A 116,696-nucleotide genomic window follows, 5' to 3' on the forward strand; every position below is an offset into this window, starting at 1 on the left:
TATTGCATCAACAAGAAACCCGTTTATTTGTTTGAATCCACATATCCTGGGGGGGTTGAATTCAGAACTCGACTTCAATTGTTTTATTTAAAATCTGTTTTATGTAAATTCCCTTGTATTTAAATACTATTTCAAAACCATCCAAATTTGTTCTATTTTAAGTCTGTCACTTTATGGGCTGTCTTTGCATTGTGATGCCAGAATTGACGGACTGTTCCTCTAAGTTACTTTATATTGTCTGCAATTAATTGTTATTTGAGACACTTGTGGTCAACTTTATATGTCCTACTCATTTGTGTTGCAAGCATCAGCAGCGACACTATCCAGTGAGCACTGATCCACTAGCATGATCCTTACTAGTACGAATATTTAATTGATAATTATTCGGTATGTACCTCTTTACATATTTTGTTCTGCTGTATAACTTACATGCAGGTTGCTCAGTTTTGTTGTCATTCATTGCTTGCAATGCCTTGTATTCTATTTCCAGCTGATGAAGACTTTATTCCGAAACAGTTGAACTATTCCGGATATACTATCCTTTTGAGACTTCTGAGAGACATCTTCCTTTGAGACTTTTGTGAGATACCGTATTTTTTGCTCTATAACTCACTTTTTCCCTCCTAAAAAGTAAGGGGAAATGTGTGTGCGTCTTATGGGGTGAATGCAGGCTACGCAGCTATCCCAGAAGCCAGAACAACAAGAGGGATGACTGCTTTCACTGCGCAGTGATCCCTCTTGCTGTTCTGGCTTCTGAGATTCAGAATTTTTTTTTTCTTGTTTTCCTCCTCCAAAAACTACGTGCGTCTTATGGTCTGGTGCATCTTATAGAGCGAAAAATACAGTTCTTCCTTTGAGAGACGGCTTGGGATTCCTTGCTATTCATTGATTTCGTTGATTCTTTGTTTGACTCTGATATATATAACAACTTGTAGTTACATGTATATTTTGTGAGATGTGTTGTATGATATATAAGTGGCTTATTCGTATATTTTGAATGACATCATAACCAATTATATATTCACTAATAGTTATTAGCCAGTGTGTTGCATTTGCATTTTTGTAGATCGTGGTAGACTCAGCAGGTTCAAATTTTGCCCGACCTGCTTCTGAAAAACCCAGCCACACCCCCACATCTCTCACCAGCCCCATTATGAACGCTCCTTAAGTGTTTTGTCTGGCTGGAATGATTCCCTGAACTCCGATAATGCCACTTCCTTGCCTGGAGGGACAGCACAGGTGTGTGCTTGTTCAGAAACTAGCCTACCGGAGGACAGCAAACATTAAATTCCTGCTCTGCTCGCTTTTGCCTAAGGCTGTATCCACCCCTGGCGTGTGGGCTGAAAATGGTCTCCGCCAACCTTAATATCATCAAAAGTCTCTGTTTGATCTTTTATGGTGTAAAGCAGCCTCCAATCTGCAGGCCATATTTGGCTGGCTGCTGGTCCCAATTTGGCCTACGAATCCTTTCCTCCCCCAAACCACGTCCACCGGCCCGACACTTGACATGGCTCCTGTCAGGGAACTGCCATCGGTTCAGGAGGGAGAAAGGAAAAGCCGAATGGATTATAGAGAACCTCCAAGGATCGTGGGAAGCAGCTCCTCTTCAACGGAGGAGAGTAACCATGCCTACAGTGGAGAGGAGCTGCAGGGCTCGGAGGAGGCGAGGTGGTGCCAGGACACCTTGTCTGGGCAAAGCGGGGAGGAGAGGAGTCCTCCGTTACCCACGCCCTCCTTGCGCAGTAAGCTTCCGCACAGAGAGGGGAGGCGCAGACTGGGCGTCAAGAAATTGCTTTGCTGGGGAAAATTTAAGAACCGCCCACTCACGGATACTGCCAGTGAATGAGCCAGCCACGATAGAGTGGCGCTCTGGACAGATAAAGTTTATTTTTGCAGCTAAAGCAAGGCTTTACTACTGAGTAGGCAGGTAATTGCCTGCTTGCTCTCGAGCAACCGCTTGAAACCCTTACAGCTGCCAATGCACAAGTGGCAGTCTTAAAGTGTGCTCCTGGTTGTGCCTGGGCATAAGGAGGATTGCCCCTAATGTAACGTGCATTTTAGAGAAATCACATAAAAGTAATGCAATAATTCCTAAAGGATCGCACCTTTCGCTTTTCTGTTATTTACATAGCACTTTTATTTATATATTTCAAATTTCCAAACTTGTTTGTTTCAGTTCTATACCACCTTTGCGGGTGGTTAACAAATTAAACATGACAATTAAACATGACAAATTAAAGCAGAAGAATATTAAAATGGAATTACCAGTCAGCACAAAAAAGCAACCTAAAAGCCACCATTAACACAAGCAGCATAAAGTACATGCAGGTCCTGCTGTCCACCTGCTCACTATCTGCCAGTTCACTTATCCAAAAATAAATAATCATGCCCAAACCTTGCTATACACTCCACAGATTCAGATATCCAAAGAGCCAGAGTTTGCCCACTTCCTCACTTGTTGTGCTTGGCTGGTCAGTGGCAGCCATTTTCGGACAGAAACGGTGGGGAAAGGGAGTGGGGAGAGAGATTGGACAAATCTGTTTTTTGCTTTGCTTCCCTTTAGCTGGTTGGCTGCAGCCATTTTAGGAACAAACCATGGCAGGAGGGGACAGAGATAACCGATTCCCAAAGACATCAATGGAAATTGTGGATTTGTTTGCAGACATTTGCCTAACAAAGGATTTCCAGGAAATGTATTGAGGAGGGCTAGCAGGATCTGCTGGTAACAAAGCTTTGGTGGTGACTGTTGAAGGGCCTTGAGTTTACAATGTTTATTCCCCAAGCTTTGCCGTTTTGCAATCTCCCATTGCCCTCACAACAGCCAACAATAACAAAGTACAGTATCTAGAAAACATGCAAATATTTTGCTAACTACTGGTTTTTATGACACTACTTAATTTTGCTTCATTCCACACATAACAGCTGAATTCTATTCTCAGTGAGGTCAGGAAAAGAGCACCCATCCCTTTACCCAACCAGCCAGGACTTCCGTTTTCCAAAGGATCACGCAGGCTCATCTTGGGTCTTCACTATTTGGTTGACTTTGCTTCTGGGGCACACTTCTCTTCCTGCTGAGTGGCAGAGACAAAAGAAAAGAAAAGCACAGAATGAAGTCAATGCCAGGTTATCACCAACCTAGGTGAGCGTATGGAAGACTGCCATAAAGGAAACAGGGTCAAAGCTTGCCCAACCATAAGGAGGCTGAGGTGACTGCTTATTGCTGTTGCAGTGCTCAATACATATAGCATTAAAACTTGAGTAAAAGCAAAGTTTTTTGAAGGATAATTGCTCTGAACAAACCCAAAAATCCTAAACTTTTGTTAGTCAGCAGAGGCAGTGACCTTTTAGTAGAAAATATGCCTTTGGCAATGACAAACCTAGACAGCATCTTAAAAAACAGAGACATCACCTTGCCAACAAAGTTCCATATACTTAAAGCTATGGTTTTCCCAGTAGTGATGTATGGAAGTGAGAGCTGGACCATAAAGAAGGCTGATCGCCGAAGAATTGATGCTTTTGAATTATGGTGCTGGAGGAGACTCTTGAGAGTCCCATGGACTGCAAGAAGATCAAACCTATCCATTCTGAAGGAAATCAGCCCTGAGTGCTCACTAAGGACAGATCCTGAAACTGAGGCTCCAATACTTTGGCCACCTCATGAGAAGAGAAGACTTCCTGGAAAAGACCCTGATGTTGGGAAAGATGGAGGGCACAAGGAGAAGGGGACGACAGAGGACGAGATGGTTGGACAGTGTTCTCGAAGCTACCAGCATGAGTTTGACCAAACTGCGGGAGGCAGTGGAAGACAGGAGTGCCTGGCGTGCTCTGGTCCAGGGGGTCACAAAGAGTCGGACACAACTAAACGACTAAACAACAACAACATGCCTTTGGACATCATGGTAAAGCCCAAAGATCTACAGGCTGTGTTAAGACGGAAGGCAGAGGTGCAATCTCAGTTAGGATACACTTATTGGCTGGCATGGGGGAGAAATCTGATTCAGTTTGAAGTGAACCTCCCTAATTCACAGTTTCCTAAACAGTACGCAAACCAAAACACAGACATCCTTTGAACATCACTTTTCCAAATATTGCAGTGCATTTTCAAAGCCAAATAATGTGTACAAAGATGCATATAGTATATTTTTAAAAACAAGAACACAAGAATGTGCATTCTATTAGGGGAAGTACAGAATTGTACACACATATGCATATCACAATAAATTCAATTAAACTGCTAATGAATCTTCATGAGGACTTTTTTAAAAAATTACAAACTCATGTGCAGAATTGAGCTTACTGAAAAATCTTTACCAGTTCCATCCATTATTGGGAGAGAAGTACAATTAAACACAGGGGACTGACTTACTTTGTTATATGTGGTGTCACCAGAATTAGGAGGGCTGTAAGGGGGTGGAGCCTGGAACACAAAAATATAGATACCAGGGGATGAGAGCAGATGTTGAAAAGTGCATGGCTTCAGATAGTGGGGACTAAGCTTTAGAAATCCAGCCACTTGCATCATAACTGTTTTCTTGTTTCAACTTTTCATCCTCAGAGACCTGAAACTGCTATGCAGTCTCATCCATCTTTTCTAACTCTGTGTTGAATCACTTAAAAGCAGAAATCAGGCATTCACCCAGAAATCATTAATATCCCATCCGGAATTTTGCAGGTAAAAAGGTGAGGGCCTCCTCAAATTATTTTTGGGGAGCCTCATCTCTTTGACAAATGGCCATTTCCCAGGTTAGATGCCCCATAAACCACACTGGCAAGTTTAAGCTAAGGACAAAAGACGAGAAAAACCAACTCACTTTAATCTCAGAAAATTCAAAGCGGTTCACTGAGACATCACCTTTGACCTCCACGGTCTGGATTTCTTTGAGGGGAAGACGGTGCTTGTACTCCAAAAAGTGATTTCCATTGATATACACCTACAGGAAAAATGAAACAAGCATTCAATTAACAGCTGGCAGGTACAACAAGAAGGCTTCAGGTGTTTAAAAGACTACCAGGCACAATACAATGTAAGTTCTCATGGGATATATCTGACTGTCAGCTATTTCACCGAAGCTTATTCCAGAGTAATGTAAATGTTTTCTACTTAATTTAACATGTTTTTGCCCTTCCTTTCTGCCGTTTAGATAATCAGCGCAGCTTACAGTACACGTAGGGGTCAGCAAACTTTTTCATCAGGGGGGCCGGTCCACTGTTCCTCAGACCTTGTTGGGGGCCAGACCATATTTTTTTTGGGGGGGGATGAACAAATTCCTATGCCCCACAAATAACCCAGAGATGCATTTTAAATAAAAGCATACATTCTACTCATGTAAAAACACACTGATTCCCTGGCCATCCGCGGGCCAGATTGAGGTGATTGGGCCGGATCCAGCCCCTGGGTCTTAGTTTGCCTACCCATGCTACAGAGGTTTACAGCCTCGGGGGGGGGGGCTAAGCTTCTACCAACTTTTCATGTTGGTGACACACTTTTTAGACATGAATCATTCCGTGACACAGTAATTCAGCTTTACTAACAAACCGGAGGTTAAACTAACCCCTTTTCAGCCCCGGGAGGAGCGCAGGGAGCATTCGCACGATACACCTACACACTGCGGCAGACGCACTGATGTGCTGTGACACACAGTTTGGAAAGCTCTGTTGTTCTATGTGTAAATCTTCCACCCTAAAACAAAGGAGCAGATCCTTGCTCTGTTTTAGCTTTATTTCTACCAAGTTTTGTTTTCTCTATGCTCTTTGCTTCCACCACTAGATGGAGCGTTTTCTTTCTTTTCTACAGCTTTACACTTACTTTTTTAAAAAAGCAACGCAACTGTCACTTCCCCAACGTTCTACCCCCTCAGCCCCTGCCTTTGTTTGCATAATACCTCACACAGATTTGAATACCGTATCAAGAAAACAATTCTGAATATTTCGCTGCTTATAGCTCAGAAGTTAGACTGGTTGTAAGATGCTTTGGGTTGCCCTGAGCAAGATAAAGCAACTGAGAAATTTAATTAAGAATAACTGATGTCATTTGTTTTAGCCCAAGCCTGAGAAAAGTGTGTGGGTGAGTCAGAAACAAGATTTTGGCTAGGTAGGGAAGCCGAGTTGTGGTGAGGCAAGCTCACTAACCCTATTATCATAGCTGTCAACGTTTCCCCCCTTTTTAAGGGAAATTCCCATATTCCGAATAGGATTCCTCGCAAGAAAAGGGAAAAGTTGACAGCTATGCCTAATATTTCCTTTTAAGCCAGTAGCTTCACTCCCACAGTGCTGAATAAGACAGTATTTTACCCACAGGGACACACTCTCACTTCACTGCCAGCCTACACATTCACACTAAGGGCTTATCCCACATTTCTCCTCCTCCTGCTGCTTTCCTCTGGCGTAAACCACTCTTTACCGCTGAATCAGAGCAAACAGCAATAGGGTTTTCTGTGGGTTGCATTTTGCTCCGATTAATGGTAAAACACTGGTTTCTCCTGGGTGGTGGTGGTGGTGGATAAACAACAACAGCCACCTGGACCTTTGCCTAGAAAGTGTGGAGCCAAGTCACGTGTGGACAAGCCCTGACACAATCCATGCTGAGGTAACTTGAATTCTGATTGGCTGGTTAGTTCTAGATCCTTAAATAAACTGCTTTGAGGCTTCACCCCCGCCCCCAAATCAAGCAGCATATAAATTTTATGGCTTAAACAAATAATAGTTTAAAAAAGCAAACCCCTGTATTTCTCCCCGGTTATTGACCCAGCATTGTTGCATGCCACCCCAATCTCCACACCAGTGTGAGACTCCAGGGGTCCCGGCAGGGTTTGTGTTTCCTTTGGGAACGAGACACAGCGAAGACTGTGGTGTCTTTATAATAGATGGTTTATTTACACATATATTCAACCTGAGCCTACGATGAGTCCTACTTCTCTCATGGCCACAATTCTGCGTTCAAGCTGCCAGCCCACATGGTGCCCTTTCTCCAGCCTGCCGCCTCTTACAAACTGACACCTTTTTCCCCTAGCTCACCTCAGGCAAGCTGAGATCCTAAGTGCAACTCTGCTAACTGACACAGAGATGGAGAAGGGACCCCATCCCTCTGCTGCCTGGTACAGAGTCTCTGCTAATGGCGCATATCCCTGCTTTGTTTGCTTAGCGACTCAGCCAGTCTCAGCAACTGCTGCATCTGGGGATTGGTTAAATCCTAAAACATTTCTGGTTCCAGGAATATAGGAGAGTCTTCCTCTCCTCCTCAGCCTCTCCTTTTCCAGCTGACACTCCAGGTTAAAAAGGTAAAGGGACCCCTGACCGTTAGGTCCAGTCGTGGCCGACTCTGGGGTTGCGGCGCTCATCTCGCTTTATTGGCCAAGGCACCCAGCCTACAGCTTCTGGCAAACGCCGTTTACCTTCCCGCTGGAGCGGTACCTATTTATCTACTTGCACTTTGACGTGCTTTCAAACTGCTAGGTGGGCAGGAGCAGGGACCGAGCAACGGGAGCTCACCCTGTTGCAGGGATTTGAACCGCCAACCTTCTGATTGGCAAGTCCTAGGCTCTGTGGTTTAACCCACAGTCCCTCAGGTATTAGCTAAATATGAAAAACAGGGGGAGTTGCGATCTGAGCCATGATTGGTTCTTTTGTATTCAGGAGCCAGTCTATTAATACTATGGCAATATGATGGTAACGTTTGACTGGATTTAAAGGATCTGTTACTTGTATAGCTAGCACATGTAAAAACCCATATTGATACTGTGATGTGTGATATTTCAGTGAATCAGGCATAATTGGTGCAGACTGGGGGCTCCTCCAGAATTCCCTTTGTGACATACTTTCCAAGCAGTTCTCTTTTTTGGTCCATGTGCTTTCGCTGGGCGAACCCATGTTTTAGTGTTGAATCGGAGAAAACGCCCCCCCCCCCCAATCTGCTATTTGCTCTGATTCAGCAGCAAAACTCAGATTTTCCCAGGGAAAGAACTGGACACACCCAAGAGAGAGAGAGAGAAATAGAATGTTCTGACAAAGAGATTTAAATCCTGGACCTGCACTTGGAAAGTGTGGTGCAAAAGTCCTTACTGATGCGAAACACTTCTGCAATATGTAGCAAGTCCTAGGCTCTGTGGTTTAGACCACAGCACCACCCACGCCACTCCAGGTTGCTTGCTATCAAATGGAGTAACCTGCCTCACCACCCCAGTCCCACCGCACCTGATAGCAGCCACTCTCAACATTGATGGTCATCTCAAAAGAATTGTTCTGCTTGAAAGGTGTGTTGGGGGCAATTTCCTCTTGCCCCCAGAAGACTTCGTCGCTCTTCCAGGACTCCCAGAGCCGTTTTTTACTTTTCATCTGCGTGTTGCACACAACCATCGGGTTTTGCTTATCGAATCGTGGATTGAAGTGGAAGGCGATGTCGCCATTGGCACACAGGAAATTCACTGCAAATCTGAAATGTGAGAAGGGTAGAAGCACTGTGAGGAAGGAGAGAGTGGCCGATCGCAGAGGGAAATTAACTGAAAGGGCCAAGTGGACAAAGAAACAGGAACAACAATACACATGTGGTGGGGTTGTAAGGAGATTAAGAAATTTTGGGGAGTAATACATGAGGAATTAAAGAAAATGTTGAAAATCCCAATTGTTAGAAAGCCAGAGGTATATCTCCTAGGCTGGATAGGGAAAGCTATACCACAAGTAAAAAAAAGAGAGATTTTTTCTATATGCAACTATGGCAACCAGGGTAGTGATTGCTTCTAAATGGAAATCTCAAATCTTGCCCTCAAAAGAGGAGTGGATTTGCAAATTAAATGAATATTTAGAACTGGCAAGGCTAACCTCAATCGTAAGATATCAGTCAAATCAAAAATTTAAAAAGGAATGGCAATGTTTGGAAGATTATATGTTAAAATCTTGTTCTGAGAAAGATATGCTAATATGCCTAGAATAAAAATGTAAAGTGTATCTATGAATTGGAGAAGATAAGAGATAAAAGAAATACAAAGAATGATACATTTGGAGAATGCAAAGATAAAGGCAGAAATAGAGATTCAAAGAAGTCAAATTGTGGCGGAAGAAAGCTGCAGGTGTGTGGGGGGGTATTATATGATAAGTATGTAATGTATGTTTTCAATCTTTTTTTTCTTTTTTGATGTTGTTTTGCCAGTTCTCTGAATTAACCCTCCAACGAATAACAGGCTGAAGTTCGTTCCCAGATCCTTATCCCCAATTCCCGGTTCTTTGCTTGACAAAACAGAGAGCTGAGGGAACAGCTTGAATCAGGACTTCCAGTGCATGTGCCCCTGCAGTCAATACACCTCTGTGATAAGATGCTCACTGGCTCTCAGCTCTAACAACGCAAAACCAGCAATATATATATATATATATTTCCAGGGGAAGACATATTCATTAACATCCAAGTCTCAAGATTTGCTCTGGCCACTGAGAAAATGCAAGCCAGGTTCCAAGAAACTTGGTTTGTGTGCTTCTGTTCTGTTGTAATAATTAACACTTTATAGCTTATTGAAGAGTTACAGTGTGTGATATGCATGTCATAGAATTCTATTTGATATTGATCCAGAGCAGAACCCCAATGTACAGTGAAATATACTCCAGGCTTAGTACATAACATATAGTTAGCAGAGTAAAAATTTAAACATGTTGCAGGATTCCCTAAAAATAGACCAGAGGCTATTAGTATTTCATCCAGCAGAGTCAAAACAAAAAAAATTCCTTCCAGTAGCACCTTAAAGACCAACTAAGTTAGTTCTTGGTATGAGCTTTCGTGTGCATGCACAAGAAGTGTGCATGCACACGAAAGCTCATACCAAGAACTAACTTAGTTGGTCTTTAAGGTGCTACTGGAAGGAATTTTTTTTGTTTTGACTATGGCAGACCAACACGGCTACCTATCTGTAACTGGAACCATCCAGCAGAGCTTTACTGCTACTGAAGGCAGATGAGCATAATGGTCACAAATCCAATTGCACCAGTTGCACCAGACTTAACTTAAACGTATGATACCTTATGATAAGTCTAAACCTTAACACTATACAGTATACAGAGATAGAAAGAGAAAGTGAAGCCCAGGCTCCTTCTGGCCCTACTTTTATAGTCAGCATGACCTTCACAGAAAGAGATAAGAGAACCAGTTTAAACTAGCTGTACTAGCTTCTCTGAAGTTAATAATCAAACATCATGAACCTTCTTGCTTGTTTCTTTCACAGAGAGAAGCTTTCAAAATCCTCTTGAATTAATTAAAATAGGAAATATCTCTACACATCAGATTAATAAAGTGGTACCTCGGGTTACATACGCTTCAGGTTACAGATGCCGCTAACCCAGAAATAGTGCTTCAGGTTAAGAACTTTGCTTCAGGGCGAGAACAGAAATCGTGCTCCGGTGGCACGGCAGCAGCGGGAGGCCCCTTTAGCTAAAGTGGTGCTTCAGGTTAAGAACAGTTTCAGGTTAAGAACGGACCTCCAGAACGAATTAAATACTTAACCCGAGGTACCACTGTACTTTCTGCACCAAGAAAGGCAAAATGACAGTGCAAGGGGGTGTTATTAGTTTTCAGGGTGTGTGTGTGTGCTGAATACCTCAAAATGATTATTTAGCTCAGCCAGTAGACCATGAGACTCTTAATCTCAGGGTTGTGGATTCGATCCTCACACTGAACAAATATTGCAGGGGGTAGACTAGATGACTCTCGTGGTCCCTTCCAACTCTACAGTTCTATGATACTTTTATTTGTTTGTTGTGTCTTTTTTGTGGTGGTCTATTGCAACAACGAATGGCAACGAAATCAAGCGGCAAAATAAGCCCCACAGTAACACATTCAAATCAGCAACAACGCTTTTCAAACTTTTTTAAATTTTATTTTAAATCAGCATTTCTTTATGGAGTACTATTTTTGTAAATTATTCCTAAATGAACTCAAGAAGATTCAACAGCAGAACACAGCAGCTTCACTACCCTGACAGACTGCATGCATCACCCCACATCCATGATTTTGTCACAGAGGAAGAAGGGCCGGTTCTGAGTGGAAGAGATGGATGGGGCAGAACAGCTCCCAAAAAACAAAGGGAATCGAACGTGACCAGCAGACTTTACAAACCTTTTCGTGTACGGTTGGACAAAGCCTTGGATTAAAAACCTCTTTCCCTCACTGAGGCCTTCAATATTGGTCCAAGCAGCAGCAACGGGAAAACTCTGTGGAGTGGGGAGGAAAGTGCAAAAAATAAGCTCATCACATTCTCGATCCAATAGCCTCAAACTCAGCCTCAAAATCATCCCAACCGTCATGAAGAAAACTCACATTTTAATGGAAACTGTTTATATCGGCTGCATACATGCTATAGTTTTAAAGCACATTTGAAGCACATTCTCTCCTCACCTCATTGTACTTTGTTAGGGGTTGCTGAGAATCATAACTCTTTGGGGGATAATGCCAGAATGCCCAGAATTATTTGAGGGGGGGAAGGCGTGTCGAATGTATTTTAAAGGTAGAGTTTTATGTATCCGTTGTTTAAAACGATAATTTGTTTTAAGAGATGAGAACACTGCACAGAACTGCAGCTCAGGTTTTGAGAGTCTACCCCCATCTTCTGTGCTAGTATAAACTGCATTTATATACTAATATTCATCCATCCATCCATCCATCCTTTATTGGCTTAATTTAGACAATAGAAACCATAAAAGAGAGGGGGTATCTATAAAACACAGGTAATCCAGACATATTAAACACATAAAACATAGAAGACTCAGTACTAAAAATTAAGGAACGGGAAACCTCAGAGCACATTCTCGGCTAAGGAATTTATGATCAGTACCAGGACCAAGATCAAAAGTATTTTTGCCCAAACCCCACTCCTAGTTCTCCACCCCCAAACCCCTGTGTCCTTTTTCAGCAACCTAACTTGGGGTCAGGGGATGCGGGTGGCGCTGTGGGTTAAACCACAGAGCTTAGGACTTGTCAATCAGAAGGTTGGGGGTTCGAATCCCCGTGACGGGGTGAGCTCCCGTTGCTCAGTCCCTGCTCCTGCCAACCTAGCAGTTTGAAAGCACGTCAAAGTAGATAAATAGGTACTGCTCTGGACCTAATGGTCAGGGGTCCCATTACCTTTAACTTGGGGTCAGGTAAGTTTTTCAGTTAGAAAAGATTCTGTTAGAAAACTGGAGTCATAAAAACTTGCTGATTTGACACAATAACTCCTGGGAGATCTCAATCTGCCTTCTGCTCACCTTACTTCCTGAGAGCAAAGGCTCTTCTACTTTCCCCAAACATCTTTAGGCTGCTTTCCCATGCCCTGCAAGCCCCATTTAACAATGGGACTTACTTCAGAGTAGCCAAACTTTCAACCGTGTAGGTGATGTCACGGAACATGGGATGGAGAGGAAGAAACTCTTATGCAGATTCACAAAACTTTTGAGAAGCCAACGACATGATTTTCCCACAAAGCAAAACAGGGGCAGTGCTCTGCTAAGGAAAGGGGCATTAAATAGGGGCTGTGCCAGTTAAAACGAGGCCGTTAAGAGCCGATCCTTTCCTTAGGAGTGAACTGCATCACACTTCAAGAAAGATGCTGTCGCTTTTCCTGATGATGATAAAGCAACAGCTCAGTGCTGGGGATCAACAGCACATGTTAAGGCTGAACCAGAAGCACCACCCCACTCCCCCATGAAGAAGGGGTGGGCCCCCCTCTGACATGCCCTTTCTCTGCACCCCACTCACCATCTTGGAGCTGGTTCGTCAGCTTTTCTTCTCACGTTCTCCTGGAGTGAAAGTGAAAGCAAAGCCTCATCTAGCAAACATCAGCCTTCCTCAGGAAAGGGGTGGGACACAATTCCGGCAGCTCCTTTTGAGCAAAGTTCCGGCCACAGGGAGAACATCCTTGTGGAAGGGAGGGATGGGCCAGTCTGTCCATTTTGGTTTCTCTCAATTTCTCATTTTTCCCAATCTTAAGTATAAGTAAAGGTAAAGGGAACCCCTGACCATTAGGTCCAGTCGTGTCCGACTCTGGGGATGCAGCACTCATCTTGCTTTACTGGCCGAGGGAGCCGGCGTACAGCATGACTAAGCCGCTTCTGGCGAACCAGAGCAGCACACAGAAACGCCGTTTACCTTCCCGCCAGAGCGGTACCTATTTATCTACTTGCACTTTGACGTGCTTTCGAACTGCTAGGTTGGCAGGAGCAGACAGGAGCTCACCCTGCTGCGGGGATTCAAACCGCTGACCTTCTGACTGGCAAGTCCTAGGCTCAGTGGTTTAACCCACAGCGCCACCTGCGTCCCTCTAATCTTAAGTATAGCTCTCCACATTTCCACATCAGTTGCTGTTTCTTTCCTGTGAAGCCCTATGAAAACTAATCAGCATTTTGGTGCAAATTTCTTGTAATATACCTTATAACACATTCGTATGCAGTCGTGCCTAATACAGTTGTACCTTGGTTATTGAACGGAATCCGCTTGACTTCCGAAAACGTTCAACAACCAAGATGCGGCTTCCAATTGGCTGCAGGAGCTTCCTGCACTAAATCGGAAGCCGAGTTGGACATTTGGGTTCCAAAGAACTTTTCCAAACCGGAACACTCACTTCCGGGTTTGCAGCGTTCGTGAGCCAAAACGTTTGATTTGCAAGGCATTCAGAATCCAAGGAGGACTCTACACATATTTTTGCAAATTGATTTCTCTGATACAGCGCCTTTCTGTATATTATTTTCATATGTGTGTTTTTATTTCCGCTTTACACCAGTATTCTTGTGCATATTATTTTGCTACATTGCAAAATTCAGAGAAGTAGGTTCCAAAGGAGGGCTGCGTTTCGGTTCTCATATTGTTTTGGGAAGTGTGAATGAGGTGTGATCGTCTTTAAATGCAAACTGAATCAAATTTCTCCACAATCCCTAATGAAGGGGCCAAAAGCCAGCGCAGGAGGACAAGGAGGACTATGGACCGCTGCACCTCCTCTCCTCTAGTCTTGAACCCTTGAGGGGAGGAGGCAAGGGAAGGAGAAAGTGACGGACCATCTGCAACCTGCATCTTAAACATTGGGATTGTGAATACAAATTGTCAAGCAATGATCAATTGACCACCAAAAGGAGGAATTAGCCCAGGTGCAGGGAAACATTTTCAGTCCGGGGGTGAGAGTCCCTTCTGGGCAATTTTCTGGGGGGTGAGCGCATGGTGCACAGAGCAGCAAATGTGAATTTTACCTTCACACAGCATACAAGGACATAAGGTAAGCCTGCTGAATCAGGCTATCTAGTCCAGCATTGGACTAGATAGTCCAGCATTCCCATTGGCCAACCAGGTTCTTGGGAGAAACCTGAGGGATGTGAAGCACATAGCAATCAAGTACAACATTCCTAGAATGGACATGCTAGTGGATGCTCTGTGCCAGCCAGGAGTTTTGTTATATATTAACACACCACGGTCTTTTATTCCAGGTTTTTGCCCAGAACTTTGTGGGGGACATTCCTTGGGTGTCGGCCACAGTAGTGGGGGGTCACAGGGACCCGTTAGTACCAGGTGACACTCGAGAACGGACGCTTGTTGAACAATTAATGAGTTGCTGTGCCATCAAAGATAACAGATTTGGACAACATCTCGGAATTGGAACGGAATCAGACGAAGCTGAGCTGATAAAAAGGCAGTTGGAAAAATTTTATATTAACAAAGCTGTATTCGGCGGATGAAATTATATGGTGTTTGACATGAATGAGAATCCTGGACCCAGGGACAAAAAATTACCAAGCATTAATATCGAGATGAGAAAATATGGAAACAACAAGGAGAAGCAGGACTAAGATGCGGAGATATGCTCTAGAGATCCAGACCGTGGAGAGCCCCAAGGAATTAATACAGTGGTGCCCCGCAAGACGAATGCCTCACAAGACGGAAAACTCGCTAGACGAAAAAGTTTTCCGTTTTTGAGTTGCTTCGCAAAACGAATTTCCTATGGGCTTGCTTCGCAAGACGAAAATGTCTTGCGAGTTCCTGCAGGGGTTTTTTTCCTCCCCCCCCCTTTTCTAAGCCACTAAGCCGCTTATCCGCTAAGCCGATAAGCCGCTAAAAGCCGCTAAAGCCGCTAATAGTGCTAATAGCGCTAATCTGCTAATCCGTCAATGGGCTTGCTTCGCAAGACGAAAAAACCGCTAGACGAAGAGACTCGCAGAACGGATTCTTTTCGTCTTGCGAGGCACCACTGTAAATACAATTTGGACTATAATTTGATCTTTTTTATTTTAGTTTTTTAGTTTTTAATTGAAGTATTATGATCAGATATTTAATTGGATGTTTTTTATTGGAAAATCAATAAAAATGATTTCTTTTTAAAAAAGAGAACAGATGCTTGTGGCGCCGGCACATAGACCAGCTAAGGCACAGGGTTGGGGATTTGGACACTACCCTACTGTGGCCCCAGCTCCGGAGCAGTTGTTAATGGAAGGTGAGGCTCCACCTACATCTTCCTCAAAACTGCGGACATGGAGCCGAGCCAAGTCGTTTCGGTGGTCTGCCTGGCTCTCCAGAGACTCGGACCACCGCCATGCCTGACCGTCCGCCGAGTCCGCTCGTGGCGGTTCCTTCGACAGCAGTGCAGCCAGGGAACTCGGGCTCAACGCCACATTTGATCACATTACAGTCGCAGCCAGAATCGGGCGGCCACCTGGACTCTGATACTGGCCCTTGGCGGTCCAGCAGGGTTTCCAAGCGTCCAGCTTATTTAAAAGACTATGTTCACTGGACAACTGCACATGTAAAGCAGTATGGTGAATAGGGTTAACTAATATGTGATGGTGAGTCTTACAGGCAATATAGTTGATAGCGAAACAGTTATGCCTGCGAACTTGTAAAACCGGAATCGATATGCTTATGTGCCTTACTGAAACCAAAAAGGGTATTGCTGTATGTAATGGAACTACTATGATTGTAACTAATGCCTTATCTCAGTGGGAAGGGGTGTTATGTATTGAAGTTCTCACCCCGGCCACCAGGGGTATCGTGTAGATCGTTTTCACTCAGGTCCACATCAGTTAATTTAGGCGGGAAACCCTGGGTTGTTGTTGTTACAATGTTGACAGCCAGCTGCCTATAAAAAGCAGGCTGGCTGAGTTGTTTGATGTTCAGTTCAGTTCCAGCTTACAAATAAAGAACTACTTGGAGAAATCTCTGTGTCATTTGCTATGTCCACCCACTATTTAATAAGTCTGACTTCCTGTTTCCTCCTGAGCTGGGACAAACTTTCTCTGCATATGACTAGAGGCCTGTGTGTGTGAGGCCTAATCTGGGGAAGAGGAGTACACCATCTTCTTTAGCTCCTCTCCTCCATTTTGTTAGCAGAAGTGCCTGCCTGTCATCAGTCACTTGGAACTATCTCCCTTATGGGATAGTTCCACATGTACATATACTTTTGTAACCTAAGTCTGCCTTCAGGGATCCAACTGTGAACTGAATGATTGTGAGTAAACTAGTTTTATATTGACTTTAATAAGATTGCTGTGTCTATTCTTTTTAAGAGGGCAAGAAGGGATCTTACCAGGAATCTTATATTGAGAGGCTCAGACGAGCCTGCAACAAGCTTTAAAGGGGAATGTTTAAACTCTGCTAAGCCATAGAACTTGCTAACGCAAGTTAGGAAGGATATCATTAAACAATATATCCTCTCCTGCCTCCCTGAACATTCCCACAAAACCGACACACAGGAGTCAGGACTCAAGCATAAGGGCATTTTCCCTTCCTGTGAAATGTCGTCGCAATGGGGGAGGCGGGGGCGGTGTGCCCCAGGTGCCATGTCTGGGGGGGTGACAAGAAGGCACCCCGTGGGGTCTTGCAGTGGCACGAGCAGCCATCATGCTGCCACCACCGCATGTGGAGGATCCTCCGTTTGCGGCTGCAGCCGTGAGCAGAGGATCCTGGCGCCGGCAGAAAACCACGATGCCGCACATGCGCTGTACATAACAACGGCGCACATGTGCTGTACATAACGGTTTGCTGCTAGCGGCACCGCTCAAGCTGCGAGCAGAAGATCCTGGCACCATTCGTACAGCGCTGGAGTGGTGCCGGCGGCAAACCGCTATGCACAGCACATGTGTGGCACCGCTAAGTACAGCGCATGCATGCGACACTGCACATGCACCGTACATAGCGGGTTGCCGCCCCGGGTGTCACGACGCCTTCATTCGCCCCTGTTCCTGTGACTTCCAGCAATTCAAAAGCACCACTGCCTCCAACTGTGGAGGTGGAACATAGCCATGTCATGGCTATAAGCCATTGATTGCATACCCTCCAACATTCCTCATATGAAAATAGGGACATTGCTCACTCCTCACCCCAACTGACCCTCCTCGAACCCTATTGCTGTGCCCCCTCCCCCACAGAGCATTTCCTATCAGATGAAGGGTGAGTGCCACCCCACATCACCAGCACACCCACACCCACCACCGCCCGGAGAAAACCCATCAATCCTGATTTGATTTTAGATAGATAGATAGATAGATAGATAGATAGATAGATAGATAGAGATAGATAATTATTACGGTCAGAGACCAACTTATAAAACACACTTGGGGGTACAACCCCAGAAGGAAAACAAACATTTAAAACAATGTACAACAATAAATTTAAAATTTATAAATGTGATAAGCATATAGACACTTAAAACTTTAAGATAAGCTACCACAAAGAGATGACCCAGAGTCACCCACTGAACCGAGTTTGGGGATTTTCTTAGCAAACTAGTTTGGGTCGGGGGATGGTCTCCATCTACAGATCTGTGCACAGAATCTGGTGGCCATCTGGGTCGTCTTATGATCTTTGCCTAACAGGAATAGATCAGATTTTTGCTTTTTCGGGAGGTCAGCGAGCCTCACCAGCAGGGGATCAATGGTCTCACTACGTGCCTCTTCATAAAAGGGACATCTAAAGAACAAGTGCTCTGGGTTTCCTATCTCCCTCAATGAACAGGCGCAAAGTCTCTGAGCATATGGGACTTTTTTAAAGGATCCTTCCAGGACCGGCGAGGGCAGAGCCGAGCTTCTGGCAAGTGTAAAAGTCCTTCTTGCATTTTTGGATACAAGAAAGGAGAGATATGCAGCCGGTGCGGCTATATCTCTCTTGCTGATTGGATTTTATTCTGTGGTAGATTGACAAGAAGAAAAACACACTCCAGTAAAAATTTTTCAGAAAGGGGCAAGGTTAGATGCTGATGTACAAAGCATTTTTAAATAAAAAAAATTCAAGACTTCTTTTTCTCCGCTCCCCCTTTCTTCACACCCAGGCCAGCCCTGCCCTCTGCCTGCCCCTCAGAGCCGGTGCCTCATGTGGGGCTGGGCCTTGGCAGCGGCAGAGAAAGGCTGGGAAGGGATGAGGAGGTGTGGAGCTCCCTCCCCACAGAGCTGCATCTGACACCTTGCCCCTGGCAAGTGCTGGACACACAACACTTTGCCCTGGCTTTTGAGACCTGAGGTGTTTATTTTTTGGACCACACCTTATTTCTGTGACTGCAAGTTTTTTTGAAACAGTTTTAAATGTTGTGTTTTAATGTTGTAACACTCCCCTGGTCCTTAGGGTGAAAGATGGGTAGCTAATAATAACAATGGGTTCAGATTTCTCTGTGGATTGCTGTTTCCATGTACACATTTGTGTTCCCTCATCCATACATGGGCACTTTTAATTTTATGCCTCCCAAATCTCAATGTTTCGCATTCCCACTAATGGGCGCTGTGCTTGGTGAAATATATTTGCATTGTCTGTTGCTGTCCCCTCCCCTAAATCGGCACTTCTCTGCCCACCATAACTTCTAGAAACCTCAGATCCATTATGGGCATGCCTGCAAGTATTTGTTGATTTTATTTTTTTAAGGAAAGGACTGATCTGTTGCAAAAGATATTTTCTTGGAGCAATAATGGTTTCTCTCTTCCTAATGTTCACAGACTCTTCAGAATCCATATGCAAGAGGCCATGAAAGCTCAGACTCATTTTTATATACTAGTCAACAATATTTCTTCCACAAATATTAAGTTGCATTCTCTTTTATTTTATTGTAAGTAGACAAGGTATAGCAATTTATAATCCTTTTAAAAAATAAATTTCTTTTCTGTTCTGTGTCATCTTTCTGAGCATTGTCTTCTCTTTCCCCCTCTTTTTGTTTTGTTCCTGTAAAGAAAAAAACCCACACACAATTTTAAAAACGCAAATGAGTTACTGGCACCACAGGTATTCCCCATTCATCACAGTCCAACAAAGTGGTCCAGAATGATACTGTGACTGATTGAATCAACCACCACCGAGAGATCCAGGAGATTCATCAAGGTCTCAGCCTCCCTTGTCTTCCAGGGAAGATCATCCACTGGAGCAAGGAGAACCAATGTTGTGTAGGTTGCCATACGTCCAGAATTTCCTGGACATACTCAGTATTCAGCCCTCATAAACAGCGTCTGGACGGAAATCGCTTAAATGTCCAGGAAAATCTGGCTATATGGCAGCCATGTTGGTAGTGTGTCCGGATTTCCACTTTTTGAAATATGGCAACCCTATTGTTGTACCCTCTACACATTTGAACTATAACTCCCAACAGCCCCAGCAAGCCTGGCCAATGTAGAGAATTATGGGAGTTGTAGTCCAAAACATCTGGAAGGCATTACATTGGCTACCCCTGCCCTACAGCAACCAAAGCAGTTTAAGATTTCAAAATTAGGATAGACATCACAATGGAACAGATCCTAACAACCTGCCTTCATCCAAGCGTACGTGGAAGTCGCATTGTCCTGATACATCAGATTTGGCCAGGGTCAAATGATTTGACACTGGTCAGTAGTATCAGTAGGACTAAGGTGTTCCTTTAAGAGAGGTCTGACTGACAACTGCAGACTTTCCTCTTCCAACAAACCTTTTAAAATGAGTTCGCTCCCAGTTTGCATCTGTGTTGGAATTATGTTCAACGTGTTTTTATTGCTTTATCACTTGTTGCTTTGCGAATCTGTCTCCTTTGGGAGGAAGGGTGGGAGATATCAATGTAATAAATAAATAAACTTGCCCAACAACAGCTCCTTTAAGATTAGATTGCCTCATTTCAAAGGACTTCTCTTTAACTGACAAACGGCTGTTTTCCTTACCGTAAGCAAGAAAACCACGTTGACAAGTTTTAAATGGGGAAGGATAAGAGGCTATGAAAACCTGCCACTCACCCTAAGAGACCCTCTGCAAGTTGACATCCCCTTTGATCTCCAGAGCCCGGGCGCTAAAAAAGGGAATGCGGTGGACGTATTTCAGGAAGTCTTTACTATTGACAGTTACCTAGGGAAAGAATAGAACAAGAAAGTGACAGCACAGGCAGATTTAGGGCAGCACGACCGGTACCTCCGCATAGGGTGCCAAGCAATTGTCATCTAAGACATGTGCCCTCTCTGAGGGACGTGTGAAGGGTGGTGGCATGAGAATGGGCCTTTTCAGTGATGGCTCTCTGCTTGTGGAATGCTCTCCCTAGGGAGGCCTGCCTGACAGCATCATTATACAGTGGTACCTCGGTTTAAGAACAACCCTGTTTACAAACTATTCGGTATACGAAGTCCACAAAACCGGAAGTAATGTCCCGGTTAGCGAACTTTACCTCGATCTAAGAACGGAAGCTGAACGGTGGAAGGGCACCAGTGGCGGGAGGTCTCATTAGGGAAAGAACTGCTTTGGTTGAAGAATGGACTTCCGGGACGGATTAAGTTTGTAACTGAGGTACCACTGTATACAGTAGTACCTCAGGTTATGTACTTAATTCGTTCTGGAGGTCTTTTCTTGACCTGAAACTGTTCTTAACCTGAAGCACCACTTTAGCTAATGGGGCCTCCTGCTGCCGCTGCTGCACGATTTCTGTTCTCATCCTGAACAAAGTTCTTAAGCTGAGGTAATATTTCTGGATTAGCGGAGTCTGTAACCTGAAGCATATGTAACCTGAAGCGTATGTAACCCGAGGTACCACTGTATCTTTATGCAACAACATTTTTTTTCACCCAGGCTTTTGCATGTAAATTTGGATGGTTTCAGAGATTTGTTGTCTCTTTTTAGTGGGTGAGATGTGTTAATCCTGCGAAAAAGCTACTAATCAGTAGAAATAATAATAACTATCTTAATAATGACTACCACTAGGAGTCAGTAAAGTTGTTTTGATACAGGAGAGAGAGGTCTCATCGCCTAGCTCCCATTAGCAGCCTTGCCATGATTTTTTTCAGCTAGCTGCTGCCTCTGAACTGTCTTCAAAGGCAGAAATCATAGTTAGGAAGCCAGTCTCAGAAATGCTTCATGCCACAGGGGCTATTTGCACCTCCAATGACAAAGATGAGTTCACTAGGAAGATGAATTCATACTTTGAAACATTCTTTAGATAGGAGAGGGCAACGTGCCTTATCTAATATATTAACATCAGGGGCTGTGTGTTTTCCGAAAACAAGGAGTAAAGCTCAGAGCATGTTTGCATTTGCTCATCCTTGAGAGTATTTGCGGATGCAAAAGAATAGAGGGAAAAGCAAACTCAGAAGCTTATGCTCATCTATGTTCTTGAGAGTCCCATGGACTGCAAGAAGATCAAGCCTATCCAATCTGAAGGAAATCAGCCCTGAGTGCTCACTGGAAGGACAGATCCTGAAGCTGAGGCTCCAATACTTTGGCCACCTCATTGGAAAAACTTTTAAGAATTCACATTAGGTAGTCAAAAAACAGTAATTTAAACAAAATGTTTATAAAAAAAGAAGATAATTACTTAACGTTTAGCTTCCATTGCACATTATATCCACTGAAGTGGGAAAAAAAGTATAATTTTCTAGATGTGCCCTTTGAGAAATTTGGTTTTGGCAACTGCAAAACAACATCTTTGAAATCAGCGCTTGCCTTATCTTCTACAATGGGAAAGACAAACATACAAGATCCTGTTTTCCCCCCTGAGATATGACAATTGATAATCGGTCATATAATATTTAGAAATGACTTTGACCATGTAGTAAACAACAGGTTTTTACTTTTCAAATTTCATGAGTAGGAAAACAGTTGAGATTTCATGCAAACTTGTATATTGGGGCACTATTGTACACTAGTGGGGCACTTTTATATGTATCAATGTGCCCCATGCCTTAGTGTATCTAAGTGCCCCAACGGACATTTTCAGAAAACTAACAATTATTAATAAAACCACTGAACTTATTTTAAAATCACATGTAATCCTGATTACTGAGTACGAGAACTTACCTTTGGTATTTTTCAATCTTAACTAAATCTTAACTAAATGACATAAAACAGCATTGGAACACTTTTACATTTCACATAATTTTTTAGTTTGCCTCACTAAAAACACACCTACTCTCATCAAACACCAACGGCGAACTGGCAGGCGGCGCAGTCGCAACTGTCGTACTCACACATGTATAGACCCGTTTTAGTGATGTCACGACACAAATAACATTTCTCGATATTGAAATATTATTGGTGTATCAGTGTGCCCTACACTATTCTAGCCACAGCGGTCACGTAAAGAAATAGATTAAGTGTTCTTTTTTTTGGTATATCATCATCTGTTATAGCCAATAGAAAGGCTTCGGGTTTTTTCAGAACAAAAGGCCAAATTGATAGTTAACAATGTGGTTACAGAAGAGTTTAAAATTGAAAAAGGAACACGACAAGGTTGCCCTATCTCCCCATTGTTATTTATCTCAGTTCTGGAGGTGCTCTTGAATATGATTAGAGGAGACCGCTTGGTGGAAGGAATCCAGGTCGGAGTGAAACAATATAAACTCAAAGCTTTTGCAGATGACCTAGTTTTGACCCTGCAGGAGCCAGAATCTAGTACGAAAAGAGTATTACAATTAATTCAAGATTTTGGTCGGGTGGCGGGATTTAAATTAAACAAGCAGAAAACTAAGGTATTGGGGAAAAACCTGACAGATGCAGAGTCAGAACGGTTTCAGAGAGAGACAGAGTTAAATGTGGTTAAAAAAGTAAAATACCTAGGGGTAAACATAACAGCAAAAAACTTGAGTCTATTTAAGGACAACTATGAGAAATGTTGGTCAGAAATTAAGAGAGATTTAGATAGTTGGACAAGACTGAAACTTTCCTTGTTAGGCCAAATTGCTGCTATCAAGATGAATGTATTGCCAAAAATGTTGTTTCTGTTTCAAACATTACAGATTGTGGACAAGACAGAGTGCTTTCGGAAGTGGCAGAGAGATATCTCTAAATTTGTCTGGCAGGGCAAAAAGCCCAGAATTAAGTTTAAGATATTAACAGACGCAAAAGAAAGAGGGGGCTTCGCCCTGCCAGACTTAAGGCTGTACTATGAATCAGCAGCTTTCTGCTGGTTAAAAGACTGGCTACTTCTTGAAGACACTGATGTATTGGATTTGGAAGGTTTTAACAATGCTTTTGGTTGGCATGCATATTTATGGTATAACAAGGTTAAGATCAACAAGGTTTTCAAGAATCATATTGTCAGAAAAGCAGTGTTTAATGTCTGGACAAAATATAAAGACTTACTGGAAAATAAAACTCCAAGGTGGCTTTCACCATTGGAAGCTAAGGCCCGAAAAGGACTCAATATGGAGGCCAATTGGCCAAAGTATTGGGAAATACTAGAAAAAATGGAGATAACTGGAAATTGCAGAGTATGGAGAAAATGAGAGATAAAGTGCGAGATTGGTTACATTACGCTCAGATTAAGGAAGTCTTTAAACTTGACAAAAAGTTAGGGTTCCAGGTGGAGAAATCGAAGTTGGAAACGGAATTGTTAGAGCCTAAGACTAAGGTACTTTCAAGAATGTATAACTTGCTGTTAAAATGGAACACACAAGATGAAACGGTAAAATCGGCCATGATAAAGTGGGCACAGGACATTGGGCACAATATCATGTTTGAGGACTGGGAAAGGTTATGGGCTAATGGGTTGAATTTCACTGCATGCAATGCTTTGAAAGAAAATGTAATGAAAATGATATATAGATGGTACATGACCCCAGTCAAACTTGCAAAAATATACCACTTGTCTGATAATAAATGTTGGAAATGTAAAGAAAGTGAAGGAACATTCTTTCACCTCTGGTGGACCTGCCCTAAAGTGAAGGCTTTCTGGGAATGATATATAATGAACTGAAAAAGGTATTTAAGTATACCTTCTCTAAGAAACCAGAGGCCTTCCTTTTGGGTATTGTCGGCCAAGGGGTGGTAAAGAAGGACCGAACATTTTTCATGTACGCAACAACAGCAGCAAGGATACTTCTCGCGAAGCATTGGAAAACTCAAGATCTACCCACACTGGAAGAATGGCAGATGCAACTGATGGACTATTTGGAACTGGCTGAGATGACCGGCAGAATCCGAGACCTGGGAGAGGAGACGGTAGAAGAAGATTGGAAAAAATTTAAGATCTATTTGCAAAAACATTGTAAGCTGTATGAATGTTAAGCAGGATGCTTGATTATAAACAATTTGGCACCATTAAAATAGATGAAGCGAAGTAGGAAGATAAGTTAAAATGTAAGAAAAAACAATTTTTCTTTTGGATAATTATTTGGCTAAATTTAATTTTTTATGGAGCATAACCAAGGTATCTAAAACTTGAGGGATAACATTGATAACCAGACAGTAAGGATGGAAGTAAGGTTAATTTTTTAACGTGGAAGGTAGGAGCGGGAGATGTGAGGAGGTCACAAGAAGATAAGAAAATAAGTCATGTTATGTTATAACTTTGTTTGTTTATTATATTGTAACTTAAAAATTTCAATAAATATTATTTAAAAAAAAAAGAAAGGCTTCGGGTTTTTTAGGGAACGTAAATTTAAAGATCCTTTTAAGTTCCACATACACCATGTCCCAATAACCTTTACCAAATGACCACCACATGGGTCATTCTCATCAAGGTGTTCACATCTCTAAAGGGGATGATGAAAAGACATACCCCTGCAATTTCTTCTGAATGTCTAAACGCAGGGCTTTTTTTTCAGCCAGAACTCATCCAGCATCTCTCAAGAGGGCGCCATTGCCATTCTAAGAGAACGAGGGAGGCGTTCATGGTGAGTTCTGGCACCTCTTTTTCTAGAAAAATAGCACTGCCTAAACATAAAGCCGGGACACGGGTGGCGCTGTGGGTTAAACCACAGAGCCTAGGACTTGCCGATCAGAAGGCCGGCGGTTCGAATCCCCGCGACAGGGTGAGCTCCCATTGCTCAGTCCCTGCTCCTGCCAACCTAGCAGTTTGAAAGCACATCAAGGTGCAAGTAGATAAATAGGTACCACTCCAGCGGGAAGGTAAACGGCGTTTCCGTGCGCAGCTCTGGTTCGCCAGAAGCGGCTTAGTCATGCTGGCCACGTGACCCGGAAGCTGTACGCCGGCTGCCTCGGCCAATAAAGCGAGATGAGCACCGCCACCCCAGAGTCAGTCACGACTGGACCTAATGGTCAGGGGTCCCTTTTCCACTTTACTTTACTAAACATAAAGCCATCTTGCCCGTTACAGAAAAAGTAAAGCCATCGTGAGCCACGAGAATTAAAAGCTCACAGGCCATGAGAAGACTGTTTGATGGAGAAGAGATATGCCCTGCTAGCAGCCTCACCCTGTAGCAGTCGCTCATGACATCGATGATCATCATAAAAGTAGCCCCTGCCTCGAAAGGAATGGGCCAGCGTTCCTCTTTTCCCCAACCTCCGTTTTGCTTCGTATTGCAGACCACCTCATTTTCATTCATCCGCGGGTTGAAGTGGAAGACGATGTCGCCATTCTCGCCCAACAGATTAACAGTGAACGCAAACCTGAAATGCGATATTGACACTGATGCTGCACAGGAGGAGATGGTACTGAAGGGAAAGGTGGGGTGAGGGGGGTTAATAGCGGAGGGGTAGTGGGAGAAAGGGGTAGTTTGAGGCTGAATTAAGAAAGGATGTCCTGAAACTCACCTTAGAACGATAGAATCGAAGTTGGAAGGGACCCTGAGGATCATCTAGTCCAACCCCTTGAAATGCAGGAATATGCAAATGTCCCATATGGAGATCAAATCAGCAACCTTGGCATTATCAGCGCCGTGCTCTAACCAACTGAGCTATCCAGACTTTGGGATAGGATGGGCCATTGTTGTTGTTGTTGTTGCTGTTTAGTCGTTTAGTCGTGTCCGACTCTTCGTGACCCCCTGGACCAGAGCACGCCAGGCACTCCTGTCTTTCACTGCCTCCCATAGTTTGGTCAAACTCATGCTGGTAGCTTCGAGAACACTGTCCAGCCATCTCATCCTCTGTTGTCCCCTTCTCCTTGTGCCCTCCATCTTTCCCAACATCAGGGTCTTTTCCAGGGAGTCTTCTCTTTTCATGAGGTGGCTAAAGTATTGGAGCCTCAGCTTCAGGATCTGTCCTGCCAGTGAGCACTCAGGGCTGATTTCCTTCAGAATGGAGAGATTTGATCTTTTTGCAGTCCATGGGACTCTCAAGAGTCTCCTCCAGCACCATAATTCAAAAGCACCGATTCTTCGGCGATCAGCCTTCTTTATGGTCCAGCTCTCACTTCCATACATCACTACTGGGAAAACCATAGCTTTAACTATACGGACCTTTGTTGGCAAGGTGATGTCTCTGCTTTTTAAGATGCTGTCTAGGTTTTTCATTGCTTTTCTCCCAAGAAGCAGGCGTCTTTTAAAGCTTATTAAATACATACTGGTGTATAGTGCTAGGGAAACTGCTTAACGCAAAGATGGCTGTAGTTTTCACCTCCTTAAATGTGTTGCATTTCAATGCATTTTCAAGTATCTGCCTAAAAGAAAATGGTGGGGAGGTTTGCTCACCCCGAGGGCCACATTCGCTTTCTGGGCAATCTTCTGAGTGCCACCCCCCAGTGGTGGGCAGGGCCAGAGGCAAAATGGAGGAAGGAGTGGTACTTACTTAGTAATATAGTTTTACCTGTTGCGCAGCAGATTAGTTTTTCCATCAGCCTTCACCAGCCTGGTGTCCTCCAAATACTGTGGGACAGCACTGGGTTGTTCAAGGCTGTCCTTCATCCACTCACCACTTCCCTTCACTCAGGGAAGCAGAAAATGCATGATCAGAGTTTGAGGGTCAATTCCAGTCAGGCAAAAACACTCTGGATCTGAAGCAGGGCCAGTGAACAGTGTGGCCTGTGGAGAGCTCCAAGGGCCAAATTCAGAGGCCTGGAGGGCCGCATTTGGACCCCAGGTCTGAGTCCCCCATTCTAAATTGTCACAGAGTGGTGGTGTGATGTGTAGCCAGTGCAAAAAAAAAAGGTGACTTTTTAACAGCTGCACAGAAGAAAGAATTCTGGCAAGTGTGATTTGTCCTGAAGGGGTGGGAAAAGTTCTGACAAGTATTGACACCCTGCAAGGGAACATTGGGCAGGGAGCAGCAATAGAATAAACTCTAGCTTTCTTTTAAAAATAACAACTTGTGATAGCAGTCATTATTGAAAGGAAGGTGTGACCAGTCCAGGCTTTTTAGTAACAGCACTTGCCTCAGGAAGACCCAAAATTTACCGCGGAATCGGAGCAACTGGCCAAAGGGTTTGGGGGGTTGCCATTTGCTCCAATTCATTTGGGTTTTCCCAGGTAAAACATGGGTTTTCCCCAGGAAAACCTGAGGGCACAACAAACACTCGAACACAGAGCTGGAAAGCCTGGGCAGTTGCCTCAAAAGCATGAAAGCAAAGGTGAGTGTGAATGAGCCCTCAGTGTAGCTCATAGTATCTTTTCTATGTGACAAAAAGTCAAAATATAGTCTGAAGAGTTAGTCTCGGTGTGGTAGAGGGTTTGGGCTCCCTAAGATAACTTTTGCCTCTTGTTTTTGTCCATGGAGTTTTCTTGGTAGGGATACTGGAGTGGCTAGCCGGTTCCTGCTCCAGGTGGATCACGTTTGGTCAAAACTCTCCACTATGACCTGTCCATCTTGGGTGGCCCTGCATGGCATAGCTCATAGATTCTCTGAGTTATTCAAGCCCCTTCGCCACGGCAAGGCAGTGATCCATGAAGGGGATCACTTCATTCCCAGTAGTGATGTATGGAAGTGAGAGCTGGACCATAAAGAAGGCTGATCGCCGAAGAATTGATGCTTTTGAATTATGGTGTTGGAGGCGACTCTTGAGAGACCCATGGACTGCAAGAAGATCAAATCTCTCCATTCTGAAGGAAATCAGCCCTGAGTGCTCACTGGAAGGACAGATCGTGAAGCTGAGGCTCCAATACTTTGGCCACCTCATGAGAAGAGAAGACTCCCTGGAAAAGACCCTGATGTTGGGAAAGATTGAGGGCACAAGGAGAAGGGGACGACAGAGGATGAGATGGTTGGACAGTGTTCTCGAAACTACCAGCATGAGTCTGACCAAACTGCTGGAGGCAGTGGAAGACAGGAGGGCCTGGCGTGCTCTGGTCCATGGGGTCACGAAGAGTCGGACACAACTAAACAACAACAACAACAACAAGATAACTTTTTGACTTCAGCATGGGAAATTATTTAGCAATAGGAGAAAGATTGTAGGAGGGGTAAGGGCATTTGTTGAGGGAAGGAGGGCATGGGAGGCAAAGAGGAGGCACACAGGGAGACATACCCTTTTGCGGAATAAAGGACCTGGCCTATGATGCAAATCGACATCCCCCCACGCAAGGGCGCGTGAAAGTATTGCAGAAAGGGAACACCCTGTGGAGTAGAAAAGCAAAAGTCATCACAACCTTGTTCCTATTCTCCAAAATGAACTATACATTTATCACCACCATCTATTATAAATCTCTACTTGAAGTAAAGGTAAAGGGACCCCTGACCGTTAGGTCCAGTCGCGAACGACTCTGGGGTTGCAGCACTCATCTCGCTTTATTGGCCAAGGGAGCCAGCGTACAGCTTCCAGGTCATGTGACCAGCATGACTAAGCCGCTTCTGGCAAACCAGAGCAGTGCACGGAAACGCGGTTTACCTTCCCGCCGGAACGGTACCTATTTATCTACTTGTGCTTGATGTGCTTTCGAACTGCTAGGTTGACAGGAGCAGGGACCGAGCAACGGGAACTCACCGCGTCGCAGGGATTCGAACCGCCAAGCTTCTGATCAGCAAGCCCTAGGCTCTGTGGTTTAACCCACAGCGCCACCCACATCCCCTACTGGAAGTAGTTAAGTTTTAAAAATCAGGGGGTTGCTTCTCAAATATGCAGACTTGGTCCTAGAGTTGGGGACACCCTAGGCAGCAGAGACCTTAACTTGGGGATAAACTTGAAGCCACTGGTGGACCTCAGCTGGGGGAGCAAGGGTTAATTCCTCCTCCATGCCCAACACAGTCCCAAAAATTATCAGGTCTTCCAGCTAATGCTATTCTATTGGCTTTGGGGTTGGAGGGAGCCCAGCATGTTAAATGCAAAGAGATAAAATAGCTGTCAACGTTTCCCTTTTTTTAAGGGAAATTCCTTTATTCCGAATAGGATTCCTCGCAAGAAAAAGGAAAAGTTGACAGCTATGATTTAACATCCTCCTCTGGTTTGGAGAGGAGGAAGGAATGTGAGCCACATCACTGCTGAGGTTAACTGGAAGTCAGCGGTTAGGATTTGCCATCTGGAATAACTTCCTGGTGGTAGGAGCTTTTTGATAGCGGAACGGACACACTCAGAAGGTGGTGAACTCTCATTCTTTGGAGGTTTTTAAGCAGAGGTTGCCTGGCCATCTGTCATGGGTGCTTCAGTTGAGATTTCTGCATTGCGGGGGTTGGAGTAGATAACCCTCAGGGTCCCTTCCAGCTGAACCATTCTGTTATTCTATTATCTTAGCTGTCCCTCCCCCCCCTACTGTGCCTTGAACAGCAGCCTGGCAGACAAAATATTTAAGGAGACAAGCTTTCCCCATCACCCAATTCCATGCCATAAACCCTGCTGGGATCCTTTGCAGATGACCGCAGTGCCAGGAGACAGACAGTCCACAGCAGTGATTAGAGCAGGAATGACCAATAAAACAAAAACTCTTCAAGCGTTTGACTGTTCCCCCGATGGCACTTTCCTCCATTGTCCCGCCACGCAGATGGATGACAACTTCAATTCCATGCCAAAGCTCTGCCTACTTAGTTTCTGCATTTCCTATATGTTTGAATCAATATCTGATCCTAGCTGCAGGTCGGCATTCCACCTGCAAGCTTGGTCAGGTTGCCTGCAAAAACTCTGCTGTGAAGGAGGCAGGAAAGGGACTGTAAATCTGCTTGGCCACTTATTTAGAGATCTGCTTTAGAGATCTGCCTCACCATATGAGATGCATGCTGTTATTTAGCTCCAGCTTTGTGCTCCATGTTGCACAAACATACCGTATTTTTCGCTCCTATAGGACGCACCGGAACATAGGAGGGGGAGAACAGGGGGGGGGAATTCTCCCCCTCTCTGCTCAGCGCCCCTTCAGCAAAGTGGCAGAAGAAACCGAGCCCCTTCCATTTCTCCTCCCGCTTCGCTGAAGGGGCGCTGCGCAGAGAGGGAAAACTGTGCAGCGCCTCTCCAGCAAAGTGAAGCCTGGAGAGCGAGAGGGATCGGTGTGCACCGACCCCTCTCGCTCTCCAGGCTTCAGTTGGCTATCCACAAGCCTTCGGAGCGCAGCGGGAACTCCTGCTGTGCTCTGAAGGCTTGCGGATAGCTGCCTGAAGCTCCCGGAGCGTAGCGGGAGTTCCCTGTGCTCCGGGGGCTTCAGGCGGCTTCGCGTTGCTATCGCTGAAGCCAAGGAGCCTGCATTCGCTCCATAAGACGCACACACATTTCCCCTTAATTATTGGAGGGGGAGAAGTGTATCTTATAGAGTGAAAAATACAGTAATCTATTGATAAGATGGCCACGCCACCCTTCTTCCCATTGCAATCCCAAAAGCTTTCATCTCTTAAACATCTTATTTCTATACTCACTGGATGCAAAATAGGTGCGGAGAAAGCCATCTTATAGAGCTTGCTGGAACTGACCGAATGATTCTCCACCTTTTTCTGCCCTCCAGAAACGTGACGAAAGGAGATGCTTATATAGAATTAAGTTTCACTTCCTCAGGAAGCAAAGCGTGTGAAAGCAAAACCACCAGGACTGTTTTACCTTTAAATGAGACGGTTCTTCAAAATCTGCTTTGCTGCACAAGCCTTTTTCCCCACCTGCACTACATTGCCCTGTGACTGATGTCAGCAATTTCAAAAAGCTGATAGAACTGTGGCTTTTACTTTTTTAAAAAATAGTATTGTTTGATGGCATACCTCTATGCTCTTTGGAAGCCCAGAGCACTTACTTGAATTGTTATAATTTTTCCTTTTATTCGTGATTATTTATTGGGGAAACAAAGTGCTTTCATTCATTATGAAGCCGTTTTTAAAATTTAAATTTGAATAAATGTTTATGGGTATTGATGCTTTGCTTTGTTGTTTATAATAATAAATGTGAGAGAAACGGGATTCTTTCTGGGTTAGAAAGTTTGCACAAGTATTAACCCCCGTGCAAGGGAACCTTGGGCAGGGAGGAGATATAGAATATACTTTAGTTTTCTTTTTCATAGAATCATAGAGGCACAAGGGCCATCGAGTCCAACCCCCTGCCAAGCAGGAAACACCATCAGAGCACTCCTGACATATGGTTGTCAAGCCTCTGCTTAAAGACCTCCAAAGAAGGAGACTCCACCACACTCCTGGGCAGCAAATTCCACTGTCAAACAGCTCTTACTGTCAGGAAGTTCTTCCTAATGTTTAGGTGGAATCTTCTTTCTTGTAGTTTGGATCCATTGCTCCGTGTCCACTTCTCTGGAGCAGCAGAAAACAACTTTTCTCCCTCCTCTATGTGACATCCTTTTATATATTTGAACATGGCTATCATATCACCCCTTAACCTCCTCTTCTCCAGGCTAAACATGCCCAGCTCCCTTAGCCGTTCCTCATAAGGCATTGTTTCCAGGCCTTTGACCATTTTGGTTGCCCTCCTCTGGACACGTTCCAGTTTGTCAGTGTCCTTCTTGAACTGTGGTGCCCAGAACTGGACACAGTACTCCAGGTGAGGTCTGACCAGAGCAGAATACAGTGGCACTATTACTTCCCTTGATCTAGATGCTATACTCCTATTGATGCAGCCCAGAATTGCATGGGCTTTTTTAGCTGCCGCGTCACACTGTTGGCTCATGTCAAGTTTGTGGTCAACCAAGACTCCTAGATCCTTTTCACATGTACTGCTCTCAAGCCAGGTGTCACCCATCTTGTATTTGTGCCTCTCATTTTTTTTGCCCAAGTGCAGTACTTTACATTTCTCCCTGTTAAAATTCATCTTGTTTGTTTTGGCCCAGTTCTCTAATCTGTCAAGGTCGTTTTGAAGTGTGATCCTGTCCTCTGGGGTGTTAGCCACCCCTCCCAGTTTGGTGTCACCTGCAGATTTGATCAGGATGCCCTTGAGTCCATCATCCAAGTCGTTGATAAAGATGTTGAATAAGACCGGACCCAAGACAGAACCCTGTGGCACCCCACTAGTCACTCTTCTCCAGGATGAAGAGGAACCATTGATGAGCACCCTTTGGGTTCGGTCAGTCAGCCAGTTACAAATCCACCGAGTGGTAGCATAGACAAGACCGCATTTTACCAGCTTTTTAAAATAACAATTTGCATGAGCAGTCACTATTGAAAGGAAGGGTGTCCCTTAGAAATACTGAAGATGTATGGTTCTGTTACTGTTTGTATGGTTATGTGTTAAGATAGTTTGTACATATGTTCATGATAAATCTATGTATATATTGAAGAAAGAAATGTAACGTACTGCATTCTGTGAATCAATATAACGTCCAGAAGATTCCACCTCCTGTATCATGTGTGTTACACCAGTGGAGTTTGCTGCCTTCTTAGTAGTTTGGTTTTTGTTTGATTTTATCCTCAGCTGAACACCAAAATGCGTAGCTAACCCAGGGACAGGGAACATTCCCCTCTGAGCAATCATCTGTGGGTTGAGCACAAGCCAGTGATGGTCAGGGCCAGAGGCAACAGCGAACATAGCAACAAATCTTAATTCTACCTTCACACAGTACACAGGACCATAAAAGAAGCCTACTGGAACAATCCAATGGCCTATCTAGTCCAGCATCCTGCGGTCACAGTGGCCACCCAGATACCTGTGAGAAACCAGCAAGCGGGACCCAAGCACAAGAACATTCTCCCCTCCTGTAGTTTCCAACAGCTGGTATTCAAAAGTAATATTGCCTCACTGTGGAGGTGGAGAATAGCCATTGTAGAATCATACAATTGTAGAGCTGGAAAGAACACCAAGGGACATCTAGTCCAACCATCATCTTTTTTTCTCTGGGGCACATCTCAAGGCCAAGTCTCTGTGATTTATTCTAGCCTAAGTATTTTTGTGGGGAACATTTGTTTAAAGCTGGATGAGGGCAGATATCCATCTAAACAACTTGTAATGTTGCTCTCTGCTGCACATGTTCCAGCTTGTCAATATCCTTCTGAAATTGTGGTGCCCACACAGTACTGTGGTACCTCAGGTTACATACGCTTCAGGTTACATACGCTTCAGGTTACAGACTCCGCTAACCCAGAAATAGTGCTTCAGGTTAAGAACTTTGCTTCAGGATGAGAACAGAAATCGTGCTCCAGCGGCAGCAGGAGGCCCCATTAGTTAAAGTGCTACTTCAGGTTAAGAACAGTTTCAGGTTAAGAACGGACCTCCGGAACGAATTAAGTACTTAACCTGAGGTACCACTGTACTCCAGGTGTGGTCTGACCAAGGCAGGAGTGGTACTATTGCCTCCCTTGAATAAAGCCTAGAATAGTGTTAGGGGCTTTTTTGCTGCTGCATCACACTGTTGACTCATGTTCAGCTTGTGGTCCGCTAAGACATCTCTGTCCTTTTCACATGTACTGCTAGTAAGCCAGGTGTCCCCCATCTTATACTGGTGCCACTGGTTCTTGCTGCCTAAGTGCAGAACCTTGCATTTGTCCCTGCTGAAATTCATTTTGTTTGCTTGTGTCCAGGTCTCCAATCTGTTAAGGTCATTTTAAATCCCGATTCTGTCTTCTGAGACATTAGCTACCTCATCTGCAAATTTGATGAGCATCCCCCTCAATTCCTTCATCCAAGACATTGAGCAACAACAGGCCTAGGACAGAACCCTGCGACACCCCACTGGTCACTTTTTTCCAGGATGATGAGGAACCATTACTGAGCACTCTTTGGGTTCAGTCACTCAATCAGCTATGAAAAAAACTGAAAACCAAATGAACACTAGGCCCAGATGGTGTTTCTTCAAATTTCTACAAGAAGTTTAAAGATTTGATTCTTCCTTTTTTAATTATTTTATTTTTAAAAAATGGAATGGTGAAGAAATACCAGGCACTTGGAAATCATCTCAAATAATTTTGCTTACAAAACTAGACTGTTTATAATCTTTTTTTTATTTTTGTCAGTTATAATTGTTCTTTCTTTTATATACATTATAAAATGAAATAATAAAAAACCTTACAAAAAGCGAGTAAAATTAAATAAACACTTTTAAATCTACAATATATTACAGCTGTGATTCCTGCACTGCAGGAGGGTGAACTAGATGATCCTCGTGGTCACTTCCAACTCTATGATTCTATGACTGGCAAGCATCAAAGCCTTATATAAAAAGCTATGATTTGACCTAAATGTCTAATGCAAACAAACAGGAACACAGGGAGGATGAGGAAGAGGAAGGGTGGTTTCTTTGGAAATCAGAGGACAGCAGTCACTGGATATTTCCAATGATAGCATGCATTGAATGAGTGGTTAAATTCATGCTTCTCCCATTTATTTTACCATCTATATCAGGGATGGTCATCTGGTCCACAGTGCCTTTGAATCTGGCCTACTGCCTCCCATTCTCAACCCTGTCCCATCATGCAGCAATAATTACGCTTAGATTAAAAAAATCAAAAAAACGAAGATCATGGCAACTGGTCCCATCACCGCCTGGCAAATAGAAGGGGAAGAAATGGAGGCAGTGAGAGATTTTACTTTCTTGGGCTCCATGATCACTGCAGATGGTGACAGCAGCCATGAAATTAAAAGATGCCTGCTTCTTGGGAGAAAAGCAATGACAAACCTAGACTTAAAACTTAGACTTAAAAAGTAGAGACATCACCTTGCCAACAAAGGTCCGTATAGTAAAAGCTATGGTTTTCCCAGGAGTGATGTATGGAAGTGAGAGCTGGACCATAAAGAAGGCTGATCGCCAAAGAATGGATGCTTTTGAATTATGGTGCTGGAGGAGACTCTTGAGTGTCCCATGGACTGCAAAAAGATCAAATCTCTCCATTCTGAAGGAAATCAGCCCTGAGTGCTCACTGGAAGGACAGATCCTGAAGCTGAGGCTCCAATACTTTGGCCACCTCATGAGAAGAGAAGAATCCCTGGAAAAGACCCTGATGCTGGGAAAGATGGAGAGCACAAGGAGAAGGAGACGACAGAGGACGAGATGGTTGGACAGTGTTCTTGAAGCTACCAGCATGAGTTTGGCCAAACTGTGGGAAGCAGTGGAAGACAGGAGTGCCTGGCGTGCTCTGGTCCAGGGGGTCACGAAGAGTCAGACGCGACTAAACAACTAAACAACAACAAAAAAGCTTTCCATTTTCTATTTTGCTAACTGTTTTCTGTGAAGTTCCTGTATTTTCTAAACAGTGAAAATGAAGATGAACTTTTCATAATAAAACAAAAACTAAGCATTTCCCCCTTTTTGTTTTTGCATGGCAAGCATTTTCTTTGAACATGGCTGTATACACATTGCCATTTACTCTGGCAATCCCACAGCTGGCATCTGAAGCCATGTACACATGATATCAGCAAAAACTGCAAGGTTTTTAGCGGGGGCAATTAGAATAAGATCTATGATTTGATTCTTGATGTAAACCCCCAAAATGTATTTTCCATAGTTAAGGTTTTACCTCTATCTTCAGTACATTTTATTTTACTGCTATGGCTAGCCTCTGATGCAAATAAAGTTTCTTCTGCTACAGATTATCAGCCACAATCCATATCTATCATGTAGTTTCTTGATAAATGCTGCTGTTTGATGTGTCTTCCCTCATCCCAGCTTCCATCCAGTTTCAGGATGTAAGCCATGGTTAAGCTGAGGTGTGTACATTTGAGACAGCCACTGTACATGCACAGATGACAGCTTTATGAATGGAATTTGGAGGGATCGCAGGCTCAGGAAAACCAAACAGATAATGCTCCTCAGGTGAAGACATCCCTGCCCCCTCTTCTAGGGTGTACTGTCATTTGCAAAAGCAACTTGAAATGCAGTAGGTAGAGGGAATGAGCTCGCTGTAGTTTAAGCTGCTAATGACCCCCCAGATTTAAGTCTGAACTTTACAATGACCTGGAGAATCAAAAGTTCTAAAGGTTTCTTTTCCTTTTGTTATTGCATGACAAAAAAAATTCAGGACAGTCCACTCTTGTTCGCGAGAAAGTTAAAATCTTGCTATATAAGGACATGTTGGAAGGAGAAAATGAAACAAGGAGCACTTGAACTTCCTCTCCAGGTCATGTGAAAGTGCAACTCTTGCAAGGAAAATGAAATATGAATTACAGTAACTATCCATGGCTCGTACAGTGCTACCTCTGGTTACATAGCTTCAGGTTACAGACTCCACTAACCCAGAAAAAGTGCTTCATGTTAAGAACTTTGCTTCAGGATGAGAAGAGAAATCGTGCTCTGGTGGCGCGGCGGCAGCAGGAGGCCCCATTAGCTAAAGTGGTGCTTCAGGTTAAGAACAGTTTCAGGTTAATAAGAGACCTCCTGAACGAATTAAGTACTTAACCTGAGGTACCACTGTATTGGGTTATTTTGGAAATAACTGCAGCCCTATCTCCCTAAATCCAGAAGCAGTTGGGCTAATTGCCTAGCCAAAGTGGAGTTTCACGTACACACATGCATACAAACACAGTGGACAGTCTGTGATGATCACTTGCAACAATCCTGCCAGATCCCTGGCAGTTTCATGTGGTCAGCAGACATCTGTCCTGAGTGACCTGGGTCCATAAAATCCTTAAATATGATGCACCATCCATGGGCAAAAAACAGGGGCATGTGGTGGAGTCCCTCAGTAAAGGTAAAGGGACCCCTGACCATTAGGTCCAGTCATGACCGACTCTGGGGTTGCGGCGCTCATCTCGCTTTACCGGCCGAGGGAGCCGGCGTACAGCTTCCGGGTCATGTGGCCAGCATGACTAAGCTGCTTCTGGCAAACTAGAGCAGCACACGGAAACGCTGTTTACCTTCCCACCGGAGCGGTACATATTTTTCTAATTGCACTTTGACGTGCTTTCGAACTGCTAGGTTGGCAGGATCAGGGACCGAGCAACAGGAGCTCACCCTGTCATGGGGATTCGAACCACCGACCATCTGATCAGCAAGTCCTAGGCTCTGTGGTTTAACCCACAGCGCCACCCGTGTCCCGGAGTCCCTCAGTAGAGGACCCTTAATGCAAGAAGGTCTTCTGCAAGGAAGTGACCTTTCCTCTCAACCAGCAGTTTCCAATGGTGCAGCTATAAAATACAGCCAGAGATTAGGGGGCACTCTTGCAAGTCTGCAAATCTATCAGCTTTTGACAACTATATCTGCTCAGGAGAATTCCCATAAATTTATTTATACTCCTAAATATTCCATTAGTTGTCTCATCTGAAATACAAAGTGGCAGAGACTGATACAGCATTTCATACAGAAGAAAAACCATAAAGGGCAGCTGCCGAAACTGTATTTAAAAAACCAAGCAGTGAATTATGGCAGCACCTAGCAGAAAAAGTTGTTGTTAGGCAACAAAATTGTTTAAAAATGGTTTAAAGAAGATCCAATACTGGAGGGCAGAATAATTAATCATAATGAAAAAGCTTAAATATGGTTTAAAGAAAACTACTGGGAACTTAAATTTGAAATTCTTCCCTTAGTATAAGAACCTAGTATGAAATTAAAGACAGAATATCTATGGGTCTGTCATCCATAACTTCCCCATTTTATAATGAATTTCTAAATCTGGAATAAATGGTAGTTAAATACTTCAACCAATGGGAAAATACTGGTTTAGAAAGCATAAAGATGTTGCGGGGTCATCATTCTGACAAGGTTGAGGAGGTTGTGAGTGCTATGAAATGAAGGAGACCTCCACTCTTCCAGTATTTCAAATTAGAGGTGTGATCTCCTTTCTGATACAAAAACATGTGGAAGTCAGGAAAGAGAACAATTGTGAAACTCTATTATCTCTTAGTTGGATAAAGATGTAGCTTCTAGACTGAATTTCAATTTTAAGACTGGTTAAACCTGGATCGGAATCAGATAGAGAAAACAGGTGCAAGATTTGGATCAAAGAATAACCAGGAAACAATGGAACTGGATTTGGAATAACTTCTAATATAATTTCAGCAGACCTAAAAGAAAACCAATGGCCCATCTAGCCAGTGCCGGATTTATGTCCAGTGGTACCTCAGGTTAAGAACTTAATTCGTTCTGGAGGTCCGTTCTTAACCTGAAACTGTTCTTAACCTGAGTTATCACTTTAGCTAATGGGGCCTCCTGCTGCCGCCATGCTGCTGCCACACGATTTCTGTTCTCATCCTGAAGCAAAGTTCTTAACCCGAGGTACTATTTCTGGCTTAGCAGAGTCTGTAACCTGAAGCGTCTGTAACTCGAAGTACCACTGTATTAGGTCCATAAACTACCATATAGCATACAGTCATACCTCTTGTTACGTTCGGTTCAGGTTACATCTTTTCAGGTTGCATCCCGCGGCGACCCGGAGGTACCAGAACGGGTCCCTTCTGGGTTCGCTGCTTGCGCAAGTGCAGACGCTCAAAATGATGTCACGCGCATGCGCAGAAGCAACAAATTGCAACCCACGCATGTGCAGGCACAGGTTGCGTTCTGCTCATCTTGCAAATGGGGCTCCGGAACAGATCCCGTTCGCAACCAGAGGTACCACTATATTCAACACAAAAAACAGCGACAATTTGTTGTTGACAAAGGACAGCTGGACATACAAAGGGCCCCATTACCAGTAGCTTAGAGCCTCATCAAACCTAAATCTGGCCCTGCATCTAGCCCAGCATCCTGTTTTCACTGCGGCTGAAGAGTTGCCTGCATGGGAAACTAGCGGCTTCCTGCAACTGTGGTGCTTTGTTGTTGTTTAGTCGTGTCTAACTCTTCATGACCCCAGAGCACGCCAGGCACTCCTGTCTTCCACTGCCTCCCGCAGTTTGGTCAAACTCATGTTCGTAGCTTCAAGAACACTGTCCAACCATCTCGTCCTCTGCCGTCCCCTTCTCCTTGTGCCCTCCATCTTTCACAACATCAGGGTCTTTTCCAGGGAGTCTTCTCTTCTCATGAGGTGGCCAAAGTATTGGAGCCTCCGTTCCACATTTGCAAGAACTCTGATCGCGTAGCGTGGCGGCCCCTGCCCTTTGGAACTACCTGCCTATTGAGATCCAGAAAGCACTGCTTTTGGTGCCTGCTAAAAGCATTCCTGATTAGGCAATGCTACCCAGATGCTTAGGGATGTGGGTGGCACTGTGGGTTAAACAACAGAACCTAGAACTTCCCAATTAGAAGGTCGGCGGCTTGAATCCCCGCGATGGGGTGAGCTCCCGTTGCTTGGTCCCAGCTCCTGCCAACCTAGCAGTCTGAAAGCACGTCAAAGTGCAAGTAGATAAATAGGTACCGCTCCAGCGGGAAGGTAAACGGGGTTTCTGTGTGCAGATCTGGTCTGCTGGAAGTGGCTTAGTCCTGCTGGTCAAATGACCCGGAAGCTGTACGCCAGCTCCCTCGGCCAATAAAGCGAGATGAGCACCGCAACCCCAGAGTCGGCCACGACTGGACCTAATGGTCAGGGGTCCCTTTACCTTTACCCAGATGCTTAGGAAGGCATTGAATCATAGACTTTTAAGAGCTGGAAGGCACCCCAAAGGTCATCTCGCCCAAACCCCTGCAATGCAGGCATCTCAACTAAAGCACCCATGCAAAAAAACCTCCAAGGGAGGAGAGTCCACAAGTTCTGGAGACCATGCCACTGTCAAACAGCTCTTAATGTCAGAAAGTAAGTCGATGGGGTCATTTTAATCCGTGTTAGCATGTTAACATTGGCGTGTTTTAAAGTACAGTTGTAGATTTTTGGTTTCTTTGTAATTCGCTTTGAGGGTGACTGTGTGTTTACGCTGAAGCGGTGTATAAATTCTATGAAATTAAGTATGTAATGAATGATGCTTTACAGGATTAAAGAAAAAGAAAAATGGCTTTAAAAAGTATAGATAGAAGTAATTTACATTAGACACAATTTAGAAAGTAAATTGTTTGAGGTCTTAGAACAAATGAAGTCAATATGTGTATATGTATGTAATGACTAGATTAGAATGAGGATATGGTTTTATTTGTAGATGTATGCTTTTTTGTTTTCTTTTTTGTGTGTTCTGTTTTACTTTCTTGTTTGTACAGTATTATTTTGGATTCAATGTTTGTAATTTTTGTAATTTTTGTTGTAACTCTGCATTGAAAATAAAAAATAATAATAATAAAGAAATTAAGTAAGTGCGTCTTTTGGCCCAACCGTTGAGCTCTTCCCCTCCTCCGCCCCGCCCTTTAGAGCTCAACAAGCTTCGCTAGCGCTGAGGGAAACGCGCTCTGCACCAGCCGAGCGGCCCCTTTTATAGCCTCTCCTCAGCTCAAAACTTTTCGACGGTTGGGCTCGCGAAGGGAGGGAAGGCGAAGACGGCGAAGCGGAGGCGAGAGGGGATTGGCTGAGAGAAGAGGACGGCTCGCGCCAGCCTCTAGCCGCCAGCGTGCATGCGCTACGTGTTGCTTTTTTCTTTTTTTTTAACCTCCAAACATAAAGCGAAGCGCTGCTGCGGCACGTGATCCGTCGGTGTCACGTGACCAGCTCAAAGGTGGAGACGCTTCTTCCTGATCGAAAGGTTGAGTTTGGAATTTTTTTGGAAGCGGGGTATGCCGTACGTAAGGCAGGAGGAACCGTATTAATAATAGCAGCAGCTGCATATATATATATATATATATATATATATATATATATATATATATATAGAGAGAGAGAGAGAGAGAGAGAGAGAGAGAGAGAGAGAGAGAGAGAGAGAGAGAGAGAGAGAAGCTGCAGTTTTGTGTGCATTTACTTCAGGATAAAGCTCCCTTGGAGCTAGTGGCGCTTACTTCCGAGTAGGCATCCGTTGGGTCAGGCTGTGAGAGAGAAAAGGGAGGGGAGGGCAGGGGAGAAGAGGATGGGGGGTATTGCGGCTGGTCCTGCAAGGGGGTCGCACCTTTGCTTGAGCTGGGTTGGCAACGCATCCAGTTTAAAGACTCCTCCAGTTTAAAGACTCCTGCATTTTATGGGGCTGGACTAGATGACCCTTGGATTCCTTTCCAACTGCACAGTTCTCTGATTCTATGAAGTGGGGTGTATGTATGTGTGTGTTGACGTTTCCTATCTGCATTTAGCACCTGAAGTACACACTGAGCAGCCACACAGGTAGCCTGGCTACAGTCTTTCTCACTATTATTATTATTATTACTAATATTATTTCATCAGTTGCTTTATCATGCCCAAGGCAACCCAGAGCAACTTAAAACTATTTAAGTGAGACATATGGTGGTATCTCACCACTGCGGTGAGATGCATTTCCATTTATGTTACAGTAGGCTTTTATAAGCAAACAGTTTAATAGATTTAAATTAGCAAATGCTACACAAATCTTGTTTGTGGTGGTGTGTTAAAAGTAACAACCCTGGGGTAACCCGTGTGAGAGGACTGGGTAATGGTATGCTATCGGGCTGCTGGCATTGTGAGTGTGGAGGAAGTTTCTGGGCGAACTTCCAGGAGCCATATTTCCTCGGTGGGCAGAGTGAAAGTGAGAGGCATAAACAGAGTTTGAGGACACCTTCCAGCCGGACAAAAGGAAGATGCGAAGCTGTGGTGTGAGAGGCTTGGAGGGGCACATTAGCCTCCCAAGTCTGAGGTTTCATCACCTCTGTCTCCAACAGTGATTAGACAGCTCTTCCTGAAAAGATGACAGAGGGGATGATGGAGAGAGCCACCCCTCTTATGTTCTCTCATCTGTCAGTACATAGATGGAACTGGTCTCTGGACATGGGAGGATTTGTGAAGCAGTTCCCTCATTTTTTGTATAGCCCACCCCCCCATCAACCTCCCACATCAACAGCACTGTCTGTACATCCTATTCTTAATTACTGCTCCATAATAGGATATATTCAATTGGGGTTATCCTGGTAGGTTTAGCTCCGTCACAAATTCTCAAAATTGAAGTTGCTTTTGTTTCTTTAGGTAATGCAGACATGGCCACCCGGAGGTACAGAACTGTTGTTCAGGGAGAAGCCTCAGAGACTGATTCAGAGGAAGAGGTTTATCTGTCCTCCGTACCCCAGGCTTCATGTCCCAACCTTTCCGGCGTAAAAATTGCTGGGGAGGCCTCTGAAACAGATGAGGAGGAAGATGCAAGCCCCTGTAGGCCGAAAGCAGAGCCTAAATTGATCGGCACAGACTTGCCTCCACTGATTGTTTTCAGAAATGAGGATCTGGGGTCCCCCACAGCGGTTGAAGAGAAGCCTGCCCTTCGTATCAGACATCGCGGCCGCTACAGCACTTTGCTACAGCAGAAGCTGATCGAGAGCAATGCCCGCTTGTACTACGATGTCAGCAGTACCGTTAAGCAAGTGTACCAGACTGCTATCAAGGAGATTGGGGCCATAACTGGACAGCTCAGTAACTCCCAAAACGGCATCATTAGCGCATCGCACAACATCCGGCTTGTCCTGGAGGACTTGCGTGCTGTTGCAGAAAAGATAGACATCATCACCAGCTGCAACCTGCTGCCTGATATCCAGATAGAGCTACCTCCAGTAAACACCTAGCTGGTTCTAGAACAATAGCTAGCCAATTAACTGCTTTTTGCAGGCAGTTAAAGGTGTTGAGAGAGAGAGACTGCTGCAACCCTGGCCATAAGGTGCAATAAGAAACTGGAATAGAAGCTTTTAACTCAAAACTTTTCATGCCTAGTGTTTCAGTCACACTTGTATATCCTGTAATACCTTGCCTAAATAGTCCAGCATGGTAGAGTCAAAGAAAATTAAACTGCTCTTGATAAATCTTTTGTTGCGCTTCAATGTATATTGAATTTTTAAAGCTAATGCTTACTATATTTATACTCGCACCAGCATCCTAAAAGCTTCCATTTCATGTAAAGAAAAAACCTAGTCTGTCTGTCCACACATCTCTGTTCATTTGTGACATGTGAATAGTCTGAGAAAGAGATGGAAAGCCTGCCCACCTACAGACATATTTAATGTAGGTGATTAAGCAAGTGACTAGTACAGGGTGAGTCCTTTAAAAGAGGCCCTGCGGATACAGAGTACACATGTTCCATGGGGCCTCTTTTCAAAGACAAGCTTGTGATCCATGATGATGGTGGTGGAACAGGACTGGTTTGAAATTAGTTGTGTCTTTATAAAACACAATCCTCTGAATACAGAAGGCTGAGTATTTGTGGAATTCAGTGAGAGAGTTGTGTTGCACCTTGTGTTAATTGTGTGAGCTTGTTTCGTTACTTCATACTTTTGCAGGTGGTTATGGAGTCTGCTCAGACAAAAATAGCACAACTATATGGAATAGCATTGAATGCTGCAGTTTCAAGTATCATTCCATCTTTATCTTCATTGGCATTTATTTTTCATCAAGGAGGCATCTGAGCATAATTTACATAACTGTGAAGTATGATTAAGGGTACAAGGGAAGAAGTAAATGATTATCTGAATTTGAGACAAAGAAATTCTATCTGCTGTACAGTTAGTAAAATCTCCATTCAACATCTTTATTCAACACCTGTATATTTGCATCAGTACCAGAAAAAGGGTTTTAACAGATTTCGCAAGCATGGCTTCCCTACCCACAGGTATCCCACAAGGTTACCACATTTTTTTTCTGCAAGTGATCCTTTCAGACTATAATTCCCAGGGTTCCTTGTAGGGAAGCCATAATAGTAAACATTAGCCTTGCAGGTCAGGTATGCCTGACATGGTTGGAAGCAACGCTGATCCACAGGGGGGAAAGGCACTACAGAAACGTATTTGCTTTTCTCTTTCAAGGTGGCTTATTTAAAATGTTGTGTAAGAAGAACAGAGACTCGTCAGTACTGCACACAGGAGAGGGTCACATCCCCAGCTATTTCCAGGTGGTCCACCTGTCCCGAAGGGATTCGATGGGTATAATTGAATATCACAATTCCATTCACAGTCACCTGATAGTTATTCTTTAGGTTGGTGATCTCCATCTAGTGGTAGAAAGTAAGAAAAGTTTTTATTCTGAGTTTTCAAACCATACTAATCCACACACAACAAGAGGCATGGAGCAGGTTTTATCAATTATATCAATTTTATTTGGGTTGCCATACTGTTGTTGAGGGGTTGTTGTTTTTTGCAGAGTCACTTCTGACATGGGTTGCTATACATCTGGATTTTCACAGACATCGCAGTGATTTCTGCCCAGACACTGTTTCTGACTGCCAAATCTCGGCAATGGGAAATTATGGACGTATGGCAACCCTAATTTTATACCAGTTTAATGATTTCCTAAAATGAAGCAGTTTGTTCAGAGTGCCAAGAATCCTGTCAGATGTATAGCACTACTTTATAAAAGTATAGCGCTCTGGTCCCAAGAAAAGTCCAGCCCCCTACTGGACTTATTAGGCTAATCTGGGGAAGGGGCAATCTCTCCCTACTTAGCTGCTTAAAAGGCATTGTTTGAGACAGAATGCTGGAATTGATGGTCTGATGTGGAAAGGCCAGTACAGTGGTGCCCCACAAGACGAACGCCTCACAAGACGGAATACCCGCTAGACGAAAGGGTTTTCCGTTTTGGAGGCGCTTCGCAAAACGAATTTCCCTATGGGCTTGCTTCGCAAGACGAAAAAGTCTTGCGAGTTCCTTCGGGGTTTTTTCCCTTCCCCCCCCTTTTCCTAAGCCGCTAAGCCGCTTATCAGCTGATCCGCTGATAAGCCGCTTAACAGCTGATCGCTAAAAGCCGCTAAACCGCTAATAGCGCTAATCCGCTCAGCTGTCAATGGGCTTGCTTCGCAAGACGAAAAAACCGCTATACGAAGAGCTTCACGGAACGAATTAATTTCGTCTTGCGAGGCACCACTGTATAAGCCAGTAAAATGGCTTCAGGAATATAAACACTGCTTTCCTTGATCAGGCCAAAGGTCCTTCTTCATGTGTTTTCACCTGCACATGAAGAGCAGGAGAAAGTGGCCAGTTCCTCTGCTAAAAGGGCAGGGGGCAAGGAGAGTGTTGGAAGGGTCTTTCCAAGATCAGCTGTTGAAACTAATAGCTGCCACAGAGTGTCAAAAGCTTCTGTGTAACTGTTTCAACCTAAGTTGGTATTGTTGATGAGGCGTGCCTTCTGACAAAGATCTGAAATGTAAAGCAGTGCAAATGCTCATTCCCCAAAGGTATTTCTTACATGGAAGGCCTGGCCAGGGGAGAAAGGCATGGCAGGCAAATGCCTCTCCTCAGAGCCCCAACTGCCGTGGATGAAGGTGTTCCGGACTATTGCTCCCTCCTTCAGTCGTGGGTTGATGTGCAGGGCGATGTTGCCGCTCATTGTGTTTTTCAGGTTCACATGGAATCTGGGAGGAAAAGGGCGACAATGCATATTCCTGGGGTCTCTAAAATGATACAACACGACTTTTAACCCAGCATAGATCTTAAGAGAACCAGGTCTTCCTGATCCTTTGCCAATTTAACTGCAAAAAACTGCAAAAATGACATGAAAGAGCAGGGAAATGGCTAGCGATCCAGAAGCCTTTGCACAGACCTTTGAAGGCTGTGGAGAGTTGGGAGTTTGAGAAAGGAGGTTTGGAGGGAGAAATTGTGATGGAGTTTGGCAGATTCTTGGCAGAGTTTGGTTCTTAGATGGTGTTCCCCACTATATACAATTTCACACATACCTGGAAATGTAACCCCTGCCTACAAGAACTTATAAAATGGGTCAAAACAAAAAAAATTCCTTCCAGTAGCACCTTAAAGACCAACTAAGTTAGTTCTTGGTATGAGCTTTCGTGTGCATGCACACTTCTTCAGATACACTCTGAAGAATCTGAAGTATCTGAAGAAGTGTGCATGCACATGAGAGCTCATACCAAGAACTAACTTAGTTGGTCTTTAAGGTGCTACTGGAAGGAATTTTTTTGTTTTGACTATGGCAGACCAACACGGCTACCTATCTGTACTTATAAAATGGGTGGGTGAGGTGGGTGGAATAAATAACTTCTTCACAGCTTTGCAAATAAATCTACTAAAGTTACATGACATGCCCACTGAAAATGTTTACTAGCCTGGCTGCTCCCAGTATAAATAATACTATCATCTTCTGTACACCTAACGTGGAGTGGGCTGCATTGAACTCACTGGGATTTAGTTCTGAGAAAATATGCCTAGGATCTGTTAGTTGCATGTGGCCAGAAAGAAAAAGTTATTTTGATCATTTTTGTTCTTGCCATAGCCTTGAGGACTCTCCATTATTTGCCACAAGTGACTGGGTAAGTGACTATTTACAACCTGCTGTTTCTTCGAGAAATACACAAAACAAATGGGTATTTGAGAGTACTTACCTGATAAACATTCTTCTTGAGCCTGCCTTTCTCCGCTTCTTGCTCTACAGCCATCTTAAATAATTCACTCTTGCATCTGTTTGGCCTAAACTTCTTGATCTGGCTTTTATTTCACTCATGGCTTATCCAGACTACCTTTTATGCCACATTTCTAGGCACAGGTCTGGGATTTAAAGCTTTGTGTCCAAGCAGGTTTTCTTTTTTGTCCCGGTGGTTTCCCTAGGGAAACCTGCGCTTTACTGCTGTTTACAGCAATCAGGTTTTCTGCAGATTTTTATTTGCTCTGATTTCAGCAGTAAAATGCAGATTTTCCCAGGGGAAGCACTGAGATGAAAAAAAAAACCCAACCAACATCACTCTGACACACAGCTTTAAATCCCAGATCTGTGCCTGAAAAGCGCAATGTAACAGAAAGTCTGGATAAGCCCATGATCTTTTTAGACCTGAGACTGCCCTGGATCAGATTTGTATTACCACACTGCTACCATCCCTTTCCTCCAATATACAGTGGAACCTCGGGTTACGTACCGTCCTCCTTATAAATGCTTCAGGTAATGAGCTCCACTTATCCTGGAAGTAGATGCCCTTAGTTGCAAACTTTGCCCTGGGATGCAAGTGGAAGTCGTGCGCCCACGATGTGGTGGCAGCGGGAGGCCCCATTAGCGAAAGCATGTCTCATGTTAAGAACGGTTTTGGCTTAAGAACAGACCTGCGGAACGAATAAAGTCCGTAACCGGAGGTACGGGTTAAGTACTTAATTCGTTCCGGAGGTCCGTTCTTAACCTGAAACTGTTCTGAAGCACCACTTTAGCTAATGGGGCCTCCTGCTGCCACCGCGCCGCCGGAGCACGATTTCTGTTCTCATCCTGAAGCAAAGTTCTTAACCCAAGGTACTATTTCTGGGTTAGCAGAGTCTGTAACCTGAAGCGTATGTAACCTGAAGCGTATGTAACCCGAGGTACCACTGTACTCAGGGTGGCATCTTTGAAGATTACTTTGCCTTACCCTCACAATAACCCTGTGAGTCTCTGGCTCAACCTCATGCAGTGAGCTTCATGGCTGAACGAGGATTTGAACTCTCCGGCCGAACCAAAGTGCTCACCACACTGGCTCTCGTTATTGTCCTCATTTGCAGGAAAGCAAACCTGCACCTAGGAGCCGCAGGTTGACCTAGAAGCTCAGCTTCTGCTGCATGTGTGAATGTTATGAAATCAGCCACCCTTCATGAAAGTCACTTGCATGTCGTTCCCAAACAACATCATTGCCAATCGAGAAAGAAAATTACTCTGAAAGAAAGAAATATTTTGGAAAAACCACACACAGCAAAGGTATACGTAGTAAGAAGGCAGCAAAATAAGATTCAAATGTGATAGGGAAGCGAATTAGATTGGTTGTATCTCTGGAACCTGCAGACATAATTTGACAGATACCGTATATACTCGAGTATAAGCCGACCCAAATATAAGCCGAGGCACCTCATTTTACCACAGAAAACTGGGAAAACTTATGGACTCAAGTATAAGCCGGTTCACCACACCACAAACCTCCTGGTGGGCCAGAGTGCGTGTGCACACGTGCACATGGCAGAGGGGGCTTCTCTCTCCCCCCCAGCCCCTCCCAACCCCCTGCCTACCTAGGTGCTGCCAAGATGCAGAGGCTGGTGGCGGCAGCAGCAGAGTAAGAACAAGCAGCCCAAAAGGGCTGCTTTCGGGCTGCTCATTCCTCTGCCGCTGCCGACAGCGGCAGAGGAGGAGGAAGGAGGAGCAGCCCGAAAGGACCCTCACTCAAGTATAATCTAAGGGGGGCTTTTCAGCATAAAAAATGTGCTGAAAAAGTCGGCTTATACACAAGTATATACGGTACTTTCTGATTGGCTTCAACTTCATATGATAATAATTGAATGTAGGAAGTTGGTGTATAATATTGCCCCCTCTGCTAACGCACCTGTTTGCGTGAAAAGGCACATTCCCCACAATTGTAATCTTGCGGAACTGAGTGAAATTCCCGGGGATGGCAATGTGGAATGGGACAGCCTGGAAAAAATAACAACAGGGATTCAGTCCTTCATCAAGAGAAGCAAGAAGACAAAGCAGAACTAAGACTCCCAGAAGCTGAAGCCACCCAGGAATCTGAAGAAAGTTCCTGCATTCAGAAGTCAGCACAGGTGGATCTTGATCCATTATCAGAGGCTGAAATTGGGTAGGCTGGTTGCAACCAAAGGACACAATTTACAAGTCAGCTGTAATCACTCTTCCTTAGCCCTAAAATGCAAGTACATCTTGAGCTACTAGAACCTTCCCACACTGTATCTCTATCCTCCAGGGAAAAGCAAGGTACGGTTTATTGCCTCTGATTATGAGGTGCCTCTAAACACCAAAAAAAGGACTAGTTTCTTAGTTTTTAGTTGCACCCTTGCCTTTGTGCCAATATATATGCAAATATCAAACGTCATTATTTCTATTTTCCTTGTCTTTTCTGAAAGAATATACACATCTTCTTGGTAGTGCTATGGGATCTCTTTAACTTGTCATAGCTTATGTCTTAAGGGGAGAAGCTGCTGGCACACAAAGTAAATCTGATTATATTTGCAGCTTGGTTGCCTCTTGATCCTTTTCTTTCATTGTGATCCTTTTCTTTCATTGTGCCCTGCCCAGACCCTCTTTGACTTCTGTCTGCTTTGCTGCCTCTTAACACTCAGCTTTCCCTAATCTAACTATGCAACCTATATCTAGACTTGGCCTGATGCCTGTACAAGATCAGACCAATCAGTCTTGACTAAGCGTCCTGTCTCCCAAGAGTGGACAGATTCAGGAGAAAAATGCCACAAGAACACTTCATATAGCCAAAAGGAGCTGCATCTGTTGTGTGGGTGTGTTGTAAATTATATTTGGGGCCTACAGACTGCCAGTTTACCATCTTTAATCTATGTCAAAAACGAGCAGAAATTTATCTACGATGGAGAACCAAGAGGCATAGAAAACAGAACACCAATATACTCACAGGATTGGACAAAGTTATTCCACTGTTACCCTGAGAAAAGATGAAGAAACAGAGAAAAAGTGAAAGGCCTTGCAATAATACTACTGTATTGCAGAACCGAAAAGCATAAAAATTCAGTCTAGACCAAACCCTTGCAGTCCTGCTTTATCTAAACTAAGTAGACTACAATATTGCCTCAGATTTTAACCCACACACCTGGGCCGTCTTCTTCTTCCTTGTCTGCAAAGAATGAAAAGAAAAGCATTTAATTTATATAGAACTATTGTTTGTATTAATTTTTTTGTTTCAGGGAACACTTGTTGAACACAGTGAATAGGTGGAGCAATCAAATGTCTCCAGAGTTGTCCACTAACTAGAGAGAATGTTTCACTGACTTGTCTTGCCAGTGCTTTTTTCCTTAAAAAATGTTTAGGGGTATTCTCATTTTCCTACTCATGCTGAAATACTGCCCCTTAGTGAGGCCAAACTTAGATTCACAAAATGTTTAGGGGTATGTGTACCGCTGTGTCCCCCCAGAAAAAAAGCCCCGAGTCTTGCTTTTTGATTAGTCAGTTTAAGTGTATCCCCCCTAAATATAATTTTAAATGTTTTCTTTGCAAGGGCCCTGCATGAAATATCAGAATCTACAGGTAAATGTACCCCTGCCCGTACGGGCCAGTCGTGTCCGACTCTAGGGTTGTGCGCCCATCTCACTTAAGAGGCCGGGGCCAGCACTGTCCGGAGACACTTCCGGGTCACGTGGCCAGCGTGACGAAGCTGCTCTGGCGAGCCAGCACCAGCGCAGCACACGGAAACGCCATTTACCTTCCCGCTATAAAGCGGTACCTATTTATCTACTTGCACTTAGGGGTGCTTTCGAACTGCTAGGTGGGCAGGAGCTGGGACCGAAAGATGGGAGCTCACCCCGCTGCGGGGATTCGAACCGCCGACCATGCGATCAGCAAGTCCTAGGCACTGAGATTTTACCCACAGCGCCACCCGCGTCCCCATCAGAATCTATACTAAGAAAGAGATGAAAAATCATCACTCTGGAATCTATGAATACTCCAGCTTCTTCTCATGTAACATATCACCCTAATTCTTAACCCAATTCTTCTCCTAATCCTCACTTCCTCTCTGCAATCCTGACTTGCCAGTGGGTGGATCTATACGTAGCTCAGTGGGAGGGAACAAAACTCTTCCACAGTCTCATTATTTTGCAGGTAGCATTAAACGCATACCAGAAAATTTAGGTTTGCACAATCAAAGTGGATTAAAGCACGTGGATTAAACGGCGTTTCCGTGCGCTGCTCTGGTTCGCCAGAAGCGGCTTAGTCATGCTGGCCACGTGACCCGGAAGCTGTACGTCGGCTCCCTCGGCCAGTAAAGCGAGATGAGCGCCGCAACCCCAGAGTCGTCCGCAACTGGACCTAACGGTCAGGGTTCCCTTTACCTTTACTATGTGCTTGGTTTGTTTTTCTGTTCTTTTTCTAATATTTCCCTACAACTGTTTTTCATATTGTATATACTGTACATTGATTTTAAAAAATGGAAGAAGAAGAAGAAAGTCCCACAGATTTCAACAGGACTTATTCCCAGCCAGGTAACTGAGTATAGGATCGCAACCTGTGGAACCTTCTGCCTGGAAAGCATGTATCTTTCTCATGGAGCTATGCCCTGCTTCCACTGAGCTCTGGGCTCAGTGCCAATCCATTTGCCAACAGGATTCTGTTGTTGTACGACAAACACAACAAGTCACCATTTGTGAGTGGATCAGGGTGCCTGGTTGTGCCTCCCATCCTTTAGCCCAGTAGTTTATAGGATCTGTGAAGTTTCCATGAAGCTACTCACAGAAAAAGATGGCTGCACAAAGTTCGGCTGAGCAAACATACCACCAACCTGGAAAAAAAGAGATATATCATTAAGAGAGCATTAACTTTGGCACTGATAGAAGGATATATAGCGTTTTGACTCTGTTAGCTCTGGGATGCAGTTTCAGCATTATTATTATTGTTATTGTTATTATTATTATTGTAGGCAGATGTCACTTTAGGGTTGCTAACGCAGAGGCGCACTCTGTTGGTATGTTTAACCTTGAGGACTGAGGGGGGGGGGGATATGGTAACACTGCTCAAATATCTGGAAACCGTCACAAAGAAGAGGGGAAAGACTCATTTGCTCCTGGGAATGAACTAGATCTTAAGTTACAGAAGGGTAGACTTCAGTTGAACGTTAGAATAAACGTTCACTGTGCATTTGGACACCTCTTAAGATATCGTAACAAAATTTTGCATGATGGTTCTTGAGATCAAGACACAGGGCTTTGTCTGTTTGGATATAGCTAGATGTCATTTTGAGCCTTTCAAGACTGAACTGATTTAAACCACTGCTTTCAAAACTGAACTGATATATATATATATATATAGTTTCTGAGAATTTCCGAGCCACACAGGGTATGAGACCACTGGTTACGTATATGGGGTCATAGGGCTCGCGCTTATTGGAGGTCTGCAAGTTGACGTTAGACAGCCTTGTTCTAGGAATGCCTTAGTGCTGAACAGTGGAGAAGGTTGGCCCAGATGATCTGCACAACAGGTGTGGGGAACCTTTGGTCCTCCAGATGTTGCTGAACTATAACTTCCATAATTTCTGGCCACAATTGCTTGGGAGTTTGTAGTTCAGCAATATCGGGGGGCAGAGGTTCCCCCCTCTGAGTCTACAAGGCTCCTCTAACAGTGATTCTGTGATTGGCTTCCAAGAATTAGGGAGGTAAAGGTTCAATGTGAACACAAACAGGATTCTCAGCTATTACCCCCCAGTGCACCATGTGCTCAACAGTCATGTGGCTAGGTCTTCAGTGGGTGACCTTGAATAAGTCACTTATTTCTCCGTTCCAACCCGGAAAATGACAAAACTAGTGGCCTACCTTGCAAGGAGTTATGAAGGTGAATGTAGTACAGTGGTACCTCTAGTTACAAATGCCTCAGGTTACAAACTCCGCTAAATAGGAAGATTTGCCTCAAGTTGAGAACTTTGCCCCAGGATGAGAACAGAAATCATGTGCCGGCGGTGCAGTGGCAGCAAGAGGCCCCATTAGCGAAAGCCCGCCTCTAGTTAAGAACAGTTTCAGGTTAAGAACGGTCCTCCAGAATGAATTAAGTTCGTAACTAGAGGTACCACTGTAAAGCACTTTGTACACTGAAACTGCTACATAAATAACCAGCACTAATCAATCCCCACCAGCACCCCCCCCCCCGCCCACTAGATTTGCAAAGCAAAGAGATGCAAACAAACTAAGGGCTTCTACTTACTGTGGTGGCTGTCACAACATTGTAAGCAGGAGGGGTGTATGGGGGTGGAGGCTGAAACACAATAAAAATACGTTTGGAAATAAGAACTATTTTTTAAAACAACAACAACAACTTGCCCTTTTGGCACTGTCTCTTTTCCCAATTTGATCCAAAAGCCATCAACTGCCACCTTAAAGTGATACATCCATTTGAAAATATATGAATGAGTAAATAACATTATTGGCTTCCAAAGCAAAAAAAAAATTCTTTTTTATTTGTTTGCTTCCGAAGCAAGTTTGCATTTCTCATGCCCTCTTAAGATTAAGTATGAGCACACAAAGCCACTTTGTACTAAGTCAGATCACTTATCCAGCTTGGCCCATTCTGCTTACTCCAACTGGCAGCATCTTGGGTAACAGGGCCATGAGACTTCTGGTAGAATCCTCAGACATGCCTCTCACAGTTCTCTTACCTGATATTTGAAAATTTGAAACTTAGCATTATTGGTGGCGGTAGCTTATTTATGGAATGCCTTCTCTGAGAGGTCTGCCTGCTGCCCACTTTCTTGTACACATATCAGGCAAAGGCTAATCAAGAAGAATCTTAACCCTGCTGATCACCTTGTGATATAAAGCAAAACCTTCTGCTTCACATATTTCTGTTTCAGTGTGGGTACTGTGAAATCAGTTTCAAGAACTGGCAAAGACGCACAGCAAGTACGTTTCAAAAAATAACTTACAGAACAATCCTAATGGGACACAGGGTGGGTGGGTGGAATTCTGTCAAATTCTGCCAAGGTCCCAAAAGCTTATGCCAGGCAATGCAACTGAAGGTTTATTTGGGGTCACAAGGAGGCTTGGGATCCTGTACACCCACAGCCTCCTCTGACAGAGGCTTGGCATGCCCCCAACACAGTTCATTGTTGGTCTTGCCACCGCTGGTGCAGCAATGGCAGAGCACAGCACCTAAGTTTTCTGCCACCACTAGGAAGAAGAGTCTGTCTGCAAACCACCTTCTCTGGCACAGAGGGAGATCTGCAGCATCCCTCCCCAGGATTGCTCCCCAAGAAGGGTAAGTTGTTCATACAAATTGACTGCATCTTGTTTCTAGTGTTCAAGCTCGCATGAGAACTGCAGCCACAAATGTTTTGTCTCTTCCGACTCCATATCTCACCAGTTGCCAGCACCTCATTTTAAAATTAGACTGACACATTTCTAAGTGTTCTCCTTTGATTTGCAAATGGCTGCTACCCACATTACAAGGTACCATATTTTTCGCTCTATAAGATGCACCAGACCACAAGATGCACCTAGTTTTATAGGGGGAAAACAAGAAAAAAAATATTCTGAATCTCAGAAGCCAGAACAGCAAGAGGGATCGCTGCGCAGTGAAAGCAGCAATCCCTCTTGCTGTTCTGGCTTCTGGGATAGCTGCACAGCCTGCATTCGCTCCATAAGATGCGCACACATTTCCCCTTACTTTTTAGGAGGGAAAAAGTGAGTTTTATAGAGCAAAAAAATACAGTACATGATCCACCATGGCAAGCTGAAATTGGAGGAGGTGTAAGAGGTGAAACTGTGCAACTCACATTAGTGCCAGCAAAGCTGATGCAGTTCAAAGACACATCTCCATTGATCTGCAGTGTCTGGACCTCATGGAAAGGAAGGCGGTGTCTGTACTCCAGGAAGTGGTTGCCATTGACGGATACCTAGAATAATGGAAGGAGGAGGTGAGATTAGTTCTTGGGAAACAAGAGGCAGAATTTGTGCTCCTAATCCGGGGGTGGAACTTGGAGGGACAACCTGGTTAAGGTGTTGGAGTCAGTGAGTTGAACTAGATCATAATCAGAGTAGACTCACTGAAATTGATGGAACTAAACTGACTATCATGACCATTAATTCCAGTTGTCTACTCTGTGTAGAACTACAATTGGATATAAGTAACTCTTAGCATTTAACTTTATTGTTATGAGTTTGGAGGAGGTTGAGGAACTGGTTAGGCGAGTCCCTTTGAGACAAGGCAAGATTTTGTGACCCACCGATGCTGCTGCCACTTCATGGGCAACCCAGGTAAAGGAGGAGGAAGAGGTGTAGCATGGCAGCGCAGCACATTCCCATTTCACCTCGGGTGACACAACGTGACACACTGTCCCTGTCCTCCCCACTATGACGAGATGGATGATATTTCTATTCAAATCATAGCAAAATGGCAGGCGCAAATATTATGCAAATCTGTGTCTCCTTTTTTGGTGGTGCACACATGCCTGCCCTCCTCTTATGGTTTCAGTATTTAATAATAGAACCATTCAGAAAATTCACTGTCAAGTTTATTTCTTAAAGGTTGTTTGAATAAAATTATTATAAGCATAAATACACCCCCGTACATGATTATACAGACTACAGCAATCTCCATAATGCCTTGGATTGATTGATGTCCTATGTTTGTTTGGGTTCTCTCTTGGTCTAGCTGCTTAAAGCTGAATGACAGCCCATAAGGAGACAGTTTGGTTCATTGTCCTGGACGTCTCATATGATCTGTGGCAGTCTACCTTCTTCTTGGATTAGAATTCCACCCTTGTTCTACTTCACAAACAAGATGAATTTTAACAGGGAGAAATGTAAAGTATTGCACTTGGGCAAAAAAAATGAGAGGCACAAATACAAGATGGCTGACACCTGGCTTGAGAGCAGTACATGTGAAAAGGATCTAGGAGTCTTGGTTGACCACAAACTTGACATGAGCCAACAGTGTGACACGGCAGCTAAAAAAGCCAATGCAATTCTGGGCTGCATCAATAGGAGTATAGCATCTAGATCAAGGGAAGTAATAGTGCCACTGTATTCTGCTCTGGCCAGACCTCACCTGGAGTACTGTGTCCAGTTCTGGGCACCACAGTTCAAGAAGAACACTGACAAATTGGAACGTGTCCAGAGGAGGGCAACCAAAATGGTCAAAGGCCTGGAAACGATGCCTTATGAGGAACGGCTAAGGGAGCTGGGCATGTTTAGCCTGGAGAAGAGGAGGTTAAGGGGTGATATGATAGCCATGTTCAAATATATAAAAGGATGTCACATAGAGGAGGGAGAAAGGTTGTTTTCTGCTGCTTCAGAGATGTGGACACGGAGCAATGGATCCAAACTACAAGAAAGAAGATTCCACCTAAACATTAGGAAGAACTTCCTGACAGTAGGAGCTGTTCGACAGTGGAATTTGCTGCCAAGGAGTGTGGTGGAGTCTCCTTCTTTGGAGGTCTTTAAGCAGAGGCTTGACAACCATATGTCAGGAGTGCTCTGATGGTGTTTCCTGCTTGGCAGGGGGTTGGACTCGATGGCCCTTGTGGTCTCTTCCAACTCTATGATTCTATGATTCACCCACTAGGTGGTAGCAGCTATCAAACAAACGGGACTTGTGAGGAAACCCATTGAGCAGAACTCACATATGAAGCATTTATTCTGTAGTTTCAGAAGCCTGGCCCTCCTGAAATGGAAGGCTGTGCCCACACTTGTACAAGCGCCACACCCCTCAGCATGAAAGTATGCACAGAACCCCCTAAACACTTCACTTCCCAGCTACACGCTTACTGCGGTTAGGGATGGGCAAATAAAGCCATTCAAGTTTCTGCAGGTTTCTAATTCTTCCAGTCCTAAGTTCATTTCTCCACAATTTGCATATCGGTCTGTTCATTTCTGTTTTAATTCCTCGTGAGAATTCATTGCAACATCGGGCCAGCTTGCACAGCTCTTATACAGCCTTTATATATTTCTTCTTCCCTATCATCATCCCCTGCCAAAACGTTCTTGTCAGCCGAGCTGCATCTCTGACGGGAATGTGGCGGGAGGGAAAGGAATGGGGAATCATATCTCTTATAGAATCATATACAGTGGTACCTCGCAAGACGAATGCCTCGCAAGACGGAAAACTCGCAAGAAGAAAGAGTTTTCCGTTTTTCGAGGTGCTTCGCCAGATGAATTTCCCTATGGGCTTGCTTCGCAAGAAGAAAGCCCATAGGGAAATCTCCGGGGACCTCTTTTAAAATGCTGGCGGTCGGGAGCAAAGACTTTCGCCCACCGCCGGCCTTCAGAAGAGGTCCTGGACTGTTCTGAAGGCCGGCGGGGGGCAAAAGTCTTTGCTCCCCCCCCGCCTGCCTTCCCGGGACAGCGGAGGCTTCGCTGCTGCCCTGAAGGCTGTTCTGAAGGCCGGCGGGGGGCAAAAGTCTTTGCTCCCCCCCCCGCCTGCCTTCCCGGGACAGCGGAGGCTTCGCTGCTGCCCGCCAGCATTTTAAAATCGCCCCGGGACAGCGGAGAAGTCTCCGCTGTCCCGGGGGCTTTTAAAATGCTGGCGGTCGGCAGCAAAGCCCTCCTGTCCCCGGAGCTTGCGGGGCGGGAGGTGGGGAGAAGGGCTTTTCTTCCCACCGCCAGCCTTCAGAACAGCCTTCTGAAGGCTGGCAGTGGGAAGAAAAGCCCTTGTGTGTCCCCCCCAGCCTTCAGAAGAGGTCGGGGGACAGACTGTCCCCGGACCTGGTCTGAAGGCGGTTTCCATAGGAACGCATTGATTGATTTTCAATGCATTCCTATGGGAAACCGTGCTTCGCAAGACAAAAAACTCGCAAGAAGAAAAAACTCGCAGAACGAATTAATTTCGTCTTGCGAGGTACCACTGTAACTGTAGAGTTGGAAGGGACCCCAAGGGTCATCTACTCCAACCCCCTGCAAAGCAAGAATTGCAACACGAGGCTCCCCATCCAATATGAAACCATACCCTGCTTAGCTTTGCAAATGTGCTAGCAGCTCTATTGCTGCACCGCTATGGGGCCAATCTTCTGCTGGCCTAAACATAAAGCCAAGTCGGAGTCCATGCTGGAGATAAATCTTGCACTAGCAAATTATCAAGCCCTTCTCCTGCAAGAGACAAAGGGGCTGCACGGTAGACAGCGAGCCGGAGCAGTTTCTCCAGCCTCCTCACCTGATAGCAGTGGCTCTTGACGTTGAGGATCATCTCAAAATAAATATTTGGCTGGAAAGGCATGTTGTAGGCCCGCTCCTCAGCTCCCCAGCGGCCTCCTTGCTGCGTGTTGCACACGACGACTCGGCCTTCGTCAAAACGGGGGTTGAAGTGGAAGGCGATGTTGCCGTTGCCGCACACTAGATTGACCGAGAATCTGAAATATGAGGGGATGGTTGGGCTGAAGCTCAGTGGGAAGAGATGGGCAGGTGGGCTGGTGGACCATGACCACACCTGCAGGGAATGAACTGGAGAGATGGAATGGAGGGGAGGGGAGGGGAAAGGGGCGATTCGGAGAGAGCAGGAGCCATGAAGGTGCATAAAAGATTGCGTTGTTTAATGAGCTGCGTACACACCTTCTCTTTAAAGCACAGTCCTCTCCCCCAAGAACATTGGGAGCTGTAGTTTACCCCTCAAGGACCTAGAATTCCCAGCACCCATAACAAACTACAGTTCCCCAGAGGTTCTTTGAGGGCACTTTAAACGTATGGTGGACCAAAAAAGAAATTTTTTTTGAAGAGACTGGCAAAAAAAATTGTATTCCTCAACTAGCATCATTGTCCATATTTGATAATCAAAATCCTGGTGTTCCTTACATTTTTAATGGTGGCGGCTCGACGGCTGATAAGTACTGGTAAAACTACTCTAGGACTAACATTATCCAGGTGGTATGCAAACATTTGGCAAACTGATTTAGTTGAAAAGTTAATGGGAAGATTGAAGGCTATATTTTTTTTTTTTAATGACTGACATAGTTTTGTTTCATTTCATATGTTAACAAAGCTTAGTCACACGATAATTCCTCCATCAACCCATGGAGAGACTCTTTAAGTTAATCTACTGGACTTCACACAGAAGCACCATGCTTTTTAGGATAATGTTTGTTAATTGTATGTTCAGAAAGCCAGTCAATAAAAATATTTGCCAAAAAAACCCCAAAGTATGCCACTTCAAGCCACCCCTACCATTCTGAGTGAATAACAATATATATAGCCACATGCAAAATAAATTACAGGGCTTTGTTTTAATAACTGTGCATATGTTGTGTGATTTGACATGCTTGGGTGAGAAAAGTTCCATATTCAATATACCTATTGAAGGTACAGGGACCCTGACCACTTTTGCTCCTCTCCACCCTATTTTGTTTGTTTGTTTGTTTGTTTGTGTGAAGTTCCTTTTGGCCTAGTGCAGACCCTCAACATGGCTCACAATATTAAAATAAAATAAGAATAAATTTAAAAATAGCCATTTAGGCTGGGATCCCCAAATAGCTACTTTTGACACACTTGAAGGGATGGCGAAGCTTAATGTGGTTTCTGCCTTTTTAATAGATCTTCTCCCCAAGCTGCCTCATGACATAAACCATTTCTGAGACTTCCTACAGTTTCAAAAGTGGCTCGTTGTGTGACAGGGTGCTATTCAAGAAACAAAGTCCTCTTTGGTACCAGGAACTAGTTTTCTGCTTCTTTAGATTAAAGTCATAAAACTTTGTTTAAAAAAACAAACAAAAACCCAACAACAATCTCATGATATCATGCTGCAAAACAAGCCTCTCAACAGCACCCTCAGATCAGTATCTCCCTCACACAAGAAAGGCTTTTTTGAATGATTCTTCTTTAAAAGAAAATAAAAACTTTACCATTTGCTTGAAAGCCAGTTGTGTGAGGTAAATTACCACAAAACACTTGAAGACCATTCTATGGTTGCTTATGGCAGATTCCTCACTCCCATTTACCACCAGTAATGGGCAAAGATGTAAGTGGGGGAGCTGCCATATTGGCAGCCATGGGATGTTCTTCAGGTGGTTTTGTGGTAATTTACCTCACGTGTCTGTATAAGAACAGCACCCCATTACTAGGGGCTGGTTTTCAAGCAACTGGTAAATTGTTGCTTCTTTTAAAAATGAAATCCCTTACTATCAAAGGGATATAATTTCTCCACAGAAATTAGCGTCAAGTATCATGAGCTATGCTATATACAGTGCCGCCACCAAACACGGTGGTCTATGGGTATTTTGAAGTGTTTGCTGGAATGAGCCCTAAATCCTTAATCCTGCTGTTTTTCCAGCAGGTAGTATGCCCTCCTTTACAGAAGACAGTCCTCTGTTTGAAGGGATTTCTGGTCTAAACCCTGTTTAAAGGCCTTTTCAGTGATGGCTCCCCATTTGTGGAATGCTCTCCTCAGGGAGGCTCACCTGGTGCCATCATTACTTACTTATAGGCACCAGGCAAAAAAACATTTCTTGTCACCAGACCTGTGGCTTTGAATTACCCGTGGCCTAAAACATTAGATTAGAAGAATGCTTTAGCCATGCCTTTTTAAAATACTAATGAGTTTTAGCTTTTTCTGTTTTGCTTTATGCTGGCTTTAATGTATGTGTTATCTATTTATCTTTGTAAGCTGTCTGGGTTGTGTGTGTGTGTGCGCGCTACTAATAAGTTTAATTAATTAATCAATGATAAAAAACAGCCAGTAAGGAGACCTTGGAAGGGCCCATCAGCAATGAGCACCTGGGAGTACGTAGGCACACAGCTCACCTGCTCACAGTCTTCCCCACTATAATGAGAGCAGATGTATTGGTCTTTTTTAAAATAAAATTATGGTACACAGATTTCTCTAACTTAGTTATACTCGGAGGAGACCCACTTAAAATAGGGAACCTACATTAGCCTTCTCCGTTAGCTTTAATGAGTCTAACTCTGAGGAGAACTAGCATTAGGTACAACCCAAGATTTCTGCACATTTTGGGCAAATCTGTCCCCTCTTATTTGTGGTGACATCTAAGTGACACCCTAGTTAAAGGAGATGGGTAGATTAAAAACTGCACCACACTTTCAGGGGAAGGAAAATGTGGGTCCCTTGTGGGGAAAACTACATGTTATTGCCTGGGCATTAGTAACTGGAACCAACCCCCTTTGTGGCTAAATACTGGTAAATTGTAATATTTCTACAGATATTCTTAAAATCAAGAATACTGGTAACAGGGTAGGGCTTGATGTTAAACCCTCCAAGTTCGGGGGTAGACCACATCAGTATGGGCGGTGAAGTCCACTGCAGAATCAGTTTATTCACTTGTGGTGAAGAGCTAAAAATAACGATAGTAAAGGCTGGATGGAGTTGTGGCTTTAATCGTTCTGGAAACTATTCCAAAAGGAAAACACTGCCCATGTTGTTGTTTCTCCTGGTTCCTTGTTCACACAAATATATTTTGTCCCCTGAGGCACAATGCAAACGACACCTCCTCTAATGTCAACATGAAAGTTACCTAGGGCTGGGCAAGTTATTATGGCGCCTGAGGCAGGAAATCTCACATCTCCCCGAGAGTAAAAATCTCAATAAATATAAAAGTAAATAAGAGGTGATTTAATGCCTTGTCTTGCCGACACCCAAAATTTCAGCCACCTGAGGCAACCAATTTACTCTGCCCAATGCTAGGGCTGTTCCTGACAGAGCAACGTCACATTAAATGCAAAATGTGAGGCACTCTCTGAAATTTGGGAAAGTGGGGGAAAGTCAGTGAAGAGGAAGGAGACGGAAAGACTGTAGAAACAGAGAATCTAATTTGAGGGAAAGGTATTGATGAGGCGGGAGAGGCACAAAGAGCTAAGTGGAAGCAGGACAAACCTTTTCACAGAAACCCGGACTTGCCCTTGGATTACAATCATCTTCCCCTCAGTCAGACCCCCAAAAATGGGGCCAGTAAAGGGAACGCTCTGTGGGGCAGAAAAAAGAAAAGAAAAAGGTGGTCATCTGCTGGGTCCCTATTCCCCAAACTCAAGTATAATTTCCCCAGGCGTTATATATCTCTGAATATCATTGGTGTGATAAACAATGGAAATGGTCTTAAAAGTCCTGTTTTCAAAATACACATTTTTAGCTTAAGGCCCCAAACTTGGTGGTGGCGACATTCCGGGCAAAGATTTGACTCAAATTTGGTAGTGCGCAAGGAGTGAAAGACCGTAGGGGCAACTTAGATTGCATTGACTGGAAGGCAGCAAAGAGTCACAACCACTTTAAATTTTGCCTTGTTTTTTACCATGCCTTTTGGTTGAGGTAACATAGCCAAGGTTATTCAGCATTTATCCCAATACACTTCCACAGAGCTAACACGAAGCTTAGGCGATGTCTGGTTTTTACTGAGCATTTGTTCCAATTTGTTTATACTACAATGAGCACCCATCCCAATTTGCTTGCGGGAGGCTTACATGTCTTCTCGCTGTTACTTCGTTCATTGCATACTTTCCAAAACACTTTCCAAACCACAAAAAGGGCTCTTCTTTGTTAAGCAGATTTATTGCACTAGGGTAACAGAACCCATCAGTCCACTTTAACTGTGCAAACCTAAAGTTCAGGTACGCACTTGAATCTCTCCCACAAAACAATGTCAGTCCAGAGGAATCCAGAGAAATTGAGGAGCTGAGCTTTCCCATTACTTATCTCCCTGCCAAGAAAAGCCTTATCCGCTTCTGGTCTGCATTTTCTCTGGGGTTTTTCTGTAACTCAATTATCCCTACAGCAGCTCAAGCCTAGCTGTAAGGATGCACATAGAAAGCTTGTTGCAAGGAGACAGGGAAGGGCTAGTCAGATGTCCCGGCTAGTTCATCCTTAGGAGAGACACAACCTCTTAGAAAATGTCTATGCAGTCTTCCTGACCACCACCTTATCAAGCTTTCCCCTCTTACACACTCTTCATACTCACCGGGTTTAAAATAGGCTGCAAAGCCATCTTGGAGCTTCCTGGATCTCAGTATCTGGTCCTTCTCTTTCTATGCCCTTCTGAAGGAAAAGGAAAAGCTTGCTAAAGCAGAATTAAGTTTCGTTTCCTCAGAAAAGTAGGCGGGGTACAAAACTGGCCACTGTTTGTTCTTTTATCAAATGGGAATAAAGCTATTATCAGGAACCCAAGAGATAGCAATGAACCTGCTCCAACAACACCAGTTGCCGCATATTTTTTCTGGCACGATACATTTTTTTACAACATGAAGGTGCAGCAAGGGGAGGAGAGAAGGGTTATCTGTTGAATTTTTGCCTCTTTTGCAGCCATTAAAGCACTCTGTACTGAAATACAGAAGCAGGCAAAGGTTTACTATCTGCTAGCTCATATGAGAAAGTTCTGTTTAGGGATTGGGTGTGTGTAGAATTCTGTTTAGTTTGTATTTGAAGGTGAACTTCGTACTTTTTGAGTCAATACATGATCTGAAACACAGCCATCCTTTGAAATTTGGACTTCTCTGAATTTTGCAATGCAGTTCTCCAACCAACCAATGTGCTAAAAAAATGCAGGTACTGATGTAAAGGTGCACATAAAATACTCATCATAGGGACAATAACATACAAAATGCATTCTATTACGGGAAACTGATTTGTAAAAATATGTATATTTTGCATAGAGAAAAGGTGTGTATTCGGACTAAGCACTAAGATGTGGACGGATATTCATGAGGACTTTTTTTTTTTTAAGTCACAAACTGATGTGGAAATGTCTGACTGGAAATGTGAGAAACTGAGAGAAATCAAAATTGACAGATTTGCCCATCCAAATGCCTGTGTGAGACAAAAGTTACCACATGCTCACAGCAGATTATAACAGCATGGTAAAATAATCCTTATCTTGCTCTACCTCCCTAAGGAGATCAGAATGGTATACACTCAATCCAGTATAACAATGTAAGCAAGTGATAGAAAACAACAGAACTCACAGCAGCCCAAATAAGTATGAGGGCCAAAAGACCTGATTAAAAGGAAAAAATTAAGCCAACCTCCTAAGGGCAAACAGTGAATGATCACCTTAAGGGTAGAACATAACCATCAGAGCTGGTAGCCACTGACAGCATTATCTCAATGAATTTGCCTAATTCTCTTTTAAAGTCATTCAAGTTGGTGGCCATCAAACGTCGGGGGGGGGCATAGAAAATAGCATATTAAACATTGCCATCTTTTGGATACCTAGAAGGAAGGCAAGAAAGGCCTCTGTCGAAGATTTTGATTCTCAGGAAAGATTATATGGAGGGACAGAGGACGTAGTTATACAGCTGCAAATAAAACTTTTAAAGCAGGCATTCCCAAACCTGGCCCTCCTATGTTTTGGGACCACAATTCCCATCACCCCTGACCTGTTAGCTAGGGGTGATGGGAGTTGTAGTCCCCAAACAGCTGGAGGGCCAAGTTTGGGGGTGCCTGTTTTAAAGTGTGTTGTTAATTGCAATATACAAATGTGACACTAGATGGTGACATTGAGCTATGGCAAACTCAATGTATTTTTCGGAACATTTTTTTAAAAAAAGCATTTTCACAGCTTTTTTTATATGTGTGTAGATTCCACCAGAGTCCTCCAGGTTACCTGGCCCCCCAACCAATTTCAGGCTTTATGGGTCAAGGCAGGTTCATTGACCTGTACTTGGAAGCAGATAAGCAGCCAATGCAGCTGGGAGGGGGGGGGAGGAATAACAACAGCTGTATATTTTATTTTGCCCTATATATTCATCAGTTTCTAGAATGCTTACTATAAAGCACCTCAAAGCCCGTTGGCTGGCATCCGTCTTTCTTGGGAGACCATGGAGGCGTGCGCCTTTGAGGGTGCAGTCAAAGTGTTGGAAGGTTACAGTGCCTGCTCTGGCATGCAGGAGAGTCATGTTTTGTTGCAGCCTGGGGCAGATGAAGCGCTTTGCAATAATAAGAATCAAAATGTTAAAACATACTGTTACACGCCACCCCAGCCTCCAAGCAGAGTGGGATTCTAGGGGTCCAGGCGCTTATCCGAGGTCTGTGTTTCCTTCGGAAATGAGGCACAGAGTCAACTGTTGTGGTGTCTTTATGACATATGGTTTATTTACACATATATACAACCTGAGCCTACGGTGGAGGAATTCAGAGCCTGACACCCCAAGCAGCTCCTGTTTCTCCCATGGGTGCAACATTGGATTCAAACTGATAGCCCGCATTGTGCTCTGACCCCGCTTTCTCCAGCTCGCAAAACATTTACAAAATGCAGCTACCAGTATTTTTCCTCCCACTTACAGCAGGCCAACTCCAATCCTGAAGCTCGCCCCCCCCCAAAAAAAAATCTGTCTTAAGTCTTTTGGTAACTACCCAGAGCACAGTGCAAGACTCAACCCATCTGCTGGCTGGCACACAGTTTTAGCTTTGCTGGTAGCTTCCCTTCCTGTCTTTGTTGGCTTAATGACTCTGCCTATTCCCTTCCTTTGTTCTCCTTGATGGTTCCTTCACCAGGCGATTTCCTGCGCACACAGAAAAACTGGTTTGGCCTGTATTTTAGCAGTTTGCTAAATCCAGCGCCTGGCAACCTATTTCAATACTCCAAGCATCGATTAAATTATAACATCTACCGAACCCAGAAATTATGGGTGCCTGTTACCCACAAACTCATAACATCACCCACCCAGGAACCAAACATCTGTCCCAAGATGTAGCACACACAGCTCACCTATGGAAAAGTAACAGAAAAGTTACAACAGGCATTTAGAACACACATCATCAGAAACATATCGCAACACAACATCACTTTTATCCCAACCTAACACAGCAACAGCTTATTCCTGTTTAACAATATCCAGTCCCTTGTGAACTCTTCAAGCCACCCTGTTCCCCATGGTGCACCACTCCCAGTCACTTCTGAATCCCAGTCCAGCTTACCCAGTCAACCCACCTTGGCATGCCCTAGAAGATAATGGGTTGCTGACATGTTTAAGTTGGGATGTAAGCATCAGTGGCAGAGCTGTATCACCCAAAGGCCTTTGTTCATTCTTTCCCGTTTTTGTGCCTGTTAGGGAAATTACCAGGGGGGGGGCACAAGTTAAATATTACAAATATTATGCCTGAATGTATCCTTTCAACTTGACAGCTCAGGAAAGTTACCTAGCTGAAAAAAATAATATAAAATCATCTCCTTTCCCATTTTCCCCTTGAAAAAGGACTCCAGGAAGTTCCCAGAGGTGACAATTGCTGGGCTCATTGTTAGCCAAAGGAAGCCAAATCTCATCACTTGACTCGCCTCAGGCTCCAGACATGCAAAGGAACTTCTATTGTACTTTTGGGTGGTGGGTACTTAAGACATATTTGTCTATGCTAATCTTACACCTGAGTCTTGCCCTGCCATGTCTGCTTATGCTAATCTTGTACCAAGGACTTGTCTGGACATGTTTGCCAAGGTCAACCCTTCCCCTTTTGTGACATGTCAGCGATGTAGCAATGATGCCGTACGAACTGTATTCTGGGATATGGTGGGAAAGTTTTAAAAGTCTTTGTCACCCCATCCTCGGGGTTCAAATTTGCTCTTTGAACCTATTGCGCAATAAACTTTGGTCAACAGCTATTTGCTCCAGTTGGTGGCTGGAATCCTTCCTTTATTCCGCAGGGACCCGCGGGCTCTGCCCGACGAGCTGGGTGACTGAGCAGCCTCACACCTAGATTTTTTTCGTAACAGTGCCCTTGTAGCACACACATGGCTTTCAAACAAACACACAGTTACCCAAACAATCATCACAATCATTTCTTTTTCCCTTGGGCGACTGCAGCACAAGGTGTCTTTCAAACACACACACACACCATGTTCTTAAAACCATTAAACAGTTCTCACCACTTAACAACCTGCAAAAAGCACAGATCAACAGCATTTTTAAACCATTGCTAAAACTTGCAGGAAAAATCCCTGTAGCAAAAGTAAACAGCCTCCCCACAAAAAAATACAAACACAACACACACACACATTAGGCAGCGGCCTATGTTGTTTTCATCTTGGGATTTTCACAGACTTCTCCATTCCTGCAGATTAAGCAGCTACTTCAGGAAAAATCACAGGTTTAATCATTTTGGAGCCACCCAAGTTGTGGATCGGTCTCTGCAGCTGCTTCAAGACAAAACTCCACAATCCAATTTGCTTTCTCACTGGCACACTGGGGATCCTGTAAAACTTTTTTTTTTTCCTCTTGGTCTGGTCCACTTCATCCCCCGATCCAAACTGCAAATCAAAGTCCTACCCCAAGCACCTGAACCTTCTTCAGAACCAGCTGGCCCAACCCCCCCAAGTTGGCAGCCAGAAATTCCTCCTCATGAGCAGGCAGGTCCTGTTTCCCCTTTACCAGAACTCAGTTCTGGCACCTTTCAGGTGGATGCCATTGCCATTGTAAGAGAACAAGGGAGGCATTCATGGTGAGTTCCGGCACATCTTTTTCTAGAAAAATAGCAATGCATGTGTTTATTAGAGTTTGGCCTCAATGAGCTCTGAGAGCAACTGTTTGCTGACCAAGATGGGAATGTTCTGAAATGCCATAGTTATCGACTTTGCAAGATGGAAGCCTGTGCTATAGAGCTTTTTTTGCTGACGTCCAATAGAAGAGAAGAAGAAGAGTTTGGATTTTATATCCCGCTTTATCACTACCCAAAGGAGTCTCAAAGCGGCTAACATTCTCCTTTCCCTTCCTCCCCCACAACAAACACTCTGTGAGGTGAGTGGTGCTGAGACACTTCAAAGAAGTGTGACTAGCCCAAGGTCACCCAGCAGCTGTATGTGGAGGAGCGGAGACGCGAACCCGGTTCCCCAGATTATGAGTCTACCGCTCTTAACCACTACACCACACTGGCTCAATAGGGCGATGGGCTTCGCTATGGCGGCCAAATGTCTACTTTATCAAGAGCATGACAAATAAGTTAGTTTTGCAAACATTCTGTTCTGCTGTAATTAGTTGCTTTTTCTACATAGTCCACACACAATCTAGATGTGTTGCATTTCTCCTTGCCTTGCTGAAAACTACTTGAGAAACTGGTTTCAATCCGAAAATAAAGAAGGTTGGTTCTGCATTACCCTGCAGTGTCATATAATCATACAATTGTAGAGTAGGAAATTGTGTCCGTTTGTAGATGGTTCCAGCAACTGAGGAGGGGGGTGTAACCACACCTGCCTAATTCCGTTGTGGGTGGACTAATAACCAAGATTGCAGTCACCGTTTCCTCCATCATTCACCTGGGCCATGTGCAGGGAGGAAGAGGAGTGGTTAATCCTATCACAAGGGGAGGAGTTTATAATGTGTTTCAACTAATCACACCCCACCCTTGTGCACAGCAGGATCTAGAATCAATTTTGATTGAAATCAGCATGTTGAAGATGAGCATGAACAGTTCCGGACTGAGATGAACTATATTTTTGTGCTCCAAACAGGTTAGTGTGTCCGCAGCCTGACTATGCTATAGTTAATGACAGCCTACCTGGCAATAATCATTTGGCAGTGGGTGACTGAGCAGATCTTACTCTGTGCACAGGAAATACTTATTAGGGACCAGGCTCCTCCTTTTCTGCTGGTTATCTGGGCAGTGCAAGATCTTTCCTCATCCAAACCATCTGCTGCCTGTATCCAGAAGCTGGCTTTGATCACATCCACACTATAAATGTAAAGCACTAATACCACTTTAACAGTCAGGGCACTGAAACAAATGTTTGCTGTAAATATTTATCATATTCTGGTTGCAGCATTAGAAGTGCTCACGATGACTTGGGCTGACTGCTAGAAGTGTAAGTGGCTTATGTTCATAGATGAGCGACTAAATCTCTGTCACAAACTACTTTTGGGATGGATTCCAGAGAGGCAGCTCCATTCGTCAGTTGCAACAAAAAAAATCAAGGATCTTTGTGGCACCTCAGTGACTAACAGTTTTATTCAATGAATTATTTACTTATGAGGAATATTTATAGCCCAGCGGATGCCAGGAGGGGGTGCAAAATACAGAATGCAGTCACATAAAACAAAAATACAGTGGTACCTCAGGTTAAGTATTTAATTCGTTCCAGAGGTCCGTTCTTAACCTGAAATTGTTCTTAACCTGAACCACCACTTTAGGTAATGGGGCCTCCTGCTGCCGCCGTGCCACCGGAGCCCGATTTCTGTTCTCATCCTGAAGCAAAGTTCTTAACCCGAGGTACTATTTCTGGGTTAGCGGAGTCTGTAACCTGAAGCGTATGTAACCTGAAGCATATGTAACCCGCGGTACCACTGTACATGCATTAAATAAATGAATAAATAAAACCTGGCACCAAAATGATGGAAAGTGTCAGCAAAGCACCACTACGGAGAGGGCTCTTTCTTGCTTCATCACATAATGAGACTACCCCACACAGCGGAATGCAAAGGAGAGCTTTCTCGGCACATCTTACAGCACGAGAGGATCTCCTTACTATGCCACAATCCATCCAGGTTAGTCTTTGCAACACCGTAAGGCTGTTTGTTGTTTACATCTTAGGGATGCAGTTCCTCTCCAGTTCTCCACCCCCTTAAGGATTCCACTGCTGCTTTGACTTCCTTTGAATTCCAAGCAGATAGGTTTGTTTTTATTCTGAACTGGCGGGCCTGTGAGAGCATCATCACAATGATATGCAGAGTGTCACCATGTGGGTTAAAGCAATCACTTTTCCTGGGCCAGCATCTCTTGGGAAGAAATACAAAGCAGTTGTGGTAGGCTGGAGCGGCTTAAATTTCAACTCATACCACCCACATTAATTAACAATGTACATATTCCAGTCTAGTGAGGTAGGCAACCAGTTAATAAGCCTTCGCCACATGAAAGAAGCATGCACAATAGTGCTGTGACTTTTAAAAAAATATAAAACTGTTGCTGTCTATCTATTCTGCACTGATGTGGTGATTTATCTTTTTTAAACACAGTGATTCCCAAACTTTCCCTCCTCATAAACCACTTGAAAGTTGCTAAGCATCTTAGCAGATCACTAAATGACTTCCCGGCCTGTTGTAGCAACTGCTGTACTAGATAGTGCATGAATATTAATTGCGTTTTTTTTACAGGTATGCTGTGGACCAGCTGAATGAAGCTTGTGACCGGGATCTTGACTCCGCTATTAACGGTAGATGAATCTCAAGGGGTGTCCATTCCTGTTGTGTTCCTTGAACAGGTAGTCGTGGACCAAGTCTAGGCACTCTTGGAGGAAACAGATTTTCTAGATCCATTTCAATTGGGGTTTGCGCCGGGTTTCGGCACAGAAACTGCTTTTGTCAGCCTGTATAATGAGCTCTTTTGGGAGAGAAACGGGGGGAATGTGCCACTGTTAATTTTTTTAAAAAAGAATATATTTATACTCTACCCTTCCCGGTTCAGAAAACTGGGCTCAGGGCAGCTAACAACAAATTTAAAACACTTAATTGATGCAACAAAAAACAGCATAAAATACAGTATAAAATGTGAATAACAATAAATTCAGAATTCAAAAATCAATTTTGGGGGGAAATCCATCTAATAAACATTGGATGATCACCAGGGCTAGCTGGCTAAATTAGTCCTATTTGGGCCAGCAAGGAGACCAGGGGAGAATTAGCTGTGGGATCCCAGAGCGGATAATCTTCATAAAAAGGGGAGTGGGAGGGAATAAAAGATCAGGCTAAGTTCAAATTGAAAGCCAGGCGGAATAGCTCTGTCTTACAGGCCCTGTGGAAGGAAGTTAAATCCTGCAGGGCCCTGGTCTCATGGGACAGAGCATTCCACCATTTCTTCCATTCCATTTCTTCAATTTCTCAGCAGCTTTTGATCCCATCAACCATGGTACCCTCTGGAGCAGCTGTCTGAGTTGGGGGTGAGCTTTGCGGTGGCTCTGGTCCTACTTGGATGGCCATTCCAAGAAGCTGATGCTTCAGAAGTGCTCTTGGGTCCTTCAGTGTGGGGTTCCTCAGCATTCAGTTTTATCTCCTATACTGTTTAACATCTACATGAAATTGCTGAGTGGGGTTATCCAGAGTATGTTGTCAGCAATACGGTGATGACACACAGCTCTACTTCTCCTTTAAATCCACAAGTGGGGCAGTACTGGATTGATGTCTTGCCTCAGACTGGATGAGAGCCAAGAAACTGAAGCTCAATCCAGATAAAACTGAGGCACTCTTAGCGGGTGGTTCCCTAGACCGGATGGATGAAAGGTTGCCCGCTCTTGAGGGGGTTACACTCTCTCTGAAGAAGTGAGCCAGGTGGTTTACCAGGACAAGATAGTTTGGGCATATGACACCGATCCTGGCCTGACAGCACTGGCTGCCAAATAGTTTCTGGGCACAATTCAAAGTGCTTGTTTTGACCTATAAAGCCTTAAACGGCTCAGGACTGCAATTCCTTAAGGACCACCTCTCTCCATATGATCCAACCTGGACCATGAGATCATCATCTGAGCCCCTTCTTGGTGTGCCCCGTTCAGAGAGGTGCAGAGGGTGGCAGCACAAGAATGGGCCTTGTCTGTGGTGGCTCCTTGTTTGTGGAATGCTTTACCAAGGGATGTTTGCCTGGCACCTTCATTACGCATCTTTAGGCGCCGGCAAAAACGTTTCTCTTCAACCAGGCATTTGCATTGTGAACTGCCCTGTGATCTTCAGGTGAAGGGCAGTACAGTGGTACCTTGGTTTAAGAACAGCTTAGTTTATGAACAACTTGGATTAAGAGCACTGCAAACCCGGAAGTAGGTGTTTTGGTTTGGGAACTTTGCCTTGGAATAAGAACATGTTTCGCTTCCTGTTGAGTGTGTTCCATTTGTAATTTGAGTCCCCCACTGCTATGGGAAACCACACCTTGGTTTAAGAACGCTTTGGTTTAAGAACGGACTTCCGGAACAGAATATGTTTGTAAACCAAGGTACCACTGTATACAAATTTAATAAATAATAACATAAAGTTCTTCCATTGCACTAGATTGACAGAGCACTTCAATCCTTTTTAATTTTGCAAACCTAAATTTCCAATATGTGCTTGATTCCCTCCTGCAAAATAGTGATAGTCTGGAGGCTTCCTTAGTTTATATATATTTGTTTGTTGTCTTAAGAGGATTTCTCTCTCTCTGAAAGGCAGGATATCATTTTTGCTAAATAAACAAAGCATTGTCAGGACTATGAATGATTAGCATTAATAAGATATTTGTCACACTCCTACTCGGAGCCAAGAACCAACAAAACATTTCCATGACTAGCATTGTCTGCAATCCTTGTAATGCCTTTTCTCCCTGGAAACACTTCCCCTTTCCCTTTGTCACGTGTTTTTATTAGTTTAGTCAAGGTATGCATTTCATCATTCTGTATCAGAGTTTGTTGCATCTGTTAGCCTTTTTCGAATTCCTTGCCTTAGGCAGGTACCTTTACTCTATAACTTTAGACGACTGCAGAAACCGTTTTGTTTTTTTCAGCAAGCCTGCCCACACATAAAATTCAGTTATCTATATTTGTTTTGTTTTATTTGAAGTTCTACTCATTTTTATCTGTGTTTTATTGATTAATAGTTTGTGTTTATTTGGGTTTGTTTCTTTTAACAGCCGTGGATTTTAGCCATGTTCTGTCAACAATTCCATCATGTATGCTGCTCAGAGAGCTTTGCGATTAAGAAATTGACAAATATTTCTAATTAAGTGAGTTTTATTTAAGTATTTTATTCCATTCATGAATCGTCAGCTACACTAGTCCTTTATCTGCCGTTTTCGTCAATTATCAGGACTGGAGCTCAAAGTGGGATTTGAACTGACAGGGTCATGAGAAGGTCAAGCAGTGATTTAGCCTGTGCACTAGCGCCACTACTGAGCACCAGCCAAGTCAGGGGTGTACTACAAGACAATTAAACACACAGCAAAAAACCATTTTTAATTTCACAGGCCAGAGCAGGTCACATGAGAATCCATTAGGAAATCTGCCATTGAACAAGCCCTATGCTCAGTGGTGGCCAAAGTCTGTGCCAAGTGTGCCACAACAAGTCAAGCACAAAGCATGAGATTGTGCCACGCAAGGGCACACTACAGTGTCCAGGCCTCTCTGCTGTCCTGTGAACACACTCCTGTTTACTCTTTGTGGAGAGATTAGATGACGCCAGCTATTTCACAAGCATTTATGCTGATTTGTTTGCGGGGAGGTTAGACAATGTCGCACCAAGCATTGTCTCACACATTCCAGTGCCATTTTCCAATCACTTTTCTTAGCAGAAAAAGTCCAATCTTTTGGAACAGCCCCAATTATCAGCTTTAATTGTCTAGCCTGAGTTCACCAGGATGTGATTGAATACCACCAAAAAATAGTGATGCTCTAGAAGCTCCTTGAGTGAATCAACTAGCCATTACACTTGGAGACACATGAATCTGTTCTGAAAATTCATTTTATGAATAGGAACCTCGGAGGCTGCATTCAGGAGCAGTGAAAATGAAAGGTGAGGGGCTGCTCAACCATTTCCACCATTTGTTCATGCACAATAATTCTTTCCTACACTACTTTTCTCTCAGCAGCTGGGGAGTGGTGGTGAAATAAGGTTTATTCTGTATCTTTAAAATGTGAGGCAGCAGGTTCTGAGTGAAAAAATGCCAGAAAGGAAAATTGCTAAGCAGTCGCTCCAACCTATGCTGCAAACGCCAAGGTTGTTATTCAGTTATTTTTTTAAAAAAAGCAAACGACTGGAGTTTGATGAATACATCTCCTATGTAATGTCTAGTCTAGTAGGGGGAAATAGTTCTGGGTGCTTGAATTCCTTTGGTCAGGGAAGCTTTCCTATAAATTACATCAAGCAAACACAAAGTGAACATCAGCACTTTCTGACCCTCTCAAGTGTCCCTATTTTCCAGGAATTTCCCTGATTTAGAGAAGCTTGTCCTGGTTTCTGGTTTGATGCTGGAATGTCCTGCTTTTCCTTAAAGGTAAAGGTAAAGGGACCCCTGACCAGTAGGTCCAGTCGTGGCCAACTCTGGGGTTGCGGTGCTCATCTCGCTTTATTGGCCGAGGGAGCCGGCGTACAGCTTCCGGGTCATGTGGCCAGCATGACTAAGCCGCTTCTGGCGAACCAGAGCAGCGCACGGAAACGCCGTTTATCTTCCCGCCAGAGCGGTACCTATTTATCTACTTGCACTTTGACGTGCTTTCGAACTGCTAAGTTGGCAGGAGCAGGGACCGAGCAACGGGAGCTCACCCCGTTGCGGGGATTCGAACTACCGACCTTCTGATTGGCAAGTCCTAGGCTCTGTGGTTTAACCCACAGCTTTTCCTTAGGACATTCCTATTTTCATCGGAAAAATCCTTGAGGGTATGCACTTCCTTATTGTGAAGTCCTATGAACAGCAGGTGGCCCTGGTTATATAATATATGCAGGTGTTACAGACTGAATCACCTGCATATAATACACTCCACACACATCCTCATCTCTGACTGGGCACACCTCAGTCACTGCACTTGCAACACCCTCTAATCTCCTGAGTGGAGCACACACAGCTTATTCGTAAAGCAGAGATAAGGAACTGGGTCCAGCGACATATCGCCCAACAGCTGTGGGTCAATTTGGCAGGAGGCGGGGCTCTTTACCTGTCAGTCACTGGATGTTGCACTGACGTCAGGTGAAGTGTTTTCCTTTGCAGACCAGCTTGAAAAAACCCTTCCTTTGCCCTTGGAGTTTGAAATCAACATGTGCCGCTGATAGGCGGCAGGTGCTGCAAACCTCATGTTTGTTATCAAACTTCAAGAGCAAAGGAAGTCTTTCCCTTTACATTTCTCTTGCCCATGCTTCAGAAGCAGATGATTCCAGCAGAGCCACCTCCTTTGCAGTTGTGTCTTCACCTGCCCCACACCTGGTGTCACACATACCTGGTAATGGCAGGTATGTGGGCAGGCTGGCACAGTTTGGAGAAAACTGCCTGGTGAGCCTAATTAGGATACCTGCCGGACTTAATTTGCCTTGGGGGGGCTGGATGTTCCCCACCACTGTCGTAAAACCTATGTCTCGTACAGTGGTACCTCGCAAGACGAAATTAATTCGTTCTGCGAGTTTTTTCGTCTGGCGAATTTTTCGTCTGGCGAAGCACGGATTCCCATAGGAATGCATTGAAAATCAATCGTCTTGCGAAGCAAGCCCATAGGGAAATTCGTCTTGCGAAGCAACTCAAAAAACGAAAAACTCTTTCGTCTTGCGAGTTTTTCGTCTTACGAGGCATTCGTCTTGCGAGGTACCACTGTACTCAGAAGTTTCAATTCCTGACAACTCCACCTGATAGATCTCTGTAACAAGGGTTGGAAAGTCTACCTGGGACAGTCATACCAATGAGAGCACACAATACTATGCTAGACAGAACAATGGCCTGATTGGTGTAATGACAGCCCTCCTCCCAAGTAAGCAGCCTTATTTTCCCAGAGTTGGTGTGCTAAGAGGGCCTTGCACCCACACGCACACCCCGCAAACAAGAAAAAGAGTTTTTTAAGGTTTCTGCTTTGTTTGTAAGGTTCTGGGATGCTCCCACGAGATCTTGCAGAGTCATGCAAGTTCCTGCAAGAGCATCCCAGAGTCTGGCAAGCAAGGCAGAGAGCTTAAAAGCTCCTTCCGCACTGGGAAAACCCAGTGCCAAAAGAGCTTTTAAGCTCTCCACCTTCCAGCATTTAAATTGTTTGATTTCAACCCACCAGCCTCCAACCAGGTAATTTGAAAATGCACAAGTTAAATGCGGTTGTACAGTGGTACCTAGGGTTACATACGCTTCAGGTTACAGATTCCGCTAACCCATAAATAGTACCTCAGGTTAAGAACTTTGCTTCAGGATGAGAACAGAAATCATGCTCTGGCAGCATGGCAGCTGCAGGAGGCCCCATTAGCTAAAGTGGTGCTTCAGGTTAAGAACAGTTTCAGGTTAAGAACGGACCTCCGGAATGAATTAAGTACTTAACCTGAGGTACCACTGTACTGGATTGTTAATTTGCAAATAAGCAAGCCATGCTAGTATCCATCAGGATCAGTTCTCCCAGTCACTTGTAAAGCATTCTCCTTCGCTGGCCAAACAGTCAAAGCTAGAGTGGACAGATGCCAAAAAATGAACAGGGCTCCTTCACCTTTAATAGTGATATGGATGGGGCTCCTGCACCTTTAATTGTCGCATAGAAGAGATAATTTCATCCAGTGCAGCTTGTCATGCACTATATACCTGCTGGAATTCTCTCTTCTACATGACTAGTGAACATGCCCTCTTTGTCACCTGGCCACCCTATTCAAAACCTTCATAAGCTCTCCCCTACTTCTCCAGCCAGACGAGGCTCTCTCATTCATTGTAGTAGTTGCTACTGTAGATTTCTAAATGAATCAAATATTACAAAAACAGCATCCATCTCCACTTGTCTCTCCTCCATAGGAAGCCAAACCCAAGTAGTGTTTTCTCAGAACGTATCACATCTCAGGAAAGTGGGGAGAGCACATAACAGTATTCAAATCCGACTGGGCCAAATTTGCAAGCAATTGCGATGCACCTCAGGAAAGGTAATTTGCTTAAAGACAATGGATGATTCTAAGATTATAAGAACTGTTTGGAATTTTATTAGCATGATTTATGTTTCCATTGAAGAATGCATCAAGTGGGTGTGTCTGATGTTTGAACTCCTAAGTCAATTTTAAAAGATGAATTGCAGACTTGCCCTAAAGGAAACAATCTAATGAGCTGTGTTTTACTTAATTGGATTTACAGTACAGTCTTCCATGTGTGTACTCAGAAGCAAGCACCATCGAGTTCAATGGAGCTTATATCCAGGTATATATCTTTAGGATTACACCCTATTTCATATTAACTGAGGCAGTGATGAGGGACCTGTGTATACCCACAAGTGTCCCAGAAGAAAGAGAAATCCTATTTTTTTAAAATCATGGGAGAATGGTGGCCGTTTTGCTTGCTGTGACCTCGCTCAATTTCCACTCGAAAAAAAGTGAAATGAGCATGAGATCACAGCACCCCAAACTCTTGCGATAATAAAGTTGAATCTGGCGTCCTGGATTTTGGCTTCTAAGTGTTGGAGGGTATGCCTGTGAACATCAGATACTTTTGGACCCAACTCCCATCAATCCCAGACAGCATGGCCAACAGCCAGGGGAGGTGGGAGTGGTTGTCCCACAATATCTGGAAGGCCACGGGTTTCCCCATCCCTGAGTTAAGAGACAGCCAAATCTCAAGAGTACAAAGGCCTGGAAGCTCTGTAATACTACATCCAGAATCAGAGGCAGCATGAGTCTGAATACTGGTAGCTGAAGCTCACAAATAGGGGAGTGCTATTGCTGTTGTGTCTCACTCCCCTCTAATTGTCTCTTGAGCCCACAGACTGCAGCAAACAGAGGCAGGGTGTTGTGTGGCTCGGCACAGGTTATTCCCCAACTAACCCAGCAAGGAAATCATTTTTCTGGGAACCTTAAGTCACACACCCTCCAAGCTAGCCACTAGCTTCCTTGCTTCAGCCTGAAAGCACACCCATTCCCGTGCAGGAACCCAAGGCTCTTTCTCAACCACCCAGTGACTCCCCAAGCCAACGTTATCCTGGTGTCTAAGAAATGGGCAGGTAGGAAGAGTATGCAAGAGGAAGGGAGAAGGTGACAAAGAGAGATTATGGGCACAGTAATTACACATAATAGCATTCCACGCATTAGCATCAGGAAAATAAAGTAATTTTAAGAGATTAATTCCTGAATGATGCCTGAGCATCCTTTTAGGAGCATCCTATCATCCTCGCTGCAGTGTTTACTTCATTGGCACATTTAATTTTAAAGAAAATTAAGCTAGTCAGAGGCAAGGTCTAAAAAGACAAAGTGGCCCCATGCTTATTTAGTACATGCCAAATGCTCACTTGTAATGTGGTTGTATGCAACATATCTTCTTCTTCTTCTCCTTCTTTCTTCTTCTTCTTCTTCTATTTATATACCACTCTTTATCCAACAATCCCAGGGCAATGTACAACATATTAAAATCTAGGCATTTCAGCCAGAGTAGTCCAGCAAACAGAAAGATGTATTTGGATGCAGTTTCTGTCTCAGCGCTGCCACTGGCTCAAAATCTATGTGGCCTTGGTCAAGACATTCTGTAATAGTTCCCTGTTTAAAATGGGGGGATCAGGCTTGCTCTACACACACAGTAGAACCAGTGAAGGTGGTGAATGTCCTGTGTAAGTGCTTGGAGGCGGTTGGAGGATGGATGGCAGCTAACAGATTGAGGTTGAATCCTGACAAGACAGAAGTACTGTTTTGGGGGGACAGGGGGCAGTGGGTGTGGGGGACTCCCTGGTCCTGAATGGGGTAACTGTGCCCCTTAAGGACCAGGTGCGCAGCCTGGGAGTCATTCTGGACTCGCAGCTGTTCATGGAGGCGCAGATTAATTCTGTGTCCAGGGCAGCTGTTTATCAGCTCCATCTAGTGCGCAGGCTGAGACCCTACCTGCCTGCAGACTGTCTCACCAGAGTGGTGCTTGCTTTAGTTATCTCCCACTTGGACTACTGCAATGTACTCTACGTGGGGCTACCTTTGAAGGTGACCCGGAAACTACAATTAATCCAGATTGTGGCAGCTAGACTGGTGACTGGGAGTGGCTGCCGGGACCATACAGTATAACACTGGTCCTGAAAGATCTGCATTGATTTCCAGTACGTTTCCGAGCAAAATTGAAAGTGTTGGTGCTGACCTTTAAAGCTCTAAACGGTCTCAGTCCTGTATACCTGAAGGAGTGCCTCCACCCCTATTGTTCAGCCTGGACACTGAGATCCAGCGCGGAGGCCCTTCTGGCGGTTCCTTCATTGCGAGAAGTGAAGTTACAGGGAACCAGACAGAGGGCCTTCTCGGTAGTGGCACCCACCCTGTGGAACGCCCTCCCATGAGATGTCAAGGAAATAAGCAGCTGTCCTATTTTTCAAAGACATCTGAAGGCAGCCCTGTTTAGGGAAGTTTTTAATATTTAATGCTGTATTGTTTTTAACAATCGATTGGGAGCCACCCAGAGTGGCTGGGGAAACTCAGCCAGATGGGCGGGGTATAAATAATAAATTGTTGTTGTTGTTGTTGTTGTTATATAAGTGGTAGGATGGATTAGTTCAGACCGTTGAGAGTGGCTCACATTCTCAGTGCCTCCCTATGTTTAAAAAAGATACCTGCAAGTTTTTTTGGGAGGAGCTAAGCAATTACTGTTCTGTCCCAGACCATCCCTGTTATGATAGTTTCTACTTGGAGGGAATTTTCCACGCTGGCGAGCATTAAAAATGTGATCTGGCAGCAGCAGCCTAGAGTGCTACAGTCCATTCTGCCACATCATAACTCTAGCATCTTTGTGCTTCGCAGCCAGCCATGATAGCTAGGTGGTCTCTCCTGTGATGGAAGCAGTACAAATGCTGGGGAAAGTGCTGTCACCCACATGATCTCTTGTTGGCTTCCCACAGGATCCGGTTGCCCACTGTGAGAACAGGTTGCCAGACTAGATGGTCCTTTAACCTGATCTGACAGGGCTTTCTTCTTATGTTCAGGAATTCTAAGAAACCCCAAAATCAGTGCAGTTTTGAAATCAGTGGTTAAAATCAGTGCAGTATTGAAAGGTTTGAAATGTTGTCCAGTTGTTTGCAAACATATGGAGGAAACCTGCTCCTTGATCTCAGGAACCATCATGCAATATTTGATTAAGATCAATGTAGTTTTGAGAGATTCAGTTTGTTATATTGATAAATTGTGTCCAAACACAGGTGAAAACTAGCTCCTTAGTCGAGTGCAAAATTTAGTTACGGTATCTTAACAGGTGATTAAATTCATAGTAAGTGTTAAGTGTCAAAGTTATCCAGAAATCTTTATCAGGCCACATGGTAAGCAAAATGCGGGCAGGAAGGAGTAAGAAAAAAATGTTGATTATTGTTGGAGCCATTTTATTTATTTGCTTATTTATATCCCATCATTTGTCTCCAAGAGACCAGAGCCAGCATTTTGTCACAGTCTCTGTTTGATGCTTTGCAGATTTCCAGTTGTGTCTATGAGAGTTCTGCACACTATTTCATAACATTTTGTTTGGGCTAATAAAAGTTCCCCCCTAAAGCAGATTTTGGAATTTTCCAAATGTTAGCATCTACAGGAGTGAGGAACCTGTCATTTTCCAGATGCTGTTGGACTACAAATTATCCCCGACTACTGGCACTGCTGGCTGGGGCTGACAGGAGCATGGAAGTGACAAGTTCCACATCCATGACTAGACAAACTGTAAGTGGGTTTTGCAATCTCTGAATGGGCCAAAGCAGCAACCCTGCAAGTTCTGGATGAACTCTTCCACCCACTTTGACTCTTGTGTATCTCCACCCAAGGCAGTAGGTTTGTGTACCCACTTACCTCTATGGCTTAATCGATAAGACACATTAAAAAAAACTTATTTGTTACATGAAGAGATGTTAAAGCGGCAGTGCAAGGAATGGATGCCATATGGTTTAAGAACAGTTCTGTTTAAGAATGATTCGGTTTACAAACTCCGCAAAACCGAAAATAGTGTGCCAGCTTGAGAACTTTACCTCAGTCTCAGAATGGAATCTGAACGGTGGCAGGACACCGGTGGCGGGAGGCCTCATTAGGGAAAGCGCACCTCGGTTTAAGAACAGTTTCAGTTTAAGAATGGACTTCCGGAACGGATTAAGTTCATAAACCAAGGTACCACTGTACTAAAAATCAGTTAAATAATAGATTGAAGGTAAAGGGACCCCTGACCATTGGGTCCAGCCGTGGCCGACTCTGGGGTTGCGGCGCTCATCTCACTTTATTGGCCGAGGGAGCTGGCATACAGTTTCCGGGTCATGTGGCCAGCATGACTAAGCCGCTTCTGGCAAACCAGAGCAGCACACGGAAACGCAGTTTACCATCCCGCCTGAGCGGTACCTATTTATCTACTTGCACTTTGGCGTGCTTTCAAACTGCTAGGTTGGCAGGAGCAGGGACCAAGCAACGGGAGCTCACCCCGTCACGGGGATTCGAACCGCCGACCTTCTGATCAGCAAGTCCTAGGCTCTGTGGTTTAACCCACAGCGCCACCCGCATCCCAAATAATGGATTACCTGACCCCAATTGTAATTTTTTCTCATTAAGAACTAGTTCATGACTCTTTGTTTGTTTATTTGTTTTTGCTTGCTTGCTTGCTTGCTTGCCTGAAGCATTTCTAGGTAGTCTTTCAACAAAGTTCCCAGCGTGACTAACATGAACAGAATATAAAACCATTACACACACATCACACATCACAGAATAAAAGCAGCAACAATCATAAAATGTCACCCAGAATTACAGGGATACATATACACACCTGTAATTCAGGACGATATTTCATGCATCTGGCGAAGTAATCTGTAATCCATGAGAACTTAGTCTGGATTTGTTTGCACGTTTGGGAGAGGTTAGATGGCATTGGCTGTTTAATGAGGATGAATTCTCATAGGTGAGGTTAGGTGACGTCAAAACAGGTTATCCCACAAGTCCCAGCGCATTTCCCCATCACTTTCTCTATTGCAAAAAGTCTGATCTTTTGAGGAAGGAGGTCTGTTGCACAAGAGCTCCAAATCAACTTCAGTAGCTCAGCCTGAATTTTCCAGTGTGTGAATGAATCCTACCCAGGGGGGTGGAAATGGTCTGGAAGCACCCTTTGTTGTTTTTAATGCAAAAAAAATTAAAGCCCTGGACTGGATTACCCTAGGGGTCCCTTCCAACTCTGCAATTCGATGATTTGCTCTCAGCTGTCCATTCCATGAGTGTCTCTCAGGTACTATGGTCACCTTTGAGCCTCATCACCTTTGGGACGTGGGTTGCGCTGTGGACGCGGGTGGCGCTGTGGGTTAAAGCACAGAGCCTAGGACTTGCCGATCGGAAGGTCGGCGGTTCAAATCCCCATGACGGGGTGAGCTCCCATTGTTTGGTCCCTGCTCCTGCCAACCTAGCAGTTCGAAAGCACGTCAAAGTGCAAGTAGATAAATAGGCACCACTCTGGCAGGAAGGTAAACGGCATTTCCGTGCGCTGCTCTGTTTCGCCAGAAGTGGCTTAGTCATGCTGGCCACATGACCCGGAAGCTGTACGCCAGCTCCTTCGGCCAATAAAGCGAGATGAGCGCCACAACCCCAGAGTCGGCCACGACTGGACCTAATGGTCAGGGGTCCCTTTACCTTTACCTTTGGTTAAGCTTCAAGCATCAAGTTACACTGAGGCTGAGAGCACTGCTTTAATGTTCAGCAACAAAGATCCTCTGCCTATTTTGAGACTGGCCTCCTGTGGCATTGTGCATCACCTCGGCTGGCTACCACAACTCCTCTCCCCCCCCCCACCCTCCGGCCATAGCAAACCTCACAGATCACGGGGGCAATAGGTGCCTTCTGCCAGCTGCTTAGCAGTTTTCCTCAGTCAGCTCCCAACAAACAAAGGCTGCCCCAATCAAGGCTGTGAAAACTGTTCCTTTCAATCCACTCCTCCCCACACAAACACTCACACACACATCCAGGCTGGTGGGGTGTAACATGTAGCTGGGATCCATTATCAGCGGCCATCAATGGCTATCAATTCCTCTCATCCAGGTTCCTGGCTGCCAAAAGAGCTATTTTACATAACTACTAAAGACCTCGGGAGACGGGTGGCGCTGTGGTCTAAACCACTGAGCCTAGGGCTTGCCAATTGGAAGGTCTGCGGTTCAAATCCCCATGACGGGGTGAGCTCCCGTTGCTCGGTCCCTGCTCCTGCCAACCTAGCAGTTCGAAAGCATGTCAAAGTGCAAGTAGATAAATAGGCACCACTCTGGCGGGAAGATAAACGGTGTTTCCGTGTGCTGCTCTGGTTTCGCCAGAAGCGGATTAGTCATGCTGGCCACATGACCCGGTGGTTGTTTGCGGACAAACGCCGGCTCCCTCGGCCTATAGAGCGAGATGAGCACCGCAATCTCAGAGTCATCCGCGACTGGACCTAACGGTCAGGGGTACCTTTATCTTTACTAAAGACCTCATTGGCAACAATTTGTTATAGCGGGGGGCAGGGATGCAAGCCCAGTGTGTTTCTCCCCCCCCAAAAAACTTTCCTTGACTTCCCACGTGTACCTCCCAAATCAATCCACATGGATTATCATTGCTCAGCGCCATTTCAGGATGTTTGCAGGTCTCAGTGTGAAAGTGTTCCTTGATGGTTTCGTGGTTGAGATTTGGCGAGATCACCTGTGCAGACCAGAATTGGTTCGTAGTCAGGAAATGGCAACTCAGGGAAGGGGCTGTAGCTCACTGCTAGGACACAGGGCTGGCTCCAGACATTTTGCCGCCTGAGGCAAAGGGCAAGATGGCGCACAAACATAACCCATTCCACGTACAGATGCCGACTGGACTCACAGCTGAATCTTACTTCAACAATTGAGCTACTTTTGCCCAGATTTTTTATTTATTTATTTTTGTATAGGAGGAAAAAGCAGCTGGAGGGGCATGTTTCGGGTGAAAAAACAGCTATACAGCCTCTTCCCTACTCACCTTTCCTCCACTCCTGAATGTAGCCTCCAAGAGCTGCTTTCATTAAAAAAAAAAAATCAAAGGAAAAATTTACACAGAAATCTGGGTGATATGTGGTTTGGCATCAAAGCACCTCTCTAAGCAGGCTTTTGAAGAGGGGTGAAAGTTTGAATTTATGTCGCCACTCCTGGTTTTATTTGCAAATTGAACTCTCCATTTTGTTTTATGTTGTTTTAATGTTATTGATTAATGTTGGTTATATTGTGTATGTCTCCACCCTGGAACCTTTGGGTGAATGGTGGATTAGGGATACTTCAAATAAAGCAAACAAGCAAGCAAGCAAGCTATGCTTCATACCAGGTGACTAGCGACCGGTCAGCTTGATGTTGATACCAGGAAAGGTCCTGGAACAGATAATTAAAAGGTCGGTGTGTGAGCACTTAGGAAAAGATGCTGTGATTACCTAGGACCCAGCTTGGGTTTCTCAAAAACAAGTCATGCCAGACGAATCTCTCTCTCTTTTTTTTACAAGTTTGGTGGATCAGGGGAGTGCTAGTGCCAGGGACTGGCAGGGTGCTGGTGTGTGCGCAATGGGGAAAGCGAGGTTGGAATCTGACTTGGGAAAGGGGATCTGTGATTTGTGGGGAACTGTACTGGCCAGGAGGCAAAGGTCAGGAGCAGGGGCAGCTTCAGATCAGGCAAGTGACGGGTCAGGTGTGTCTCCACTTTCTCCTGCACCATCGTCTCCCAGAACCAGGAGGGGTTTGAAAAGCGACGAGCAGAGGGTGTTGCCTCGCAGGTGTAGTCTCTGGCTGTGTGCGTACAGTTCATCAGGGGAAGGTACATAAACTGGTTGAGACGGAGTGGTCCCCTGTTTTTGCAACTGCTCCATAGAGTGTGGACCGGGGAATAGCTGCTCAGAAGCTTGACTAGCGTGGATAGGTATCTGGAGATGTAGAAATGACTGTGTTATCTTTGACAATAAAGAGCTAACTATCTGCTGTGTGCAATCCGTTGGCTCGGGAGCATCCTTGACAGCTGCGGTCTCTTGATTTCAGCAAGGCTTTTGACAAAGTCCCCCATGATATTCTTGTGGAGAAACTGGTAAAGCTGGACAGGGCAACTGCTAGGTGGATTTGCAGCTGGTTGACTGACCAAACCCAAAGAAGAAGAGTTTGAATTTGATATCCTGCTTTATTACTACCCGAAGGAGTCTCAAAGCAGCTAACATTCTCCTTTCCCTTCCTCCCCCACAACAAACACTCTGTGAGGTGAGTAGAGCTGAGAAACTTCAGAGAAGTGTGACTGGCCCAAGGTCACCCAGCAGCTGCATGTGGAGGAGCAGAGACATGAACCCGGTTCCCCAGATTACGAGACTACCACTCTTAACCACTACACCACACTGGCTCTCCAAAGAGTGCTCACTATGGTTCTTCGTCATCCTAGGAAAAAAAAGTAACAAGTGGTGTGCCGCAGCGTTCTGTCCTAGGCCTGTTGTTGTTCAACATTTTTATAAACGACTCGGATGCAGGAACTGAGGGGATGCTCATCAGATTTGCAGATGACACCAAACGGGGAGGGCTAGCTAATGCCACTCGGAAGATGGAGAAAGTGTGTTTTCTTTTGTGAAATAAGACTTTTGCAAAACACTCCAAGTTTAGTCATCTGGAGAAAATCCTTCATGGTTACAGGTGAATAGGTGAGTAGCTACTTGCTACCCTAGATTCAAGACATTCACAATATTCCTGTATTAACCGATCACATGAAATACCTTTCAAGAATATATAGAAGCCCATGGTTGTCAACCCAAACATATTTACTTAGAATCAACTACCATTGAAACCAAGAGGATTTACATCTCAGTCAACACACTGACAGTGCAGTCTTAACCATGTCTACTCAGTGGGTTTGGGAATGCAGCCTTAGCCTGCTAGTCAGTGTGGTCTAGCAGTTAGAGTGCTGGACTAGGACCTGGGAGACTAAGGCTAAAATCCCCACTCAGCCACAAAGCTCACTGGGTAGCCTTGGGAGCCAGTTGCTGCCTCTCAGCCTAACCTACCTCACAGGGCTGTTGTGAGAACATAATCAAAAAGGGGGGAAGAGAACCCTGCACTCCTCCTTGAGTTCCTTTTCAATGCTTTTCGAGATTCTTGTTTTATCTGTAAGCAATCTTGAGTCCTGTCAGTAATAATAATATGCACCAGTCAGACACAACAGAAAGCTAATTGTTATTCCCACACAAGTCCATGTGCTTTTACCACATCCGCCTCCTACATATGGGCACATTCCAGGTGATTCCATGAGTCAAATCTGCAACTTCCCCCTTCTTTTGCCAATCCTGTAAGTCAGCAAGACAGGGCAGTTAGCAGAGGCACCTCAGCCCTCAAGTGTTGCTGCTGGAAAATGAGTGGTGGAGAGGCCTGGCTGTAGAGTTGTGTAACATAACTTTGGTTTTTAATGCAATCTCCTTACTCCACCAACATGCTTTACATTCGCAAACCAAGAGTGCATAACTCAGGAGCTCTTAACAGTGAAAGCGTAGCAACTCACCCGTTAAATGATTCTGAGCGATCTGTTGTTGCTTAAGGGTAAGGCTCGAGATCAAAGTCCCACCTTCCAAGAAATGACTTGCAAAAGTCCAAAAGCACTTCCAGAACGACACTCTTTTCAGGTGGGATTCAATCACATACCAGCAAATTGAGGCTACACGGTTATAGTTGCTTTGCTACTCGAGTGCAATAAATCCACTTCCTCAAAATACTGGGCTCTAATTCTGGTGCTGGAGGAGACTCTTGAGAGTCCCATGGACTGCAAGAAGATCAAACTGATCCATTCTGAAGGAAATCAGCCCTGAGTGCTCACTGGAAGGACAGATCCTGAAGCTGAGGCTCCAAGACTTTGGCCGCCTCATGAGAAGAGAAGACTCCCTGGAAAAGACCCTGATGTTGGGAAAGGTGGAGGGCACAAGGAGAAGGGGATGACAGAGGACGAGATGGTTGGACAGTGTTCTCGAAGCTACCAGCATGAGTTTGATCAAACTGTGGGAGGCAGTGGAAGACAGGAGTGCCTGGCGTGCTCTGGTCCAGGGGGTCACAAAGAGTCGGAGATGACTAAACAACAACAACACACAATAAGGAAAGTGAGGGAGAAACATGCTAGAAAATGCAGGATAACTGTTGCCTGATGAAAAGTCATGTAACCTCCTTGCAAACAAATCAGAATGGATGCTCAATAAGCCATGTTGTATAACAGGTGTTGGGAACCCTTTGCCTTCCAGATGTTGCAGAATTGGCCATTGGTCATGCTTGCTGGTGCTGCTGGGAGTTGTAGTTCAGCAATGTCTGGAGGGCAAAGGGTTCCCAACACCTGTTGTATAATCTGCATGCAAACTTTGCACAAATTAGTGTGAATGCTCAATGAGCAGGATGCCTGGGAGACCCTGAGAACCAAACACAAGCCTGCTGGATCCTTAAAGTCCTATGTGGTCTAGGACCCTCGTACCTACAGGACCGCCTCTCCTGGTATGCCCCGCAGAGGACCTTAAGGTCCACAAATAACAACACTTTGGAGGTCCCAAGCCTCAAGGTCTGGGATCTGGAGAGCCAGTGTGGTGTAGTGGTTAAGAGCGGTAGATTCATAATCTGGGGAACCGGGTTCACGTCTCCGCTCCTCCACATGCAGCTGCTGGGTGACCTTGGGCCAGTCACACTTCTCTGAAGTCTCTCAGCCCGACTCACCTCACAGAGTGTTTGTTGTGGGGGAGGAAGGGAAAGGAGAATGTTAGCTGCTTTGAGACTCCTTCGGGTAGTGATAAAGCGGAATATCAAATCCAAACTCCTCCTCCTCCTCTTCTTCTTCTTCTTCTTCTTCTTCTTCTTCTTCTTCTTCTTCTTCTTCTTCTTCTTCTTCTTGGAGGTTAGATTGGTTTCAACTAGGGCCAGGGCCTTTTCAGCATTGGTCCCAACCTGGTGGAACGCTCTGTCACAAGAGACCAGGGCCCTGCGGGACTTGAGATCTTTCCGCAGAGCCTGCAAGACAGAGCTGTTCTGCCTGGCCTTTGGTTTGGACTCAGTCTGACCCATGTTTCCCTCCCCTTATGATTTATCAGCTACTTTAAAATGAGGCTGCATTTTAAATGGCATTTTAACCTGTATTTTAAATTGGGGGTCCCCCCTTTTTTCCCTCCTATTATGTTTTTACTGTGATTTTATTGGTGTTAGCCACCCTAAGCCTGGCTCTGGCCGGGGAGGGTGGGGTATAAATAAAATTTTTTATTATTATTTATTATTATCAGGTCAATGGCCCACATAGTCCAGCATCCTGCTCTCACAGAGGAAACCAAATGCATGTAGGAAACTGTAATGGTTATATGGGGTTGCTCGTGCGTAAGTTGCCGCCACTCCTGGCTTGGTAGCCTGGTTAAACCTTTCCTGGCTGGACAGCCCTTCACTTTGTGGCTGTTCAGTCGCTAGCAGAATCCGTCAGTGGGCGTTTCTTGAACTTCTTCCAGCAAAGAAGTTCTTTGACGCCAAGTCTACGCCTACTTTCCCTGCGCGGAAGTCTTCTGCGCAGGGTGCGTGTGGGTGCTCTCCCCGCTGGTCTCCGGCGAAGAGTCCTGGAGCCCTCTCTCCGATTCCCCCATCCGCCCCCCTTTATCCCTGGTGTTACGCTGATTTCCTTCCCCAGCTGATGAGTCCCCTCTCTCCCTGCTTGGCCCTTCTCCGACATCGCTTGGGAGCCCTGCCTCCACTTCTGGCTCCGATGTCAGTTCCCTGACAGAAACCTGCAAGCAGATGTCTGTAAAAACACACAGAGAGAGACGCATTCGGTTTCCAGCATCTGATATTCAGAACCATTATTTTCTCTGACCATGGAGGCAGGGCATAGCCATCCTGAAAGCAACCAAAGACATGTTTTTAAAATCAAGAATGCTCCAACTCATGACCATACAGTTTGAGGGAAACTTTGATTCAGAAAAGGGACATTTTTATGCTCAGGGAATATACCTGTGAACACTAGTCATGGTCAGGAACTCAGTGGAACGGAGGCAGATTCCGTGTTTGTGCAACATTAAAATTGCCAGCTTTTTTTCCTGGCCTGCTCCTATGCCGTTAGAAGCAGCCTGGCATGCAAAAATGTAGCAGGTGAAGCTTTTCCTAGCATAAAGATAACGGGACAGGAAAAGTCTTGCCTGTTGCATTTCTGCAAGCCAGGCTATTGCTAAAGCGTATTGGAGAGAGTTGTATTTAAAAAAAGAAAAGTCTGGCAGCCATAGGTGTCTTGCAGCTAAGGGGTGGGGTGGGGCACATTTAAAGTTGAACCTGCCAAATTCACACTTTCCACAATAACACACCAACTGAAACACAGTAATTTTGCAATGCAGTTCTTCGCATGCTGGAGTGACCTTGTTACCATCCTTTTACATTCAGGTAGGTAGCCATGTTCGTCTGACACAGTCGAAATAGATATAAAAATAAAAAATTGTCCAGTAGCGCCTTAGCTACAGTGGGGGGGGGAGTATTTGATCCCCTGCTAAATTTGCCCATTTGCCCTCTGGCAAAGAAACGACCAGTGCATAATTTTAATGGTAGGTTTATTGTAGCTGCGAGAGACGGAATAACAACAGGAAAACCCCCAGAAACTCAGAAGACAAAAGTCAGAGATTGATGTGCGTTATAATGAGTGAAATAAGTATTTGATCCCTTTGCAAAAGATGACTTCGTCAGAGGGCAAACGGGCAAATTTAACAGGGGATCAAATACTTCCCCCCCCCCTCACTGTAGATTCAGGTAGGTAGCCGTGTTGGTCTGACACAGTCAAAATACAGATATAAAAATAAAAAAATTGTCCAGTAGCACCTTAGCTAGATTCTTGTTGCCATCTGTCTGTCTCAAGAGACAACGGAAGAGTGTGCCATCGAGGGCAAAGTCTAACCATTGGAGATTCACAGTGCCTGATGGGACTGTAAAGGCCAATATGGGAGAGACATGTTTCGTTGCAGCTGGGGCAGAAGAAGGCGTCGGGTTTTGCTGCACCATACAGATGCACCATAGCATTTCTTCTCTCTGCCCTCCTCCCAGAGGTCATTTCTCCCCTGGTCACTGCTCTGGGTGCATGAACTGTCTTGTCTCCAAGTGCTACGGTTAATGCTGCCAACCTCCATGTCACATTTGCAGACATCTTTGTAACACAGAGTTCTGCCTGAAGCCAGCTCCCCATAGAGCACATCCCTGAGGAGCCCATCTTCAATTCTGTGGACATGACTAAGCCAGTATCGGTGTCGCTGAGGCAGGAGTGGGCACAGGCAAGGAATGTGGGCATCTTTCTTTGTCCTGCCATATGATGCCCCAATTCTTCCCGACACAGTGCAAATGGAAGGCTTGGAGATGTCGCTTCTGTTGGGTAGAAGCTGCCCACAATTCGCTTCCATAGATATTTAGCTCTCCCAGAATCAGAGTGTCTCTGCAAATGTAGTAAACAGGAACCTGATACTTTGGAGCATATTTTATTTTCTTGTGATTCTGGCATTTATGCCGGAAGACAATTATTAGAGGCCTTACAACTCAACAGGCTCAATTCTATGCTACCAACGGTTCTGGACCTGCTCTCGGACAGGAATGATCAAATTACTTTAATAGTGGCTGAATTTTTGAGCGCCGTCCATGTAGAAAGACTGGGCCATTATAAAGAGATTTAGTGGTTCTTAACTGATCGGTGATGTGGTAGTGTTGTATTGTATTATTTATGCAAATTGATTTTCTCTGGAGTTAAAGATCTGGCTGGGAAAAACCTTGTTATGTTGAGCTCGTATTTTGCAAAATTTGTATACAGTGTCTGTTTGATAATGTGTGGTTTGCTATGCCTAACAAAGGATATTCGATTCGAATTCGCTTCCATAAATCTGTGCTCAAGCCGCATGGGCCTTGATATTGGTCATCAGCATCACATTCTCCCATACAAATGCACGTATAGTGGAAATAGCGTCAAAATGTCCAGTACATTAGGGGAAATTGCTTTGCAAAATATGTAAATTAGGAGAAATTACATAGAAACATGTGCATACAGTATTTGGAGAAATTCACACTAATGAGCTGTGAATTTTCAGGCGTTCTGTTTTTCTCATGCAAGTTGTTTAGTCGTTTAGTTGTGTCCGACTCTTCATGACCCCATGGACCAGAGCACGCCAGGCACTCCTGTCTTCCACTGCCTCCCACAGTTTGGTCAAACTCATGCTGCTAGCTTCGAGAACACTGTCCAACCATCTCGTCCTCTGTCGTCCCCTTCTCCTTGTGCCCTTTATCTTTCCCAACATCAGGGTCTTTTCCAGGGAGTCTTCTCTTCTCATGAGGTGGCCAAAGTATTGGAGCCTCAGCTTCAGGATCTGTCCTTCCAGTGAGCACTCAGGGCTGATTTCCTTCAGAATGGATACGTTTGATCTTCTTGCAGTCCATGGGACTCTCAAGAGTCTCCTCCAGCATCATAATTCAAAAGCATCAATTCTTCAGCGATCAGCCTTCTTTATGGTCCAGCTCTCACTTCCATACATCACTACTCGGAAAACCGTAGCTTTAACTATATGGACCTTTGTTGGCAAGGTGATGTCTCTGCTTTTTAAGATGCTGTCTAGGTTTGTCTTCTCATGCAAACTGATGCCAAAATATGGAGAATGGGAAATGAGAAACAAACATGGACAGCTCCGCACATTCCTAGATTCAGCTCAGCCCATTAGGCATCCACACATCCTGCTCACGGTTTTGAATGAGTCGCTTGTGGTCATTCCAGGGTTTCTTGCATCTACTGCTGGACATTGAGAGAAAAGAAGTATCTTTTATGTTGTGAAGTGCCCTGAGATCCCCGGATGAAGGGCAGTATCATACAAATTGAATAAACAAAACAATAATTTAATTCTTTGCTGGTATGACAAGGGGAAAAATATGGGAGTCTCCGAACTCTGAATCAGTGAAATAAATGTCTTCTTCCTGACTCACATTCAAAGGAAGGAAGATGGTTTCTTCCCCACCACAACCACCACCACAACCTCCTCCTCCTCCTCCCTCTTCTGCAAGCGTCTAACGCCATCCCTCGCCGAGCTTGAATTTCTACTTGACACCAAGTAATTATTATTTTGATTGGAGAAGGTTCCACTTTTAACACGGCTCAGGGTGTTACTCACAGCATTCCACCCCCAGCAAACTCATGGTAGCAACCGAAGGCATGTGAGGGATTAAATAAAGAAGCCAAATGGATGTCTGCACGTGTGTGAGAGAGAGCTAGCAGAGCAGGAGGACACAAGAAGAGCTGGGGAAGAGGGATCTTCCATGAGAACAGGAGAAGGACAGTGAGAGCAAGGATCAAGAGGTTTAAATGAATTCAGAGCGGAGGAAAACCCAGGCAGAGGCGATCACAAAGGTAGGAACATCTGCGACTTTATCACAAAAGACCTTGGAACAGCCTTGGCCAATCTGGAGCCTTCTAGGTGTTTTGGACCGGCTGGGGCTGATGGGAGTTGTGGTCTGAAACATCTGGAAGACCCCAAATGTTTGGCAAAGGCTGCATTTTTCACATTCTGTTCCAAGCGGCTATGTTTCAAGCAATCATATCTCCTATCTGAGATATATCCTGCACTGGGAGCCATTGCTGAAAAGTAGGCTGTCCGTTGCCAGGTGATGAATGAAATGCACATCTCAGCTTATGATAACCTTTAAACTTTAGTTAATAGGGGGAAATTTGCAGGCTGCTAAGCCTTAGCAAAGGGACACAGGTGGCGTTGTGGTCCAAACCACTGAGCCTCTTTGGCTTGCCGATCAGAAGGTCGGTGGTTTGAATCCCCACGACAGGGTGAGCTCCCATTGCTTGGTCCCAGCTCCTGACAACCTAGCAGTTCGAAAGCACACCAAAAAGTGCAAGTAGATAAATAGGTACCGCTCTGGCGGGAAGGTAAACGGTGTTTCCGTGCGCCTCTCTGGTTTCGCCAGAAGCGGCTTAGTCATGCTGGCCACATGACCCAGAAAAACTGTCTGCAGACAAAAGTCGGCAATAAATAAAACAGATTTTAAAAACCCAGAAATCTGATACTGAACAGTTTCAGGCTGTTTAGGGTTTAATATCCAGCGTATTTAAAGAAAGAATGGTTTATTCTACCAGATGCTTACAGGTGAAATATTCCTCCTAGCTCTATTAAAACTGATGGGCTTTTGAATGACACTTGAGACTTCAGCATGGAATGAATGCTCCCATGCACTTTCTTCAGATTAACACAGCCCTAGTATATCAGTACAAATTGTCCTTATTTATCAAGCGAAGACTCTGCATTGTATACAACGCTGCACAAGCTGAGTTTTGCTCTTACAACAGGACTGCTGTTTCTTCCCATCCCACTGTGTGCCACCCAAATCTGCTCTTTGTGTGTGGGTGGGTGTCCTCCAATCCCCTGGAGTGGATTTTGAGGGGCTGGAGTGGAGGGGAGTTGAAGAAGACAGTCTGTTGCATGAACATATGAAGCAGAGCTGCAGAATTGGATCAAACCCCTTGCGTTCTGATACCCACCTGTGCAAACAGTACTGTTATAACAGGGGTAGGGGGACTTGTGGCTCCTCAGATGTTGCTGGACTCCCGGTTCCAACCACCCCTGACCACTGAATTGTTCTATCTGGGGCTGGAAGGAGTTGATGGCAGCTGGACCACCGGTTCCTCATCCCTACAATATATTGTTACGTCACTAGGTGGCACTGGACTACAGACAGTGGCCTCAAAGTTGGGCAGCTTTCAAAGGGGATGAGTCAAAATTCCTGGAGGAAAAACTTTCAGTGGCAACTAATCATGTAAGCCTCCTGAATCAGAGGTAGTTGTACAACTGTACAGTAAAAACCATTTTTAAAAGTTAGAAGCAGACATGAATCATGGTAGAAATACGTGTTCTTAATTGCCTGCATAGGCCCGGAGGAATAGAAAAGTTCCCAGCAGGCGTTTAGAAGTTGAAACATTTGAAATATTTATAAAAACCACCCTTTCTCCAAAGGTGTTTGGGGAGACTTAAAACAAATATATATAAATATCATAACACAAACAGTATAAGCAGGATGCCGCTGAATGTCGATAACTGGAGGGCGGCGGCAGGGGGCGCTGTTGTGCTCATACACTGCTTGGGGAATTCCTATGGGAATCTGGTTGGTCACTACGGGAAATGGGATGTAGGGTCTTTGTTGTTGTTGTTTAGTCGTTTAGTTGTGTCCAACTCTTCGTGACCCCCTGGACCAGAGCACGCCAGGCACTCCTGTCTTCCACTGCCTCCTGCAGTTTGGTCAAACTCATGCTGGTAGCTTCGAGAACACTGTCCAACCATCTCGTCCTTTGTCGTCCCCTTCTCCTTGTGCCCTCCATCTTTCCCAACATCAGGGTCTTTTCCAGGGAGTCTTCTCTTCTCATGAGGTGGCCCAAGTATTGGAGCCTCAGCTTCAGGATCAGTCCTTCCAGTGAGCACTCAGGGCTGATTTCCTAGCAAGGGTCTAGCCAGGCCTTTTTTCTTATCTAGCTACAGGATCTCCCTTCTTTTTTACATAAATGACCAGGGGGGAAAATGACGTTTTACAAAGGGACGCTTGCTATATCACCATATGTGATTAACATTCCCCTCCTGTCTCATTAGTTTGCTAATACATATGACATTAATACTATTAAATTATTACAGATTGAATTTATATCCTGCCCTTCCTTGCGAAGGAGCCCAGGGCAGCTTTACTTATCGTACATGTGTCCCCTCACTTACGCAGCCCCCGCATGCGTAAGTGAAATCACGCCAAGTGGGGAGAACCCTCTAAACACCCTCTCTGTTGCTCTCTTCAATCTATACCAAAAATACTATATCCAAAATTATCCACAACTAGAATTGAAGCTCTGAGGCTGGCAGGAGGCCAGAGGATGTGCGGGAAAGCGGCTGTGGTAGCTGCGCTACCCCGCACCTCAGCTGTTAGGCAGGGAGGCTGAGCAGGGCAAACAAAGCTCTGCTGCATCTCTGATCTCTTTGGGGCTTCCTCTGCCCTCACTGACGTCTTCTTCAGGCTCCAGGGAGGGTCTCCTCGCGAGCCACGAGGACTCTCCAGCTCTCTCCCGCCGTTTCCAGGCTTGGGTCGAATTATTTCATTTCTTTCCCAGCGCCGTGAGCATAAGCCGGTGTGTGTAAGCGCAGGGGGCAGGGGCCTGTAGTCACCAATGTATTTCTGATGGCTTGATGAACTTACTCACAACCCTGGTATTCAAAATAAAACCATAAAGCTTAAAAAAAAATCTCAGCCCATTCAATGTTTCGGCCAAGGACACAGCCCCTTCGATTCTTCCTTGTGTGTCAGATGGCAAAGTAACAAGGAAGACTTCCGTAGATTAAAGCAGGTGTGGGGAGGTGGATTATGAGCTTTGATAGGTGTGGGTGGCGCTGGGCACCTATCAGTCACCTGGTCTTACAATGACATCCGGTGACCTTTTTGACCTGCTGATGATCAGGGTCTTGTGAAGCCCCTTTCAAAGCCCTATCCCAAGCACCTCCAGGCAAGGGGCTGGAAGTTTTCCCTCTTTGGAAAGTCAGCCAGTGTGGACATTGCTGAGCAAGATGGACCAATGGTCTGACTCAGTGGAAGGCAGGTTCCTATGTTCCTATCTTGGCTTATAAAGCCAAGTTATGATTGTCCGGATGCGGCCGCTGCGAGAAGCCTTGAAAAATGAAGGCGCCATATGAGCTGCTCCTCAGATCAACGATGGAACAAGGCAGCCATTTCCATCCAGTAATGCGTTTGTCACAATCAGTTTTGCTACAGGTCAGCTTCCGCTAAAACCTAAATTATTCGTCTCGCTATCCACTGCATCTGAAACTAGCGTTATTTGTGTAATTAAGCATTTCAGTGGAGGAGAAACATAAAAACCAATGCAGTAAATAATGTAATTATTTGCATAGCGTTTGCGGACTAAAACAACAACGCACAAGACCATGAATATTCAATCAGGCAATTTCCAATACTGACCTCCGTCAATGGTCTGCAATTTGCATTCCTCTTTCCATTTCCCCTCATTCTGGGAATTTGAAAGTTGAAAAATTCAATGTGCCCCAAGTCTTACAGTCTGCTGTGGCAAAGTTACTAACTTACGAAGGTTCGTGTAAGTTACGTTGACGTTTTGTTATTCCACCCCGTTCGTTTCGGCGCAAAGGAAACACAATGCATTTGGGGAAGGGGAATAAGCACAATCAATTATGTATCATTTGCATACGATTTGCAAGTGCCAAATAGATTGATTTCTCTTTGGGACACCTGTTGGGGCGCCTGGGTCCACGCTACAAATTATAGGGAGGCCTAATGAAAAGGACACGGTGGCGCTGTGGGTTAAACCACAGAGCCTAGGACTCGTCGATCAGAAGGTTGCTCAGTCCCTGCTCCTGCCAACCTAGCAGTTCGAAAGCACATCAAAGTGCAAGTAGATAAATAGGTACCGCTCTGGCGGGAAGGTAAAAGGCGTTTCCGTACGCTGCTCTGGTTTGCCAGAAGCGGCTTAGTCATGCTGGCCACATGACCCTGTACACCAGCTCCCTTGGCCAATAAAGCGAGATGAGCGCCGCAACCCCAGAGTCGTCCACGACTAGACCGAATGGCCAGGGGTCCCTTTACCTTTAATGAAAACGAAAGCTTCTTCTTTAGAAAGATGTGTGTTAACACAGGAGACTGAAATAATCACAGAATTTGGCAGAGGCTGGTTTCCTGCCCTCGGGCACCACGGCACTCGCGTAAACCCCGTGTCCCTTACCGGCGAGGCCAAGTCCGCCCCCACATTCCCCCCGCCTGTTGCAACCCGGCCCATGAAAACAGGTCAGGGGAGGTTTGAGGGAGCTCCTGCAATCCTCAGCCCGCAGAAGAGGGGTGGAGGCTGCGAGGAAGGAATGTTCCCCAACTGCCTGCCTGCCTCCTCTTTAAGTACCAGGAAGGATCCTGAAGGGAATAAAGCACGATTCCCTCTCAGAGCTGCGACCAGAGCATCTGGAGCAGCCTTCTCGGCACTTCCGAGTGCCGAGGCCACATGAGGATTTTTAGACCCCGAGAAAGTTTGGCTCTGCTGACACCCAAAGGCCCTTGATATGATCTAGGGTAAGTCTGGAGATGCTTCTGGGTTTGCGGCTGTCAGATGGGAAATTTGGTAGGACCTCAGATACACCTCACCACATATGCCCTTTGGGCGAGTGAATGCAGCTGGCCATTTAAGCGAGGCGTCACCCTCGGAGGGCGAAAGGGCTGGTCATCCAATTCGGCAGAGTGACCTGCCCACCCTCAGGCACAGTTTGTGGTGCTGTCCAGAAAGGCGTGAATAATCGGTTATTAAGGGCGTCCTATATTTTACCTAGGGATGCGGGTGGCGCTGTGGGTTAAACCACAGAGCCTAGGACTTGCCGATCAGAAGGTCAGCAGTTCGAATCCCCATGACGGGGTGAGCTCCTGTTGCTTGGTCCCAGCTCCTGCCAACCTAGCAGTTCGAAAGCACGTCAAAGTGCAAGTAGATAAATAGGTACCGCTCCGGCGGGAAGGTAAACGGCGTTTCCGTGTGCTGCTCTGGTTTGCCAGAAGCGGCTTAGTCATGCTGGCCACATGACCCGGAAGCTGTCTGCGGACAAACGCCGGCTCCCTTGGCCAATAAAGCGAGATGAGCACCATAACCCCGAGAGTCGGTCACGACTGGACCTAATGGTCAGGGGTCCCTTTACCTTTACCTATATTTTACCACTGGGAGTGGATACACCACTCGGGTTGGAGGACTGTCACCAAAATGTAATGGAGAAGGGGCCCCTGGGTAAGGTGGTTGTTCACGCCACGCTGGCAAACAGAGAATTCAATTTTACCGCGCTCTAGCTGCTTCCTCACATTTCCGGCCAGGCGCCGAGAGGTGGTAGAATTCTGCCCACAAGACCAGAAACACGGGGTAGTAAATTCCCCTTGCTTTTTTCGGCAAGACGGTACAGGGCGACCAGATTACCACCACATGGGAGTTACGATACGATACAATAATCTTTATTGTCATTGTCCCATACAGAACAACGAAATTGAAAATCTACATTAAAAATTCAGAAACCAACAAGCCTGCTATTCCAGCCTGGTTAGCCCCCTAAAAACTCTGATACCCCGTAATTAAATACAATATACTCCCACAGAAACTACCTTACACTGGGTGTAAATGGTCATCTCTTTGCACCCAGCTGTGACCTTGGCTTGCAGGTTAGGCTGCTGCTGCTACTGCTGGCAAAATGGCTTTTTCTTTCCAGGTGTCCTCCACACCTCAGCCAGCCGCAGCTCCCATTAACTTGTGAGCAAGGTCATAGAATCGCAGAGTCAGAAGGGACCACGGTGGTCATCTAGTCCAACCCCCTGCAATCTTTCGCCCAAAGCGGGGCTCGAACTCATAACCCTGGCATTAAGAGCCTCATGCTCTACCAACTGAGCTAAATGAAATGAAGTTTCCCCAGCCAGTAACGTGGGGGGGGGGGAGAGACTTCACCTGCTGTATTTCTGCCTGTCCCACAGCTGTATAAAAGCACAGGCCAGCCTAAATAACGGCTAAGCCTGAGCCACTCGCCCGGTGCTTGTAGAGTCAGGTATGCAAATGTAATGATATTTGTTATTTGTGTATTCTGAATGTTTCCTTGCCGCTTCTCAACCACGCTAGCAGTAGAGGGCAGCAGAGGAGGATGAGAAAGCAGGAAATTCTCTCTTAATCGATAAGCTCTCGTCACTGGTAATTAAAATCCTGGCGTCCCATAATGGCCCTGAAAACTGGGACGCCTCCTCCGCAGCCTTAGTCATGCTCCATTCTTCCCTGCTGGAAAGGAAAGACAGCAGCTGAGCAGTGTGGCTGCCACACCTGATTTTCTGAGTGTTTTTCTGTCAGTCTGTAGCATTTCCAGCTGGTGCAGTTAATTATGCCTTTGCATCCTTTTACATCACCCAGCTCTGATGAGGCCTGCCCACTCTGAGCACTCAGAACTTCCTTTGCCTTTTCCCTTCTCCTTCCCCTTTTCCCTTCTGCTCCTAACAGGAGCATAAAAGCCGTACTTCATTAGACTGACGTCCCCATCAGTCCCTGTTTCCTGTTTCCAACAGGGGTCAGCTGGATTTCTCTCTCTCTCTCTTTTTGCTAGTTTTTTATTGGTTTTCAAATTATTATAGAACCACAGAGATGAACAATTAAAACAAACAAACAAAAACCATAATATACTGTATTTTTTGCTCTATAAGACTCACTTTTCCCCTCCTAAAAGGTAAGGGGAAACGTGTGTGCATCTTATGGAGTGAATGCAGGCTGCACAGCTATCCCAGAAGCCAGAACAGCAAGAGGGATTGCTGCTTTCACTGCACAGCAATCCCTCTTGCTGTTCTGGCTTCTAAGATTCAGAATATAATTTTTCTTGTTTTCCTCCTCCAAAAACTAGGTGTGTCTTGTGGTCTGGTGCGTCTTATAGAACGAAAAATACGGTATCCAACTAACAACAGGGCACACATAAACTAAGTGTATTAAGTAGTAACACCTAATTTAAGATCATGACATACTTGAAAACCTGAAACTAAAACGATATGTAATAAAGCCCCACAATGTTGAGTAGAAATGAACAGAATCTACCTGTCCCTTAGAGACCTGTAACCTATGTGCTATTTTATCAGCAATATCTAGAAATTTTTTATACCGTAATGATATAATCAGATTTTTCCATTGTTGTGCCATAGAGATCCTGGCAGCTGCGGGCATCCATGTCAGAAGTTCATTTTGGTGAAATGTCCACATAGTATCTGTCCACATATTTATTAGGGGTAACTGAGGAGAAATTGAACATGTGTTTTAATCATCTTTGATGTCTCCTGATAGATTTCATTACAGAATAAGGCACCCTTTGGGCATTCCCAACAGAGATGGAAAAAAGTCCCTTTATCCCCACAGCCTCTCCAACTATTTGGTGATGTATTGCAAGCAATATAAGATAGTTGAATGGGTATGCAATGTATAAGATTTAAGGAACATTCTCTCACATGTGCAGATACAGTGGTACCTCGGTTTAAGAACAGTCCTGTTTACGAACAATTCGGTTTACGAACTCTGCAAAACCGGAAGTAGTGTCCTGGTTTGCAAACTTTACCTCAATCTAAGAACAGAATCTGAACAGTGGAAGGACACCGGCAGCGGGAGGTCTCATTAGGGAAAGCGCACCTCGGTTTAAGAACGGTTTCAGGACTTCCGGAACGGATTAAGTTCATAAACTGAGGTACCACTGTACTTAATTGTGTGGCTTATTATTTAAGTGGGTTAAAACAACAACTAGTCTTCTATTTGTTTTTTAAAGATCCTCAAGGTAGCATATAAGAAATTAAAAATCTACTATATTTTGGGGAAAAGTTGTTTCTCTGTTTGTTTTTGGACACCAATTTTTGCACAATGGTTCCTGAGATCAAGGACCAGGTTTTCGTCTGTGTTCAGATACAATTGGATGCCATTTTGATTCAAGATGGAGGACTGAACCTTTAGCCACTGGTTTCAAAACTGCACTGATATGTTGGTTTCTTAGAATTCCCAAGCCATGCCTATTGCAATGTTGCTAGTACACAATACACAATAGAATGATAAGGTATAGACTAAAATGAGAATAAAGCAGCAACACAGAATAAAACCAGCAAATGACGTAAAAATCATGACAGTTAATGTCAAAGATCAGGATTTTTTTATTTTATTGGGGGGGGGCTGGAGCCTATATGACAATAGTAGTTGGCAGAGGGGAAGTGTCCCTCAGGAGGGAATTCCAAAGCCAGGGAGCTACCATAGAAAAGGTCCCGTCTCTCCTGTAATCCCCTGCCTAATCTCTGGTGACAAGGGAACTTGGGCAAGGGCCTCCGTTGCTCAAAAGCCTACAAGGCAATGGGCATCCCGATTGCTTGCTTTCAGCATCTTCTGTTTGCAGGTTGACTGCCTCTCTGAGTGGAGGTTCCACATGGAGTGATCATTGCCAATACAGCTGTTCAGTGGAACCCCCAGGGTGAGATGCAGTTTACCTGTCTGAGTTGGGGACAGTTGTCACCCACCCTGTTCTGTTTATGAGCTCTCCGGGGGAGAGACTTCACCAACTGGGCTGGACGCTAGGTTACGTGGATCTTTGCCTGATCCAGCAAGGACTTCCTCTGGCCTCCGATGTTCCTCAAAAGGAAATAAAGCATTTCACAATCTGATCTCAGTGCCTCACGGGGCCTTGCCAGGCAATTCACAAACACATGACGGTCTCACCACTGCGTTACTCACTGTGCGATTGCTCCACCACGTTTTTTCACTGCACAATAGAGAGTGCCAAGTCATTTGAATACCTAGTACAGCAAACTAATTGATTTAGGGCACCAGCAGATTAAATACAAGCTTCAGAACACTCTCAAGCCTCGTAATCGCTGCCAGGCAGTGAAGTTAGCACCCAGATAGATGTCTGGACTCGTATCAGGCAGTTTCCCATCTGCCTAGCTGGCCAAGTCATTGTGATCTCTTCCTTCACCTCTCGAAGGAACAAACTAACCCCCAGGACTGAGCTGTGGGTGGCCAGCCGGATGCCGCAGCAGCAGGGAAATGACAGCCCAACTGACTTGTTTAATTCCACGTAGAAGAAAATGAAAAGCAGCCTCCAGCCTTTGTGGAAATACATAAGATAAATGGTGTAGTCAGGATTCTCCTCAAGTGCCAATAATACAATTAAATAACTTAACAAGGCCACCTGTTATTTATGTTCTGGAAGTTCCCTGCTCCCTTAGGAGCACACAACTGATGGATAACAGGCCTTAAACGGTGCCTGAGATAGTGGGCTGCTTCCTTCTCGGCTACCTGAGCTGAAAGAGGCGTAATATTCTGCTTTAGTGGTGTGGGAAAAATGTGCATACGAGAGTCAGATCAGCTACAGTTACACAGTCCTTGAAAGGATGCTCACAGTAAGCGGTGGATGAATGATAATTTTGGTTTCTCTCCGTTTCTCATTTTTTAAACCTCCAGTTCCACACATTTGCCCATCAGGGTGCACTAGAAAAAATAAAGAAAAAGTCCTAATGAGAACTTATCGTTTTAGTGGGAATTTCTACTAATATTCACATTTTTCGATGCAATGTTTACCAGATCTACACTTAAATAAAAGCAACTTTCTCATATATAATACATTTCTGCACATCGCTATATATGAGCCAAAACCGAGGGGCAGCTTCTCCAGCCCCACTCTTGACCAGCTCCCATTCATTTCAGCGAGGAACTTCTCAATGGTCTGTGACGCACAAGTCGGTGTTAGAAATGCGACAGCAGAGATCATTCTGCGTGCAATTTAAGGGTTAAATGTGGTACCCTCAACTAGCCAGGGGGGGCAGGAGGAGCTGTTGCTTAGCAACCAGTCAAAGTGGCATCATCTTTGTAGCAGTAGCACAGGCTCGGATTGGCTGTGTAGTTCTGAGGGAGATTTAGCTCCGCATGCTTTGTTGAATGTCTCACTGCTTTGTACAAGGTCTAATGTAAGGAAAACAAAACCTCTCTGTCCTTTTACACCGGTGTTTTCTGTTTGTTTGTTTGTTTTCCAGTTCCCTCAGTAAAGTGTTATCAGGACTTCTTTTCTCTCTGGACTCCGCCTGCGTTATCTAAGTGACTTTGCTAACCGCCCGCGCTGCCTTTTCCCCAATCTGCCAGCGCCGCTCTTAATGACACCCAGTATTCCTTGCTTTAGCCAGAGGCAGCCCTCCTGTATCTTAAGACCCCCGGGATCCTTCTCCAGACGTTTGGAAAGGCCTCGCTGCCTTGAGAGATCTCAGAGCCTTTGCTCCTTTCTGCATCCTATCCGTTCCTTCTCTTCGTCACAAAATAAGAGCACACAAAAAAACACAGATCTCTGCAAAGCTCCGCAGGACTCCAAGGCCTGGGAACGAAGCCCATCTAGGAAGAAGCATCCCATTTGGGGAAAAGAGAATTCCAGAAGTTTCCAGACTTGTCCATAACTTAGGCCAGGTTTTGGCTAACTTTGCCACATGCAATTCACGCCTTACACTATCAAATGTTTGCCCAGAGTTCAGGTATATCACTTCTTCTCACCCCAATTTTTTTTTGTTTGAGGGTGGTGGGGTGTGGCAAAGCAATAGGAGAGAATCGTGACAAGCTTTTCTTCCCATGTTTGCTTTTAAACCATTTTCTCAAAATGTCATTACGGGAGGTATGGGTGGTACTTGATTTCTAAAAGGCCTTAATTCCAGGCCTTAATTCTAAGTATGTTTTGGGAGTGGGGCCAGTGGCAGTTGTTGAAGGGTGAGAGAAAGGCTCTCTGTACATGCACATGGGGACCTTTATTTATTATAGACCATTAATTGAAACATATCTCGTTAAATGGGACTAAAATGGAATGGATGTGGCCTAAAAGAGGAGGCGGGACTTCTAAGTCTGGTAGTACCTGGGAGAGTGATGGCTGCTTATATGGCTGGGTCGGATTCAGTCAGGCTCTTCTCATTAAGTTTATATGTATAAGTTCCAATATTGTTAAGTTCCAATGTCTTGGTTCATACCCAACTATCACAGATGCCATTGTGGCTCCGCTCCTCATCCAACCCAACTCCCTTCTGTCCCCAAGTCCTTCTCAAAGGGCCAGCATTTTTGAAATCAAAAGCCGAGTTGAGAGTAGCTATTTTGAAGAAAGGACGGCCGCCCACGGCAGTCTCCCTCAAAAAGGACATCACAGCGAGCCCTTTTGCCATTTGCCAAAAGCTCTCTTCCTCTCAGACTTCATATTTTCTGTTGAAAGGCTCTCAATATTCACCAGTGGTTTTGGCTGCTAGTTCTAATCCTGGGCCAGATTTCCTTTAGTCTCGCTCGGCCTTTTGAGTTGGTGACTCCAGGCGGGTTCTTGTCTTTGGAGGCCTGGATTTGGGCCCCGGGGTGTCCAGTGGCCGATTCTCTCCTTTAACGGGTTTGAATTTTTGCAAGCGGAGCATAATATAACCAGAGAAACATCCAAGGCACTCTGCCACTCCCCTCCAGTAGAAAGGAGATGAAAGCGGGCAGCAAATGACATTCAACAAATACTTTGCTTGCTTTCCGTAATACATCGTCTCTCCTAAATGCACCAGCCTTTTTCAATGTATTGTTTAAAAAGAAAAAGGCTCTCTCTAGTTGATACGAGAGCAGGGTTGTGTGGCCTTCCTTGACTCAGCCCTCCTCCGTCACATTCCCACCTCTTAAAAAACCAGTCACCAACCACCTAATGCGCTGAGGAGCCATTATCTTTCTCAGGTGACTGAGATATTTGTCTTGCTAATTTGTTTTGTTGGTATGCGAAGGCAGATTTCAGGATGTGTTCCAACTTTTTGCCACGCCTGCTGGATATTTCATTCCGCTCGGTTTTTAACCTTTGGGTAGACTGAGGAAACGCGTGCCGTCGTTTCTGTTTCATTGGCTGTACCTGCCCGGACAGGTACATCGCTGGATTGCTTCCTTTGGGCTTTTTGACAACAATTCCACCACCCCACCCCACCCCAAAAAAACCCAAAATCGGGTGGGGAAGAGGGAGAGAATTACAGCCGCAGCGGGACACTGACACAACTGCCTGAAATACAGTTTTGGAAAATAAGTTTAGCTGCCGAAGGCAATTGCTGAGACCGGTCTCTTTCTCTCTTGCAGGGTCCCAACTATCTGGGGACTCTGGTGAGTTTGCCTCCTGCAGCTCCACCACCTCCACTTCCACCTCCAGCTCCTGCTCCATCTCCACCTCCTGCTCCTACTTCTGCTCCAGCGCCAGCTCTAGATCTAGATCTAGCTCCAGCTCCAGCTCCACCGATGAGCTGCTGCAATGACGAGATCACAAGGTTGCATCGCTGCGAAGATCACCATGACGGAGGCTGCCCATGCTCTGGCGAGGGCTCGCATTGCTCGAACGCGGAATGCCACAGCCGGAAAGGTAAGCCCTTTCCTGAGTCACGGCAGCTGGTTTTGGGTGTAGTATGGGAGAGAGAGGGTCAGGTCATTCCGTTTCTTTATTGTTGCGTTCGTACCCCGCCTGTCCCCCAAGGTACGTGTTGAGTTCAGGTGGCTGTGGTTCTCCCTTGCCTGGTTTTATTATCACAACGACCCTGCGTGGTAGGTTTGGCTGAGAGGAGGCGACTGGCCCAAGGCCAGTCGGTGAGCTTTGTGGCAGAGAGGGGGTTTCAAACTAGGTACCCCAGGTTTAAATCCCGTTGGCTCCCCATTAAAAGGTGTGTTAAAAGAAACAATATACCGTACTTGTCGCTGTATAAGACGCACCAGACCATAAGACGCACCTAGTTTTTGGAGGAGGAAAACTAGGAAAAAATATTTTGAATCTCAGAAACCAGAACAAGAGGGATCGCTGCACAGTGAAAGCAGCAATCCCTCTTGCTGTTCTGGTTCTGGGATAGCTGCACAGCCTGCATTCGTTCCATAAGACGCACACACGTTTCCCCTTACTTTTTAGGAGGGAAAAAGTGAGTCTTATAGAGCAAAAAATACGGTACTCTAAAAATTGGAATGGTAGGAATTGTTTTCGAATTTCATCTTCCAGTTGTTTAATCTGAGCACCAACAGGACTTCTGTTCTCCGTATTTTGGAACAAAACGTGTATCTCTTTACCACTTTCTTCAGATCCCCAACAATAGTTTTCTTAAACAGAAACTGAAAAAAGTTGTTTATACAGTAGGCTTCCCACTCACCACCTGAATTAAAAAAAAAACAATTCTCAGAAGGTTTAACTGCCAATTATAATTTGTGTTTTGTTGCAGCAAACAATTCCTGTAAGTAGGAAGTTAATTAGCGCTTACCTCCGAAACATATTTGAATAGTTATTTCATTAATTAGCATAATACGTCAAGCCTTCAGTTGCTTAACAACTTCGCCTTCTTTTTCAAATACTTTGCAACAAGCATTAGGGCTGCCATTCAGAAGTTACGAATTAATTGCTAGATTTTGCTTCCTGATATGGAGCTTCAGGTTATGTCAGAAACAAACTCAGAGATAAGTTCCTGAATCCAACTGCCATCCTTTTAACAGCTCAACAATTCTCTTTGCAGATTTCCTAAGAACACTTTTTCTATCTTAATTACTTTACACCTTCAACAATTCCCCATCACATAAGGAAAAAAGTCCTTGCATCTAGCATGGATACGATAACCTTGGGAGTAATATCTTTTAAGGAATATTAATAAAGCAGCCCCGTTTTTATAAATTTGATGCCATGCTTGCACTTAAAACTCTTGTTCTTAGATATATTTCTTTTTATATTTATTTTCACAATATCCTCAGTAAGAATTTTCTTTTCCAAAAAAGAGAAGCCCTTCATCATTTGAATTCATAGCTGTAATTACTGTATTCATTTGTGAGCCACTTCCTGGTCAGTTAGACCCTTCTTTGAAGCCTATACCTCATATCCCTAATGTGAAAGAAAGGTTGATGTTCCTGCACTTGAATTTTGCATTATTTCTGCTTGATTAAAAAAAAACAACCAGCAGAAACTGAAGCCCAGTTCTGACACCGTCATGGGTTATGCTACTTCAGACTACAGAGAGGGGCACATATAAATAAATGCACTACATGGGGGGGGGGAATCCTTGCACAAAAAACCTAGGCTAAGCTTCCCCTGACATTCTAATTTTGTGTGTGGAGGGAATTATTGCTATGGAAGAGCGTTCAATAGTGTGAATCTTTTCCTGCCGTTTAGAATGGTACAGTCCAGACTCCATACACAGACTTGACTTTAGCCAGTTCTTATGCACTAAAGTTCCTATTTCTTTGAGGAACGACAGGCTCCATCTGGAAAAAAAACGCAGGAGGAAATTGGCGATTGTGGAGCATTGCATTTTATTTTCACAACAGCCCTGTGAGGTATGTTAGGCCGAGGCGTGGTGCATGGCCTGAGGCCACCAGTGAGAATCATGACTGGATGAGAGGTAGGATTTGAACTCAAGATCTCTCCTGTCAAAGTCCAGCACTCTGTTAATTTAGGGTCCGTCTTAATACATGCCTCGGCCTGAAAGATCATGGGACAGCCGCTTTGTTGAAGCTAAGCAGTTTGGGTCTAGATGGAAAGCCTTCCTTGCTATCTTGTTATTTTCAACATGAAAGTGAGACAGAATATATTGGTGTTTGGAGCAGTAGCTCTTTTTCTGAGTGGGGGGTGTCGCTGTTACTTTTCGCATGCCTGTTTGCAGAGCGTTAAGGAAATTCTGGAATGTAGGTCACACCTGAATAGTAGCAATGTAATTTATGTGTTTTAAACCATTACAGTGGGTGGCGTGCACGGAAGGAAGGCCTGGATGTTACAGGAACACCCAGGGGAGGAAATGCTGTTGTGCATCTTGGCATTCTGTGGACAAGAGACGCATTTCACTCCCGCCAGGGCATTCTGTAATGGTTAAATGGGGTTGCTCGTGCGTAAGTTGCCGCCACTCCTGGCTAGGTAGCCTGGTTAAACCTTTCCTGGCTGGACAGCCCTTCACTTCGTGGCTGTTCAGTCGCTAGCAGAATCCGTCAGTGGGCGTTTCTTGAACTTCTTCCAGCAAAGAAGTTCTTTGACACCAAGTCTACGCCTACTTTCCCTGCGCGGAAGTCTTCTGCGCAGGGTGGGTGTGGGTAGCGGGGGACCTGTGCTCTCCCCGCTGGTCTCCAGCGAAGAGTCCTGGAGCCCTCTCTCCGATTCCTCCATCCGCCCCCCTTTATCCCTGGTGTTACGCTGATTTCCTTCCCCAGCTGCTGAGTCCCCTCTCTCCCTGCTTGGCCCTTCTCCGGCATCGCTTGGGAGCCCTGCCTCCACTTCTGGCTCCGATGTCAGTTCCCTGACACATTCCCTGTTGACGGAGGCTTTACTACCCACTGCCAACCCTCAAGTATGCAAAAATAGGCTTGGATGCACGTGGACCATTGCTCTAGGGCAGGTCATAAAAAACCCTTTTAAAAAAAATACCTGCTCCAAAGGTCTTATCTTACTACACAAGTGATTATATAGCTATATCTGAAATTTCATACTGTACTTAACTGGTCTTCTAGAGTTCATCATTATTTTAACTCCAGACATATCTGAAATTTCATGCATATCAGTTAATATCTTGACCCTCCTCCATGAAAATAGCTATTTACTTGGCCGTTTTCCTACAACGTGAAGGCTGAAATTTCAATTCAGTGGAGCAGGGTCAAGATATTAACTGATATGCATGAAATTTCAGATATAGCTATAGAATCCCTAGTGTAGTAAGATAAGACCTATGGAGCAGGCATTTAAAAAAAATAAATTAATTTATGAACCGCCGTGCTATTGCTCTGTGGTACAGCAGGTACTTTATGTACAGAAAGCCCCAGTTATGACCCCGAGGTAGAATTGGGAAAGATTCCTTCCTGAAACCTCAGCACAGATAATTCTAAGCTAGATGCAACCGAGTTGGTGTCAAACGTATTGCTCTGATATAGTCATTTGGACAGCCCTGGACCTCTATGTACACTATCCAGGCTTGCAGCCCAAGGAGGTCACTGCTGTGCTGCTAATGCATTGCACCCCCGGAGGTGCACTCCATTTACTCTCAACACAGACAGGTGCCAACCAGATGGGCCAATGGGATCCACTGGTATAAGGCAGGTCCCTGTGCTCTTCTGATGGAGAACACCTGTGCAGCGTCCAAAGCATGCATGGCTGGGTGGACATGGGGAGTGTTGCCGGACAGGATTTCCCAGAGGCAGAATGCCAGACGCCCTGCCAGCCTTCTCTTGTCCCTGAACGTCCTCATGATTAACAGGACCAAGTGGGAGATGCAACATGAGCAATGCACTACACCCTCTTGTGGCATAGGAATATCTGGGAATGATGTCAAGCAGCCGGAAATTCCAGAGCCAATTCCGCTGTAAAGCGGAATCGCGGGAGATTTAGGAGCCTATCACCCCATTTCTTCCATTGGAATGCATCTGTGCCATCCCAGAGTCAAAATAATCTTAGGGTGCTTTTGTTCTTTAAAAATGTTTAGGGGTACTCTCATTCCGACTCAAGAAAAACCACCATTTTATAGTTCAAATGGGGGGGGGGAATAAATACAGTAAATGGACAAAAGTACAGAGAGTATGCATTACCTCATGATGGTGAAAAATAGTAATTTTCCTACTCATCTTGAAATACTGCCCCTCAGGGAGGCCAAACTTTCATCAGTAAAACACCACACATCCACAGTCCACACTGCTTCACACATTAAACACTCGCTTCTGTCCGAGACTCAGGAAACACCGTGACAGGAAATGAGGCCGCCACTGCGGGTAGCAACGGAACCGACGATTCACCGTGCTAGAGAAGAAACTAACATTTTTTTAAAAAATTAGTTTCTTCTCCTGTTAGATTCACAAAATGTTTAGGGGTATGTGTACCCCTGCGTCCCCCCCCCCCGAAAAAAAGTACTGGGGCTATGCGCCGCAAATGACAAAAATTGTAATGAGAAGCAAAAATAAAACAAAAGAAGCTATACACTATTTTAGTATATTTATATTTAGTATACTTTAGTATATCTAAGTATTAAATATATAAATATTAAGTTTTAATATTTACTTTTAGCAGAAGTGGATTTGCTGCAGTAAGGTGACAGAGTACTTTAGTTCCACAAACCTAAATTTCTGATATGCACTTGAATCCCCTCTGCAAAGTACAGACCGCCTGGAGGCAATATTCATCCTGGTCCTGAATTTTGAACCAGGAATTGTCTAACCACATGTATCCCTTGCTCACAAACCTCATGGTTGAACTCCACCAATCACTAAAAGTAAAGGGACCCCTGACCATTAGGTCCAGTTGTGAATGACTCTGGGGTTGCGGCGCTCATCTCGCCTTACTGGCCGAGGGAGCCGGCGTACAGCTTCCGGGTCATGTGGCCAGCATGACTAAGCCGCTTTTGGCGAACCAGAGCAGCGCACGGAAACGCCGTTTACCTTCCCGCCGGAGTGGTACCTATTTATCTACTTGCACTTTGACGTGCTTTCAAACTGCTAGGTTGGCAGGAGCAGGGACCGAGCAACCGGAGCTCGCCGAACTCCACCCATCGGTACACAACCTAATTATGCTGGAGAAGAAATCTCCAAGAGTCTCTAACAATTAAGCGACTTTAAAGCTCACCTCAGCTTCCTGTTCAGTCACTGCATAGGCAAATAAAAAGACTTATAAAAAGCACTTACAGTTGCCATTAATTCCACTGAATAATTATCTAAATTTCCAAGACGGTGATGAGGATTCTTTTTTAAGAGTCCTGTAAAAATTGTTCCTCCATGCTGATTTGTGGGCCCAGGAAACTGGTGTGGATGGAATAGGTGCTATCCAGCATTCCCAATACAACTTCATTTACCCTTCTCTTTCATCTTTGTATTTTAATAAAACATTCCAATGAAGAGGCCACGTAACCTAACTACCGCGCTTGCTCTCACTTAGTCATTACGGTCCTACCTCCTTTGGTCAGAGGGCCTGGGGCTGGCTAAATGGGGAACACAACAGCTGTTGTGCAAGTAGCCTTAATCATAAGAGTGCAACTGGCATTTAACTGAACTGAGAGTCAAATAAGAAACTGAAAGTAAAAGTGCAAAGTAGGTTACAATTTAAAGGAACAGTATGGGGGAGCAGTGTTTGTCCAATGTCACATTTTTCTGCAACATCCCCTTAACCGTGACATCATTAGCAATAAGCTTTGCAAGAGATGAGTTGCCAGATGAAACCTTGCAGGAGCTCAGTGTTTGAAATTAGCCAGGTGCTGGCTTTCAACCACTTGCAACCAAGTGAAGATGCCTGGGTGCCAGGAATGATGGTGCCTGACATCATTACTGATCTGGCCTTTTTTCACACACTAATACCCCAATTTGAAGAATTCTATCAATTATATTTCATCTGCACAATCGGAATGAATTTCTCGAACCAAAATGCTTTTTCTGTGCAGCCTGAGCAGGGACAGTCACTTTTAAGCAAAGGGGGTCAGAAAATGCCAATATATAGGTGGACTATCCCTGGATCAAGTGACTTTTCTTCTTTAAAGTTCTGAGTTCTTGACCAAGCTCAAGATTGTCATCTGAACTAGTCATACAGTCAATCATAGTCAAGCCATCAAATGGCAACTAGATATTCTGTTCTGGGGACTCTAACCTTGGTTTAATGAGACATTTGGCACCTACCTTATGTATGTGAGTTTCTAACACTACAGAAACTGCTTTGGAAGGGGGCAGTTTTCATCCCTGCCTTTTCTAGAACTGCAGGCTTTCCTGTTCCCACAGCTACCATTAAAACAGGCTGCCCAATTATGGGCGCTTCCAAGCGGTCTCTATTTTCAGCAGGGATTCAGTTACATACTGGCAAACTCGCGTTGGATGGTTAAAGTTGATTTGCTGCTCTTGTGCAACAAACCTGCTTCCCTCTTCACCGCACCCAAAATCTAACTTTTTGCACTAAGGAAAGAGTCGGCAAAATGCACTGGGAAGTGTAGGGTCACAACCGTTTCACACAACATCACCTACTGGTCTTCAGCTGGTCTGATCCAAGGTGGGTTGCAAAGGGGCATTAACCACCATGCAAAATATATGCTAAAAAATAATAATTAAGAAATGGGTCCCCAAAGGCATGTCTGGCTTAAAAGTAGGTCTGAAAGGTCTGACGATACCTGATCTAACCTCTCCGAAAACAGATTGCTCAATAAACAGCCAACATTGTCTGACCTCCCTGCAAACTTTGTGCAAAGCCATCAGGACGAACGCCGACAGCCAGGTCATCTGAAAGCCACCCCCAGTTATCTCCTGCTGTCCTATCTATGCTGGTCCACAGTTTATGAATGCTGCATTCCTTTCCTCTCCTCAGATATCCTGACGGAAGATGACATTTACTGCTGCTCCCTTTCCAAGACACTGTGCCACACCTCCACGCCCGTCACAGTGGGCTTCTACTCCCCCTGCGGAAACCGCCTGCATTCGCTGCTTGATCATATTGGAAGTAAGTCCCGGGCAAAAAAAAAAAGCATCAACTGGGTGGAAGGGGTGGGGGAGGAATCCAAGTTTCAGTATTCAGTAATAATAGGGAGTTAAATCCTGCCCCCGTGCCTCCTAGCATGGATTTTTGCCATAAACAGGCCTTTTCCTCTAGCTTGTCCATTCAATCAGGATTTTGTTATTTAAGAGACAAGCACAAATGTATCGCTCATTTGCCAATCAGGCTGTCCCACATGCACGGACCATAAAAGTAAAATAGGTACATGCATAATGCATCAAGCCACACTAAAATACAGATTAAAAATTATACAATTACAACTGGTTTACGTGTATTAACATAATATTAACATCTAAAGTGGCATGTAAGTGTTTTCCACTTCCCTCAAGCCAATTTTACAAATTGCACACTCCTAAGTGCTGTGTTAGTAATCTGCTCCGGCCAACTCAAAGAGAACTTATTGCTTGACAGGGGAAGTTAAACAGATTCTTCCTGCAGTGCTCTCCCCGGCAATAAGGGGCTCAATTTAACGGCTTCTCGGATCTAAATACAAGGGGCATTCTGATTTTAAAAAGGCTACCAGGTTCTCTACCTTCAGGCATGTACAAAAGAGTGATGATGAGTGAAGGTGTAGAGTCATAAAATTGTAGCCTTGGAAGGGAGCCTGAGAATCATCTAGTCCCACTCCTGGAAATGCAGGAATCACAGGTAAAGAATCCCTGAAAAATGGCCATCCAACCCATTAAGAAACCTTCAGTGAAGGGGAGTCCTCCACCTTCCAAGGGAGTCCGTTCCACTGTTGAACAGCTCTCACAGCCAGAAAGTCGGAATCTCCTTTCTAAGTTGAAGGGAGGAGGGATAGTAGCTGGTCCTGACATCTCACCCCACTTTTGAAAGGCTAATGCCTTTTTGTTCCACTTTGGCAGAATGCATGCACAAGGAAACCATCCGGAGAGAAGAAAACGAGTACAGGAGGACACATGAGAAGCCCCGGATACCGGAAGGATGGAACTACCTGACCCTCCTATGGTACTTGGTGTTCTATGAGCCAGTCATCACAGAGGTTCATCTCAGGAGGAAGAACATTGACTTCATGTTCATAAGATTCAGCGCCTGGGAATACGCCGGCAGTGACAAGCTGTGGGCTGGGCTGGTCACCACTTTGTGTGACCGCATCCGCCACCAATTCGGGCCTCTGCCTCTGAGCTTCTACCACGTGGTGGGGAGCAAGCCCCACTTTGCCTCTGGGTTCAGCCAGCAGGAGTGGAGGCTCAAAAAGAAAGCCTCGTTTGCAGCCGGAGGGTTCCTGACCATCTTGCTAGCTGGCATTGGCCTGGCCACAACCGCGTACCTTGTGCCAGGGCTGAGGGACGGCACCGTCTTGAAGATCCTTGCCGCCTCCTTGGCCAGCGTTACCGGTTCAGGGGCCTTGGTGGCCATTGCTCCGGTGATTAAGCACCTGATCATCAGTCAGAAGAAGAAGATCGAGAGCATGACCAGCAATGAGAAGTTCACCAGCCACCTGGGCTTCATGAGCGCTGTGAAGAGAGAGATTGCACTCCTCACCAACTTTGTGTATTACATGGAGATCTTTGAGAGGCGGCGGCTGAGGATTGTCTTTGAGATTACCAACCTGGACATGTGCTACCCAGAACGAGTCATCGGGGTCCTGAACGCCATCAACACTCTGCTTTCAGACACCAACGCCCCCTTCATCTTCATCCTGGTGGTGGACCCTTGCGTCATCGTCTCTTGCCTGGAAGAAGCCAGCTGCATGAAGGGCATGGCCGACAACGGCTACCTCTACCTCAACCGCACGGTGACGCTGCCTTTCTCCATCCCGGAAATTGGCCAGAGGGCAAAGCTGCGGTTTCTGCACGAGGCCTTCCAGAGCAGGGAGGACTTGATGTACAACATCATCACGAGAAACGTGGAGCAGGGAATCAAAAGGGCCAAAGGGAAGGACAGGGCCTTGGGAGACATGGAAGCATCGGCAGAGATGGACCAGCAACAGATTGATGCTCAGGCCGTGCAGTACATCCACGAAGCTTTCCACTGCTTGCACGACGAATTTGATTCCCTTTACAGGTACATCCCAGACAGTATTGTGCAGATGAAAAGGATCGTCAACACCATCCCCATCACTATCCGGCTTATGGCCCAGCAGCATGTCTTGAGACATGCCATCTGCCCCCGGTCGGTGGCGGCCTGGGTCGTCATGGCCAACCAATGGCCTTGCCGCTTGAGCTGGATACTGCAGTGCATGGAGGACAGGCGGCAGTGCCACACAGAGGGCGAGGACGGCGAGGAAACCATGTGGCACGTCTTCGCGGAGAACTGCAAGGAGCTCTTCTCTCATCATACGGAGCTTCACAACATCATGGCGTTGGACAACGACCCCGAACTCTTCGAGAACTTCTTGTGGCACGATTTCCCTTTCACCGTGAAGGAAGGGGAGAAGTACGTGAGGTACACGGTCAACTTGGACCACTCCATAAGGTATCGGATGGGGCAGCTGCGGTCCCTGGCTTCCCTGGAAAGGGACTACCTCAAAGAATTAGCTTCTCTGGAAAAGGAGAAAGAGAAGGAGAAAGAAGCAGCTTCCTTGGAGAAGGAGGAGGGCAGAGAAACAGCCAATTCAGGCAGGATGGTGTAAGACGGAGGGTTTTTGTTGGAAGATTATCAAACGTTCTGTAATAAAGGTATGACCAGTCATGGTGGACAAGCTATTTGAGAGACGGTTTTGCCTGTGTTGCCCATTTACCCCTTTGGTGTGGATCAGCGAATGAGTGTCGGCTGTGTTCCCAGGGTGGGGTTTCCCAAACTGTGAGCTTCACCCAGGTGGTTCCACGGTGTGTCAGTGGATTTCTGGCACAGCCGCCACATTTTCAACTGTACCTTTTATTTATTCCTTTGTGTTTTATTGCACTGCAATTTGAATTCTGTCAAATGCGGCTGTGACACAACAAAATACAGTATGTAAGAAATGAAAGGAAGCAATAAAAATGCAATGAGAAAAACATACTGGACCACAGCTGCTGAAACGGCAGAAAAACCAGTCAGTGCCCCCACCCCAGCAATTCGCTGGCTTCAATGCAGGGGGATGGGGGAGGCATAAACATCCCAGAATCCTCTGGGAAAGGCACTGGGTATTCTGGCAGACAAGTTTACGGTGGGAAGTGTTTCTTGATGTCTGGGAAGTTTGAAAGCCAATTTACCATCAGCCGAGGAACGCACATCAATCTGCAGCGGGAGACGGGATTAGGAGAGACTTCAGGCGTTCCCACACGTGATGCTAAATGGGCCACATTTGAACTTCCTTCTGTTCTTTTTGCGAAACTTAATGGAAGCTGTGAATACAGGAACGAATGTGAAGAGAAGGGAAATGAGCGCTGCTGTAGCCAATGAAGGATTTAGATTTGCGCAACAAACTGGTTGAATTATTTAAGGTGTTTAGAGAAGTTTTATGTGTGGAGGGGGAGAATATGGATGCTGAGTGACATCTACAGCAGGGCTGTGTGTATCTCACAAATGGAAAAAACAGCAGCTCTGTCTGGCAAGGGCTCCAATTCTCTTTCTCTCTCCCCCCCCCCCTCATTTTTGGGCTTTCTGCCTTCTGCCATATCAGTCCCTTTGGACACTGCTGGCAGGTAGGGAAGGGTCAAACCAGTCTAATTTCTTGTCCATGCCACTTTTGTACTGATTCTGTGATGACTCTGCATTCATCTTCTTTAAATAAAAAAATAAACCTGTGCAAGAATTTGCATTTAAATATGACGCTTTGAATGTATTTTCTCTCAAAGCACACATTTCTACTGTTTTGATGCTTCTTCTTTTTTGAGCTAACAAGTGCACCAGAACATTCAGGAAGTTTAAGAAAAAACTAGCGGATAATCCAGTTCAAACCTGCACATTAGTCCAAGCAGTGAGAATCAAGTCTGGTAATCCGCAAAGACTGAATTCCTTAAGCAGCAGCAGCATACATTATGATATATCAACCCATACTTTATTCAGGTTCCAGCATTTGCTTTCCTCTGCTGTAGAGTTTCGGTTTTTAAAAGGCAGATAAGCACACAGCCCTGAGCTCTGTGTGTGTAAAATTTTAAAATGATTGCCTTATACCCAGTTAGAGAGCCAAGCCTGCAATCTATTGAAGTCAATGGGGCTTCTGACCAGACATGTATAGGATTTTGCTGCATGTTACATTTGTTGGAATTTCAACAGGCTTTGCTAACCTGGCTCCCTTACAGATGTTTTAGACTACAACATCTGGAGGGGGTTAGGTTTGAGAAGCCTGGTCTAGAATGAAGGAGGGAAGGAGTTGGGCAGGCTTATGGATTTAAGGCTCAGTCTACTCTCCCAAGCAATGCCTCAGCAAATGTTGGGGAAGAACCGCAGCTCAGTTGCTTAGAGCACCTGCTTGGCATGCAGAAGGGTCCCGATTCAATCCCTGGCATCTCCAGGTAGGGCAATGAGAGCCTGTCTGTCTGAAACTCTGGACAGAGCAGTTGTCCATCAGTGCGGATAATACCTTGCTAGACAGACCAATGGTCTGACTCAGGAAAAGGCAACTTCCTGCTGCCAAAAGCTCGCTTTTCTCGTCTCCCAACCCAATGAGTTATGAGTGCTCCAAAAAAAAAGCAGCAGCTTCACTTAATTTAGGTAGCTCCTAAATATGGAAACAGCCGCACTCGGGTTGTCGATGACGACATCACCTTGAGGGAAAGTGGGTGGGTCTCCTGCAATTTGCACCTCGGCCAGTTCCACAGGGCCAATTATATCACCAGCTTGCCTCAGATTCATGGCTTGGGCTTAACCCTCGACATGAGAGCAAAATTAGCCAGCTCCAGGGGCAAAACTGGGCTTTACTTTACCTCAAAAGTCCTGCACCTCCAAGAATCAACCCAAGGTAGATTCTTTGCCCTGGAGTAACCCTGCAATACACACACACCATTCTACTCATCATTCTGCTTCGACTGTCCGCACAGGATGTCCACACAGGACTGTCCACAGGATGTGAAAGATCTCTCATCGGATCTCCGTATCATTTTATTTTCCTCGCAGCATCGGGAGTGAGATTTTGGAGCAGAGCCACAGCTCTGGGGAAGGTGGGTTCACCCTTTCTCCCAATGGATATTGAGCCTCGGGGCTCCCAACTCTACAATTCTATGGTTGATACGTTTAGATTAATACGGATGTATTGGTGGTTATTGTATTCTCAGTTTGCACTGGTGGCTTCCCCCTGCTTTTCCCTCGTTAGAAATAATAAAAAATAATAATGATATGTGAAAGTGTAAATAATAATGATCACCCTTCGGGCAGAACAAGCAGCAAGTTGATAAAGATGGAATGATACCCATCCAGTAATATGGAAGAAAGCAAATGCATAGGCTACTGAGGGCTGATGGTGCTTGTTCCTGCCACGAACGATACCTATGTGGATTCAAGAGCAAGTTTTGCACACAAGCCAGACTGTAGCTAGTTTAATTTATCCCACAGAATTCAATGGGAGCTGCTGAAATGGCTCCATCTGCCCAAGAGTTTCGCCCTGGCCTTGTGTTTTGGTCCTGTGGCTAGAGAATGACAAGCATGTGGCAGAAAG

The 116,696-nt window shown here is 44.9% G+C and overlaps 5 protein-coding genes and 1 long non-coding RNA gene across 18 annotated transcripts; 3 read left to right on the forward strand and 3 right to left on the reverse strand.

Annotated features, from left to right (window-relative positions):
- Positions 1 to 2,112: 2,112 nt before the first annotated feature.
- On the reverse strand, positions 2,113 to 12,825 carry LOC309376191 (galectin-5-like). Of its 5 annotated transcripts, none has more exons than XM_081922447.1 (6): positions 12,710 to 12,821; positions 11,093 to 11,187; positions 8,191 to 8,428; positions 4,812 to 4,931; positions 4,367 to 4,417; positions 2,113 to 3,068 (listed from the first exon to the last, which is right to left on the reverse strand). In XM_081922447.1, the coding sequence occupies exons 1-6, from the start codon at positions 12,710 to 12,712 to the stop codon at positions 3,030 to 3,032; spliced, it is 546 nt and encodes a 181-aa protein (XP_081778573.1). In that variant the 5' UTR covers positions 12,713 to 12,821; the 3' UTR covers positions 2,113 to 3,029. The 5 variants fall into 5 exon arrangements, 4 of the variants coding, with proteins under 4 accessions (XP_081778573.1, XP_081778572.1, XP_081778575.1 ...); XM_081922446.1 differs by having other exon boundaries at positions 2,113 to 3,071; positions 12,710 to 12,820; XM_081922449.1 differs by lacking the exon at positions 11,093 to 11,187 and having other exon boundaries at positions 2,113 to 3,071; positions 12,710 to 12,825.
- Positions 12,826 to 18,992: 6,167 nt separating this feature from the next.
- On the reverse strand, positions 18,993 to 30,992 carry LOC309376209 (galectin-9-like). The gene is made up of 5 exons (XM_081922479.1): positions 30,854 to 30,992; positions 28,548 to 28,636; positions 25,564 to 25,759; positions 20,164 to 20,272; positions 18,993 to 19,132 (listed from the first exon to the last, which is right to left on the reverse strand). The coding sequence occupies exons 1-4, from the start codon at positions 30,881 to 30,883 to the stop codon at positions 20,165 to 20,167; spliced, it is 423 nt and encodes a 140-aa protein (XP_081778605.1). The 5' UTR covers positions 30,884 to 30,992; the 3' UTR covers positions 18,993 to 19,132; position 20,164.
- Positions 30,993 to 40,781: 9,789 nt separating this feature from the next.
- BLOC1S3 (biogenesis of lysosomal organelles complex 1 subunit 3) lies at positions 40,782 to 43,091 on the forward strand. The gene is made up of 2 exons (XM_081922430.1): positions 40,782 to 40,886; positions 42,266 to 43,091. The coding sequence occupies exon 2, from the start codon at positions 42,277 to 42,279 to the stop codon at positions 42,850 to 42,852; it is 576 nt and encodes a 191-aa protein (XP_081778556.1). The 5' UTR covers positions 40,782 to 40,886; positions 42,266 to 42,276; the 3' UTR covers positions 42,853 to 43,091.
- A 545-nt stretch (positions 43,092 to 43,636) lies between these two features.
- LOC309376111 (galectin-4-like) lies at positions 43,637 to 62,930 on the reverse strand. Of its 2 annotated transcripts, XM_081922301.1 has the most exons (11): positions 62,577 to 62,926; positions 61,502 to 61,590; positions 57,839 to 58,034; positions 54,465 to 54,584; positions 52,898 to 52,948; positions 51,438 to 51,485; positions 49,803 to 49,826; positions 49,608 to 49,637; positions 48,552 to 48,640; positions 45,458 to 45,623; positions 43,637 to 44,267 (listed from the first exon to the last, which is right to left on the reverse strand). In XM_081922301.1, the coding sequence occupies exons 1-11, from the start codon at positions 62,601 to 62,603 to the stop codon at positions 44,124 to 44,126; spliced, it is 984 nt and encodes a 327-aa protein (XP_081778427.1). In that variant the 5' UTR covers positions 62,604 to 62,926; the 3' UTR covers positions 43,637 to 44,123. The 2 variants fall into 2 exon arrangements, with proteins under 2 accessions (XP_081778427.1, XP_081778428.1); XM_081922302.1 differs by lacking the exon at positions 49,803 to 49,826 and having other exon boundaries at positions 62,577 to 62,930.
- A 4,618-nt stretch (positions 62,931 to 67,548) lies between these two features.
- Positions 67,549 to 80,033, forward strand: LOC309376253. Of its 3 annotated transcripts, none has more exons than XR_014171115.1 (6): positions 67,549 to 68,051; positions 69,688 to 69,746; positions 72,179 to 72,271; positions 76,004 to 76,396; positions 76,951 to 77,192; positions 79,697 to 80,033. It is a non-coding gene; the product is annotated as an uncharacterized lncRNA (long non-coding RNA). The 3 variants fall into 3 exon arrangements; XR_014171116.1 differs by having other exon boundaries at positions 79,755 to 80,033; XR_014171117.1 differs by having other exon boundaries at positions 76,958 to 77,192.
- Positions 80,034 to 91,087: 11,054 nt separating this feature from the next.
- Positions 91,088 to 114,866, forward strand: NKPD1 (NTPase KAP family P-loop domain containing 1). Of its 6 annotated transcripts, none has more exons than XM_081922035.1 (5): positions 91,088 to 91,509; positions 101,703 to 102,188; positions 103,783 to 104,059; positions 110,969 to 111,100; positions 112,021 to 114,866. In XM_081922035.1, exons 2-5 carry the CDS (start codon positions 102,144 to 102,146, stop codon positions 113,748 to 113,750), a joined length of 2,184 nt encoding a protein of 727 aa, XP_081778161.1. In that variant the 5' UTR covers positions 91,088 to 91,509; positions 101,703 to 102,143; the 3' UTR covers positions 113,751 to 114,866. The 6 variants fall into 6 exon arrangements, with proteins under 6 accessions (XP_081778161.1, XP_081778158.1, XP_081778159.1 ...); XM_081922033.1 differs by lacking the exon at positions 91,088 to 91,509 and adding an exon at positions 95,828 to 96,224; XM_081922032.1 differs by lacking the exon at positions 101,703 to 102,188 and having other exon boundaries at positions 91,089 to 91,509.
- The last annotated feature ends 1,830 nt before the right edge of the window (positions 114,867 to 116,696 follow it).

The sequence above is a fragment of the Podarcis melisellensis genome, assembly GCF_964234715.1.
Source record: "Podarcis melisellensis genome assembly, chromosome: 8".
In the NCBI taxonomy this organism is placed as follows: Eukaryota; Metazoa; Chordata; class Lepidosauria; order Squamata; family Lacertidae; genus Podarcis; species Podarcis melisellensis.

Bases quoted from the DNA above. Each gene is read 5' to 3' on its own strand.
- LOC309376191 (XM_081922446.1), bottom strand. The intron at 8,429-11,092 runs GTTTGTAAAGTC...CTCACATTTCAG, and splicing joins GTCCAACCGTACACGAAAAG to ATTTGCAGTGAATTTCCTGT. The intron at 4,932-8,190 runs GTGCGGTGGGAC...TTTTTCCTGTAG, and splicing joins TTGAGAGTGGCTGCTATCAG to GTGTATATCAATGGAAATCA.
- LOC309376209 (XM_081922479.1), bottom strand. From the start codon at position 30,883: ATGGCTTTCTCCGCACCTATTTTGCATCCA. The intron at 28,637-30,853 runs GTGAGTATAGAA...TCTACTCCACAG, and splicing joins CCGCACCTATTTTGCATCCA to GGTGTTCCCTTTCTGCAATA. The intron at 25,760-28,547 runs GTATGTCTCCCT...ATCGCATTTCAG, and splicing joins GTCCTTTATTCCGCAAAAGG to GTTTGCGTTCACTGTTAATC.
- BLOC1S3 (XM_081922430.1), top strand. From the start codon at position 42,277: ATGGCCACCCGGAGGTACAGAACTGTTGTTCAGGGAGAAGCCTCAGAG.
- LOC309376111 (XM_081922301.1), bottom strand. From the start codon at position 62,603: ATGGCTTTGCAGCCTATTTTAAACCCG. The intron at 49,638-49,802 runs GTGTGTGGGTTA...ATCTTTTCTCAG, and splicing joins GGAAGAAGAAGACGGCCCAG to GGTAACAGTGGAATAACTTT. The intron at 48,641-49,607 runs GTGAGTATATTG...TATTTTTTCCAG, and splicing joins GAATAACTTTGTCCAATCCT to GCTGTCCCATTCCACATTGC.
- NKPD1 (XM_081922035.1), top strand. From the start codon at position 102,144: ATGCAATTCACGCCTTACACTATCAAATGTTTGCCCAGAGTTCAG. The intron at 104,060-110,968 runs GTAAGCCCTTTC...TCCTCTCCTCAG, and splicing joins GGAATGCCACAGCCGGAAAG to ATATCCTGACGGAAGATGAC. The intron at 111,101-112,020 runs GTAAGTCCCGGG...CCACTTTGGCAG, and splicing joins GCTGCTTGATCATATTGGAA to AATGCATGCACAAGGAAACC.